The following is a 144,179-nucleotide window of genomic DNA, read 5'->3' on the forward strand; positions in this document are numbered from 1 at the left end:
AAGGGACTGGTGAAATTTGCCCATATGGTCCTTTAATTTCCAGTAGTATTTATTGGATTTTTTCACTTGCTCCAGTTGCTGACTCTGTCCACTTGGTCTTCTTCTTGCACCTGTAAGTTTTGAGTGTTCTTCACTCAGAGTTGAGGTTCAGATCATGGTGGAATTCGCCAGCTGAAGTCCCGAGTTGTCCACTGAAAAGCTATGCAAGAAAGCTTCCTGTACACTGGACTGTTATGTCTTCATGAGAAGTATTCATGATCTTAATTTGACACTGTTGAATTTGTGGTAACCGGTTTTCCTTCCCAATTGTCTCATTGCCCAGCAAAAGCTATCTTGTAAATACACAATTTTATCTTAGAATTTTTTTAAAAGAATTTAAGATGATTAACTCTGCCACTCCATATTTCAAAGCAACAAACCCACACATTTTGTTTTGAACATTCAGAGACTACTTCATACATAAACTCTCAAAAGCATTTTGATTACACAGCAATCATGCCTTCTGTTTTACTACAAAAACTTGTCAAAATTACAGGCTGGCACAGAAACAAAATGCCTTTGAAGTTAAATAATTACATTTCAATGTCCTTTCACATGATGAAAAATGCATTTATATTAAATGAAGCGGTATCTGAGAAGATAATACTTAGCAAAGTGGCAAACTGGGATTTCTGATCCTCCTAAAAGGGTGGCTGAAATTGAAAAGAAAACAGTGATAAAAACTGCCATTTAGAGTAAAAAAACCCCAATCAGGCTGGTCTCCAACACAAATAGAGTGAAAGGGCCAAGATAAGAAATTCATATAAATTTTTCCTCAATAGCATTATTAGGAAAGCTAACAGTGAGAAAGCTACATGCTTCAACCAAAAGGATGGATCTCCAAAACAAATAACTGGCACGATAATCCACAAAGTTTGAGTCTGAAGTTGGAGATGATTAATGCACCATGATCTCCTTGGAAGGGGTTGAAATATTCACTCAAAACCCCAACTGCAGGTGCATACACATAACCCCACATCCAAAGGCACAACTGTTTATGATCTATGCACATCAGAGGCCAAGAAGAAAAGAGTGTTCCAATGAGATGAAGTTTGAGGCCCACAAATCCAGCTTTTTGGGACGCAGCACTGCAGTCTGATGAATGCTAAGAAAGGAAGCACACCAGAAGCCACTGCTGCTAAAGTGTATTTATTTCTAACATGTTCTCCCATCTCAAGTATTTTTTTAGACGTCTCCATTTCACAGATAAAGTTATGCAGAATTTGTTATATAAAGGCCACAGAAATGTTACAGAAGACATAATTCTCAAAAATAATGATGATCCCACATTGTTTACAGCAATAAAGTTACAGTGAAATGCTCAAAAGATTTCCTTGTCAATGGGAATTTAAAAAGTAAAATTCATATAAGTCTGGCTTTTTGACAAGACCTTTAAACAGCAGGCTGAACTCATTAACAATAATCATCTGGCGTTAGATACAACTTCATATTAAGTACTTCTGCAAAATCTGTGAAAATCAACTGACATAAAAGACTGAAATTTATAATAAGCAATCTGTTGAAACTTCAATAGAGTACACCATTTCCAAAATAAAAAGTGGGACAGCAGTACAAAAAGTCAGGTTTTCCAAAGCATTGCTGTGTCTTGACTAACCAACCAAGGAGACAACTTTTTGACACAAAAAAAAGTCTAAAAATCGTTTTAAGTTACATCTTTAAATTAAAGTGCATTAATTATTTGAACAGTGCACTGATGCCTTTAACAATCTTAAATACAAAAATTCAAAGAACCAGTATAGTTTTCAAAGTTTGGAACAACTGAGACCAAGAATTAAATCACTAATATTTCTTAGATTTATAAAGAGTTTAGGTTTAGCTATGTGTCTTTTGTGTCTGTACACTCTATAACACAACAGAAACCCGGTCCTGGTTGGTCACTGTTTTTGTAACTTACAGATAATTATGTAAAAAATATGGACTATAGGCTTATTTTTTTGCCATCTGAGTTATTGAAAACTCTCTTGGATTTAATTAGTCCTTAGACTTTGAAACACACTGATCCATGAAGAAACTCAAGCAAAATTAACAAAATGCAAATCGTACTTCATTTAGAGTAAGAACATTTGGTGATAGAAGGTGTGCTCAGAACTTCTGTGAGATACACGTATTTTCTGGCACAATATCTCCTACTTTTGCAACTGTAATAGATTTCCAAGTGTACTGGCCATGTACAAGGCTAAAGAAAGATTGTGTTTATCTACCATAAGAAAGGGAGAATGATGCCTACAAAACCAATGACAGGTAAGTAATAAAGCCTTTAAACTGCAGCCAAAACAACATGCAACTAACAAATTTGGAAATGTGTGGACTACCTCTAAAAAAACTGCAACAAGTAAGGAAATGGATACACTGAAGATCAGATAAAGACTGGATAAACAGTAATGCCTTCATCTTTTGGGTTCAAGATCAGATGTGAGGTTGTGGTGTAAGGACAGTGATTTTTTGTTTTGTCACTCACAGAACTAGAGATCTTTATCTATACATCAAAGAGTCTCTTGCTACGTCTTCAGTGTAGTATAAAACTTGAAAATACTAGTTGCATATATTTGCTTTTTTTTCTTGATTTTTATCTAATTGTGATGTTACATAAAATAGTCAACAGTTAAAGCTTACTCAGAATGTTGTTCCAATCTCAAAGCTCTACTTAACAGTCACACCAGTACTGAAAGACTACCATCTATTCAAGGTGTAGAACAAGCACCACGTGGGAATATGAGACAACATTAGGTAATGACATTTCAGGTGTAGCTTTGGTATTCAGTTAGTTGCATCATCTCTTCTCAGAGGAATTACTTGAAGTGCTTTGGCTATTCTCTCTCCTATAGCTCGACTACTTGCTGCAATTATTCTTCGAGACATCAAATCAAATGGTCCACCTAGAAACCAAAGCAAACAAAGAAACCAGCTTATATACAGAGAAAATTAAAAGTTGCTAAGAAAACAAGTATTGAAAAAAAATCAAGTGTAAATTATACATTATTATTTAGGACCAAGTTTTGACTCTGGATAAAAATGCATTCAACACAATAGGTGTCTTGTATGAGCTACATTTAAATTCTCTTCAGCGTATATGTACAACCTTTTTTCACTCTTCCATGTGTGCAGCCAAGGGATTAAAGGCTGTCTTGTAGTTTAAAACATACAATTGTCCCTCTCTTTGTCTGTTAATGGGATGGGAACTCTGTTCAGTAGTGGCAGCTTGAAAAGAGGATTGAAAAGAACTCTTTGCCTTCTCGTTTCAGCTATATTTTGCTCCCAATTAGCCATTTAAAAGGACAAGAGAGTATCGTGCAGGCCCGTGTATCTACCTGTTACATCCAGCAGCACTCCACCAGCTTCAGTAATGATGATTCCAGCTCCTGCCATATCCCAGCAGTGAATCCCCATCTCATAATAGGCATCAGCTCCACCCGTTGCCACAAGGCACATGTTCACAGCTGCTGTACCAACAGCTCTAATCCTAAAGGAGATGTAGTTGTTGTTTTAACTGAGAACAGTTTATAAAAAAGCTACAATGTCTGTGTACACTGCACAGAGAACACAGAAGTGTCATATGCAAAGTGAACAGACGTAGAGAAAGTGTGACAGAATGCTGCAGTGAAACTTGTAAAGAAATGGGAATTTCTTTAAGCAGCTTGAAGAGTTCTCCAAATATAGCAGATTTCCAGAAATTGTATTTACAAATTCTGTTAGTCAATTTTGTTTTAAACATATCTTAAATGATTTCTTAACCTCAAACATATTATGGAAGATAATCTACACATGAAACAGTAACAGATATTCTACTTTGCTCTTTGAATACAAGAATTCAAGTAGAGCATACGCTACTCAGAGCTGAAAAACCAGTTATTTCAGTTCTCTGGTGATGCTCAGTAAACATCCCTGACTTATAAAACCCTATAACAGTTAACACAAAAAATAAATGAAACAGCATAAATTTTGTCTGGATAACTTCATCAAACTCTTGTGTTACATATTTCAGTTTCTTTTGGAAATGTGGATGCACTTACTGAGTGTGGCTTGTACAAATAACTGCAGTTATTTCAATTATCAGTAGAACGTACATTAAATTGTAACTGGTAGTAGCGGAGTTACTGCAAGAACCAACTTTAATCAACTCCAATCTCAAATTACTGTTTACAAATAAAATGCCAAAGCTGAGCTGACGACACACCTAAAATGTGTTCCCTACTTACAACTTCGCATCTATTCTTTAATGACATCGGAAGACTTCTGGAGGTAGAAGAAAATCTGCATGTTAAGTGAATCCCGAGAATCTCAGCATCAAACTACAAACCCTTTTAGTTCAGAAACATGAATACAGTTGAGTAACAAAAAACTATCTGCTGAAACCTCCTTTAACTGTAAAATGGTTTGTGGAAATGCAGGCTTTGGCTTATCTGGAGGAGAGGAAGCAGGGAATGCAGTCAAAATAAGAGCAGTATATAGAAAATTCCAAGTGCTTGGACAAATAAAAAAAAATTTACAGCTTTGAAAGATGAAAGGGAGATGTACTTCTGTCTCCTGATATATATAAAACCCCCCTCCAAATTTTCATTACTATGAGGAAAGGAAACTAAGAAATATAACAATGCTCCATCCAAGTTTTACTCTTTGTGTGTTTCTAGGAAGGAAAAATGGCACAAAATTCTATTTCAATTTTTTAACTTGTAAATACAGTACTTTGTAGTCCTACAAACCCAAACATGCTTCGCTTCTCAATACGGATTGTTAGGTTCTCTTACATATGTCCGAGCTTGAGAAAGTTAAACACAACTAATTTCTCTGCAGAAGCTACTAAACAGAAACATTTAAATTATGTTTCACATTTAAGGTGTCAAATGTAATGCAACTAATCCTTCCTAAAAATGATCATATTTACAACATTAATCACTGCCATTATGTATAAATATATATAAAAATAGGAAGTATCTTACCCATGAATAGGAATACTGAGAAGTCTTTCCATGTTAGAAAGAATTATTTTTATAGTCTCTGGGTCACGATTTGACCCCAATTCTGTTACTAAAAGGGATTTTGTAATGTCTGGAAAAGAAACAAAACCTCAATCTTCCAACAGCACAATTTAAATAATAACAGTAGCTAGCAGAGTTTACTTAACTGCTTTCTTGCAAGACTGAATAAAAGGTATCTTAATAAAATATTACATATATTATACATATAAAAATCTGTTCTTACTTGGAAAATGGCAGGAAAAAATAAAATACAAGGCACAAAGCATGATCTGGTGCATATACATTCAAATGTGCATATACAGTAATCAATGCTGTTAGTAAATAAAATTCTATTGCTATAAAAATTAACACAATCCTGAGATCTTTAAAGCTCTCATTTGAAGTGTGGATTTTACTTTACATGGGTTGTAAGCATAGAAGAGTGCTACTGACTTCAACCACTAGGTAGCACCTGCGAGAAGCTGAATTGTTTGGCAGATTTGTTACAGACTCTCACAGACAGATTACAGACAGGCAGGGAATTAAAAACAAAGAAACAAACTAACAAAGCCTCAACACAGACACCTGGGGAACAAAATCTTCAATTGTTGAGTCCTGATTTTGCACAGATCATGTTATATGTATCAAAGAGAACATAAGAGCTGTTTCTCAAAACTAAACAGCCCATGGGCAAAGAAAGTCTTGCAAAACAAAACTATGACCTAAGAAACAGCAATATATTCAGGTGTAAAACTGTTGCTGTCTTATTTGCCATCTGGCAATTACCAGAAACAAGCTACTCAGTTCAGCTTACCTTCTTGGCCTGATACTTGAAGTTTCTGACCATTGCAAAATGCACCTTTTCCTTTTCTGGCAGTATACATCTTGTCTTCTATACAACTATACACAATTCCAAACTCCATCTGCAAGAAAAAATAAAAATACCTTGAGGTTTTTTTTCCCTTCCTTCCTATTTACTGTGAAATCACAGAATTTAGTTGTAACTAGCAACAAGCAATTAATTTGGGTTTGATTAGATATTAAGTAAAAAAAGTATACCTTTTTGTTTACAACAAAGCCAATTGAAACTGCCACAAATGGAAACCTACAAAACAAAACATTTCACTAATTTATAGTGAGATACTACACTTCTTCAATTACAACGCTTACTCTTAATATGTAAAAGTTAAACGTAATATATACTTCAAAAAGAAACTAGGACTGTAAAGAAAACAGTTTTCTGGAATTTGCACAATTTAGTTGAAAATAAGACCCAACACCACTAATTACCATTTAAAGCACAGACTTTTCCACCCACTGAAACTATCCCTGTCACAGCTGTTACTAGCTCAGGGACTGTTGTTTTACAGCCACAGAATACAAACAAGCCTCTGTGCTACTGACCTTTCTCAGAAGGAACAAGCTGGCCAAAATGGTTCCAAAAGCAAGTTACCTCTCCCCCCACCTCCCCTTTCTCCATCAAAAGTGAGATATCAGAGAATGCAGGAAGAGTACAGACAGTGGGAATATATAGGATATGGTGGGCTGCATCTCAGTCTAAGTTTCAAACATTTGCTTTTATTACTATCTGCAAATAATACAGACTTTTAAGCCTGAAAATCCAGCAAAATGGATTATTTTCTTAGTGCTTTTTGAACAAGCTATTTAGCAGGAGTCAGCAGCTGTTTAAAAGCCATGGGGCACATAACAGCAGTCATTTGAAAACTAGAATCAAGTAAACTCTGAAAAGCTCACTAGGGTCAAAATCCATCTTGTTTCAAAGACTACTCCTATAAGGAACAGGCTGCCAGCATTACACTGAAAGTCCCCTCCCCACCCTAGTATAAAATACCACTGACAGTTACTGGTGGTATTCTGCTTTCTCTTACAGTAGAGGCTCCTAGATCTCAACAGGTTTAAAATTTCTTAGAAATCATCACTTGGAGCTGTTATTGCCTCTCTGAAGATGCTGCAACTCCTAATTCTGAGTCCTGACCTTTACTGTTGAAATCTGCAGACCTCTCTTTGGCATCTGTGGCAAGACTGCTGACCCCACCTATATAGTACAGGCATCTCATGGAACAACTGGTGTTGGTTACAGAGTAAGACTATTAATACACTTACAGAAATACTAAAATGCTTATAAAGACTGCCCAAGAGCTCTCAATAAATGCAAACAGCAATCTGTAACTATTAACAAGTTCATAGTATCTCTTTAAAAGCAATTTAAAAGTTAAAAACAACCTTACTTTCATGGAACTGGAGAAAGAAAGAGAGTAATCAGTTGAGGTTGCTAACAGAAAAAAAAATGAAAGGTGGACCTGTGTACGAAGTTGGTAGTTCCATCAATAGGGTCTATAATCCATGTGGGGTTATCTGTCAGAATGCTGCCCTCTCCAGCTGCAACAGATTCTTCCCCAATAAAGCTGAAGTAGCAAATACATTTAAAAGACAGAAAGAAATTGATTAAAAAGTCTGAATTACAACACTGTCCTTGACACTAAAATTCAGTGATCATATGAAAAAAAGATGAGAAATACACTATTTATCTGAAAAGCACCAACCACATCCAACCAAGCTTGCATTGATATTTGTGATGTCAAAGATAAGCACAATACGTAGGGAAAAGAATTTTATCTTTCAATATACATTACTGGAATTTAGCATTCAAAACAGTGATGTTTAGTTTTACAAGCATTACAAAACAGTAACATGGTGAAGGGAGGAAATCCAAACAAGAGCTGCTGAAGAAGACTGTGGAGTGCATGGTCAAACATAGTACTAAACCCAAGGGACACACAGGCACAATGCCACAGGAAACAAAATTTCACACTTTTGCTGCTCATAAAAGCATTTGTTCTGAATTGCAAAATTATTAGGATGAAGTGGGTGGAATTCTCTTCTACACCTTTTCCACGTTGTTACAATTTATCACACGTTACTCAACCCACGAGAAGCTTGCACCAAACATATGCTTTCCTCCACAAATATGTAAAACGAGAGGAAACAAATAAGGTCTCTTTAATATTGATTGGGAGTTTTATGATTAACTACAGAAGTGAAGATGACTAATCAGAAAGGAACAGCATGTTTCCAAAAAGCAGCAGATCTTCACAAAGAGATGAGAGACTGAGTAATTATTTAGGTGGATGAGTAATTCATTAGAAAGAGAAGTTTAACACCGTTATGACTAATGTGACCCCAATTATCTAAAATAAAAAGCAGCTAAAATATTCTAAAATGCTTATCAAGGTTATTTCAAGGTCATTCCACAGGTCTGTATGCTTACAGTAGTTTGGTTACGTTACTGAACTTCTGCATAACTTCAGCTGTTCCAGTTCTACATATATTTCCAACATTCCACATACATAGCTACAATAACAAAATCTCCAAGAAAATGAAAGAAAAAAATAGCAAACCTACTGTAAGGAAACAGTACTAACTTTGAGCCATTATGTCAAAATAGGAAAGAAAGACCATGTAAGTGTAATTCATCCTTCAAGAATAAATTTTTCGGGGGGGGGAAGGGTGGAAGAGAAGAGCAATGTAGAAAATCAGTATTTTGTATGACAGACTTTCAGTTATGCAGAATCAGAAGATCTTGCCTTCTTTTAGAGATGTTTAATGTTCTCAAACTGTATGAGATTTGCTAAAGGCACACTCAGTTCCATGGGCCCCATCCAACACAGACAGCAAAGGCACACTAGTTTCAGTAGCAGACAAGAAATGTGGGTTCTGGCTATCCTGGGGCCACCTTTGATTCTCCAACACAACTATCCAAGAAGTTACTTACAGCTGCCTCAACTGGAACTGACTTTCAGCATTAAGTCTGGAGCAAGACTGAGCTCATGGCAGTAGACCTGCAGACACCTTGTTTTGTTACTACAGCCCTGGGCAAAACCTCAACCTACTACTACTCTAAACCACTTAATTTTATCGAAGGTATTTACTGAATGGTACAACTTTACAGCATGCCAATTGTAATGAAATTTTACCAGGCAAAATCATAAACTTTCAATTTTCTTCTTCCAGTCACCCCTCCCCTTCTGTCAAAAGCGTACTCATAAGAAGCTGTACCTGTGAGATGGATACTTTTCTTTTACCAAAGAAATAATGAAGTTTTCTACTTTTTGATCAGTTTCTGTCACCAAATCCACCGGTGAACTTTTAGTCATAATAGATATTTCTTCTTTGAGTGCTCCACGGATTATCTGTTAAAAAAAAAAAAACCAAAATAAAAATCTTTCTCCACTAACAGTATGGAAAATATTAGTTTTCCCAAAAAATTTGAGCATAATTTTTACAGTTATTTTCTATACTGCACATACAAAACACAAAAGCAAGCAGTGACAAAATCTGGATTTAACTGCAGGAGCTAGGACTTAGCCTTGCATCTCCAGTCCCTATCAGCACAAAGTTTTACATGACCTTAAATCTAAGATCCAGGAAGATCCACTGGTACATGAAACCAGGGTCCATTTTGTTAGGACAAGTTTTAGATTTATAAATTTAAATACCAGAGTTGAATAAACACCTAATACTGAGCTCAAGTCAGCTATTTTTAGCCACACTCTGCATTTATGATCTTAAAACTATCAGAATCAGCTTAAGCAAGAATCTATGCCTCACAGCCCCCAGATTTTTTTTACTATAACTCAGAAAGATTTTCTGAGGGAAGGTTTTAATGAGGTCATTGCACAGACAATTTTCTGCAGATTCTGCAGCTCCAGGGGACAGAATTAGTACATGTACCATCTTGCCTGGCTGCCACAGCATTCAAATGTACCAAGCAGAATTACTAAGAACTGAACATTTGGTAACCACTCGTGCTGAGGCTCTGCCAAGATGTACAAACTCTTTCTTGTTCCAGGGCATCTTAGATCACAAATGGGCAAAGTACCGTCACTGCAAGGGATGTATACTGCAAGCAGTCTTCATGAAGAGATACACAAAATCATAGAATGGCCTGTGTTGGAAGGGACCTTAAAGACCATCTAGTTCCAACCCCCCTGCCACGGACAGGGGCACCTTCCACTAGACCAGACTGCTCAGAGCTCCATCCAACCTGGCCTTGGACACTTCCAGGGACCAGAGAACACAGTATGGTATTGTCTCCCAACAAGAGGCCACTGTACAAAGCTGATGGAGACATTCACAAGAAAAATTGTCATCAGCTTTCAAGTGGTAAAATAAGGAAGACAGGAGCAGTTTAAGGTGGAAAATTGACAAGATCTTTGTTTACCACGATTCTGAATTTTATTTTACTTTTTAAATCAGATTTAAGGAACAAAAGTTACTCTTAAGTCTTTAATCAGAAAACTGCAAAGCTGTTTTCTTAAATTAAACAAGTTGCAAACATAAAAAACTCTAATTTTGCACTTGTACATCATGAATGATTCTGCTAATTTATGTTTTCGACAAAACACTCTTTAGAAGAAATTTCTACATCAACCTCCTTCAAAAACCTACATACATACTAGACTCAATAAATAATGCTAATATTTATAAAGAGTTAATACATACCTCCCCAGCTTTCCTTGCTAAACCAACTGCATAATCCATACATTCTTGCCAGGGATCTGCCATCTTTTCTGAGGTAAACAGCCTAGCAAAAGGAAAGATTAACGCCAAAATTATTATGGTTATTTTTTTGATTTTTTTTTTTCTTTACAAAATCCAAGTTTCTTGCTGAGATACAGCCTAGCGATCGAGGAAACACCCGGCGAGCACGCCCCGCCACGCTCCGGGGCTGTGCGGTCCTGCGGGCTGCGCCCGTCCCGAGCGATGGCCGGACGGCGCAGCCCCCTCACGGCGCCCCGAAATGGCGGCCGCGGGCGGAGCCGGAGCCGCAGCCGCAGCCGCAGCGGGAGCCGGGACTCACCGCCCCCTCCCGCCGTCTCCGCTCCCGCCGCAGCGCAGGCGCCGGGACGGGCCCGCGGACCCGCCTCCTCCTCCCGCCGCCCGGCGCGGCCGCCGCGCCTGCGTGTGAGGGTCCGGGTGCCGCTGCTTCGGCGGCAACGCTGTCAAAATGCACAGTGAAAGTGTTGAAATTAGCCTGTGATGTCGACTTCTTGTTAATAATTGGACGCGGCGGCGTGGAGATAACCGTAAATGCTCTCCCATGGGGCACGCGATTGGAGTTTATCATGGGATCAGAGTGGTTTGGGTTGGAAGGGGCTCTAAAGATCATAAACAACCCCCCTGCCGCGGGCAGGGACATCTTCCACTAGACCAGGTTGCTCAAAGCCCCATCCAACCTGGCCTTGGACAATTCCAGGGGTGGGACATCCACAACTTCTCTGGACAAACTGTTCCAGTGCCTCAACATCCTCTCGGAGGGTGAGTTCACAGGGTTCAAAGATTTTCGAAAATAATTTACAGTTCAACTGGTGCATTGCTAAGATTAATTAAAATCATATAGAGGAAAAAAGCTTTCCTTTCCAAGCCTGACTGATACCACTTTCTTTTTTTTTTTTTTTTACTTGTGGTGTTTTGACCCTATTGTCGGTAATCAAAGCAAAACACTGAGGAGTTGTCTTCACAAATTGCAAGGGATGTCACTTACTGTCATATGTAAAACAATGGTCTGCTGTAAACAGCAGGGTTGTAGTTTGCTTTATGGTTGTGGACAAGGGTTGTAGTTTGCTTTATGCTTAAAATAATCGTAAAATATCTACATCACCAAAAGACACAGTCTTACCCCATGTCCCTAATGGCAATCCAACCCACAGCTAGGTGCTTTCCACATCGGCGAAGATACAGTATCCACTGCCGGCAATGCTCTTGTGTCAGACAAGTCACTGTGCCATTCCACTTTTCCTCCTTCCCTTCTCATAAACAGGAATAGTGATATAAGCCTGCTTTTTAAAGGGTGTGTAGTCACTGAAGAACTATGGAGATGATAAATTGTGTTTTTACTAATTATTTTGGAAGTCATTCTTTACGAGGTTGTATTAATAGCACGCAGCCAGTTGAAAGAGGCACTTTGTTTCAGAGTTGGGTTTTATTGAGGGAAGCTGCCAAACATGCCTCAGTACGACCTATATAGGACTGCACAAGTATTATGGAAAATGGCTTCTTTGACATTGTTAATAGTATACTTAACATTACAGGAAGGGTTTTACAGGAGATTTCAAATTCTGCATTGATCCTAAAATCAGAAGTAAACAGGAATGCCTGATAAGTGAAAGAATTTCCCTAATCCAAACCACAGTTACCATTCCAGCTGAAAGAAAATTTTGTATTTCATGTAAGAGGCTACTATGAGGAGAACTGAGCTGCAAGGAGATGTATTTTTAATTGACACCTGATAAACAAGATGAACAGAGGTGATCTGTTGATAAAAACTCTTCAGACTGATCACACTCCACAGCACATACTTTTCTAAAGCAGACACAGAAATGGAAAACGCTAACAGTACGAGAGAGATTACTTCCTGCTTTCTTAGTGTGATATATTGTTTCTCGTTTACCACAGCATTGTCCAGCTGATCTAATGGCTCTCCTATCCAAGCAGAATTGAGCTCTTAGTATTAAATACAACCAAACTGTTGTTTCCAAACTATGTTCTGTATATTACAAATTTATGCCAGGCAACTTTGTAGCAGTGTTTGAACTGGAACAAGGCTGGGAGCTGCTACCAGAAGCAAGTTTGCAAAGCCTTGACCTTGTGCATTCTCTAAAATTATTATATAGACAGAACAACCAAAAAGCTTAATATTGACCTATTTTAGTAGTTTGGCTGAAATACTGTTTATTATAAAATCATTAGGTATTTCTTTTGACAAATTCCTCTTCTCGTTTAAGCAACTTTGCATACATTTTCTTTGTAACTACTAGAAGTGAGTTTGACATTTTATTTATTAACTTTGAAGTGAAACAATTCAGCACATTCTAAACACAGGCCTGTAAAATTAACAGCAGTTTCAAATGTCTCCTCCAAAGTGTTTTATAATTTTTTTCAAATACAGTTGTTGAACTTTCCCTATGAAAATGTGCTAAGATAATAAGCTGTAGAAAAAAACCAAAAAATTATATATGCTAAGTAAAGATATGCTAGAGTCTAAACAGGTAAAATGTGAGCAATCCTAGCCTAGGTAAGATACCGAAGCTCTGGGAAAGTTTCTGCTTTTGTTCCTAGTATAATTGTTTAGGGTAGAGTTTTCACCTCTCCTCAATTATTTACCTGTCAGACTAGCTTAATTTGGTTTTGCTTCTCAGTTTCTGAAAACTAAGTGGAATTAGCTTCTATGTACAATCCCAGACACATTCCTGGAATAAGATGAATGTGAAAACTTTTTGGAGTCTTATCAACTGTGACTTGCCATGTTAGTATTGTCATTACAGGCTGCTAGCTCTTAGCAATTACTGGCAATTGATGAAAGCAACCATCCTGGTAAAACCTTTGAGGTCTCCCCAAAGATTTATTTGCTGTATCCCAAGTCTATCTTCCCTTTATCCAAAACAAATGTTATTTCAAGAATTTTGCCTTCAACTGCTAAGGCAGAAAAATCAGGGGCAGGAGAAAGGGTGTAAGCAGAGAATGAAGATTTTCTGCTGAAAAAAAAAATGGCCCTGTTGTGTAGCAGCATTTTCCACTTGCTTGTGTAACAACGGGGGGCGGGGGGGAGCAAGTGCTGTTTAGGGCTCTTCCCCAAATCACTGGTCCCACAATGATGGTTGGCCTCTTATTGTATATTACATACCACAGCAGCCTAAGATGCAAAGAAAGATGAATGGAAAATTGCAGAGGAAAGGGAGGAAAAGAAATAACAAGAGAAAAAGGAACTGTTCCTCTTGTACTGGAAAGGAAGATAACAGCAGGAGAGACAGGCCAGAGAAATGCTCCTATAATTTCTGCTGCCAGGAAACAAACATTTCAAAAATATCCAGCCACTGAAAACCTTTCCTTGAGGGAAACCAAAAACATCTTCCTTTTTGTGACATTCATACCACATCCAGTAAAATAATTTATCAATTCCCAAGTCATGTTAAAACTACAGTAAAGAGTACCATAAAGCAAAATGAGAAACAACTAACAGTGACATGCTTACTGAGATCTTTTTGGGTTTTTATGCAAGTCAAATCAATACATAATAATCCTACAGATATTCCTAAAATGTTACAAAGGAACTATTGCTTGGTAGTAATGAAAACCACAACACTTTACAGCCAGCTGAATGTTCAAAGACCACATTACTGTTCTACCAGTGGGGAGAGTAGCTTTGAAAAAGATGCCAGGGAGACTCCCCTTACATTGTGATTTTTTTTTATTGCAGCTGTGCCTAGAATGGGTATGTCATACATGTCTGTTTGTCTTCAAACTGGTATAAATGAACGACAATCCAACGTGGACATTGTTTCTCTTTAGGCACGCACACACTGGAAGAAAACCTGGACACTTTTTCTCAGTTAGTGAATGTGGTAACTGAATGAGCCCAACAACCAAATACAAATTTGGTGAGTGCCCAAGTGACTGTGGTGAATTGTCCATCTCCACTTGCATGTCTGAGTCGTACATCTCTCCGCCTCATGTGAGCTCTCCGAACTGAAACTCCATTTCTCACAGGACTACCAATATTCCTTAACCTTATGTCCCCTGCCCTCTTCATAGAATTTTTCCCCACTTCTGTGTATGTCCTGCAGTGGCAGGACAATGTCCTTGGGATGCATCATATTGACATTTTTGAACAATGTAGACATTCATCTCCCTGTGGCCCAGCTACACCTCCAGGTGTCACTGAGTACATTCAGTCATGGTGCACGTAGAAGCTGGAACATCCTTACAAACATGAGAATAGCACACGAAGATAGTCACCTGAAAGAAAGTTCCCCATTGTCTGAAAAAGAAAGGTAGCTCTTCCCTTTTCAAACCTATTTAAAGGTGAGTCACGCTGATCTAGCAGTGAGTCAGGCTGCAGAAGACAGAGATTTCTCCCCCTTGGTCTGAATACTGTGCTCTAATCACAAGCCACTAGGTCATTTCAGTAGCAATGGATCACACCTTCCATGCTGCAGCTGAAAATCTTGCTAAGCCTCTTTAGTATCCGATGAATAGGTTTGCTTCAGTAGTTCTCCCACTCTGCACAGCCCCACAGAGCAGCAGAAATACACTACAGCTTTGCAAATAAAGCTTAAGCTTGTGTTTTCCACTGCTCTGTTCGCATCTGTTCATCCACTGTCATTTTCTTGGAGAATTTTGACAGAATAGTTGTAAACAGGTGAAAGCAAATTGGAAGGATTAGTCTTGAAAGGGTTCTAGTCCTCTACTTTAAACAGAGATAGGCTCAAGGCCACGGGAGGACAAGTTTATGTTGTAACAGGTCTGTTCAGAAAGATAAAGCAAGGCTCCTTGGTTATACATCAGGACTTACAGTTAGAAGAGTGCTGGCCCTACTATTTGTGTGCCACATTATGTGGTTTTGTGTTTCAGCAATTCAAAACAGCTGTGACTGTGATAAAAATGATCTCATGGTTCTTACTTCCTATGTTCACTTTGAATTTTCAATCCAGCTTTGAAAGAGATCCAAAATCTGGAGTACATCAACTACTGATATTATGAACTACCTTCTTAATGACCAACAAACAGGATACCAACAACTGAGGAAGTCATTAATTGTACAAGTCATTCTTATTCACCCGGAGGTGTAACTTCTTTATGTACAATCACTGTAAATAACCACTTTAAAACTTAGTAAATCACCTTGCTGACTGCTGAAAAGGATTTACCTACGGTTGGAAGTGCCCAGATGATATTCCAAGCTGTTAAATGCTACACTTCTAGTTATATTATATTTCTTTCTCTCTGACCATGTTTATTCCTCTTTTACACAGGAATTAGAAAAGAATAATTTCAAGTTCTCTTTTTATCCCCCACCTAATCACACAATGAGATTTGCAAACACAAGGAAGACATCTGTGTGGATTTACTCTTGCTTCAGAAAGCTTTCCTTCTAAACGTCTTTAACCTACTATGAGAAGAAAGTGTGGACCTGGCATATGGACAGTGCTGGTTTCCAAACTCAATGAAATCTGTTCTCATAGACATAAAAAAGATGCTGCAATAGTGTAATGTGTTTCTTTCCTTCAAAGAACTGGTACACTGCAAGTTTACATTTCCATTATTTATTAATACATACTGTCCCCACCATTTATAAAAAATAAATATAAAAATGAAGAACACATTCTTGATATTTTACAGCTCAATAGAGGAAGAAGTTATTCTAGAATGTAAATATCTGTAATATTAATTATTATAATAACTAATTTTCCTTTCAGGACTTTGATCTTCTGTCAGTCAAGCAACTTGGAAATTGATGGGAACTGTGTCTTTAAAACTGAGGAGAGATTTTGGCATACCAGTGATTTTAAAAGAAAACTGGACTTGCTCAAATACAATGCTTCTGAAAAATCTTATTTTTTTTGGTGATAATTTACTAACTAAAGTATGACTCTGTATCTTCTATAAATAGAACATCATTATCAAGATACTCCAGAATTATATTTCCTCCATTGTACAGTGGACAGTCTTTATCAGACAGCCACGTTTCCAGTGTATGTTCAAATGGCAAGGCTTCTCCAGAGACGGTATGGCATAATCTCAATTTCTGTAAGACAAATAGCACAGAAATTAACATCAAGATTTGCCTATCCGAGATGAAAGACATGGGGTGGAGGAGAGAAAAAAGGCTAAAGAAAACTAAAATCAAAATGCAATAACCTGGAAAATGTTAGTTACTACCGATTTACCTGGGATGTTGATTTGTTGTTGTCATTTTTAAGGCTTGCTAAGGAAGCTGCAAAATCTACTACTTTGCCAACACTCCACTTACTGCAAAAGAACATAGGTTTGCTTTTCTCTTTGTTCCCCTTTGGTAAAAATACTTGAAAGTAAATTCTTTCTGCCTAGAAAAACATGAAAAATAAAACAAAATTATTCACAGAAGAAACACGTAATTCCAGTCATACACATCTAATAGTTTTTCAGTAAAAAGCTTAAACTTCAGCCCCAAAATTACCAACTGAAACTTGTTCTATTCCATCAGGACCATTTTACTGCAGAATATAAATGACTGAGAGACTGAGATCATCAAATCCAACCCTCTCCCGCTGCAGGCACATATACGATGGACTGCAAGTCTAAACGGTGAAGAGAACATCTTTTGCCATGAGTCCCACAGCTACACTGTTATATACAGACAGACAGGAGAAGGTGTCTGCCCTGGGGAGAAAAAGGTGAGTTTAAATCAGCAGTACTGGCTTTTGGCAGCAGTACAGTGTCTCAAATTGGAATGCAAATTCCCTGAACAAGAATCCGGTCATAGCTAATCCTTTACCTGGTTTTCCTCCTTTTACGTACTAAACACTCTTCCTCCTAGACTGAAATATTTGTTTAAGAAATTTCAAGAGTAACCTATGAGAGAGAGATTTTGAACAGGACTGGGACAATCTCTTCTTCAGGTTTATTTCAAGAGAAGACATAGAGCAAGCACGACTGCTACATTCATCAGGTAGGACTGCCCTTGCTGAAGACAAATCAGACACTATCAAACAAGACAGAAGTCTCTTTTTAAAGTTTTTATTTATGCCTTCCCTAGAAACATATGGAACTACCTTAGCTATGTTCATAAAGCTGAGTCTGAATTTCAACCTGTGTATTTTCCTCAAAATTTGAGTGTGCTTGAGAAAATCTTCAACATCCATTAATATTACAAAGGGGCAAAGGAAGCAGGACCTGAATCTTGCTCAAATGTAAATGACGAGAACTTGTAGAACAGCCAACACAACAGCCCTCCTATTATGGACACATGCTAACATAATCAACTGCTACCTGTGCCTCAGCACATTCCTAGTTCGTCCTCCAGTTCTAAGGATGATAAAATAGTTTCCCACAGTTCACAGGAACTTAATTCCCAAAGCAGTTCATTCTACTGTTGCATCCCTGTAACTACAGGATATGCTTCCCGGAATTTCTCTGTCATATTCAAGAAAATACTGATTAATCAGGGACACAATGACTAACAGTTTTGCAGCATGGCCCTCCTGTTTTGAGCTGGTCAGTCTCCAGAAGGATAACGCTCATCAGGTCCGACATCAAAAGAAGCAATCATTGGCAAAAAGCTAATCTAAACAAAGAGACCAAGGAAATGATATTTCTAAGATAGGAGGATTTTCCTGAACATAGAATAAGAAAGGTCAAGAAGGATGCTCTGGTGTCACATGGTCCAAAATCATGCTCAGATCAGGGGGAAATTTAAAGCTGGACTTGACTAAAAAGGTTGGTAAGAGGTTGCTCCAAGTCAGATTCAATCAAGTTGTGAACATCCCAAAGATGTAGATTCCACAAATTTTCAGAACAGCTTGTTCCAAAGTCTGACCATCCTCACCGTGTGGTTTTTCTTCCTAATACCTTAATTGGAATTTCACACACATTGCAGCCTGTGCCCATTGCTCCTGTCCTTTTGCTGTGCACCTCTAAGAAAAATGTGTCAGTCCTCTCTACATAGTGATGAGAGAACTAATATGCCTAACAGGCATTCCAGAAACCTCATATTTAAAAAATCTGTCATCAAAATAGAAAAATCTGGGCAGAAAAAGGCTAAAAGGAGTCTAGGAAGCAATGTAAATAGAGAGGTGCTAAAGGTTAACATGCTTAATTTATCAGTGTTAGAATTATTGCTATTCTAGATGATTAAACAATTAATATCCAAATGAAAAAATTGCTGGTAAGAGAAATTATCATACAGTAATTTGTGGTACACTATTTAGTTTACTGACTTTAGAATTAGGAAGGAACTTTAAATTTTTCTTATATAAATTGAGAGTGGTTTTTAAAATTATGTTCCACAATATTTGAAATTACTCACTTTCCTGCTAGCCCACATTTATTACAGTGGTACTACTAGTGAAGAATGCTACCAGCAGGTCTTTGTATTATGACATCTTCCTAAACAGTTATGTGGTTTCTAAACAAGTATAAAGAAAGAAATTCATAAGAAGACTCAGCAATCAAATAGCTGTTGTTGCTTTTTTTTTTTTGATAATTAAATTCCAGTGTATCTGGAATTCCAGGGTATCTGGAAGTGTTTAAGGCTGCATTGGATGGGGCCCTGGATGGTGACACAGTGGAAGGTGTCCCTGCCCATGGCAGTGGATTGGAGCTAGATGATCTTTAAAGTCCCTTCCAACCCAAAGCATTCTATGATTCTCTGATGTTATGACACATACTCTACTAGGATAAACTCTAATAATAATACCATCATATAGAATGTTTTCAGTATTCTAAAAACCAGTATAAGAGGCTTAAACTTGGTGTGCTCCAACATAGCAATGTGGCGAAAAAGCAATTTAAGTACAGTTGTTTTAAGAGGATGCATAAGTACAGATCTAAAGTGAAACCCCTGATGAAAGAACCAAGGTGTTTCTAAACCCAGCATAATCTTGGCAAGTGAAAATACTTGAACACCAGGTGTGACTGACCTTGATAGTGAAAAGCAATAAGGAATCTGTGGAAAACTGCAAGAATCAAAGAAAGTAAAGGCTTCATGGTTTATCTACCGAAAAATTACAGTTGCTAGTGAAAGAAGGAGAAAAGGAGGAAAAACTACCCACATCTCTACCTAGTACCCCTTCCATAAATGGAAAGCCCTTTAAATCACAAAGATATCCTGACTTATCTCTCCTATTAGAGAGCAATATCAGGAAAACTAGGCAAAGGGATCAGACTGGTGGAGGTACAAGTGGCCCTACTCTCTGCCACTTGAGGACTGAGTCCCATCCTTTAGGCCATAGTAAACAATAAAGACTGATTTCTTCATGGATAGTGGAGCACAACTATTCATTATTAAAGCAGAATCCTGTCCTGGAGCTATCCCACTGAAACATCAGAAAATATTAGTAACTTGAATAAATGGAGCTTTTTATTCAATTGTTAAGGTAAAATTAGAACTTACTTTTGTCTCCCTCTGTCCCCCAAAAATAGCAAATGCAACCAGGAAACCTAAATAAGTTTGGTATGGATATTCTGTGGGCTGGATTCAGAGCAACACCAACTGGGCTACTGAAACAACTGATGAAGAAACAATGCTAGGGCCCCAGATGGGAGGTCACCTTTTTGGGGGACGAAATGGATTGTGGGCAGTAAATAAGTCCTCTGGTCCACTTGGCAAATTGATTATGTTGGACTTCCCCCCTGAACACCCAAAGGTGGTGTTATATCCTTAGTGGCGTTAAAATAATGAAGTTTTTCTTGCTGGAAAGCTGATGGTTTTACCACTCTGGAAGGATTTGATCTATGGTTTGCTGACACTCCCACACTCTCTGCTGTGCAGTTTAATAATGGCATTCATGAAAAAAAATTTAAAAATCCAGGAATGGTGTGAATACGATGGAGTTGTCTGGGTCCAGTTCCACCTGTCCTACAGACCTCAAAATAACGGTGCAGTTGAGAAGTGGAAAGGTCTACTAAAATGAGCTCTAGGGTAAAGTTTACATAGAGGAAAATGCAGTAAAGTCCTACTTAAATCTCTTTGATGCTTAAATAAACAGATACCCACCAGATGCCTGGTAGAACAAGCTCATTTTCTTGCTCTTTAACCAATAAAATGCCTAAACTTCCCCCTGTCACCCCATTTTTCTCAGGGTAACAATGTTCTTATTAACTACCCTATGATGGTTAAAATATCTGTCACTTTACTAACTCCTTGAGTAAACAGCACATGGAAAACTTCCTAAATGCAGACTCCCTTTAACTTTCACTGAGGTTTGGATAGTTCCCAAGAATGAGAAATTTCTTAATGTTTTAGGTAATGAATGATACTTGGTCAGATTCTTTAGCCTGAACAAACCTGGAGTGTGCCCAAGGAATCATGACTTCACCTTCATAGAACCCTCAGCTGTAAAAAGATAACACAATACCCACTGTACTTTACTGACCTTATTTGTTCCTCCTTCCTCTCCGTTTCAAGAACAAGATGATAATCGTGTCATTCAGTTTATGAAGTTCATTTCTCAAATGGGTTTTTTACACATACAAATTGTGTAACACCCTGAATCTTCACGTGCTAATTCTGGATGGGTAGCTGAACCTGCTCCTGAAACACCTTGGTACCAACCTAAGTTGGAGTACTCACTCCCCAACCCTCCAAATTATCAAACTCAAACTTCTAAGAACGCATGGTGCACTGCAAATGCCCCAACATATAAATTCAGTCTGGGTGGGAAAACCAAGCAATTACATGTTTCCAGTCTAGACGATCACTCAAATATTAAAATAGCAAGCCAAGTATTAAGATTTGACCCAATGACCCAATCTGCAGAGGGTCCAGGTGATTAGGAACCACAAGCAGCTAAGATGTGCTATACAATTCTGTGCTATGCTACCTACAAAACTGTGTTACAGTGATCCTAAAAATCATGTTCTACTCTAATAAAAAAATTCTGATGATCATCAAATTCTGCTAAAATGATAAAGTTTCAATGCAACTTAGTGCTGTCATCATTCTGCCAAGGAAAAGAACCTGTCTGTCCCCACAGTGTTGGGTGACAGCCATGTAGCAGGACAATACATTTCTACTATAAAATAAAAAAATTTGACCCAAACTCCACACAGACATCTTATAACACACATAAGACTAGTCAGATTGCTTTTGGGGACCAGGCTGAAACATATATAAGTGATTGTAGGATTTAAAAATTAAATCTAAAACCAAAATGAGGGAATTAGATGAAGATCAATAAATTTAGAAAATTTTCCATTTCCTTTGAGAATTCAATTATTGAAAACAAACATCACTGACCTGAGGCAAGGACTTGTCCCCACATGCATGCATTTTCAGTTTCATTAATGCCACTTTTGCTGCAGTCTCACTGTTTTTTGCTCCTTTGCGTTTTTTGCTTTTTGCTTCCTCACTTTTTTTAGAATCTGAGAACAATATTATTCCTGTTAGTGTGATGATTCAGACTCTTTCCTGAACATATCTTAGAATTAGCCTCTTGGGCCTCATTGTATCTCCAAGGTTCCCATCCCTTTCATGTCCCTTCATGTCCTCCCAAGGTCATCTACCAGATGCTTCTATTCAAGAATATTTGGAATTGTTACAGTTCTAGCAGAACTCCTTTACACTGAAAAGTAGATGAACATTATCATGATGTACAGACAGGCTCCAAAAGCCAAATAGATATAAATTCAAAAATTTCAACAGCTGTGGCCAGCACAGCATTCATATGGCAACAGCTTCAGGTCCTCCTTTCTACAAAATCTCACTGTCCAGTTGGGCAGTTTTGTTTATTCTCTTTCCCATCCTAGAACTTGTTTAAAATCTGCAAAATATAACATTATAGAGTCAATTTTTTTTTTTTGCCATTTTGGTTGTGTAGGTATAATCCTAACAGATTGGCATGCACACCCAATGCAATTGCATTATTTGCACATGAATCAATATGTAAATAATAATGACTAGGTACAGTTCATTACATTATAGTATTTGTAGAATAAGAACAAGATAATACTTCTGAAAGAAACTTGAGCCCTATTTAATCTTTAAAAATTCTCTTCATACAGTTGCCTCGTCTCAGCATAGATGAACAGTATTACATGTGACATGAGTTTAGGGCTATTTAACCAAGGAACCCCTATCTTTTTTTATTTGGTTGAACCTGACCCCTTCAAAGGAGGTCAGAAGTTCAAATACTCTTCTGAAGAAAACTGCAGAATACATATCCTGCTGTACTTGCCTATAATATGTTTAACTAGCTGCTGGGTAGCAGCCATTCGAGGTTTTGGCATGTCCAGCTTTTCACATTCATGGTCTGATTGATGGCGATGTCTGTAAACAACAGCATAAAACTTTTAATACCTTTTCCATACACTAATGAATGTGTATTGATGTTTAAACACCTTGTTCCACACACCTTAGACAAAAATGTTTTCCACAGTAGGGACATAAAACTGGCAAAAGCTCCTTTCCATTGCAGTCCTTGTAGGAGCACGGATAAGACCTGTGCTGATCAGGTTTCACAGAATTGTTTCTTATATTCACCTAGGCATTAGTACAAAATATTTTGTGTAAAGAAACAGATACTACAGATACAAGTCCCCACACACCCTTCCCAAAGAACTGCCCTAGCTCTCAAGTCTATTCTCCTACTTTTGTCCTGGTTATGTTTAGCTCTGAGTTAGAAATAGAACCATCATTCTACTCACACTCAATTTACTTCTGAGAGGCAGAAAAAGAGTAGATTAATTTTTTTTAAGCTTTTCACATTCACAGTTAAATAATGCATACTTATATATGTATTCATCTAGTCTGAAAACACACAGCTAATTTTAAGGCAGGTCATATATTATTAGATTACCTCAGAACATCCATGAGCATCTCGGCTCCTGTGCTGAAGGCTTTATGGAAAAAGAAGAGACATTTCAGGAAAAGAAAACCATATGTGAAAACATTCAACTATTTAAAGAGTGATCTGACTACTTTTATCATGGCAACACTTTAATTAGATAATGAATCTTCTACAAAGTTTGTTCTAACCTCTGCATTTCACGTCTTGCATGACTGACTGATCATACTCTTCCTCAGTTTGTAAAACGTTTAGCTCTTGGAACTTATGCCTCAAGAAAGCAAGCCACTTCAAGAGAATAAAGACATTAGTATGCTTAAGAATTCAGCTCAAAGGAACTCGAGTTTGTCCATTTTAATGGATTTTCAATCACCATCCACAGCAGCAGAAATCCCTTGAGGGCTTATGACGTTTTAGAAGTGAAATCTGCCCTCAGTCTACCTGAGTTTAACTCAGTTGCCCTCTGCCTATCTGAAGTGTAAATCAAAGTGCAGGCCCCAATTTCAACCTTGGAAGAAACTCCAAATCTTTTTCTGGAACTAAAAATACCCAGCCACCTCCTTTTATGACAAGGCTACTCATCGAGTTGACCTTGGGAAGCCCATAGATGTGGTGTTTTGCATTTCAGCAAAGCTTTTGACACTGTCTCTCACAGTGTCTTTCTGGACAAAACATCCCACACACAGTTAGGCAAGTCCATAATACAATGGGTGGCTGATGGTTTGGGTTCAAAGAGTTATAATAAATGCAATTGCATCAGGCTGGCAGCCAGTCACCAGCACAGTTCCCCAGAGCTCAATTTTAGGGCCAGTGCTCTTTAATTTTTTATAAATGATCTGGACACATGTTAAGTTTGCCAACAACACTAAACTAGGAGTAGCTGTGGAGCCCTGGAGGGTGAAGTCTTATAGACAGATTCTGGATAAACCAGAGACCTGGGCAGTCACCAACTGTATGAAATTTAACAAGAGCAAGGTGAGGATTCTTCACCTGGGATGAGGTAATCCTGGTTATACATACAAACTGGGGGACGAGAGGCTGGAAAGCAGTCCTGCAGAAAGAGATCTCTGGGTTTGGGTCGATGGCAAGTTGAATATGAGCCAACAATGTGCCCTGGCAGCCAAAAGGGCCAACCATGTTCTGAGGAACACCAAGCACAGCATTGCTAGATGGCTGAGGGAGGCGACTATCCCAACTGTACAGTGCACTGGTGTGGCCTCACACAAGTACCGTGGGCAGTTCTGGGTGCCACAATATGGGAAGGATGTCAGACTATTAGAGTGTGTTTAGAGAGTGACCAAGATGGTGAAAGGCCTCAAGGGCCAGACTTAGGAGGAAAACTGAGGTCACTTGGTTTGTTCACCTTGGAAAAGACCAGACTGAGGGTGACCTCATCGCAGCCTACAGATTCCTCAAGAAGGGCAGCAGAGCAGAAGGTGCTGAGCTCCTCTGGTGACCAGTACCAACATGGAAAGAAGCTGCATCATGGGAAGTTCAGGCTGAACATGAGGAAAAGGTTTTTCACCGAGAGGGTGGTTGGGCACTGGAACAGGCACCCCAGGGAAGTGGTGACAGCACCAAACCTGTCGGAGTTCAAGGAGTGTATGAATGACACTGGTTTAGTTTTAGTCCTGTGTGGAGCAGGGAGTTGGACTTGTTGATTCTTATAGGTTCCTTACAATTTGAGGTACTCGAACTTACCAAAAGACACCTGAACAGCCATCACATATAAAGGGGAGAAAATCTGAAACAAAGAGATTTGTTTTCAGTTAGACAACACGATTTTTGTTTTGCTAGTAGTTTCTAGGTTAATTTCCCCATGATTAACTTTTGCTTATCTATATCATAGGGTAGGTATCTTTACAAGGATATTTAGCAATTGCATATGCTTTACCTGAAAGTGTCTTTTGTGACAGTTATACTGTTAACTCCCCTAATCAGTAGAACAGAAAAACAGATGAGTAGGTAAATTATACTTACATACATTCCAGAAGTTGGAATTAGGCTTTAAATTAAATTTTTTTAAAATATCAAACTATGACACTGGAACATTTGGCTAGCCATCAAACTTACCAGTTATTTTAAAAATGTAATTTATTGTGAGACCACTTAGAATACTATTTTCTGACATAGGACAATTTACATTTTTATTTTACAGGTTGCCAACTGGTGGAGATGGCTCTTTGAAAGGGATAGCATCTTCTTCATTTGACAAGGCATGATGATCCTGCCCCTTCTTCTCTAGCCTTCATATCATAGCATACATACCATCCTTGTAATTTAAATTGCACATATGTACACCCCCCCTGCCTACCGCATTAGTTCTTAGAGATAAAATCACTTTGTTGTTTGCTGAATTCAACCACATCACCAATGGCAGCAAATGCCCTCAACTCTAGCCCATTACTCTGCGTCTCCATCCTTCAGATTTGATGTTAAGGGACCACCATGCAACTGGATTACAGAGCTCACGACGATCTCAGTCACTTCATCCCTAAGACCGAGTGGTCCCATCAGAAAGCTTTCGGTACAGGGGGTTTTGCTGCCTCCTTCTGAAAGATTACATTTTCAGCGACACTTTCTGAGATCACCGAAGACAAGCACGGAGGAGGACCGGGAAAGCAGGGGATTAACCACCCAGGGATATAGCCGAGACGGCAGACCCTGGCACTGGGCCGCGCAGGGCTGCAGCAGCACGGAGGACTCCCCGAGCGGGGAGAAACCACCACACAACCCCCGCACCGCCCCAGCTCACCGCCCCCGCCTCCGCCGTGTTCTCCCTCACCGAGCTGGCGGCAGTCGGGCACCCCGCAGTGCTGCCCCAGCTCCAGCTCCGCCATGGCCGCGGGACGCAGGAGGCGGGCGGGGAGCTGGAGAAGCGGCGGCGACGGGCGGGGCCGCGCTGGGGAGGGGCTGGCGAGACCCGCCCCGGGGCGGGGGATGCTGAAAGTCTGCCCGCCCGCTCGGAGGTGTAGCTTCTGCCGCGCCGGGCTGAGCTGGTGTCGCGGGCTCGGGACGTGCTGGAGCGCCGGCAGGAGCTGCTGGAGCGCCGGGCTCCGCGGAATCTGCGCTGACCAGGCCGTGTTGGCGCTTCAGACTTCAGTGAGCCCAGAGCCGCGGCTGGTACTCCTCGGGCTGTTACAGGGGAAAACATGTCTTGTGTCTTTCTTCTGTCGCTGTTTGCGTTGTCGCTCGGAGCAGGGCCTCTTCCCGAGGCGGGTGGGAGGCAGCCCGGCATTCCGAGGCGCTTCTTGCATCCTGGGACCTGCGGTGTCCTTTAGCGGCGCACCCGCCACTTTTGTAAAAAGCCACATTCCTTCAAAATTCAGTGTTATTTTCCCAGCCTTGACCGGCGTGCACGCCTGTGCCTTAGTGCGCTGCTCTCCCAAAACACACCTTCCTGCGGCATGTGTTCAGTTCTGGGCCCCTCAGAAGAAGAGAGACATGGAGCTCCTGGAGCCGATCCAGTGGACAGCTACAAAGGTGATCAAGGGACTTGAGCATTTCTCTTACGAGTAAAGGCTGAGAGAGTTAGGCTGAGGAAGAACTCTACTGTGCAGGTGACCGAGCACTGGAACAAGTTGCCCAGAGAGAATGTCTCGCTGGAGACATTCAAGAACCGTCTGGACACAATCCTGTGCTCTAAGATGACTCTGCTTGAGCAGGGAGGTTGGACCAGATGACCCACTGTGGTTCTAACCTTACCATTCCGTGATTCTGTGACACAGGGAAAAAATGGGGGGGAAACACAAACTCGGCAGCCGCCTCCGCAGCGGGGGCACAGCCCGCCCGGCCCGGGTCCCTACGGCTGCCCCGCGGAGCTCCCCGGCTCCTCCTGCCCTGCCCGAAGGCGGCGGAGGGCAGCGGCAGCTCGGCCTCCCCGGGGCCGCCCCCGGGACCGCCCCGCCGCCAGGTGCGGTGCCGCCAGCCCTGGGCTCGGGAAGTGCCGTCACGGCTTGAGCAGGCCAGGGAGGTTTCTGCGGGCCGGGCCGGGCCGGCTAGACCTTTCCGTCGGCCGTCGCCGAACCGGGATCGCCGCCATGAGCAAGATCTCCAGGTTTTTCAAGGGGGGCGGCTCGGCCGCCTCCAAGGGCCGCGGAGGGCCTTCGCCGCAGGAGGCTCTTGCCCGGCTGCGGGAGACAGAGGAGATGCTCAGCAAGAAGCAGGAGTACCTGGAGACGCGGATCGAGCGGGAGCTGGCGGTAGCCCGGCAGCACGGCACCAAGAACAGGCGAGGTGAGTGCGGGCCGGACCCCTCCGCCCCCTCCGGGCTTGCGAGGCTTTAAATCCCAGGGCTGGAGCGCCTCTGGGTCCTGCGGTCTGTTCCGAACGAGGGACTCGGGTCTCGCCGAGGCTGTGGCAGGGCCGGGTCGGCTGACTCCGCAGGTGTGCACTGTGAGTCGGTGTGGGCTCCCAGCAAGTATCAACACACGCGAGGCGGGATGGTCTTTGGCATCTGTTAGTGTTTAGTGTACTGTGGATTCATTATGGTGGGATGGTAATAGGATGCTTTATTCCTCACTGATTTACTGTCTGCGGCTCCCTGTGCGATACACGTGCTTTGCACCACAGTGGATGCATGTGTCGGCTGGATACCTGGAACGCAAAATACTGCTGCTCAGTGTGGGGAGGGGATCACAGCTTGGAGATTGAGTATTGGTTGGGCAGATGGAAAAGGAGCTGAAGGATGTGAGGATCTCCTGTATTCATTAATAAATGCATATTATCCCCACTGGTGGCAACTGAGGAACAAAGTGATTCAATGATTTGCCTCAAATCATGTAGGATGTACATGATACAACCAAAAAATGAATGATAGTTTAGAGCATTAGTGACTACTGGTCTGGGCTGCTGTTAGCTGCAAAAGAGAGATAGTAAGGGGTAATAAGGTCTGGCTCCTGCATGTACAGATGTTCTCATCTCTGGGAAGCAAATCATGGTAGTCAGTGTCTTGGGGATATAAAGGGCTTTGAGAAACAGATTAATTACTTCCTGAAGTCAACTAGAGGCCTGTTTGTCTCCTCTGAGATGTATTTTTCTTTAAATGCTTTGAAACAGAAGAAAAATTAGAATTAAAGATTTCTGATGTAATGACAAGGTAGCTTTTTGTCTGCTCTTTCTGTTATTTAATAATTTAAAAAATAATGCCATGTAACTTAGAACTTGTGAGGAGCTGCATGTTAGAAGTGTTTCGGTTAGCCCTATAATGTATTTGTAATACTTTAGCATTTAACAAGTATTAGCAAAAAGCCATTTAACTTAACTAACTTTTAGTTACAAAGGATTTAAAATCATGGGCCAAGATGGGACAGATTTGAAGGTACAGTCAGAGGGAGTAAAGCCAGTTGAGCAGCACATCTAAGCCAGGTACTCTGCAGCATGGGAGCTGTTGGCGTTGTCACAGTCCCACGCTTTTCTACTCCCCTGGCTTCAACTGGAGTATCTCTGTGCTGTTGCAGTGAGCTAGTTCAGGAAGGTGATCCAACTGGAAACTAATTTGCTATGGGACAAAGTGATTGGGTTGCTCCTGAGGCTGAGTTCATTGTGCAAAAACCCAAGCTGGAGATCTGATGCAAGAAAACAGGCTGGTCTTTTGACTGTAGAAATTCCTGGTTAAATCCAGGTGTTTGTTGGCCTTGTGCTTCAGGCATGCAGTGTTTGATATCTGAAACTTTTCTTCCAAATCATTTTTTGCACTTCTGTACTCAATATGCAGTTCCCCTGGTTTTTAATCTATGAAATTGTTCATGGAGTGATGCTGCAAAGTGGATTGTTGAGCTGATCATAGTTAAAAATAACTCCCTTTTATCTTGTCAATTGCTCAGGCACCAACAGTTGAGGACAGTAAAGAGGCAGGAGTAGGGCACGACGTGCAGTTTGGCACTGCAAAAAGTGGTTCTAAAGCCAAAATGAGATAGTGTAAGTACAGTCAGAGGAGAAATGAGATAAACTAACCTTGCTGTGCCAAAGTGCTTGAATTTAGCGGGATAATGAGTGAACTGAAATCTCCAATAATATGTCTTCATTTGATATGTCAATTGCTTTACAGTTTAATTGCTGTTGATTTACATATAACAGCATAATACATACGGTGTATTGTACTGTATAGTTCAGAGAAAATCTGTTCTAACCAGCGTCTGTGTGTATGTAACATTATGTAAACATACACACAAATGAGAGAATGAAGGTTTTAATCTACATTGCCTTGTTAATGTTTCAAAGGGACTTCACAGGTAATTTTTAATGTGGGTGTGGTTTTTTTTCTTAATTTTTAATTTTAATTTTCGTTTTAATTTTTCTTAATTGCATCTGTGGAGAAGCTTGTGGAAACTAAAATGGGACTGTTCGAGACTGGAGTAAGATTTCTATCTAGAGATAGAAAATGTATCAAATTAGCATGATCTCATTTGATTTTTAGGTGAGTCTGAGTCAGTAATACTGACACAAGAGAGAGCAGATTCAAGCACAGCAATTTCTCATATGAGTTCATATGACTCTTGAGTGGGTTCATGTGACATCAGTAGGCTTTACTTGATGTAAAAGCTGTAACGCGTTAGCTATGCAAATAGATGTGAAACATCACTTAAATACTTCTGGCTTTTCCTTTATGAAGTGAGTATCTCCACAGTTCCTGTACCTAGTCTGAAATTGGCTATTAAATACATTTCCAGCATTCCCCATTAGTATCTTATTGTGGCTAGACAGCTTCAGGGTTTTTGAAACAACAGTGTTTGTTGGAATTTGTCCTGCAGAGGTTACGTGATGATAAGGAGTATTTTTTTTCACAGTTAACACTGCCTTTTAATCTCTTCCCATTTCACTCACACTTTTTGTGAGTGTTTTGTTTTGTTTTGTTTTTTATCTCTTGCTGTACTTTTTGGGGTATCTCAGTTTCAGCCAGTACACAGCTGCCAACTCCATTGATGAACTGGCCTTTCTTCTCCATTATTTTGAAGGTCATACAGGAAAAATTAAAGGACAGAAAGTTATAATGGATATTTGAAAACTCTATTTAAAAGGAAACGTATTTTCTGAAGTGCACTAGTAACTGTGAAAATAATGTACATATGAATGTGTGTTGTTTCAGCCTAGAGTCTTTCACAGATACTAAAAAGAAAAAAAAAATCTAAATGAAAGGAATAAAGTTAAGAGAAGCCATCCAGAATAGAATTAAATTTCAACTGTAAAGAACCACATAGTACTACTGAGGACAAAACCTTTGAAGAAAACTGAAGTAGCAAGGAGGGGTTTACAGGTAGATGCTGTGTGTTATGTTCGTGTGTTATGTTCGTGCAGTGCTTATGTAGCCCTGTAGCATTCCTTTTCAATGACGTGGTTGTAACCAGGAGGCCACTGAAACCAAACAAGTTGTGTGTTATGGACAGGACAGTCATGCCTGTGGAAGGGTGAGGGACAGACTGGGAATGAGGGATTCTGGCGGGGAGGTAAGAGGAAGCCCTTAAGTTGTGTCTTTGTTCTGCAAGTTGCAGCAACTGTTCTCTGATCTTCATGATCATGTTTCAAGTGTCTTGCCATGAACTGGAATACTTATAACTAGTTCAGTACATTATTGCTCTTGAATTCAGTTGTAACTGTGTGTGGCTTCCTCCACAAGGCTTTAAGGATTATGCATACTGGCACTGAACTTAATTAGGGTCTTATGATTTTTATGGTCTCAGCAGCATTGCCTTTGGTTGTCCGTGGTGTAAGGGAGATCAGAAGTTGCAATCCATTGATCCCTTGCAGGACTGAAGTGGAGGTTTGTGAGCTATATCCAAGAATGAGATCCAGCACTTTCACAATGATGTTACGTCTTCTGAAGAAACACTCGTTTCCTTCTTCCTGGGAATTTTAAGGATTACTAGACAATCCATTTATTTCTACTTCAGAAGATGAGATTATTGGTGCTTCCTGTACTCATGAGTGTTGGTGATGGGCTTGACAGGTGAAGGCGTTGTTACCATTGTGCTCTCTTTTCGTTGTGATCTGTCATGAAACCATGAGAAGGGTACCACAACTCTTCCTATTTCACTACTTTCCTTTTGAAACCTGGATACTCAGTGTGGCCAGGATTACTATTGCCCAGCTGGTTATTTTTTCTTCTTTAATAAAGTATCAGCATACTAGTGATATTGGAAAAGTGCTCTTCTGTATGTTAATAATAGTAGTTCATTCAGATGCATACTTAAACTGACATAATAGTCTTCTGTTGTTCCAGGCACTTATCTTGACTATAAAATAGAAGCTCACATTAAAAGCAGTTTTTCCTAATCTATGAGCTGTATCCTGCTTGCTAGACTCAGAAGTACAGGAAATGTGCTAAAGCCCAGCCAACGGTTAACCATTATGAAATGCAGGAGTTGAATCAGCTTCTTTGGACCACAACTGAAAAAGTATATGATACTGCTTTTTTTTTTTTTCTTTTTTTCCTGGAGAAGACCTCCACCTCTTCCTGCTTCAATTGCTATTAATTACACTTGCTTCCTCAGACTCTGCTCCTGCTAGACCTATCCTCCCTGGGCTGTCTTCCGTTTTGAGATCTTTGGAATGGCCAGCACCATTTTTCAGTGCCATTCTTAGATCTTCATCGAAGTAAGTTTGCGTTCTGTGCTCATTTCATTCTTTTTTGAGACATATGTTCTTCTGCAGTTTGGTAATTATAATGCAGTAGCATTATAATGCAGAAGCATTTTAATCCTGTAAGAGTTGCACAGAAAGTTTAAAATGCTTGTAATGTGCAGTAGAAAAGCACTAAAAGTTCACGATACTCTGTAAAACACAGAAAAATAGATTTCAAATAACAAGGAAATACTCATAAGTGGTCTAGGAACTATTATAACAAACCACTGTGCAATAAAGGGCATTCATTTAATACAAATCAGGAAAATCATATAGTGTGATGTGGGGAATTATTATGCCTTGGTTGATAATGAAGAAGGACGAATTAATTTCCTCTGAAGTGATTTATTCTGTAAGTTACTGGTAAAACTAAAGAGAAAGAAGATAATATGTTGCACTACAATAATGAGGAAAAGATGTTTATGAATAGGTGAAGTCAAGGACTTTAGCTTCTCCTGTGGTTTCTTAATTCGGGTGTGGTTTAATTAAATGATCTTCAGGATTTTAAAAACAACTGCTTTGTGTGTCACTGCGGAAATCCATTTTCTCTCTGAGTGGCCAATAAAAACAGCACCATTGCAGAGTCCCGTTTCTGAATAATGCTGGCTGGAAATACTGCCCTGTGGTAGATGCTTATTCCAATTGAAGCCTTTCTGCATCAGCTGGTTAGTGCTCTTCTGTCCACAGGGCTTTAGGGTCCTCTCTGGCACAGCTCGTGTTAGGTACAGTTTCAGACTTTTATATTTGTCTGTAATCTCTAACTTCCTAGGAAGAATCCAGGATCAAATTTGATTCGAGGAAAGCTAAGGAAGGAAATGGCTAGTGTGCTAACACTACCAATAATAAGCATGAATAAATAGGAAAGTAATAAGTAGGTAAAGATTGTTTGGGATTAAGTAAAAATTATTTATTTTGGAATTGCCAGTGAGAATTTTACAATTCTCACATTTGCCATTTGCAAGACATCATCTGGTGTTCAGGCATCTTCTGTGGAATATGCATGATCTTTGGACCATCCCCCAAAACCTGGGAAAACCTTGAACTTGAATACTGTGATTAATGTGTTATGATTGCGGTTTGCTGTCCTGAAACATCTTATTGCATGTTCTAGAATCTTAGCCTGTGTGAATGCCTGTCCTTGCACAGCTCCTAGTGTGCAGTTCTGACCATGTCGATTCAAGCATTTGTCAACTAAGCACTAATTTTTCTAGTGTGGTGTTACACATAAAAAATCTGTGCCCCCTCTTTGGAGAGATCCTAACTTCATTTGAAAAGTTGTGTACCCCAGTGTCAAGGTTCAGTATTATTGTACATGAGCAATTATTTGAAAGGATGGCAACAATAGTTGCTGCTGTTGATTGAGTCTGAGGGGCTGCATGGCTGTTGCTTGCAGGCTCTGAACCTGATTAAAAAATTAAATGTAGAAGACAAGGGGAGGAATATGGGTGTAAATAGCATTGAAAAAAACAATGGATTAACTCAGTCTCCTGGTTTTGTTTGGTGGTTTTTTTGCCTGGCACATCTGTAGTTTGCAAGGGACAGTGGTCAGGAAATGCTTGTGGCGAGATTGTGTGTGTTCCACACCCTGAGGCCAAGAGAAAGTCCCAAGTTCTGGTAATGATTTACTCTGAGCAAAGTATGCTGCTCATAACTTAGCAAATATAAAAGACCAATCTCGATAATTTACAAAGATACTGGGGTGTAGCTGAGTTTGACTGTGCCTTTGTCTACAAAGTTCTATATGTTTTTAAATTCTAAGGTTTAAAGATCATCTTCCTAAGTGATTGTAAGAAATAGATGCAGCTGAAAGCCAGAGAAATGTGTCCTCCTTTGATCCAACCCACCTGCTTTGTCGGGCCATTTGGGCTTTCCATTGCACTTCACAGTTACTGCTGTTGAGACAAAGTTTAGAAAGCAGCATTGCTGGAGGTGTGGTTATCATGATAGATCTTCTTATGCTGTCTTCTTTAGTTTTTGCTTATGTTTTGCAGCTTCTTCTTTTCTCCTTTCCTGTGTTTTCTCCTTTCTCACTCTTCTCTCATGTTTTTCTCTTTCTTCCCCATTTTTTCTACTCTGCCTGTGTGCACAGGATGGAGTTCAAGATCTCCCGCAGTGGAGGAAGAAGCTGCTCTTCCCTGTGGTTCTAAAAGGAGTTAATCTAAAAGAGGCTTCCCAGCATGTTCATGCAACAGCATGTTGGTGATAAACAGGCTGCTGATGTGGTGTGGTCAAAGTTTGTCTCCCTGCTAGTAAGGTAGGAGGGTGAGAATTATAAATTCTGGAGGTCAGCTTGGTGCTGAACTACTTGGCCTTGCATTTGCTATGAAAACACACAGTGCACTTTGCCTCTTCCTATTCCAGCTGCCTTGCAAGCACTGAAGAGGAAAAAGAGATATGAGAAACAGTTGAGCCAAATTGATGGGACGCTTTCGACCATTGAGTTCCAGAGAGAGGCATTGGAAAATTCCCACACGAACACAGAAGTACTCAAGAATATGGGTTATGCTGCACAAGCTATGAAAAAAGTACATGAAAATATGTAAGTGCTTTCTAATAGCTTTCAAGTTGAGCTTATTGACCACTTTCAAACTATTCCATCACTGCAGACTGTTGTATCAAGTTAGACAGTTTTTACTTCATTTTTGGTTCAGGCATCTAATGTAAGGAATGCTATTGGTGCTGCAGTGTTATATTTGGCAAAAAAATATCTTTTCTTAACATCGAGTCTAAAAGGAAGTTCACTTAACTAGTGAGATCTGTGTGTTACCTGGGTATTTTTGTCTATCTTGGCAGTGGAGATTGGCCTCTGCCCTTGGTTTGTCCAGAAGAAAATTTAGTTATAGAAACTAAGTGAACTCTTTTCCTCAGAATCCATAAGCTAGACTGTGGGATTCGAAGTACTAGTTAGACCCGAATAAAAATATGACATGGACAAAAAAAATTACTCTTTTTTCTTTTATTATGTCCTATGTTGTTTCAAGGGGTGTTTTCCTGCCTGAATAAACAGAGTTAAAGTAAACAGGAACTGAAACAATAATGAAGTTAACAATAAGGGGAAATCTTTAAATGGGGTACAGTTCTCTTAAGTTGCCCTCGGTTCTGGTGAAAACTTAACATCAAGAAAGATCCGTGTAATCATAGAATAGATTGGGTTAGAAGTGACCTTTAAAGGTCATCTTGTCCAAACACCCTGCAGTGGACAGGGACATCCTCCACTAGATCATGTTGCTCAGTCTGTCCAGCCTGACTTAGAATGTTTCCAGGGATGGAGCATCCACCACCTCTCTGGGCAACCTGTGCCAGTGTTTCACCACCCTCATTGTAAAACACTTCTTCCTTGTGTCAAGTCTAAATTGACCCTCTTTTAGTTTAAAGCCATTACCCTCTGGCCTATTGCAACAGGCCCTGCAAAAATGTTTATCGCTATCTTTCTTACAAGCTCCCTTTTAAGTACTGAATGGCCCATAAAGATACTGACTTTGGGGGATCTGCCCGGAGGTGTGACTGTTGCCTGGCAGAGGTCTGAGAAGCCCCGAGGGGGAGAGAGACACACTATGCTGCAGCTTAACTTTTGTTATAATCCAAAAGTGGAAGAAGTTGGATTGGCCAAAGCACACAGAAGCTTTTAGTGTAGGTGTTAAGGTCTGGGTGAGGAAATTATTCCCTGTGAGTTCTGCTATTTATACAGCCATGGGCATAAAAAGAAAATAGAGTCTGTTCCAGTGAGTCTCTTCTGTAGGATTTGGATGATATATCTCTAAAAATATGTTTCCATGTTATCTTTCCAGGGACTTGAACAAAATTGATGATTTGATGCAAGATATCACTGAACAGCAAGATGTTGCCCAGGAAATTTCAGATGCTATCTCAAACCGAGCCGCCTTTGGTGATGAGTTTGATGAGGTTAGTACTTCAGGCCTGTGAGTTTTAGTTGTTAGATGACTTCACAGTTATTTGGTTATTGGTTGTGACTCCACAGTTATTGGTTGTGCAGTGGTTTGTTTCTTAAAAGGTGTGGATGTGAAATTCCTTGGTTCTATCTAGGACAAGTGTATAATTTTTATATAAATATTAAATATGTTAATATATAAAATATTTACTAAAATATATATGTAAAATATTAAAACTACTTTTATTTATATATAAATTTTTAAGAAAAGCATTTTTAACTACACTCCTGTACTTGTTTTTCTCATTTGAACCATGGAAGGAGGAGATCACTAAAACATGTAATTTGTACTACTCTAAGTGGACACTGAAACATATAATTTTTTTGTGGTCCAAATAGACATCCGTTTGACTAAGTGCAGTTCCTGCGCCGTGAACAGGCTGCTGTTCACAATTCTGAATATTTGGACCATTTTTTAAAGGTCATTTTTGGTGCTGGGACATGCAGGTCCTTTCCTTTTTTTTCCAGATTTTCTACAGAAGTAGATGCATTACATAGACGTAATACCCGTTGGAGGCAATAAGGTTTCTTCCTTGAGCTCTTTCTTCTGAAATGCCCACAAGGCATTTAGGACCTTCTGAAAATTTGTTGCAGTAACTTTCATCCAGTGCTCCTGGACTTGGTTTTGTGTATCTAAGCATGTTATTACTTATTTCTGATCCAGCCATGGCTGAGGACTCAAGGGTCAAGGGTACTCAAAATTCTTGTGATCTGTGAAATGCAGAGCTGGGAATCGGGTTCAGTATCACAACAGTTTGGTTTTGGTTTTCAATTTTGTTGATTTGGGATCATCAGGGATCATTTGAAGAATGTCCTGAATAATCAGACAACTCACTCTATCCTGAACTAATTTGTTCCTGTATACCCAAATGGACAACAAAGAAAAATATGTGTGATATCATACATATTCGCTTGACTAGGAGGAAGGGGAGGTTTCATTCAATTGGTATAATTTGTTGAAAATAGGAATAATTCTTTGTATTTTGTTCCCATTATCTGCTTTCCTGTTTTTCCACTTCAAATGTAAATAGACTTTCCAAGAAACACGTGCATTACTGGCACAAGGAATGGGATTTGGCCTGTATAAACTGGGCTTCAAACAATTGAAAAACATAGTGCCATCCCAAGCAGCTGTACAGTGTCTTACTTTTCATCAGTGCTTAACTTTTGGGGGCCTAGCCTTAGTAAGCATGTTTTAGATTGATCTGAAAGTTCCAAAGAGGTACTAGTCTAAGTTGATGTGCATGGTTCCTGTTCTGGGACATAAGCCACTGGCACATGGGACATCTTTGTACCAGCACCCGCTTTTGCATAGGAGCCTATACTTATAGCACTTGGGCAGTAAGTGGAAAATCTGGTTTGCAAGCCACTGCAGCTTGAGAGTGCTAGAATCAATGACTTAGTTGCTCAGTTATGAGGTGATTTGTGTTGGAGGATGATATTTAATTTTATTTTTTTCAAGGACGTTTTGACCACACACTTGGATGCATTTTCTCTTCACTCATGTGTCTTGGGTGTAAGGAGATCATGGAAGCATGTGATTTCTCCTGCTCCAGACAGGCACAGAAACATAAGGGTTCTTTCTCCCTGGGTTGACACAGTGTTTGTCATGAAGAATGCAAAAAAGCTCTGTCCTGCCTGAGTAGAATGCTCTCTGGGAGGGGTGATCCTTGCTTGGAGTCCTGTTTCTGATAATCAAATGTGAAATACACACCATCCAGGCACAAAGCCTGGAAACTGCAAGTTCACGTAGTATCTTCCCGCTGCTCTTGCAGAGGCCTAGGTTCAAGAGGAGAAAGGGGATTTGTTGTAGCTCCACAGCCTACTTGTAGAACAGTTTTTGAGTTGTGGGAAATTAGTAGCTAAGTCTGTTCCCAAGAGTGAATAGAACTTAAAATTAGAGTCTCCACTTTGAGAGCAAATGTTCTAGCCTTTACATTATTATGTTAAAGGTGTAGGCTCATGATCATAGTTTCGTTCACATCTTTTTTAAAGAATGCTTGTCATGACTGACACTTCCTCTTAATTGTTTTCTTGTTCAGTGGAGGTTGGAAAGGACTGATTTGGCATGGAAGGGGGTTAGATGACCATCTAGAATTTTTCAGAAATACCTGTTACTATTGACTTCACAACAGCTTGGACACTAACTTTTTAAGACGCTTGTATGCACAGCACTGACTGGGGCATTTAAAGTACAAGCAGATTTGCACTTCAGCTAAATGCTTAAGTAAAACAGGGGGCTCCAACTTGCACATTTCCTTGAGAGATCAGCTGGGAATTGAACATCATCAGGTGTAGACCTGATGCTGAAATTTTTAGGTCATATCCAAGGATTTGCACTGTAAACTAGGGCAGGTAGGCAAACTGCAGCCGTTTTTTGGCCGTAAATTATAAAACCATGAGAAAGTAAATCTAGGTAGGAAGGCCAGTGATGGCTATGTAACTATCATTTAACTTCTGCATTGGTGATAAACAAAGTATAAATGTGTAGGCAAAGCCTATTTCACTACCTTGTAGCTCTTTGCTACACAGACACATTTTCCTCAGCCACTTTTGCCCATTGTTTCTTTTTAAACCATTTTATCAATGTGGCAAAGGTCCATTTCTCTACAAATAATGTTAACATTTAGCTTCCTTTCTTTAGGAACCTCCAGCCAAGGAGTAGGTTCTTTGCTTTTTTAAGTGTACAGCTTTTTTATTTTTAGCATTATCCAAGTGGATTAGATCATCTGTCCAAATCAGCTTCTGCAGCTGAAACCCCAAGAGTGTTGTGTGCTTCAAGAGTGAATAGCAGGACCCAGAGGACAGTTCTGATTCCAATGCTGTTTTGAAATTATATATAATCCTGGACTTGTGTTATAAGGCTGAAGCATAATGTTTAATGACAGTCTACCTTATAACCAAAGCTGTTTGCTTTTTAAAATGGGAGAAATAGCATCTTAAAATTAGAATCCATTGAAGAGTACAGTGTCTAGATTTGGAACAAACCTAAGGAGAGCAGAGAAGCTTTTTCCCCACTGTGTTTGCCTTTTTTACAAGTACTGTACTGCTGTCAGTTTTGTTTCTAATTTTGTTCTTTGTCCTGTTTCTAACTTCCATGATCCTTCTTTCAGTGTTCAATTGAGGTTTATCGTTATTGCCCATATTTAGTAAAAATTATACTTTTAATATGCTGAGTTTTGATATGTGTTTTCAGGTGTAAATTGTTTCTTCAGTAGTGCTTTGCTTCATGTTATTTAAATGTGCCCTTGCCTCCAATCCCTGTCAGTACAATGAATTTGTAAGTAATGTTTTCCTTGAATTTAGGATGAGTTGATGGCAGAGTTAGAAGAACTGGAGCAAGAAGAACTGAACAAGGGAATGAGAGATGTCAGGTTACCAAGTGTTCCGTCCACATCGCTGCCTTCTCGCCCTGGTAAACTGCCTGCTTGCCATTTTACATTTCTCATTATTAAATCATGCTGTGAGAAAGAGGAGAGGAAAAGAGAGTTTCAGATATGTATTTAACTCTGTTTTAACTTTTTAAGTGTTATAAATTCCTTTTCTTACCTTTGTATCTGTTTAACAGAAAAAGCAGAGTGTAAATCTGTTTTTCTCTATGAAAGCATTTAGGGTTAAATTCTCTGTAGATTTGGGGAGACAAACTCAAGGAACTTGACCTTGCAGATATACTGATGAATCTCCAACTTAAATGTAGTGAGATTATTGAGGAATGGGAAGACTTTTTTTTTTTTTGCAATTAAATCCTTAGTCTCTTTTAATTAGTCTGACCTAGATTCAAAATGTTAGCGTCACAAGGATCCAGCTTTGTGGGGTAGTGGTTTGATATTTGCCACTGGTGTTTTAATTAGAAATGAAGGAGGCAGCAGGAAGCACACATTTAAAGAAATATTTTCATTCCTTTGCTTGCTTTCTACTGAACAGGCTTATTTCTGTAGTCTTAAGCTGTAGTCTTATTTTTCTGTAGTTCTACCTTGTTCATTTTGAATTAAGCCAGAGTCAGACAACCTTTACTCCACCTTTCACCATATCCCTGTTGTCCTCTATCAGCTGAAAGATTTGCTGTGTACTGAGGCTAGTAAAAGAATATAAATATTTCATGGTAAGGGCAGCACACACGTGACACAGGTTGTTTATGGTGTGTTCTGCTGCAGAACAGGTTACCTAGACCAGGCTGACTCATAGACTATTACATGTATTTTGGCAGATGGCATTTAAATCCTGAGATGTAGTTTCAAACATTCAGACTGAGATTGTGGCCTCATCTACAGAAGTCAACTGCAGAACAGCTAGTTAAAAAAAAAATTAAAAAATTTAGAAAAGCAGTGCAAATTGCACTCTGGTCAATTATAGCTTGTTCATGCATTGTCTTCCAGCTATGGCAGTTGACATTTTTATTAAATCCAGGCTATCTCCATGTACTTCTCACTATTTTAATTTTCTACTTCATCTGTCTGTATGGTTACTTCAGGCAAAATTAGCTGGTTACAGTTATATAGTTTAAGGCCTTGCAAAACTGGCTTATGTTTTCTGAAACTCAGTGCTTACAAAAGCACAAGCAAAATCAGTACAGGTAATCGATCTATAATGCTTCTAATTAGAGATGCATGTTACCCTCCTGATCTTGAAGACGGGGAAACTGAATGGAGCAAGGCACAGTGACCTTCCCCAGTCACACAGTGAGCCAGTGGCATTTGCAGAATAGGGACAGGACCTGTGGTCTCCTGCATCCTTTTCCTGAAGGTGGTAGCTGCAGTCCCACCCCCCCATCCCCCAGCACGGTTGCTCCTGGCCCTGTGGCTGCTGCAGGCAGGAGCCAGCTGGCTGCTGTAAGCTTGCACAGGTGGGTGATGCACCCAGCAACAGTGTTCCACTGGCATGGGGAGAGGTGCCAGTCCTGACACACACAACCCACACACAGATGGAGACAGCCTGAGATTGAACCTGGGCTGTAGGGCATCTAGTTTGTAGGTCAGCAAATGAAGACTACTTGGGCAAGGTTTTAGTTTGGTGAATGCAGATGTGTGATAGGACATTTGGGCGCAAAGGGAGAAAGTCTGTGTGGGAGCTGATACAGAGCTGGGGATTGCTGATGCTGTGAACACAGTAGTTAACTGATGTCACCTGAGCATAGCAAGTTCAGGAATTTCTTTGTCCCTTTTAATAAATGACACTTCCCTTTAAAATGGGATGAGTTCATCTGGAGACTGGACTTGCATAAGCAGAACCTTTCAGTTTATGTCACTTGTGCCTGTTTACATGGTGGTGAGAGAACTGGCAGCATTCTTTGTGGGCATTTTCTGTCTGTGACAGCTTTTAGAGATTAAATGTATTTTCTGCAGGAGTCTTTCAGTAGGAATTACATCAGACCTGTATTTTTAACCTCAGGGTTATGTGTGAGATAATGGTAAGGCAAAATAGTCACATCTCTCATGAGCTTCATTCCTGTATTAGCCATGTTCAACTTGCTACTCAGTAAATTGATCTGAGATCTTCAAACTGAAAAGCACTATGCAAGTCCTCATGCTAACAGATAAAATGGTTCTGACTGTTACATCAGTTGATGATTATTGTCTCTTTCTTTGCAGCATCAACCAGAAGGAGAGCAGAGGATGAAGATGAAATGAAGAAGTTAGCTGCCTGGGCTTCATAAGAGCATGGTCTTTTTATAACACTGTGCATTATAGTGCACGTGTAAAGAGCTGCAATGCTGTTTTATGACCTTACTGATTTAGTGTGGTTGCACTTCATACAGGCTGTTACTGCCATATTACAAAACTAGTTCAAAAAGCAGCAAACAAAAATTGCAATAGTTTCTAAAACCTCCAAGTGTCAATTTTTTTTCAGCATCCGTCAGAGATTTGTTTTGTTATTAGTAAGAGGTTTTATTATATTTTTTTTATATTTTACCATATCTTCTGGTTTGTAAAACCTATGTGCCTCACTTACGCACAGATCTGGATTCGTTGTTGAAATGAGAAAGTTAAGTAAGTCATCAGTGTCCTATACCAAAGGGTTATTTGGTTCAGACTATTTGAATGTTAGCTGTTTTCAGCTTTATACATGCCCTGACTTGCAAGTTCCTTTGAGCCCAAGAGCTAACAGCTATTCCTTTGGGCATGAAGATTTAAACATCTGCCTGGAGCAACTTCTGGTGTCCTAGATATTAAGAGGAGACTCTTCTGTAGGTTTTCTGAAGTGGGATATGTTGTTTTGTTTTAACTTTGGCAAAAATATCCCATGTACTTCTATAGGTCAGCTTGAATTGCATTTTGAACTATTTCCAACTTGGTTGTAGAATTACAGTGATTGAAGAAAATGAAATGTCCAAGTTCATATAGATCCCTGCCAAACAAAACTGATTTTCACTAACCCTGTCAAAAATCCAGAAGAAATTTCTGTCTATTTTTCCTCTACCTTGTCTTTCTAGGGTGAGTCTTTACTTTGTATGATAATACTCATCCTCAACGAAATTAGTAACACATTTTTAATGATATAATTTCAAAATAGTTCTAATTTCTGAGCATTCGGGTCTTTTCTCTTACTCAGTTTATGAATGGAAGTAATACTGGTGCATTGCACTTGAAATGCCTTTTTAGCCCTGGTTAAAAGTTCTAGATTACTTGTAAAGTTGATGAGTTATTGCCCAAGTGACAGTTTTTTGCCTAAGGAACAAATGCCACTCTTGAGTGCTAAACTACCGCATATGTGGGAAATCACTGTTCAAATGCCAGCCAAAAATTAAATAGGCTGCTTTGTACTTAGAAAGTTTATTAAATAAGACTGAAGCTCTATGCTATAGTAGCCTGCTGTCAGTCACAATGAAATACTAAAACACTGGAGTTCCTATAGGAAGCAGTCCTTGATCTAGGTTTCTTATTTTCAAATGAATTTAAATTTTACTGATGATTGAACCACTTGGGGAATAGTGGGACACTTGGTTTCTGTAGATCTGTAGCAAAAGAAGGCTGACTCCTTCTCCTGTGGACTTTAGCCTGTGATTTGTTGGGTGTTTAGCTTTGACAGGCTACAATAATCTTCAATGCAATGGATTTTGGGTTAAGCATAAGGAAATGTGTGTTTCTGGACATGGCATACTCAGAACCTTTCAAGATGAGTTCCATGGATGAAACCCAAAATGTATAAACCCTGTGGAGAGATTCAGTTTGTCAGGACTTTCATTATCTGTGGTGGAATTGCTTTTGGTTTGTATCCATATGAAAGGTGAATCGAGCCTTGCCACTTTACTTTGGATAAATTTCCTACTGGAAAATATTAAGTGTGTGAATTCTGTCCTAAATTTTGGAGGTACCAGGAAAATTGTCTGGTTTTTTTGTGAGTAAAGAAGATCTGGAACTATTAAATTTTTGTTTTAAAAACAAAACTGAAAAAGAAGGAAAGAAGGAAAGAAAGAAAGAACTGCCATAAATTTAAAAACACATTTTCAACTTTCAGCAGGAAACCAAACACTAATAAAATGCTACTGGTTTTAATGCTTGATGAAATTCAGGATGAGATGATTCTGAAAGCAGGATTATTTTATAAAATAACAAATATTCTGAGTTATTTCAAATCCGTTTGCTAATTTTTCTGGCTTGAATCCTGTTTTCAAGGTGTGCAGTCTATGCAAGTCTCTGAATTGGGTACAGAATGTATTAGCATGCACTGGTTGCGTCACTGTGCAAGGCTGGCTGTGTGCTTGTGGACACTTGTGGTTTTGCTAAATACGAGGCTGTGCCAACATAGTCCCATGGTTACTTGGAAAACCTGACATTTAGCATCTGTTCTTGATCAAATTAATAGCTTACCAATACTTGGCACTTATGTAGGTAGCACTTGGCATACTTGAAGCGCTCTGCAACCTAACCAAAACAGGTCTGTTAAGCCTCCAGTTTGAAACTAAAGTGACTTTCAGTCTGCTTTGGAAAATGTGGACCTGCTGTTTTTGTGTTAACATTTTCCATGTGAACACCCTTCACGGCGGAGAAAAAGTCCTAGGGAAGGTCTTCTCCTTTACAAGCCAGTGTCTGACTGCTGATCTCCAACAATGTTTTGGCCAAGTGTTGATCCTGGGAAGCTTCAGATGTCTTCAGCTTATTGATCTCAGACCAGACACTCGAGGAGCAACATTTATGAAAGGTGAAGAAATGAAATCGGTCATTTGCGTGAGCTGCTCTGCAAGTCTGTGGGTAGGGGCTGGTGATTCTGGAGGACAGACTCATACCATACAGGCCAGGACATGTGTGGTTGGTAAAGCTATACTCAGAAACGCTGTAGTGATGTACACAAACCAATATTCAGCAGGGACTGCCAGAACCGAAGTGCTTGTTGCTATATTTCTTTGGGAGGCTGGTTTTCTTCAAGGGCAAAGGGGTTCTAGGGATTTAATTCAGCTGAGGGAGTGGCTCTTTCCTGTGTAAATTGAGGTAACACTGGGACAAATGGCCCTTTATTTTTTCAAACATATGTCTCACTTCATGTCAAGATGGTATTTGTTCAGTATGTAAGCAGTCGAGAGTGAATAGTGTCAACATGTTACTGTAAATTTATTCTCTATTAACTGGAACATATTTTACAAGAGGACTGTGGCAGCAGATGGTGTACTATAGCTGACTTCCTTTCTTGTTCCTTATTTATTTTGAAAATGTTTACTTCTCTTAACAGGCTTGGACATTTTTAACCTGGATAGCTTTAAAAAGGTGAAAATATATTAATAAAAAATGAAAATAATTAATATATTCATGTAGCAAATAAATATTTTAGTGTCATGTTTGTGTTACATGGTTGCATTAAATTTCTTTTCCTATCAGGCAAAAGTGTAAGTACCCTCCTTACACTATCATTAGGATACAGTGCTCTTTAGAAGATATGAGAATATTCAGAAACATTTTTTTTATGTATTGATCTTTCATTAGAATTCAAGAATTTTTCCAAGGTGATTTGGTTGATAAAAACAACCAACCAATAAAAAAACCCCACCCCAGTGTATGCTGTGGTGTTTGGGCTGCATTCCTTCACACTTAACAGTTGCATTGTGAGAGATCCTTCAATTTTAATGTGCCCAAAATACCTCCCTCTCCCCACCTCTGACCCAAACATCTCATCATTTTTCAGAAATATGTGTTTTTCATTTTCCAGAGCTTAGTTGAAAAGAAGAATTATCAAGTCTTTTAAACATGGAAAAAAGAAAAAAATACTACAGGCAAATGTGAAGTGACACAAAAAATACATTTTTTCACGCATCTCGTTAGAATCTCCTTAGAGTGTGTGTGCACAGTGTCTCCCATTTTATATACACACATTTATATTTATACATATGTATAAAAGTGCTGGAGCAGTGATTTGAGACCACTGTTCGTTGTCTGGTGTTGAAAGATTTCAATTGCTTGGGCAGCTTGTGTTTGACTCTAAATCCCTAAGGTGTCACAAAATGTCCAGTGACTGTTGCAGCATATACACATGCTGGCTGTGTATATGGCTGTAGGGGGTGGAAGAATGGGTTGGGCGTGCATAGAGAATATTTGCAATGAGAAAATATCACAGTTTTTCGTGATGTAGAGCTTATATTATTTTAATGATGTCATTTTTTTTTAGAAACATAAGGAGGAAGCTTTAGTCTCAGAAATGATTTAACAGCAGGGATTAGCTTGAACATCTTAAGCAATTACAAATACTATAATTTCATGTAGCTGCCCTATTTTCTCACATCTGTCCCCATTGCAGAGGCTGGCAAGACCCACTTTCATAGCACTGTTCAGTCAGGTGTATATTGTAGGAAAAATGTACCTGGTTGATGTGACTTTGATCGCAGTTCAAGTGGTTTATTGTTTTGTTATCAACATGTAATTACCTGGCCATTGCTGAACTATACACTTGGGATCAATATCTGCAATATCTGCAGATAAAGCTAGAAGGTATAGTTATGAATGTTAATGTGTGACTAGAAATTCCTGAACAACCTTGTATAGTTAGGATGGCTGTGTCTGGCAGGGTCACACTGGCCCCTCTGCTGCCTTGCTCTCCTCCTCTCCTGCACACTACACATTCTTGCATTGTTATGTTTTGTTTGTGTGTCTGCTTAGATGACTTTCCCTCCCTGCAACTACAGTCTTCTGGTAATTCCCCAGTTGCTTTGTGATACAGTTAATTGTTGTCTTCCTCTTTGCCAAGATCAGCTTCAGGCAAAAGCGGGTTTGGAGAGGCTGGGTGAGGGACAGGCCCAAACCCTTTACACCCGTGTGCTGCCTCACCAGCCGGTGCTACCCAGGCTGTTTTTAAGGCCAGCAGGGCAGTGTAGGTACCCCCTCAGCTAGCTTTCTCAAACAGCAGGCAGCTGGTTCTCCTAGGATTGAATAGAAAGGTGTATTAAGTTGAGGATCTGTGGTTTGTGAGCTAAATTTAATAAAATAGGTGGAAGGCCAATTGGTCTGAGCTGGTGGTCTGTTTCCATGGAGGTAATGAGTGTTGATACCTCCCACTGCTCTGACATGAGCATTCACAGATTTACTGTTTTAAGGGGCAAGGAGTGTTTTGTGGGTTCAAACAGGATTTACATGGACAACCCCCCCATCCCCATCCTGAGTTTAGCACTCTTTCATCAAAAAATAAAACATGCACTTTAGGAGGAATGTGAGTCTTCAGATATATTTCATATGTAAATATATCCAGATGTCTTAGCTTTACTTTTGTGATTGGACTCAGCTTACCCAAGGGGCTGAACTAACCAGAGGCAGCTAGGACTGCCAACATATAGGCATATGTATGGTTGTTGTATTACCTACCTACTGTACATACCCTATATATATATATATATGGGGTGTTGGAGTGCCTGGTGCGCTGCTGTCGCTGCCCAGCAGCAGTGAGCTCCGTCAGCTGCGGGGCTGGGACTCTGTGGACCTCCAGGAGGAGCTCTGGATTCAGTGTACAGCATGAAACTCCATCAGGCTGGAGCCTGCAGCTCAAAAAGCAGGGGTAAAACCCTCCCACCCTTCCTGCTCCCTCCACAAATCCCCACTTTTTCAAAGCTAAAATGCTCTTTTAAATACTAACCCACCTTCTTGGCTGCTTTTCTGGCCTCCTTCTCTTCCCTTCCCCTGTCTGTGGCTACCTTGGTACCCAGCTTTGTTCCCTGCTCTGGACTGATGCAGGAGCTCAGAAGGAGACCTTCATGCAGAAGTTCACCAGCCCCCTCTTTATGCACTCATGCCATGACAAACTGGAGCTAAGATAAAGCTCAAAGCTTTAAATCAGTCAAAAGTACCCATTTTCAAGGAACAGTTGAATACTGGTTCAGCAAATTGTGCCTTGCAGTGACTGGCTGCAGCTGAATGTCATTGCAGCAGGCTGACACTGAACTGTGAACTTTCTCAGTCAAGTCTCAGCCCTTGTGAGGGTTCAGAGCATGTCTGTCCTGTGGTAACGCTTCCTATGGCTGGGTTCACAGCTTCAGAAGTTCATAGCGGAACGTGGCTAGCAGACACCACCTCACACTTTTCAGGTTAAAACCTTCAGCTCCCAATGCTTTGCAAGCTTGTCAGCAAAATGTGCCACTTCAGTTTACTGAGCTAGGGGAAAAAAAATCCTGCGTGAACCAAGAAGTTCTGGAAAAGGTCTGTAACAGCACTAATCTGAGAACGGATCTTATCTGTGTTGTATCAGGCACTTGTGGGTGAACACAAAGGGGTTTATTTTATAAAGAATTTTATTTTATAAAGAAGACAATAGGAGAAAATAATGATGAGGGAAAGTGATAACTAGTTGAGACATTAATTTATGTAGCCTGAGAATCTGTCTAGAGCACATATTGTGTCTGAATAAACTGAAATCTGAGCCAACAGCTGCTTCACCAGAGCAGAACAGAGAAGCCTCTTTGTTGAGAGATCTTGTGCTCTGACCTTTGGACGATCATGAGTCTTGTGCAACTCACGTCATTTGAAAAGTGAAAGATGCTGGTCTTTCCATGGTTTTCTAGATTCAGAACTGCAACATGTCTCAGAGGATGCCAGTAGTGAACTGCAGCATGCTGACAGCAGAAATAGATAAAAGTTATTATTTGCACATGTTCTGTTTCTCAGGTTAACTCACAGCAAGGTTGAGTTTAATTTTTAATTGTTTAATGCTCTTTCATAACACATTACTTTGCACAATTATTTTGCAACATTCTCAACTTATTTTTTAATTGCCCATTTAGGTAGGGACAACAAAGTCAGATCTGACTGGTGTTCTCTGCAGTTATCTCCACAAGAAACTCACTTTTTTGGTCTGCTTTTCTACACCTAAGCAGGAGCAATGCCTCTACAGGCACATCAGCATCTTACTGAATGGCTGATTTTTTTCAAAAGATTACACAGAATGAGACAGTTTTCTCATCTGCTTCTTCCAATGCAAGTTATTATCCCCTTGGCCATATATTGCACATACACACAAAAAATAAACTTCTCAGAGCAAGACTTTCTCTAAATGTACAAAGCAGCTGCCATAATAGGGTAGAGCTCTTTCCCCTTGCCTCTGGCTCATCCGTGTAACAGGCATATTTATACTGCAAAATGAGAAAAGGGAGACCCCCATCACATCACAAAAAATCCACCTCATAACCTGGTTATCAGAAATGCTAAGAATGTCTAGGAAAGGGCCACAGGAAATTTGGGAGGAGAGATGCTGTAGGTTTGCCACATGTTACAACTGCTTCGTAAGCTACCTTCTATCTATCTATCTATCTATTGAACATGCAAAGCAATAATGAGATCTTGAAAGGTCAGTGTGCAACCTTCTCCCAGTAGGCGCTTGTCAGATGAGCAATGCTTGACAAACCCACATTAACTGCCAAACAGCAAGCAGCATTTCATAGTCATTCTCAACATTTCCATAAAACAGCTGTGGTTTTGTCTAGATGAAAAGCATTAATCCACAGGGCGTTCAGAGAGCAGAGGCTTGTTTCTCCACTATATTAATGCAAACCTCCTAGTGTTTTCAGTTTGAACTCATAGAGGAAAGAACATTATAAAATCTAGCAGCAGGTAGTAATGTATCAGCAAGGACATTTAGATCTACTTGAAACCCAGCTGAGATATCTCAAGACAAAGTTACTGTATTATACAGGCAACAGTCTCACCAGATCATCCAATCATCCAATTTAAACCTGCTGACAAGCTTATGGGATCAGCAGCAACACTAGGACTGTACCAACTGACTATGCTATTAGAGTGAATCATGTAATTGCTTTCTTCCTCAGTTTCCTTATTTGCAGAGCAGAAGGAAATACAATACCTACCTCTCAGATACAAAATGGGGACAAATTCTGTATTTGGAGAGCACCTTCGTGATCCTCAAGTCAAAGAAGTACTGAGTATGAATCAGCAAACCCTTAAGGTCTCCATGAAGAGCTTAAAAGGCGTAAAAAGGGGAAGGTCTCAATGAAGATTTTGTTGAAAACCAGAAAAACATAGGTTGGAGTACTGCTTCTGAAGGTTTAGCAAAGTGTTAAGGTGCAGAACCTGCCAACTTCCCTTAAAACAGATGAGACTCAGCCAGAGCTGGGAGTTGACCCCAGAATCCCATTTATTACACCAGTGCTTTAGTCACATGAGCCCCAGCACCCACTGGCAAAAAGACCCAGATTGAAACCCAGGGTTTCTGCACTGTGGGGGTGGATCTCTTCTCTGATGTCCCTGTCTCCTCCCAAAGCTGAAGGGTTCAGCTCTGACTAGCAGGGACAGCACTTCTGAGGACTGAAATGATTATTCAAGTTCAGCAGTCCCACTTCCTCCTCCTCCAGAGCCATGCTGCCCTGTTTGCAGTCTGTGATCTTTACAAGCAATACCAGAATTCCAGCCTGGGCTGGATGCTCTGATATCTGTTATAAGACAGAAAAGGCACAAGTCACACAAGCAGTGAGGGACAGGAAGACTGTAAGGATATGAGTTATACACAAGATAAATGCATCACAGGCTACTTTTCTCCCTTTTGGTTGGAGGTTAAAGGTATAGAAAGAGAAGCTTTGTTAGTTGAGTTAGAACATGACTAGATTTCCTGAATTGCAATTTCAGTGTCAGGCACTGTTCTGTTGCAGAAAGAATTCATGTTAAAAATTTTAATTCTCTGTCACATCAGGCTTTCTGATTTATCCAGCTGAAGAGAATGACATTTGAGGACTCAGTCATTTACAAAGCTCATTCAGCTGTCCTGTTACTTCTACATGATAGTGAAAAATGCTTGTCTTGGAAACATCCCGCCCGTGCACATCCTGCACTCTGGGCAGCCCGAGTGTAACTCTGTCCAACCCTTGTTAAACAGGATCCTTCAACACCAGTATCACTTTATTTTCATGATGCTGGTTAAAACTGCAGTTCAGGGCTTTAAAATGTGCCCACCAGAAGAAAAAGGATGCTTTGTATGTGACATGAGGTCATGCTTAGACATGTCTCATGACAGCCTTTTCCTGACTCTGGAACTACCACCAGAGTGGTTCAGAATTCATCAACTCAAGGAGAAATTTCAAGAGCAACATTTTGTACTCCAGCTTAAAGCTCAAGCTATCCAACTGGAGAATGATATGTAACAGCAGGATATATGTGGCCAACAGTCACTAGTACTCTGAGATGACAAAAATTTGTATCTATTACAAGATAAGAATACATTATTCTTTTAGAGTTTAGTGTAAAGGAATGCATTTTTCCTACCTCTCCACTTCTCCAGATCTGTGCAGTTGCATCAGAAACAAAAGGTAAGCCAAACTTTGGAAGGAGATCAAAAACACTGAACAAAAGCCCTCAGCTCAGTGTTTTTCTTGCAGTGCAAAACCTGAGAAGGACCAAATACAAAAGGTTGCCCTTTGAAACAAGACTGGGATAAAGGTTAGTGCAGCAAGGGGTGGCAAAGAAACACCAGTGCTATGGGAGAACAAACCTTATAAAGAGGTTCCTGAATGGGTTATGATAACATAGAACCTACACCACTCACAACACAGAAACCAACATGTAGTGGAAATGTGATTCTGGTCAGCAAATGAGTGAATGAATTTTCACTTTCAAAGGGGAAAAATGCTCAAGTGTAAACTATGGACAAAAAAATCCCCTTTCTCCTCTGCCTTTTCCGTTCTCTCTCATCTTTCCTCTAGGAGGTTAAGATCCTATGCATTAAAAATCTGTTGAAGATAATAAAAATACAGAACAACAACCGCATTGGTCAGTACACTGACTGCTCAGCCAAACTGTTTAAAAGACATCTTTTAGAGATGGCTGCATTATCAGTTTTCCAGATTCAAATAAACATGGATATGAGCATACAGTTCAGTTACCCTAAAGTACATCCTGTATTTTATAGGAAAATACCTACTTTTGAATGTTGGACCTGTATACTAAACTGAATGTTCTGATCTCTGGCACAAAGACTTAACTGAATTATAGAAAGGAATGATAGGAAGAAAGACTCCTAAGACCTGGTGTTCCATAAATGGAGTGTTTCCTACAAGATTCTTCCCTTCTTTGGTTATCTGTGACCTTGGAGTATTTATTTATCTGACATTTCTTGAAAAAACTGATTGCAGCAGCAACTTCAGAGCATAACTCCTCTGAATTCCTCCCCCAGTGTGTAATAGAACCTGCTGTAATAGGAAAAAACCCTCTACAAACAAAATCACAGATTTCCTATAGAAAGTTCTACTAGAAATGAGGGTTTTTTTCTGGCAGGACAATTGCTGCTGCTCCATAGCTACATTTTGACAAAGGAATAGGAACCACAGACAGAGAAAAAAATCAAATTATGTAGTGCTCCAATGATATGCAGAGAGTAAAACCAGTTTGGGACAGACATATCTAGAACAGGAGTTTTCCTTGTCCTTTTTCTCTGCAACTCTAACACCCCAACCCCCTCCCCCAACACAGATAGTTAACACACAGAGGTGAGCAAACAGCCCTCTGGGGAGTGCACAACGTAGGCTGCCCTCTCCTACCACTGGCTGGTGCAGTTTCATTCCCTTCCTCAACCTGGTTCAATGGCACTGTTGTACTCACAGTATCTAATGGTCCTCACGGTGGGAAAAGTATGGAGTGGGAGTTTTATAAGGACTCATTCTTGCTTCAGAACTAGTCAGCATCTTAACTGATTTAGGAGTATACAAATCAAAAGCAGGGAAGGGGTGTGGGCAGATTGCAAGGGTTTTGGAGGATAAAAAAAATCCTTCAGGATTATTAAAAGAGGTATTATTCAAGAAAATCAACCCCCCTAGAATATTAACTTGGGTACAATATATTAAAATCTAAAACTAAGAGGAAAAAAACCCCATTGTAAATCTGTGGCTGAACTATTAAGGCAATCACCTAAAACAGAAAAGAACAAGGTTACTAGTTGCAAATCTTTTATTAGTTCACTCTGCTACAATTCCAGTTGGAATGTTCTTCTGCACAACTTACAGAACACAGAATTCTACTGTCAAACTCTTATAAATGAAATAGTTGAAACTTGGCTTCTTCCGTGCTAAAATTGCAGCAGTGAGTAAAAAGAGAAGGAAATAGTGCCAGAATAGAAGCAAGTGCACCAGAAAAAAAATTCCGTATGGGACAGACTTGGAATCCACCTTGATCAAGATGTTCAAGGCCACCCTGAACAGGCACCTCAAATTCTCCATGTCCCTTAGGGAGGTAACCATTCATTAAACAGTAACACAGGTGAAGTGATACCACATGGCTACTGAACAAGTTCACATTTTCCAACTCCGTAACTAAAAATCAAGGTCCCCTGAACAAAAATGTCTGTTCATGTGATACTGAATATTTTGGGTTAGCAAAATATCTTACAAACCTCGAAGTTTCCATTCCTTTGCTCTCTCATGACTAAACTGTAAATTATATTAATACTTTCTTTAGCATCTAGATTTGCAGATGTACCTGTTGTACTTCAGAAATCCTTAGCATGTATGACCCAAGTAGCTTTTCAAGATTTTAAAAACACTTATGGTTGTAAACCTAACACTATTTTAATAGGTAAGGTTCACTCTTTTCAAATATGTGATATCTGACACAAGATTTCACGTATTTTCAATAATGTTTCAAAACTTTATTGAGTTCACTCAACCTCTATGAAGATTCATGTAGAATGTAAAAAAAAAGGATTAGTTCCTTTTTTATTTTAACCTCCAACAGAAGTATAGTAAGTTTCCTGGTGTTTGTTACAGCATTCTCATTCGTTTTCATGCAGACAATTTTTGGTACAAAAAGGACTCAGACCAAAAGCCGAGTAACTTTATGAAATCACTGAGGTAAGAAACATCTCTTTCTAACAGTGTTTTATCCTTCTGCTAGACAAGGCATTAAATGTTTTGGTCTTTTCTACAATGGAAAAAAGAAGACAGGTGTTTTGTCCATAGTTTTATTTCACCAGGAAGGTTGATACAGTTCTGCATAAAGGTCATTGTACACACAGTCTGAAGTACAAAGCTCCCTTTGAAAACTCCAGCACAAAGACACTGCATATTGACAACATTAAACAACGATGTGGGTGGTATAGGGAAAAAAAATTAAAACAAACCAGCATTCTTCCTATTGGAAAAGTAGAATAAAACAAGGCACTTTCAGTAAATAAGTGAACAGAAACAAGCTGTATCAAAGACTCCACAGAACTGACCAAGAGCACTGTAACAAAATTCTGCAGTAATGAACAAGTAAAATACAAAAAGGCACTACATAATCCTCTCCCTGCAACTCCCCTTTCTCAACCAATTAGCCAACTGAACTTGGCACAATGGAGTCTTAATTATAAAGTGCATCTCCTGTCCTAATACATTTTGAAAAATAGGCTATACAACATAGGTACCAACATCCCCATGTGTAAAATATGTTGAAACAAAAATACGCTGCAACTAGATTCAATCTAGTTATGAACTGTGCAGGAAAAAAATATGGCTTCTTTACAAGTCTTTCAATAACCTCCATATAATCTTGAATATTTTTAAACAAACATAAATGCATAAGCAATGTGGTAAGAGGTAGTGTTCTGAGTAAAAGGCAAACTTACCGATTTTATTGTTACATGGGTATATAGCAAAGGTATCCCAGGTTTTCAAAGCAGCATTACTGAACAAAAAGTATTACAGCATGCTATTTTGGGATGAAAATACACAGTGTTTTGGGGGTCTCATATTAGTTCCTTCAGCAAAAATGACCAGTTTTAAAATGTCCAACTATAATCCCATTTCGGAAGTACTCCTCTCTTGGTACTGGAAGTTTTCCTATTGCATTGCATTAAAATTTCCAGGGAAACATTCTTCAACTTCAGAATTTAAAACCAACACATTCTCCATTCTTACACAGAGATGAGTCCGTTTTTACTTCAACAAGCATTAATTTATGGCTATAAGAATATGAAAACACAAATACCAAACACATGAACACATCAAACGTGTCACAACAGTGGCAACATATGACATGGGAGTTAGATGTGTTCAGTGATTTAGATGTGTTCAGTGATTTAGTGTGGAACTTGTCATTCCGCTAGGAAAGTGAGCCAAATTGTGTATGTACACTACCTAAACTTCACCTGATTTTAGCCCTTATTAGACTTCGATTTATTAAATATATAAAGGCTAGATAAAAACTGAAATCAAAGCAGCACTGGGTATATTTCTTACATTAATAATTTGTAAGGATTTATGTAAACATTCAATTGTGCATTCTTGCTCTTTGCTGTAAATTCTTCACAGCTACTCTAAGCTGCTACCCACAGATACATCCCAAACATGAACCTGTAACAGCAGCTGCTGCTCATCTATTCTTCATCTGGAGTATATGCTACTTCAGCAACCTCAATTTCTGGGACAGGATTTCCAGCCAAAGAGCCACTCCAGCATGGCTCATGGTTCTCTTTGTCTGAGCTGAAATGACAGATCAATAGGCTTTGTCAAATGGGAACTAGTATGATTCTCCATAGTCATTTTATGCAGACAATCCACAAAACATTTACAACGCTTTTTTAATTTATCATATTCCAGATCTAAAATTATCTATCCTAAGGGCCTTTATGCAGCAGAGGTGTGCAATAAAATGCTGAATTCCTCAGCTGTGCAGAATTTATGCAAGACCAAACATTTTAAAAAATGTACTTTAAGAATAACTAAAATATAAGTAAAATAATAGTATTTACCAGCTGTCCTCACCCAGGGTACCCTGGTCTGCTTCTACTGCAGAAGACTCCACCTCACCACTGCACTCACTTTCTTCTCCTGACATTTGACGAGTCATTTTTCCTAAAGATAAATCCCTACAACAGATAAGAACAGAGTACCACCAATCCATAGAGCAAACATTCATCACTGAAGAACTGTTTGTTTCATTTTAACCTTTGCAGTTTCTGGGAACCTCTCGATCTCACTCCTACATGCTCCATTTCTTTTATTAGTTCAAATAGGTAGGGTCTGTGCTGGGTAGCTATTTAAACAGTTTATTTGCTCCAGCTGCTTATTCCTGAACTAAACTCAGTCCTCTGAATCTCTGGGCTACCAAGACAATTAGAGGGATGGAGCACCTCTCCTACGAGAAAAGGCTGAGAGAACTGGAATTGTTCAACCTAGAAAAGGCTTCATGGTGACCTAATTGTAGCCTTTGAGTATCTGAAGGGAGCCTACAAGATGAAGAGAGACTATTTACAAAAGCATGTAGTGACAGTACAAGGGGGAATGGTTTAAACTGAAGGAGAGTAGGTTTAGATTAGATATTAGGAAGAAATTCTTTACTGTGAGGGTGGTGAGGCACTGGAACAGGTTGCCCACAGAAGTGGTGGATGCCCATTCCTGGAAATGTTCAAGGCCAGGTTGGATGGGGCTCTAGGCAACCTGGTCTAGTGAAAGGTGTCCCTGCCAATGGCTAGGGGGTTGGAACAAGATGATCTTTAAGGTCCTTTCCAACCCAGGCCATTCTGTGGTTCTCTGGTTGCATCACAGTTTCATAGCTTTACAAAATTCAAGTTGTAGAGGAGTGTGCATGACTTTAGGTAAAAAATCACAAGCAGAAGATCTAAGCCACACACATCTTGCCTAAATGTCAGAAGGGGATTATAACCAAAATGTAGTCAGAAGGAAGACAGGCAGGATGATAAAAAGATTTCTTCAATAGTTTTCCAAGTTTCTCACTGTAACTTTACAAAGTCAGATATTACGTTTCAGAACAATACGTTTTCCCATTAATGATAAAAAGACAGGTAATAATTTTTTCTTAACAGCAACACAAGATAACAGTCCAACTAGCCTGTATATAAATGGGAATAAAGTCATGTAAATTGACCAAGGAAATCCTTTCTTCCAAAGCACTGCTGTGTGTGGAAAACATATACCAATTTAGAACTGAAAGCTGTGACTTGAATTGGAAATAAAAGCTTGTGACCCATTTTGTGTTGAAAGCGATACTACTATATGTCATCCCCTTTTTAAATTACTCTACCTACTGCTTCTATTGTTTTATTTTAATGCATGCATTTTAAGTAATACCTCAGCAGTATTCTTTAACATTACTATTGGCCAAAGCCAGCAATATATAAAGGCCTACAAGTCTCATGTCTTGTCAGCTGTCTTCTCCTTCTACCTCATGCGCATTTTAGGTACTTGGCCTTTAGAGTGTGTAGGCATAAGATGCTTTATTCTTGCTGGGCCATCAGATAGAAATTCCACTTCAACAAGGCCAAAGACAGACACATTTCACAGAATCACAGAATATTCTGAGTTGGAAGGGACCTACAAGGATCACTGAGTCTAAGTCTTAAATTAATGGCCCATATAGGGATCGAGACCACAACCTTGGCATTATTAGCACCATGGTCTGACCAACTGAGCTGATCTCAGAGTCTTATTTCTTTTGGGTTCATTTCTCCATCAGACAGACAAGCTGAAGTTCTTTAACAAGATCGTGAGTCTTCTTGGTAATTTTTACAACTATAGATCACAGAAGTTATTTTCCATCAAGACTTCAGACACTACTTGGCTGATTTTCAGTAATTTTATACATCTGGGAAACTGGCAGGGTGTTTGTGTATTTAAAAAACATAATCTATCTATCTATCTTCAGGGAAAGCACTAAAAAATAAAATCCCTTTTTGCTATCCATGCCTTCTTATCTTTAGCCATACAGAATTTCTTATCATTACATTTTAGCAAAATGCAAGTTATTTAATTTTTATTGACTATTTCTCTATTTAAGCCAGCAGCACACCATATCTCTCTCATCAAACAGGAAAAGCATCTTTCAAATGTAATTACTTGCCTTCAGGAATAAGTGACAAACTAAATATGGTATTCTGATCAGAATTTTCAGTAAGCCACAACAATTCCACTTAAATCTTTTCCCATTATAGTTCACTTGAAACGTACAAGGTGTGGTTTGTCAGTCAATCTGGATATGCCAGACTCAACAACTCAGGCAGTAAGTAAAATAAAATTTATTTTGAAAATAATTTTTTTTTTAGTTCTGTCAGTGTCTCTGGTCATACACACACACCCAGGGGATGTTTTTTCACCCAATCTCATTATCAGGAAGAAATTCTCTACTATTAGGAAGAAATTATTTCCTGTGAGGGTAGTAAGGCACTAACTGGAAAAGGCTGCCCAGACCAGCTGTGGATGCTCCATCCCTGAAAGTGTTCAAGGCCAGGTTGGATGGGGCTCTCAGCAACTTGGTCTAGTGGGTGGCATCTGTGCCCACGGCAGAGGGGTTGGAAGTAGATGGTCTTTAGGGTACCTTCCAACCCAAATCATTCTGTGATTCTACAAACTGCTAGTGGGACCATGGGAATTTACTCTTTTGCTAAGAAAATGCTGCAATGACTGACTCAGCAGCTCTAATGGGACACTGAATAGCATATCAATTCCCCTGCCACTGCTACAAAATTTAGCAGACGGGCACCATAAGACTCCACTATTTTTTCCTTGGGTTTAAATAGACAATCTCCAGTGTTATTTAAGTATCTTCAGCATCATTTCTGGCAATTCAGAACAAAGTTAAAGACATTATTAGACATATAATTGCCTGATCACTATGTTCTGTCAAAGCTTTGAGTACAGGTAGATTTTTATAACTCAAAGCAATTTTCCCCCTCCTCTCATCTCTAGCAGGGCATTTCATGTTTCCAACATTTCAAAAGCAAACTTAAAGGATTAGGAAACAATCAAAGTTACTTTAGAGGGAAAAGATGGGACAAGTTTCTCAGTCATTTGTACTAAATAACTTTTAGCCAGCATATGAGAAAGAGCTTACTGAAAATATTGCTTTGTGTGGTTATGTGTGGAAAATGTTTTCCAAGACTGTATCTAAAGCTGGTACTTGTGACTAGATAAGGTACTTTTATGGAGATAAACTCCTAAACCCCATAAAATTTCTACATACCTAATTCTTCTTTCAACAGCATCTATATGAAGTTGCTTTTCACTCAGCAATTTCTTCAGCGATTCAACTTCCCTTTGTTTTTCAAGCAGTTCTTTTTGTAGGCGGTAATTTGTTTCCTCTAGAGTTTCACAGAAAGCCTAAAAGACAAATTTAAGAGCATCTTCAATTTTACTTCAGTGTACTGCCTTTATTGATTTTTCTTTTAGAAATATCAATCTGCAATAGAATTATAGCTGCTTTTCTTCAGGCTGATTACATAAAAAGTCATGTAAATTTTAAAAAAAGTTCTGTCCTTAATAAAATAATGCTGCTTTGTTTTGAATTGTGAATTTAGTATACTAAGCTGCAATGCAATTAGTTTATCACATCATTTGTTTGTCTCACAAAACTCTAAAGAGAAACTTTAGAAAAGTAGTGCCTGATTTTGAACCTTCTTTCCTATACAGAACATAAGCTGAACTCCCTGCTCCCTTTTCTCCTCACAAAGCTTTGCTTCCACATGACTTGGAAATCGATTTAAAAGTATCTAATTATTCCCACAATGCAAAGAATATTCGGATTGAGATAAAGACAAAGCCGTACAGTTCTGTACCAAACACCTGTTACAACTATGGAACTATGACAGAAGACCAATACAAAAACATTTTGAAGAAGTTTAATGGAATGCTGTGAACACCAGCTACTCAGCCATGACAAATATGCCATGCTCCTCTGCTGAGCATGACATGTATTTATAGTACACTCTGATGGATTTGACAATGAGCAATCTCAAAACTTAATGTGATGAGCCAGTGTCTCATGCACCATCCAATGAATGCAGGAAGTGACAGAAGCCTTGGCACAGAGCCTGCTCATCTATTACTGGAAAGCACAAGTCCTGCAGCAGTACCATGCAATTCTGATTTAATAATTTACATGTTCTCAATAAGTAAGAATCCCATGTGGGCTTTCTTGGGTTAACATTACCAGCAATTAACCACTAATTCAGAGTCGGACGACTGTAAACGTTTTATACGAGCTCAGTTAAGAACAATGCTGTTAAGACACTGTTTTTCTTAAGTTTTAAAACAGGCTACAAACATCAAGAAGATACTGTCCTTGGCTTTAACTGAAGCAGATTCATCATCCCTAAAACGTTAAGTTTTTCAATCCAATAACCATATTTTTTTCATTGAATTTTAATTTATTTTATTGACTCAGATAGGAAATTTATCTTTTTTGACAGACACTGAAGACCAGTCATCAGTTAAATCATAGTTTTATTCATGTCTACTAGAGCCAAGAACATGTGGCATGCAATTCACTCTTCACACAGCATTTGTAGTGATTGCTTTAGCTATCACTCCAGTTAAGCAGTCATCCTGTTTCATCCAAGTCAATCAAGTAAATTTGACTGTATTTTATTAAAATATTTGGTGTTGCTGGCCCCTAGCTCAAAACTGGCCATTATTTAAGAATATAATGAAGTTATATTATTTCTACCTTTATATTTATGTGCATGGAAATTTCCCTATTCCCAAAATAGCTAAAAATATTGCATAAGTGTTGTAGACTGTTTCACTGCTCTGCATGAGAACTGACAAAGCCTTTTGGAAAAACTCATCTCTACTGCAGTCTGGATATCAGCTGCCCGAGGAAAGGAAGTCACTGTTCTCAATGAGTAAGAAAACATCAACATATTCTGAAGGAGGCTGTAATAGCAGAAAGGTGAACCAAAACTGAGAAAGAGAATGGTGTGTAATGAGATATCTTGCTCTTTTAGTAGCTGGAAACCTGGAGTCTGGGACAGTTCTAACACCCAGGTTGGACCAATTTTCCCTATAGCTCTGAAAGGGCAACAGAACTAAGCCAGCTGGAAGACAGCTTTGCTTCCTTCTTCAGTGGATCATGAAATACAGATGGCTGGGAAAGGATCTGTGCAAACAGCTACCAAGGACATGACAAAAAAGATTGGTTTAGTGAATATTTTGTCTACTTTTCTCTGATTAAAGTCCTGTAAGGTCTAGTTAGCTTGTAATGGAAGATGTACCTGTATCCTTCCCCCTAAAAATATAAATATGTTTTGGCAAGTCCTTATGGAACTGGAATAGTAGAACAGACGTAAACCAAATAGAAGACATCCATATTTCCATTATCAGGAAAACAGTAATAGAAGATTTTTTTCCTGGCAATGCTTTGTATGAAAATAGTAAGGCAAAACAGACATAATTTTTGAGCTACCTTTAAAAATGAACTCCAGGAATACATATGTGAACCTTAGTGCTTTTCCTGTAGTTAGGCAGTTTAGGAAAAGCAAAGCAACAACCTGCAAGGGATGGATATAAGATACTTTTGGTATTTGGTAGGAGTTCAGGCTCCTAGCAGCCACAAGCCAAAAAGCATGACCATGACTATGGATTTTAGGCTGAACAGACTTCAATCTCTTCAGAAACCTGCTTGGAAGAAAGCATCCATGGGAAACTACCTTGGAGAGAAGAACAGTCCAGGAGAGCTGGTTGATATTTAAGGATCACCACCTTCTGGGTCAGCAGGTAGAGCTCAACAAGTATGAAATCAAGCAAAGATTGCAGGAGGCCTGTATGGATGAGCAAGTAACTCCTAACTGAACTGACAGATAACAACCAAGTGTACTAGGGGTGGAAGCATGGAGAGGTGACCCAGGAAGAATATAAGGCTGCTCTCTGATCTTACAGGAACAGGGTTAAGAAAGTGAAGGACAACCTGGAGTTGAATCTAGCAAAGAAAAGAAAGGACTCAACAAGTACATAATCAACAAAAGGAAGACTAGGGAAACCATGGACCTGTTGTCTTGACTGGCAAAGATCAGCCTTCAGTAATTCCAGACCTCTGCAGCCAGAGGAAAAGACAAGGAAGGGCATGACAAATTTACCCTCAGTGGAGAAGGGACCAGGTCAGGGAGCACTCAAACAGCTTGTACATGCATGTAAGTCCATGGGGCCTGATAGATGCACCTGTGGGTGCTAAGGGAGCTGGCCTGTTGTCCACCAGAACCCCAGGTCCCATGATTCAAATGTCATAATAAAAGATAATGGACTTGAGCATCTTTCATGTGATAAAAGGAAGAAAAAGCTGAGAGACTTTAGTCTGGAGAAGAGAAAGCTTGGAGTGATCTTATCGATGGGTATAAATACCTGATGAGAGGGACTGAAGAAGAGGGAGAGAGGTACTTTTCAGTGGTGCCCACTGACAGGACAAGAGAATGAGCACAAATTAAACCCCAGGAAATTCAATCTGAACACCTGAAAACACTTCTTTACTGTGATGGTGATCCAAAACTGGAAGAGGTTACACAGAGAGCTTGTGAAGTCTCCTCTGTAGAATACTGAAAACCTGACTGGACATGGTCCTGGGCAACCTGCAGTAGCTGACCTTACTTGAGCAGGAGGGTTGGACTAGACAATCTCAAGAGGTCTCTTTCAACCTCAATCACTCTGTAATAAGGTGGAGTGTCCCTTGGAGAGCAGAATTTTAAGAATTGTCTCTAACAACTTAACAGAATACAGCTATTTTAATGGTTTGATTAAATTTCTGTGGTGGGGGAGTAACACTGAGACTTCACCACAGCAGGCATTATCGAAATTTCAATGAAGGCGGCACTTAGATTTTTTAATTATGTGAACAAATAATTACGGTAATTTTAAAAAATTTTCATCAGCTTAAATAGCAACAATGAAAAGTGATTGTATGGAAATCAAATATGAGCTTGTAAAAAAACCCATGCACACAGTAATCTAGCAAGAGCCAAGGCACTCCTACTTTCAGGCAAAACAAACTGGTAAATATAAATTTAGTTGAAGGAGCATCAATTAACATTCACAATTTCTACAAGACTAACAATGTATGTACAGTTCTAAAACACAGTTATTCTATAAAGCAAGAAAACTAACATCATCTGTTCTAGGCAGACTCGATACAGCTCTGCATCCCAATGAAATTTACTTCTAATAAAATAGGCTGCAGCACACAGTATTATTTGTTCAGCATGTTCATATATGCATGTTGCAAGGCTGCTGTTTTACTACACTACTTGTAGTGTAGTAATATGTCACTAATTAATTTTCTGCAAGAACACTGTTTTTAGTGGTCAGAATTAATCTTTTCATTACATTCATTACATGGGAAGGTGTCCCTTCCCACGACAGGTGTGTTGGAACTAGATGATCTTTAATTCCTTCCAACCCAAACTATTCTTTGATTTTATAGCAAGAAACATTTCACTGCAAGACCTGAAGTCCAAGGCATAAGCATTATAATAATGTGCTGAATGTAAACTTATAAAATCTCTCCTTATATTCAGTAGTTCCCTTACATAAGCAGTTGCAGTCGCCGTAAAAAACAAACGCCATCCACGGCTCATAAAAGACAAAAAGGAAGATGATATATTTTGGGACAGGGATGAAGTACAGCAAAGATGATCAGCGTGCACCAATAATCAGACTGGACCCGTTTTATAAAGACAACCTTTTGTGATTTTTGTGAAAGAACAGAAACAGAAGTGTTTCACTCCATACCATGCAACAGATCTTACAATATTCTAACAACAACTGCCTTTTGCGTTCTGATTTTATCCTATTAATTAGCACTTACCCTGCTCTCTTCTAGACTGTCAAAAGGACCCGGAGGATCATCCAGACAAAGAAATTCTCTCACTGCAAGGCTTTACCAAATAAAAGAGAGTGAATTACTGAAGTACAAAACCAGCAACAACAAATATGATCATACAACGGAAGTATTTCTTTAAGGGACACAAACACCTAGCCTCAAATTTTACCCCCAAGTACGCAAAATAATGTTAACAAAGTATTAAGCCTCAGTTGTATGTGTTCACCAGGAAGAGTATTTAAAATGTAACTTATGAAGATGAGTAAGCAACTTTAGAACATGATTTTTCATGGTTTTTTTTTTAAATTTTAATACAATTTGTCACTACATGACAACTGACAAGTTTATCACTTTCGTATTGAAGATATATGAAATTTTGCCCCTGGTGAAAAATAAATATTATAAGATGGATGAAAAAGTTTGCTGTTAATATCCATATGCAGATCCCTTCAGGTAGTACCAGGGGAACTAAACATCAGTACTGAATCATGTCCACCTGTATCCATTTTGCTAAGATCATAATCCATTGACATATACATAGTATATAACTTTTATATATACAGTACATATTTTTATACATACAGTAAATAATTTTTATATAAAGAATAAGTTATAAAATAATAAGAGACAAAGTTAACGTGCCATGGATATGCTACACAGCCATCTCTAAACATACATTTTAAACTAATGCATTCCACTTAGAGTTGTGTAACAGCTGTCATCCCCCTCTGTGAATCGCTTTGCAAAAGTCAGAAGAAGGAAGTATGTGTAATCCTGTGGTTTACTACAGAGTATTTCAAGCATCTTACTCATTCTACCTTCCAAGTTCAGATTACTTCTCAGAGAACTCAAACATCTCCAAACACGTCCCTTCAGTTACCTTTTTTAAGATTTTCCTGCTTGATTATATTCATTCTTCTACAAATAACCTCCAATCAGAACACTGTATTCACAATTAATTAGCAAGCAGTAACATGAGCAATGCTGTGCTTGCACTCACTACTTTAAATCATCTCCTACTGCAACAAATACACAAAAATGGAAGATGTGAATCTAAATTTAATTTCCTGTCTCCTCCTCCCACCTCCTGAGTGGAAGGCAGAAAAGGCAGTAATTTTCTGCCTTCCACTCATTCTCTGCATTTGAGGTAGACATGAAGTACAAACACAAGAAAGGAAACTTTCACCCAGATACCAACCTAATCAAACAGATTCAGGTGTGGCAAGCAAAATGAGGAGAAATTTCTTCAAACACTGATCATTGATTATAGCATCACTTTTAGTTCTAAAAAGGCTCTTAAAAATATTTATCTAAACTACACTTAATGCTTATTTTGTTGTTCGATTTTTCTAAGTCTGCTTTCACACGCTTATTGCATATGTGTAGATACAGGTGGCCAAAGGTTGGTGAGAAATCTTGTCTTTGTATCTACTTTTACCTCATCAGCCTTTACACCAAACTGAAATTTTTTTTTCTATAATCATTCCTCTCCCTACTTAATTTATGTGACAAATGTTTTACAACTATCCGTCCATGATCTGTGCAAGCCATAAGCCTAAATCTGTACTATTAAAAGAGCTTCTCTCATGTACTCAAATAAATAATGAAAAATTCTGCCACCTAAACCAAGATTATCACTCCAATTAGCACAAAAATAGATAGCTGGCAACAATTCCTCAGGGAAATGATCAGAAAACATAACTTGAAATGAAATGAAAGTTATTCAGGCATATAAAATACATTTCAAGGTGAAGAGCAGGGTTGTTTTTTTTTCCCTCCTCTCCAAATAGTTTAATATGTTTGAGATGACCCTTTTCTGACATGATGTTCAAGTCCATTTTTTTTAATGAAAAGAACAATTCAACCATTAAGATGCCGATGTAACTCATATTTGCCCAATACAGAACTCATTATGTGGAAAAACTTCTGCTAACCATTTTTCTTCAGCATCTTAATCCTTATTCACATATGCAGCTCAAACATATTTTAAATGTATTCAGTTATTTTCTTGTGTTATTAAAGGGTAACATTAACATGGCATAACACACAGTAATGCTTGTGAGTGAAAATCAAAATATCCAGAAAAATAAATGTAAAAAATATCTAATCCACGTATATCATCTACTTACATCATGTCAAACTTTTTTGCTTTCCCTGGGGCTGCTGGCAGAAAACCGTGTCTTCTACGGTTTTCAAAACTACTTGAAATTGAAAGCTGTACATTCATTATTTTACATAAGGAGGTCAAGAAACCTAAAGCCACAGGTCAACAAAAACATTGTTTCTTTACCTAAAATATGCACCTGATGGCATAAACATTTAACTGCAGCCTAGCATTACTCAGTCTGCCCTGACCCTGCTTCCCCCTCCATGTGTTACACCTTTTGCTTTCATTTAACAAACAGAAGATCCTGCCTTAAAAGTATCACAGAAATCTTTTGTATCACATGTGGCAGAGTTTCCTGTACATGGCTTCTTTCTTCACTTGTGTGCTGGCTGACATCCCTCTCCAGGGAGGCAGCAATGCCAGCATTAGGGGCAGTGTGGCACATTGGATCCCTGACTCAAAGCTGACCAAGCCTCTTACACAGGGTGGAGGCAGGAGAGCTGTACCATCTCTATAAAGCCAGATGACATTTCAGTTTAGCAGAAAGGTCTTCTTTCTCCCACTTCATGAGTTATATGAAACTTTCCTGAACACATTAAACTCTAGGAGAATTTCAGTTTGATCTTTCACTGAAACTTCAATACAATGCAAAATACGAGAAGAAATCCATGAAATACGTGCTAAATTTAGTTCCCTTCACACCATCCTACATCTTATCTTTAAATTACTTTGTGAATCTAGTTTTATTAAAAAATAGGTATAACCAAACGAGGTCTCCTATCCCTGAAGGGTAAAATTCCCACTGTCAATGTCTCGATAATAAAGCACATAAAGCACAAAGAGACTTCTCTACAAAGAGAAAAGGCTCATTTGGTTTTGGTGTGACCCAAGCACTTTGACTTATTTGCAAAACTGTAGAAGTAAATGGTGAACTTGTAATGGGAAAGCATGGTCAGATGCTCATCATTGCTCATGTGACGTGCAAATATTAATTTCCATTAATAGTAACTTTTATTCTGTGATAAGTGGATAAAAATATTAAGGTGGATCGAACCTCACTAGTTATAATCAGTTCTCGAGGAATTCAGACCTTCCTCTGGTTATATTAGAATATAACCTGTATCAATAGGTTATAAAGTTTCTTAAAAAACTTCATCTTTATGCAGAGTGTTACACAGCCAAGATCAGAATTCCGAAAATCACATTTCAGGTAACGATCTGTTCATTAGCCAAAATACAAAGTGATTCCAGAAACATTTTATTTCCCTTTTGTATCAGAGGAGCAATGCAGTCTAAAAGTTATGGTTTCAGTTTTTGCCTTAAATCATGACAGAGTATTTTGTCCAAAATGTTCCATTATTAAGATATATGCAAGCTAGTTGAAATACCAAACTAGCTGCAACAACATGAAGCACAAAGCCTTCAGATTATTTTAAGTAGACTAAAAGTCCATTCCACCCACTAGTCTGTCTCCAGTAGCATAACAGAAGTGACATTTAGGGAATATTAGAGAATCATTCCTTTTTTTTTTGGCATACCTATCATTGTGTAATTTAACAATAAGGAAGTTCTTAAACTTCTTGGCTGCATACCTCACCCACATAATTACATTTAATAGCCACTGACACAGAAACTCACAGGTTGATCTCAATTTCTTTTTGAAACCATTTAAGCTTTGTCTTTGACATCTCATAACAAAGCTTCACCACTCGGTGTGACATAGTGCAAGATGACTATGAATCATCCAAATATTAACATTCTTTACTTACCTTCCCTATCCCCTTTGATGATTTCATATGCCTTGTTTAGCCAGCTCTTACCCAAGACAACAGATTAAAGAGAAAAGAACTCTTCTTGCAGGGAATTTTTCTGTAGCTTCATCTGTTGTTGCTTGCTTTCTCTGTACCTCTAGCAGACACTTCTTTTGAAACTGAATGCTGTGTTTTACCATTGGACTACGTGGAAGTACAATTCAGATTCCCATAGCAATAACTTTTTTCCCCTTTTAAGTTCCTCTAACAATTTTAATGAAACTTTTTGACTATTGCTGAATACTGAACTGATTCAGAAAACCAGTGATATCAGTACCAATAGTTATTTTCCAGGTTGTAAAAAACAGAGTTTACAAATCTGCATGGATGTACTTGCTGTCATTTTGTCCTTCAAGACAAGAAGACTAGTATTAGTCACTCAGTGCCTCATGATCCTTCTACAATAGTTCATGATCTCAGATAATTTCAAGACGTTCCTGAACATCGGTGTCCATAACTGATCTAGCTTTCCACATGTAATACTCCTAAATTTCCATCAATCCTTTTCCCCTTGTCTTTTAACCATTCTATACGAGCCTTGTCATAAGTACTTGCTTGTTAGATGTCCCTCTACAAAAGACATTATTGCTTTTTCAAGTATTATTTTTATTCACCTCCTAACCACTTTGGGGTTTTTTTTATTAAAAGCAGTACCAAAAGTCAGACTTATATATGAATCTCTAGTTTCCAGACACAGCAGTCAAACACCTTACAAAAATGTGCCAAAAGCAGTAACAGCCCTTCTACTAAAAAGTAAAGTAGATATAAGCATTATATGGTCTCACACCCCAACTTGGCAATTTTACATTTTAGTTCCTTTAAAATTCTTGAGCTAATGCTGTTTGCTTTAGCAAATTCCTTATTCTTTGTTTTGAATGAAGTTTCAGATGATGATACATCCTCAGACTAATTCCTCAAAGAACCTCTGGTATGGTAACCTCAACTTTTTTATTTCTGCTGCTGGAAAAAGTTTTTAGAACTAACTGCTCTGCCTCTAGCAATCTGCTTACTCAAATTTCATTCTGTTCTGTATTAAAATAATTTTACACTTCATTTGCCAGAATTATGCTCTATTCATCTTCCAGCTCTGGAAGAATTTCCCACTTTGTATGAAAGAAGATACTGTTCAAAGAGACTCCTGCACTTTGTTGATTAAACGCATTATGTTTTTTAAACTGTTAGGAAATTTTTTATTTGTCTTTTCAATTTACTTCCGTATAGCAATCTACAGATGTACTCCTATTACCATCGCGTATCACGTAAGTTAAAAACCTGCAGTTTAATACACCTTTTAAAAACTGATTCCAAACAGTGTACGTACTTTCCACTATGAAAGCATAACTTTTAATCCCAGTATAAATTAACAATATATCAATTCTGCATTAAGCACAGAGAAGTAATGTTTTAGGAGTAATATGGGATTAGTCTAACTTTTTAAATATTACAACTTTTATTAGTTATCCGTGTACAATTCAAAATACTGCAATTCTTCTCTTTTGTTTATGTTAAGATAGGATTAATTTGAAAGGACGCTAAATAATTCACATAATGACGAAATGCACAAAATGAATGCTAATAAATCCCTTACCACATTGCTCAAAGACACACTGCTAGAGTCTAGGAGTTGATAAGAGCAGTTTGGAAAAAAAAAAAAACCAAAAAACCAAACAGAAATGCAAAAGCAAAGTTTAATCACATACCAGTTAGCAATATCTTTATGAGCTACTAGGTTCTGGAGAAATGCTTGCAGTCCCAACTGTCGATCTTCCAAGAAGTCAGGATTATAATTATCCTTGAACCAGCGCTTTGGTGGAAGGGCCAACCGAAAGCCTGGAAACATATCTTTTAGCTGAAATTGAAATGAAACCCAATTAAAAAAAAAAAAATCAAGAAAAAAGTCTCATCAAAATACTCATTTTGACACAGGCACTGACTTCACTCAGAATTACGAGATCTTTCTGACTTCTGCTAAGTTCAAGCAGAAGGTAAGTCTCAACCGTAAGTACAATTCAAATTACAGCATAAATTGCAGACATAGTTCTGTCACTTGCTGTGTTGCCTTATGCAATCCAATGACCTCTCAAATTTACCAGATAAAAATGGGAATGAAAACCTTTGCTTTGTTATTTAATGTCCAGTATCAGATGAGTAAGCATTTCAGTGGTGTTTCTTCTAAAGTACTCAGGGACAATAAGTACTATCTATCTATCTATCTATCTATCTATCTATAAAAATCCATTACAGATCTACAACTCTGCAACTTGTCTTTTTTGGGGGGCTAGCAGACTAAATTACAACACATGCCTGACGACACTTCTAGTGAAGAGTAGCTCTTTGTACAACCAGAATATTAAAATTTCAATATGCATGTATAGCTCAAACTCTAGTAGTAACATGTAAAATTGTACTGAGTTACTTAAGTAGCAATGGGGTATAACTGACATTAGAAATATCTAGATTTTTTTTTAATTCAGAAATGAAATATGCAAGTGAATGGAAGCATAAAACTATATAACAATGAACCTATCAAAAAAAGCCAATTATTTTTCTAATATGCTTAACTATCAACACTTGCATAAAAAACAGTTTTTCGAAGCCTTTTCTTAGCAGGGATGCTTGACACAGAAAAATCTTGGAAGAAGATTTACAACCAGCAGGAAAAAGCAAACTAGTTTTACAAAATCTGATATCCCAACTGCCACAAGAATTGTTTAATCTTTTTTTCTGAATACAGGATCAAGCCAACTTTTGTCAGAGATGTACTGCATACACCTAATATATTCACATGAACATTGCAGTGCCAGGGATTTTAGAATCTGCCTTGAAAACAGTTTAGCACTCAGTGTTTACAAAGCTGCAGTGTAATTCTTCAGTGAGTGTCCTGATCCTTGCTCAGCAAAATTTAACCCTTGACAACAAGTGTTATCTATTTAACCACTCTTTATGGACTCACAGAAAATGCTAACGGGTAGCTCTTTCAGCAGATTAAGTTTTTACAGATACTGCATTTCAGATAGAATCTCTCTACACAGTTTCAAGGAAGAACCGCGTTAATGGATCACCTTTACTCATATAAGTACCATTTCACAGCATGAGAAGGGTGCCATTTAAACATCACAAGTATCGTATATTGAAATATCCCACCATAAATACCAGTTTCTTATTTACAGAATAGTTTATCCTCAAAGCCTTGCTCCTTTTTTCTGCATTTAATTATTTAAGTGTATGTTTTCCTCTTTCTGAATTTCATCTTGATATTAGACTCCTCTTGATATTTTTATCTTTGGTCATCCACTGTTCCTTCATCTATTACCAAGTAATCATAAAACCCACATATATAAGTATCCTCTATGCTCCATAACAGCTCTTAAGTTGATAAAATACTGAATAGGACTGAACCCAGAGATTATAACAAAATGAGTTCCTGTGTTAGTTGTACAGAAGACCGCAGATAACCATTGCTGGGAAAGCTTTTCAACCACACAGATTTCTGCATAATGGTTAATTTCACTTGTCTGGTCACACAGATCATGTAATTTATTTCTAAGGAAAGAGTATGCCTACCCACAGACTACTACTTTTGTGGATGAAGAGTATGAGAAAGCCAGCTGCTGTCAGCAGACTAATTTTCAACAGCACACTCCTGGGGCATTCTTTCTTGAACACTCCTCAGACCCAGCAGGAGGGTCAGACAAGTTATTCTGGTCATGATTGCTTCCTTTTCTACATGTCTCACTCCTACATCATCATCATGTGATACATTATGCACCTCACATGAGGCAATCTTGGGGAAAAATGTTTAACTTTTTGGTTCTTAAGACTGGTCATTTCATTATCTCTTCAACATCTCTACCAGCATAGTAACAAACTTTAGAAAGTTCTTTTCCCACAGTTCTTTGGGGTCAAAGTACTTCTCATACTTCTCCAGCCCAGTAGGTGGTATAAACAAAACCTAAGCATCTAGCCAAATGTCTGCAGTCTAGTCTTTGCTCCTAACCTCTCCTTCCAGCATGTTCCAACACCCACTAAGATTAAATTTTTGTTAATATTATAGCAAAAGACACTATTTCAGTCTTTGCTGTAACATTCACAATTTGCTTTCCATAGTTTGCTCTCAAGTAATGGATCTCTTATTTTACTGCCTCTTTCCCTTACTTCTGTCTCTGATGATTTATAATACTTTTCCCATAATAAAAACTTGTGTTTTTCAGACAAGAATTTTTTGCTTTCAAGTGTTCTAAAATCATTGAGTTGCAGACCGAGAATTCCCATTTATCTCCATCTTTAAAGTTCTGATATAGTATTTTGCAATTAGCTTTGACGACACTGAAAGCAACTGAAGACTGACCAACATACAAAGAACTTCATGAAACTTCAGGTTTATCATGAAAAAAAGCAGAGTTTGTTACACAGAAATGGACTGAATAATTACTGGATCGTTCCTGCAAGAGAATACAAGTCCCTAGTTCTATTTCCATGAGGGGGGATAAATATTGAAGAGTTAATTTCCTTTACCACATAGACTAGGAATAAATACAAAGTCTGAAGCACACTAAGCTTCAGATGAAGCTGTTACACCTTCTTTATATCAGCTGTAGTGATTTCAAGTATCTTTGAAAAAATAAGGAATCATGATTTTCTAGGCATTAGTATGTGTTTTATATGCAGTAAAACAATCAAGAACAGAAAAGAAGTGACAAAAATGTGAGAGACAAAGAAATGAGACATAAAAGAACAGTGAGGCAAGACAGCTGAGAATTTATTGATGTATAATTCCCACCTTGTCATTAAGCCTGGAGAAGTCAGTGTACCGTCTGAAAACTACCCAATTTTCCTCTGGACTTCTTTTTACCAGTATTTTGTATACCTGTGTGGAAAGACAGGAATATCACACTGCATTGTCTGGAAGGCTGAAATTACCCTTTATCTCTTAAGGAAACAAACTGATGGATAAAAAAAAATCCTAATTAGATTAAAAGAAACCCAAATAACTTAGTTATCAGTACAAACAGTATAAATTAATTTCAGAATTTAAGGAAGGAGCTACTATAATTCCTAAATACATTTAACTATTTCTGTCTATAAGAAAGGGTCTGTGAAACTGTACCCATATTTATTCTCGAGCAAAACACAAGTCTCAGCTATCAAAGAGGTAGAGGAAGTATGTTTTACTGATCTACTTTAACCTTTGCTAACTTATAGTTTTATTCATTGATCCTTGAGGTCAATCTGTTTTTAAGATGACTGTTAATAATAAGGTACTGTGATATTGTTTTCAAAGGTCTCATCTGACTCGCTTCACAAGGAAAAGTGAAGCAGAACAAAATTACATCCTCCTTTGGTTGCATTTGTCTTGAAAATTAGCTTTTGTCTTTCCAAGCAAAATATGACTTCATTCTGATAACTGCATCAGAATGATTATACTAGCACCACGTAACTGAAGTCATGGATCCTTTGAATCAGATTTAGCAAGACAACAGCACAGCACTACCATACTCCTATTTAAAAGAAAATGGATAAATAAACAAAACAATAATAAAAAAATCAAACAATTACTTTTTAGGAGGACTAATGCTCAAATGCCTGAACACAATGAATCTAACAACATAACCTCAACTAGAAAACATTAAACAGTTGTCTAATGTCAAAACCTTACTTTCTCCAATGTAAGGAAAGAAAGGTTCTGCAATTGTACTGGGTTAATATTCCCAGTCTACGTGTCTCTAGTTAAAAAAAAATAAAATACAACACAGAAAAAGATATTAGAATGGTAAGGATAAGAAATCCCTTACAGGTACTTAACCAAGTTCTATTTAAAACATTTTCTAATCTGTTACATAGTAAAATATTTTCCAGTATGTCACACTTTCACAGTCAGTTTTCTTAGCTGATAAATGTATTTTTCTTGTTGCAGTCCCAACATACAATAACTCTTCTGCTTGCCAACCTCTGTACATGTGTGAGATTGGTTTTAGCAATTTTGTATTCTATAATATATTAAGTAGCAGACAGTTACAGAAATTACAGATAACTACGGTGCAAACTAAAAGCAATTTTTCAGCAAGTACTTATCTATGTTTTAAACACAGAACTTCACTTCTAAGTAACATCATCTCTGTAAGTCATGGATTGTGACTGAGGAAAAGCTATTAGCTTTTAAAACTCAAGCTGTATGATGTGCCTACAAAGACAGCATTAAAATGTAATTCTTCTGTCTTGCATTTTATGTATAAAAGCTTGTTCAAGTATTTTAGCTTTCCGATCATACTAAAACTATAAACAATTTTCATAAATAAAACAAATAAAAAAATGTAAAATTGTGAAGACTCTTCGCTAGTACACAGTAAAACACAGAACAAGAAATTTTGGAATATTCTTGTGGAAGTACTTGCTAATCAGTATTCTATTACATTCTTTTATTCTACTAAAGGTTCTGCAAAGGTATTGCTTAAAAATGCACACATGAAAAAAAATTCATTTAGTCTCAGCTTCACTTTAAATGGTTTCCAAGTAAACATTAGACAAGTTGTTTTTTTTTTTTTAAAGTCTTCACAAATTATGGTCAACTGAAGTGTGATAAGGAGTGCAATCAGCTTGTAATTAATGGTCTCCAAAAATATGTTTGACTTTCCCCTACAAGCTGAAAATGAGATGGTTGGCTTTTTTTTAAAATTTATTTTAAAAATTACTAATTAATAAACAAGAACTGGAGTATCTAAAAACCCAACTCTCAATTCCTTCACATGAGATCCTGGAAGAAATTACAAATGAATTCAACAAATTCAATTAATTCCAGTCAATCATGAATTGCCTTATTCCACAAATACAAAATATTCAATGAAAATATGCCAATATTTAGTATTAATCTCTGGCCAATTCAGCATCTCATTATCATTTCTACTTGGCTCAAAAGAAAGAAAAAAAAGTGCTAATTGAACATTCCAGGACTGGTAATTCACTTGAGACCAACTGCTTATAAGGAGATGTTTTTCAGCCTAGGTTTTCTCTCACATAACCTTTAGCAGCCATGTACTCCAACATGCACTAACATCTAACTTTTGAAGTTAGGACATCATCCAGCTTAAGTAGTTCAGATTCATATTTTTGGAAACTATGAGATGCTACCAACAGTAAAAGAAACAAATTCAGCAATTAAGTCCCCTCTCTTTTACAGGTGATCTCAATTTAACTTCCACTGTCTTCCATCTTACTGATTTAGCACTGCAAAACCAATCCAAATTTCTAGGACAAAATACTTGCTGGCCTTAATGCAAAATAACAAGCTTATTTTCAACATCCAACTGAAAACACAGTTAATTATGTGCTTTCAGAAACAAACACAGTAGAAGTGAATTCATGCATCCAAGCATTTTAACAATAGAAGAGTGTTTCACTTGTACCATTAACTGGCCTTCTACATAAAATAAGGAGTCAAAGTTGTCATTGTAACTACAGTTGAAGGACACCTTACATGCACACTGGAATATGCCTTGGCATATTTTTGACTTATTCCTTCTTCAAGGAAGAGACGGAGGTGCTGGAGTGCATCCAGAGAAGGACAATGGAGCTGGTGAAGGGACTGGAGCACAAGTCCTGTAGGGAGAGGCTGAGGGAGCTGGGGGTGTTTAACCTGGAGAAAAGGAGGCTCAGGGGAGACCTTATTGCTCCCTACAACTACCTGAAAGGAGGTTGTAGCCAGGTGGGATTTGGCCTCTTCTCCCAGGCAACGAGTGACAGGATGAGAGAACACAGCCTCAAGCTGCACCAGGGGAGGTTCCAGTTGGACATCAGGTTAGGAATTCCTTCGTGGAAAAGGTTGTTAAACATTGGAATGGACTGCCCAGATAGTGGGAGTCACCATCCCTGGAGGTGTTCAAGAAACTACTGGACATGGCACTTAGGGCCATGGTCTAGTTGTCAAGGCAGTGATCAAAGGCTGGACTTGATCTTGGAGGTCTTTTCCAACCTAAATGATTCTGTGATATTTTCAGTCTAATCTTTGTCAATATAGCAATATTAATCATTGTTTTAGTTTTGAAGGTTATCTTTTAAAAGGAATTTTTTAATCTACATGTGAAAAAAAATTCTGCTCTTCTGTTATCCTACCATGCATAAACATATTAGAAACCAAAAATCTTAGGAAAAGACAGGCTATCATTCTCAAATACTTAAAAAGCAGCATTATTTAATATTTTGCAAGGAGAACTTGACTTCATTAGTATTTTAACTGTTACAAAGGCACCAGATTCCACACTAATATAAAAGAAAACAGGAAGGAAAAGAAGTTTGTCTGCTATTTCCTTCTCCTTACCTATTTCTGATTAATGTTGGTCATCTGAAGTAATTAATAATCAGTAACAAACAGCTTCCATCAGTCCCACAAGCATGTTTCAACCACATCCACAAAAACAAATGTAGAAATGCATTGATATATTTATGGTATGTAAAAAAATGAATTGCCAGCTACAGTACACTTTGAGAAAAATCAATACAAACTAGATAGGCTGGTGTTCTGGCATGAGATATGGCATAAGTGACTTCTCACTCTCCTGTCTGCAGAACAGACTTCCCCTTACTAGAACTCCGCAGGGCAAGAAGTTGAAACCTACATGTTTGCACTTCAATGCAAATATTTTAAGCTACTAATAACTGTAAAAGGGAAATATCAGGGTTTCTTATCATTAATTTCAAACAAAAAACTACATTTTATTTAAGATGTTTAGCTACCTAGAACTCCTACAAGTTCAATTTCACAAGGAATTGTAACTGCAAGGAATTCCTGACTTTTCCAGCTGAAATTTACCTGAAGTAGAATGAGTTTCTGCTATTCCACATACACAATTACAGGAAAGACTGCTTCCGAGTTCCAGTTTTCCACCTGTGTAATGGGATTGATATTTTCCTGTCAGGCAGTACTTTGAAGCTAAGCTGTTAAACTAGTAAAGCACTCCAATATCCCTGAATTGCAGGATTAATTACTAAAGGAAAATGCAAAGTACATTTAATTGTTATCTTGGAGTTACAGGATGAACTATGCTATACCCAAAAACTTACAGTGAATTTTGCCCTTTCCTCCATCACCTCATAGCCCAGTATAGTAGGCGTAGACGGTCGATCTTCCCAGCTCCTGGAATCTGTATTCTGCTCTATTTCTTCTACAGGCTGAGTACAATATTCTATGGATGGATCCAGACCTGTAAATTTAGTCCTAACAAGTGGACTGCTACACGCAGATGACGTAGAACCAATCTGGTCAGGCACGCTCATCTTTTTAAAACTACCAATTGTACAGTCCTCCAGCTGCCCTTTTGAGGAGCTCGAACTTGTCGAGATGCTCCCAAAAGAAGAACTTCTTTGGTTTCTGTTTGTAAAGCTGGATGATGAACTTCCAATGGGAATAGGAACAGGAACATATGGTGTTGCCATCCTTCATGAAGAAACCTCTCGGTTTTTGGTCCAGGAATTTAAGCTTCATTCAGTGTGTAAGCCATGTTTCCTCTTCTTTTCAGGAACAGTACCTGCAGCGAAGGACAGAAAAATACTGCTCTCATTTCTAAGTCAAAGCAACAGTAAGATACCGATCTGGAAAAAATCTGTATGAGCTTTGAGATGGTACATAGCAGTATTGATGGCTAAACATTTTCACAACGAATTAGGCTTCATATAAAATGCTGCTTTTAGATCATATTCTACCATTTTACAGGGAACTTTACAGCTCTTTCACAACTATTAAAATTAAAATGACAAAAAGTTAAAGCAAGATTACAAAGAGAAAAATATTTTTGTCCCTTATGGTTTAAGTACTATTTTGTTTTACCCAAAGTGTCAGCAATTTTTGGGCATATAAGAAGCTGATGTAGCTTTAGAGACTTTAATTTTAAGAACACGAGAGGTTTTCTCAGAATTGCTTCTTTAAGACATTCCGAGCAGACTACGTGAGCCAAACACACATGCAACAATATACATGACATGAATCAAAAGACATGACAGTAAACAAATTAGGTGAAAAACATATTTGCATATTACACATTCACTGAAGTATAATGGATCTGTTTTCAATGTTTTTCAAAACAACTCTATTGCATATAATGCTGCAGGTATTTGTCACAATGTTAAATGGGCATACTTTCTGGAGTTTGAATTGGAGCAATTAAGTTTTACAAGCATGCACATCAGAAGCAGGGTTTTAACAACAGCCAGTTTTCCATTCCAGCAGATTAAAATGGAAAAGCAAGTGTAGGCAAAAAAGATAAACACATTATTTAATATTTTTTTCTTCAACAAAACCATTTCAAACCAATCTTTTATGTGCATGTGTGTATATGCATAAAAAAAGGCAAAATAAAATTAAGACAGCGGTATCAAACTGCCAAAAAACTTCTCATTTTAGCAAAGTACCCAAATAAGAACTCTAACAAGATGCAAATTAAATGCCACCTTTTTGGACTAACAAGATTTGAGCCACCAACCATTTCACCCAGGAATATACCAATCAACCATGATGCTGCAGGAGGCTGTGGAACGGGAAATGGTCAATCTGATTCACATCATATTATCAATCATCTACTGCAGTAAAAAACAAATGAGTTTGCTAACTGTGAGGGTAAAGTGATGCTTTCGTTCTCTTGCTCTAAATAAATCTTAGAGAACATGAATAAGGAAATAAATTTTAAATGAACCAGCATCAGCAAGACTGAAAAATGCTCTTGAACAAATTCCTTGAGTGAAGGAAAAAATAATCTCAGTCATCTTTTTAGCTGTATAAGGAAGTCCTCACACACTCTGCTAGAAAGCTCAAGGAACTTCACCAGCAAGAACAATGTCAAACTGGCAGTTATTCCTCGAGAACACCTCTACTTCACTGTGGATGAGGCTGGATGCTCAGCAGCATCTCAGGGAGCTGAAACGTCACTGTCATAAACCCCTGCTGATTGACTTTGCTGGTCAGGTACAGGCTTTGGACTATCCAGCAGCTTCTGTTGCAGCACGGTCCTGTGCTCGGCTGTGTGACTGAAGCCACGTGTCAGGCAGCTGACCTGCTTCGGCCTCCCTCAGTATGAGAGAAAACAAGTCACACCTGCTCCTGAGACAAGATGTTCTCCTGGAGCTACACCAAGATCTAAATTCCTTTTTCCACCTGCATCTCAGTAAGCAAATCTATTTTCTGCCCTGAACAGTAAACTTTGCAATAATTTTTCTTTAATACAAATAGACACATCAAGGTATGAAGTATCGTCTGGTAAATTTTCCCTAGCAATATTCTCTAAATAAATAAATAAATAAATATCTAAATGAAACACCGAAAAAGGTGTTTTCACTTGCCACTTCAGTGACTCTTCCATGCTACCTGCGTAAGGAATTGAGAACATGCCTTAAAGAATGTCTGATACAGGTACGTTACTAGGATGTGTGATATTAAATCCCTACAAACAGAAGAACCCAGCTGAAACCAGATTGCAACAAATCGAAGAATCTGTAAGTAAAAAGTGATTATCTTGTGCTGCATGACTACAAACCAGGAGAGGAAAGTAAGCCCCCATCTCAGAGAATCTGCTGAAGTTCACTTAGTAGTCTGCAGAATTTTGAGAAGAAAAAAACACTTATGCTTTTCAGCACTTTATGATAAGAAAAACAAACAAACAAAAAACCTTCAAAACCCTACACAGACATTTTCACCAGTTACAATACTTGTGAAAAGTGTGTTTCCTAAAACAACTTCTTTCTTTAAAGTGAAATGCCAGTCAAAAACTCACTATCTTGAACTGATTTACTTACTACTCTTCAGTGCACATGCATTTCTGAACAGCTGCACATAATAGTGGCATGCAACATAACAAAGACTAACCTGAGAATAAAATACTTGGTGTTAAGAAGAACACCTACACTGAATGTGCTTCAGCAGCTTTCATGTCAGACCAGCTGTAATTTGGTACCACTGCCTGAATGCTTATTAGCAGCTGGACTGCACTAAGCCTGCTCCCAGGGTATGTTTTCTAATTTAGTTTCTTTTGTACTCGGCAAGGCCACTCCAAATCACGGGCACATTACATGGTGATGATGACCCTATTTTCTTCTAAAGGAGGTTCTCTACTCAATCTGACACACTAAACACACCCATAAATAAATAAAAGGGGCTGATACTACAGTGTCACAGAAAAGTATTCTCTGAGCAACAGAAATGGCAGGTCTAATGAGCAAAGGGCACACCCTGTCACTTAATTTGATTTTTTTTGTCAAAAACAAACAAAAACCCAAACCAAACAAACAAAAAACCCCACCAGCAGAAAGAGAAACATACAAAAACATTACATTAGATCTTAAAAGACTCAAAAATACATATATATGCATAAATATGTATGTAAATCCATCTTGAACTGCAGAAGTATCCTAATTTCCAAATATGTAAAATATTTACATGCTATGAATTACAACAGGGTTTAAAATCACATTAATTTGCACTTTATGAAAGCTGAACATTAGAAAAAAATACAATGGTCAAACGAGGGTCATGATCTTAGGAATCAAGCCTTTTCTACGAATATAGTTTACTGACAATTCATGCAATAAAAGAAACAGTAAATAATTTCATTTAAAAAAACCCTTTTACACAAACCACATCACTCCTTGCTTATGTTGGTGCAGCAAGAAGGGAAGATTTAGCTGTACACTGCTACTCCCCAAGCTTCACCGTGGACTGGTCTCACATGTCACTGCACAGAACTGGTAGAATCATTGCACCACACCAACTTTCAGAGCAAACAGATCGCTCACGACACCTATGAGACAACCCAGAGACTGCACTTTCTTGTCTGGATATTCACTCTACTTTTTGCAGGAAATTTGCTTCTTGTTCAGAAGCTGTATTCGGTTTAGCTTGATTCCCAACTCTAAGTTAAGAACGGAACAGAAGGAATAGAACATTTGCTGGAAGCACTGGACTGCGAGATCTGAAACAGGATAGGACAGTCCCGGCAACCAAGCCGTCACATGCTACAGAGCAGCATGACACCAGCTTATCCCGGTGTTTACAGCAGCCACCTCCCTTTCTGCGGGTGAAGCAAAGAGGTTGTAATAAAACCACTTAAAAAGGGTTCGCCTCCAGCTTGCAGCTATCGCAATTCCAAACCCTCTTAAGCTAATGGTTTGTATGTTCAGAGAGAAACATGTAAGCCACACGATTCAAGGATAATAGACTGGAAACAAAGCAATCCTTACTTAACAGCTGTAATTGGATTTAAAAGACTTTTAGCTATGCAATACTATTCGTGATCTGGTTACAGATATTACGCCTCTGTTTGGACAACGCAGACGAGCTGACCTCTGATGTTTAGGGTTTAAGTGCTACTGTGGAATGTCCACTGAAGAACAAGTGGAATATTCAGAGAAACAACTTGCTCAGTTAGGTTTAATGATTTTTTTTAATAATAATAATAATTTTGTGCCGCCTTCAGCCAAGTTACCTGACAACATTTTTCACCTGGTTATGAACTCGAAACTGGGGGGCTTATTTATCACACCTCGCGCATACGCACACACGGAGGTGGGGAACTCCTGCTCCAAAGAGTCTGTGGCAGAACTAGAAACCACTGAGTGTACCCTGCCTCCAAAACCTGCACATCAGGATGCGCCGCCTCCTCCGTGACGGGACGGTTCCGAAACGGGAGAACCGCCCCAGCCCCGCCGGTGCAGCCCAGGATAGTCCAGTCCGGCCCCGCCGCGCTCGGGCAGCGCCGCCACCGCTTTACGTAACTCCCGGGCGGCCGCCGAGCGCGCGGCACCGGCGGGGCCCCGCGAACCCCTCCGTCCCTTCGCACGGGGGCTGCGGGGATCGGCGGGTCCCAGCGCGGCGCCGGAGGAACCACCCCGAGGTGCAGTTGGTGAGGCGCCGCTCCTCACCCCCGCCCCGCCCCGGGCAGCGGGGGAGGCTGTCCTCGCCGTCCCGCCCAAGCGCATTCGGACCCGGCGGTGCCACCGCCCGCGGCCGCCTCCGCACAGGTGCGCGAGAGCTGCGGGAGCTGCGCCACCGGCGCGGCGCGGAGACGGCGAGAGCCGTCCTTGCCTGGCGTGGGACGGGCGGCGGTGAGGTTCATCTCCGCTCCCGCAGCCGCCCCCGCTCCCCTCATTCCCGGTGCCGGCGCCTCCCACCCCGCCGCTCCTGGCACGCGCCCGCGCTCACCTGCTCCCGCCGCCGCGCGCGCGCCCCGCTCCGCCGCGCCGCCGTCAGCCCTGCCCCGCCCACCCCGCGGGGGCGGAGCTCCGGGGCGGGTGGGGCGGGGCCGCGCGAGGACTGCAGGAACTAGCGTGTCCGGGCGCGCGGTGCATTGTGGGTGTTGTAGTGTCCCGGCTCGCGGTGTGGCTCCCCCGGGGCGGGGCCGCCCCCTGTGCGCGGCTGCGCCTCCGCGCGGGACAGCGAGGAACGGGAGGGAAGGGAGGTTTTCGCTTTCCCGGATCCCGGGTGCGGGAAGGCCCTTGACCGTGTCCAGCTGCGGGTTGTTAGCGTGGTTTTGCGTAGGACCGCTGTAAAGCCCCGCTGTAAAGCCCCCCTGTACCGCGGGGTGTGCGCGGGGCAGCGGAACGGGAGTAACAGTGGAGCGCCGTGAAATTACACGGGTAAAAGTGATCAGGGAATTTCCCGAGGGAATAGGGGGCGTTGTGTGTGGGTGTGGAGGGGGGGAGGAAATCACTGTTCTGAAATAGTGGTGGGAATAAAGCAGCATCTCGGTAGCGACCTAGGGTATGTAAACAGGAGTGTGGAACTCTGGAGAAAATAAACATAGCACAGTTTGTATTAGAAGTACATTGTGTGTATTTTTTTAATACATCATGTAAAAACACAGTACCTAGAATTTCTGAGAAAGTCTGTCGAGTTTTCATCCGGAGGTTACCACGTACCTGAGTTTTTCTGGGGTTGCCCTTTCCCCCTCTTTGGATCTATTTTCTGGCAGGTACATGGGCATTTTAGGATTTCACGGTGCTTGTTTATCATAAACTCAATACCTTTTGCAGGGCACGGGCACACAAATAGTGTAGCGAAACAGTGTTGTAAGGTGATCTAGTCTGTGACTGCAAACAGGTGTATAGGCCTGTGGCATTGCCGTGTCACTATACTGCCCTGGGGGCTGCTGTTACCATCAGAGTGAAATTCTTCTACAGGAATTATATTCTTAGAGTACTAGGGAGCTGCTGTGGTGGGGGTTTCTGTTTGTTTGGGTTTTTTTGTTTGTTTGTTTGTTTTCTTTTCCCCCATGCCACATTTTTTCAGCGTATGCTGGGTTGTCTGGAATTAATTTTGAACTTACTGTTTTTTATGGATGCTGGTCTTTTAAGCAATTTCCTCAGAGTTGGCAGGGTAGCTGCTATTTGTCATGAGTAGAATTAATAGTTTTGAAAAGCATTTATTTGTGAATGACTAGTTCAGAAGCCATGCCACAGGGATCTTTTTTGGATCTAATTCCCTTGGATCTAATTCCCTCTTTAACTTCTCAATTCTGTTTTAAATATGTAGTACTCAGAAGAGAAAATGCACTGGATTTTAGAAATGCATTTTAGTAATAAATATATTAAATCTGAGGAAATTTAATCAATTGCATTTTAAAAATTGCAGTGCCGAACCAGATATGCTGAGCATGTAACTATTATGAATTTAAACTTTATATCACTCAAGATGAAAATTTTGTTTAAGATATAGCATCAGAAAAGAAAAAAGAATGTTAGAAACAAGAGAATACTAATTTCCACTTGTTCAGAACACTTCTATAGTAGTTGATCATGTCTGACCATTACAATGATTTTGTTGTATATTCTGTGTTTGAATTTTTTTTAACTGTAAATAGTTATTTATAAAGTTCCCTACCTACACCAATCTAGTTTTTGAAAACAAATGAGAATTTTTTTTTCCACATCTAGAAGCATTTGATAGTTATGAATGCATGTTTTTCAGTTTGCTAGTCTGCTATCCTAAGAGATGAGACATGGTTTTATTGTACAGGTTAACATAAAATTTTTAACAGCCTGCCCAATGATAGTGAAGTCAGTTTTCATTGTGCCGCTGTTGATCTAACAAGAGTCCTATCACAAATGCTTTGAAGCAAACAAGATATATTTTGTCACAGTGAACAGCTATAGGAACAAGGTGTGAGGTTGCATTTTTTTGGTCATTTGGAAATTCCAAAGAAGTTCGTAGGATTTTTGCCTGCTGAGGAATGTGGGCTCAGTGCCCTCACAAGGCCCTATCCACCCACAAAATCATCAGGAAAGACTGTTGTTTTCACTGGCAGGAGAGAAACTAATGCAGGGTTAAGATGAATTAAAATTGGGTCTGTGCCCTTCCTGGTTTTCTCTTTGTAGTCGTTCTTCCCTGTGTACTCCGGCTGTAGCAATCCGTAAGGCTTTGGGAAAGAACAGCCTCACTTTGGCTACTTGTGTAAGCAGATAAGTCTGTTACTCCCATCGCAGGCGAGTTGAGCCACCCTGTGGCAATACCCTGCAATTCACCTTCATGGAGGCGAAAGTTCAACAAAACTGGTTGCTAAATGTGTAAAACAGCGGAAAATATTTGCTCGTTTTTTTCTGCACATATTGGTACCAGATGTCATCCGTGTTCTGCCTTCATGTGCTAGTTATTTGATTTTCCAGAGGATTAGTGTATATTTATTATAGGTCTGATCAAAATCTGTCTGGCCATTGTAATCCTTTGTGCCAAAGACATGATTTTTGCTAATGCTAGCTGGTTTGCTAGCTTAATTTAACCTTGTTTGGGGGCAAGGGCTTGCAGAATCAGAAAAGCCTGTTAATGTAAAAGAACTTTATGCAACCTCTGTGAACTTCCCAACGCTTTCTCTGCTAGGAAGAAGAATGCAGAAACTGTTAATTGTGTAACACTAGTGGTTCAGCAATGCCTCCTTCTGTTTTAAAAAAATAACCCCCAAAAAATAATCCTATAGGAGAGAACTCTGGCATAATGTTATTGAATTAAATGCAGCTTCTTTTGTGCTAGTCGAGGCATAATGTGATACTTTTTCAAAGTCCCACATACCCCCATGATCATGTGAAAAACTGAAGGTAGACTTTCAATCAGGTTACGGGACTTAGGTACTCAAATCTCATTGCATTTCAATTGGATGCAGGCACTCAAATTCCATTGTATTTTAGTATCCATGCATTCAATTCCATTATTTTCCAATGGGATTTGGGTCTTTCAGGATACTGTGAAATCTGTGACTTGGAGGATATTTGTTTTATGACAAAACGGCCAATTTTCTTTCTCAGCTGTATGGTCTTCAGCGTTAGAAGAGATGGAGTTTCTCCTAAGGGCAATTCTTTGTTTAATTCCTTCCAGGTGTAAAAACTACACAACTTTAAAGTACAGCTGGGTACTTTGGAAGTAGACATAAGCATTGGAACTGGGAATTTCATAAAATGGGGGCATCCAGATCCCGAGTTTTGATCATGTAATACTTTTACCAGTTGCTATGCGTCTCCTAGAACGCTTCCATCAACGCTGCCTCCATACAATCCTGAACATCCACTGGTCAGATTTTGTGACCAATACATCTGTTCTAGAACAAGCAGCAGTCACAAGTATTGAGGCCATGTAGCTGAGAACACAGCTGCGATGGGCAGGGCATGTCTCCAGGATGAAGGACCACCGCCTCCCTAAGATCTTGCTTTATGGTGAACTTGCCACTGGCTACCGCAAGAGAGGAACCCCGAAGAGAAGATACAAGGACTCCCTGAAACAACATCTCAGCCTTGGCCATATTGATCAACATAACTGGTCTACTCTGGCCTCCAATCAGGAGGCCTGGAGACACACCATCTATAACGCAGCTGTCTCCTTTGAGAACACACGCAGGATCACTCTCGAGGAGAAAAGGCAACGCAGAAAGAACCGTGTCTTGCAGAATATACCATCTAAGGAGTCCTTCTGCTGTGCCTTTTGCAATCAAATATGTCTGTCTTGTATTGGCTTCATAAGCCACCAATGTGCCTGTAACAAATGTGGATAGAGCCTTCCCAAATCTTCGTTCGCGAAGCCTAGCCATGAGACGTCATTCTAAAGTGTCCCCACTTCCTAGGTATTGTATCAGCATGTGTCTATGTTGTGTCTTAATACTTCCTATGTCTGTATGATAATATTTCTGCACATATTCAGGGGGACCTTGGCTTTTGAAAGGCTGAAAAACCATGACCTTTTAACATATACCGTTTGAGAGCTCCTGTCCTTGGAAGGTTGTACTACTCCAGATATCCAGTGGTCAAAAAGGACTGAGAGAGAGGTAAGAGATGGGATTTAAATTCCATTGTGGGCTGGCTCATTGCAGGTTTGGCCTGACTTTGTGATTCACTGCTCTGTGGCTGACTGCATTCAAGTTTCCTTAGAACACATCACGGGGCACCTCGCTTGTGCAGTACAGGCTCCTGGGAGCCTGCACTCCTTGTTCTGAGTTTGAAGTACCACACTGAGGACTAGGCTCTCCCAAACTCTATTTCTTTCTTAGCTCTGAGTCTTCATGTTTTCTAGCTCAGGTTTTGAGTTTCAGACTTGACCCTTGACCAAGACTCTGAGGTGTGGGATACTGGTTGCCCCTTTGGCACCCAACTGATTACTCTCAGCCTGGTGACATCTGTATCTTCTGATGCCCTAACCTTACTCATAATATCATGTTACACCTAAGTTGGTTTCAAGGTGGTATCCTGATAATAGTCTTTTTATGGAATAAAAGTAGACAAGATAGGCTTTTTGTGGAGTACCAGGTTCACATATGTAGTTCAGCTGTTGCATATTATTCTGACGATTCACTGAGCTATGAATGGGACTTAACAATTTTCTATTCAGTTATGCCTGTTGTGATTCTTTCTCAGATGAGAGTCCTCAAGTAGGAAAGCAGAAGCAGCAGCCTTTATCTAAGGAGTTAAGAAATTTCTGCCTTCCAGAGGCTAGGTCTACTTTGAGTTATAAAGAATACTTCTCTCAAGGATTGCTTCTGGATAGAGAACCTTATGGGTGTTATGGCCAGAATTTTCAGGTGAATAAACTGTAAGTGTGGGTTTTAAAATACTATGAGTTGCAACATTTACTTTTGTCCTGTAGCAGGATCCCTGGGAAATTGTGTCCTTCCTTCTTTCTTCCTTTTTATCCTCACCATCAGCATTTTCAACCCGTGTCCGAGCTGGATATATTTTGCTTGAGCTTGGTCATAACAATCAGTTATGATCACCATCTGCTAACAGTGATGTATCATTAATAAATAAGAATTTTGGGAAGTATTCTGATAATTGATTGTATTGATGCTTGAGCAAAATTGACAACTGAAGACTCGTTGACAGCTGACTACCCTTCTGGAATAAGAACAAAACACTCAATTTTGACAATGGATAGATTTTGTGATATTCCACTGGGGTCCTTCTTTCCTTGCCTTCTTTGCCTTGGTCTTTACTGGTAAAATAAACTTTCTGGGACTCTTGGTCCCCTGTGATCAGTGGGAACGTTTGGGGCAAGGCAGATTTACTTTGGTGGAAGAGGATTATGTTGGGGAACATTTAAACAAACTGGACGTATGGAAGTCTGGTGACCTGGTGGGATGTGTCCACGACTGTTGAGGGAGCAGGCTGATGTCACTGCAAGGCCACTCTCAATCACCTTTGAAAGGTCATTGGGCTGTGGACCAGCAGGAAGAAAATGTCACATCCTATTTCAAGAGGATGATGAGAAGGTGGATCTGGGGAGCTACAGGTCAGCATTTAATCCCTGAGAAGAGAATAGAGCAAATAATTTGGGAAACCATTTTTGAAAACAAAGAACAATACAGTGATTAAACATAGTCAGCATGGTTTTAGGAAGGAGGAAACATGTCTGACCAACCTGATAGTTCTTGTCATGAGATGACTGCCTTCGTGGGTGAAGGAAGAGGAGTGGAAATTGTTTATCTTGACTTGATGAAGGCTTTTGAAGTGGTCTCACGTAATATCCTCTTAGACAAACTGAGGAAGTATTGTGGGGAAAAATTCCTCCAATTTTAGAAAGACGGCAAAAAACCTGTGAGACGAAGTGTAATGGAAGGTTTTATTTCAGTGCACCAGGTGTCCAAAGCTGCTAGGGTCTGGAGGCACACCACCCGTTTGAAATCCACACCTTTTGTAGTTCTTTCAGTTGTGTAAGTTGTTGCATATTCACTGAATGCCGTTTTTTACCTTAAAAGGTAATTTCTCCGACCAGGGAAGGAGTGTTACCCTTCTTTTTGATTGATTGTGACCTACCCCCCTGGATGCAATAGGCTGCTGTGAGGCAGAGAAGATACATCTTTATTTTTTGTATTTTTCCCTGTTCCCGGCCACAAAAAGTTCCCTGGTGTCAGGTTCAGACAGAACCATTCAACTTACAACTCCGCGTCACACCTATTTTAATTAAAAAACAAAAAACCCCACCCTCTTTGGTTAATAAAAGCTCCTCTCTTCTGCTTTTCTACTCAGTTCATTTGCTTGCAATAAAACGAGGTTATTTATTTCTCATAGTATGGTCTAGGTAAGTGGGCAATAAGGTGGACTGAAAACTGGCTGAACACGTGGGTCCAGAGTGTTATGATCAGTGGTGCAAAGTCAAGTTGGAGTCCAGTTACTAATGGTATATTTGAGTCCGATCTTGTTTAACATCTTTATTAATAATTTGATTCTGTTGTAGAATACACACTCATCTGGTTGGTAGACAATAAAAAACTGTGAGGAATGGTTGATATGCCAGGTAATTTTGATGCCATTTAGAGGGACCTCAGCAGGCTGAAAATATGGGCTGCTAAATCTCGTGAAATTCAACAATGGGAGATGCAAAGTCCTGCCCGTGGGAAGGCATAACTCCATGGAATAACAATTACGGTCTGGGAACTACCCAGCTGGAAAGCAACTTTGCAGAAGTCCTGGGGGACCAAAGCTGAAGAGGAACCAGCAATGAGCCCTTGCAGCAAAGGCAGCTCATGGTATCCTGAGCTGCACTAGGAGGAGTGTTGCCAGCAGGTTGAGAGAGGTGATCCATCCCTGCAGCTTAACACTGGTGAATAACATCTGAGAACTGTGTCTGGTTCTGACCTTCCCAGTACAGGAGAGATGGAGACGCACTGAAGTAAGTACAGGAGAGGACCATGATGATGATTATGAGCTAGGAGCATCTGACAGTGAGAAGCTAAGAGAGCTGGGATTATTTATCCTGGAGAACAGAAGCTTCAGTGGTGTTTTACCCATGTGCAGAAATACCTGATGGGAGTGTGCAAAGAAATTGGAAGCAGGCTTTTCTCAGTGGTGCCCAGTAACAGGACAAGAGTCAGAGGGCACAAATGGAAATACAGAAGATTCCATCTAAACATAAGAAAGCACGTTTTACTGTGAGGGTGATCAAACAATGGAATAGATTGCCCAGAGGGGTAGTTGCTTGATCATATTTAAAATCCGACTGGACACAACCATGAGCAACTTGCTCTAGCTGACCCTGCTTTTAAGCAGAGGCTGAGCTAGATGTTTTTGAGTGGTCCCTTGCAACCACAATCCTTCTGTGATTTTATGAGCTTAGAGCCTGCTATCCTGCTGTTGCTGGAGAACAAAAAGATACCAGGCACTGTTTCTACTTCTGTTTTCTTAAAAGTACCTAAAAGCATCTACTCTTCAAAGAGTATGGGAGCAAAAATTGTTCTCCTCATTTGCTGTTTTGTGATGAAATAAAATTCAACTTGTGGCAAGTTGACACATAATCTTTGAATGTACTTTCTGATACTTTTTTTCCAAATAAGGGATTTTTTTATTGCCTTCTTTTTTCTTCCCTGTAATCACTGTGAAAAGAACATTGTAAGGAAAACCCAGGGAGCAGAGAATAAGGAATTATTGTTAACTGAGTAGTAGACTACATGGTTTCTTTAAATAAAGTTATTATGGCAGGGATTTCAGGCATTTTGATTGAGGAGTCATATTCATGTACAGTAATGAGTTCTTTACATGCCTGTGAAGTTTCAAGTTTAAAAATGGTTAGTTGGCTCTTAACTAAAAGTAGTGATTTTAAATGGTCTTTGTTTTACATCACTGAAACATTCACTTGCTTTCCTTGCGGGGAAGAGGTGGTTCTTTCCCAGTAATACTCTTTTGGACACAATGGTGCCCTGGGTTGTAATGTGATGTGACAGGGCTTCTGGTTCTTTGATATAGCCTTTGTTGAAGGTTTGGTTTTTCCCTCTTAATGCTCTACATCTTACCATTTTGTATGGCACAATATATTTTATTCTTGGTTTGTGAGAGATCTCAAAAGTATTTCTTTCTCTGTGGGGTAAAGAAGAAACTTGGTCTTATTAAAACATGAGCAGACACACAAATGGGATAGACTGTTTATTGTTTCACAGGTTTCTGTGTGACCTTGGTAAAATGACTTAAATTTCACTTTATTGCCGATTCCCAGGTTTTGCTATAGGCTCATTAAGCAAGCTAACAAAGTTGCAGTGAATATAATCTTCTAATCTGAAAGGCATCACTATTACTAGTCAGCCCTGTGTTCTGAATTTAAAGTGATGCTTGTCTTTGCTGCACAACACAGCTCTGTTACAATGCATTCCTTCTGCCCACAATCACTAATACAGTCCTATAAAGGGCAGTGTTCATTAACTGTATCCTGTGCACAAAGGATATGAAATTCATTGTTTTTTAAACATAACACAGAAACCTTTCCATTTATTTCCAAAGTTCAAATAGCTGCAGTGGTGTGAAACAGCTTTGTCTTGGAGAAACATGTGTCGCATTGATATGGAAATGAACACAGTAAGTGCCAGGGTGGCAATGTTCAGCACTGCCACACTTCAGTGAGCGTTTCCATTGTGCTCAGTTGTGTTGAGCTAGCCAAAATTCAAGTGGCTTTTCCTTCTCTGTTAGAAGTAGACTTTGAAGTACTGCTGTACCTGACATCCATGCATGTAAAGTTGGATAGAATCATGCCTTGCGAAGTAGCAAAATGGAGTTTGTTTTAAATTAATATTATACAATAGTATACTTCATTTATGGTAGAAAATGCTGCAGATAATACGGACTTTTGGCTTTGAAGAATAAAATCTCTGTCCTTCAGAAGGACTCTATCCATTGCTTTCTGTTTATTTAGCCTTTTAGTGTCTTTCTGTTTCAACTTTACCTTGTGAATTCCAATTCAAGGGTATGTTGCACACTGACATGTTAATTAGGCATTAACATTTGCAGGCTATTCTAAGGCTGGAGGCTACTGTTTAGTGATTATTATTATTGCTATCTTGCAGAGCCCAGAAGTGTGCTAAACATTTGCAGACACACAGAAAAGCATAATTATTTTTTGGCTGGATTTGTAACTTTATATTGAACAGGATGAAACAAGTGATAAGTAACATTTCGGACTGAAGTTGGTAAGAAAGAACAAGTGTTATCACAGGAAGATCAATCACTCATCTGAGGCCTTGACATAGAATTTATTATTAGGCAGTGTTTATCATGATGGATGATTACATGGAACAGCAGATCTGAGCTCCATCAGGTTTCACTGAGAAAGTGTGGTAGGGAACCCCTAAATCACAGAAACTGAGAGGCAAGTCCACTCCACAGTGTGTTCTGCACTACTTGTCTTGCTGTCATCTGGACGTTGTTCCCGTGTTTGGAATGCTGATCCTTTTCTTCTGAACTGCCCACATGTCTTATTTCCCAGTGAATGTAAGACTATGGGAGGGAAGCAGAAGGTAGGGTGATGCCAGCATGCTGGTAGGATACAGCCACATCTCACACCAGGTTTGGGAAAGAACCACAGGTACCACAGCTTAGAATTTTAAATGAATGGGAAAATTAGACAGTTGTATGAGTGAATAATATCCTTCTATGTGCTCACAAGGAAGGCAATCTTTAGGATGTCTTTTGAATGAAAAGATTGCTGTGGCTGGATGTAATGGAAGGAGAAGGTGTTGCAAGTGTAGGGTGAGATGGCAAAAAAACCAAGGATAGTTGTAAGAAAGGTGAGTGATGCTAGATGGAGATTTGCTGTCAAAACCATCATGCATATTTCAAAGGAGATAGCATATGTGATGGAACAAAGTCAATATTAAAATGGTCAGGTTTCAATCAGAAATCAGTATTGCCTTTTACCACTACAGACATTAATACCCACATCCCCACAAATCCATACTACCTGCATAACTTGAAAAAAAACCCCAAACCTTATTTTTAATGGTGTTACTTTCATAAGTGTTCCTAAATGGTCTCATCTGTTAGTCTGACTCACTGTATGATAGTAGGGACATGAAGTTTCAGCATGAAGACCTTGGTTTATTAAGTCTGCAATTGACACTGGCAATTGTTTTAATCTTTTAATAAAGATACAGAAAAAAAGAAGAAAAATAGTTATAGAATTTGAAGTGTAATTTATTAAGTGGGGTTTTTAAATATACATTTTAAAATAAAATTGGTAAAAATACATAATAAAAAGTAAGTTTTCAGCATCCTCTAATTGCTTTCCTTTGTGTATGAAAATGTTTTAGATGGGAGTTCTTGTTAAACTGTATTATAGGTAGTATTAAAGACTTTATCAAATGTTTTTTTTGGAAAAACATATTTGGAGTGGATTCAAGCTATTGTTTTTCTTAAGTTTATGCTCCTATATCATTTGTTGGGAAACAAACAACTCAAGTAGACATAAAAATGGAGAGAACAACAAAAACTAACATTGCATTTTTTATTTTTGATGTGGATTTTTAGCTTCCAGTTTCACGAGTTAGAAGGACAGGCACAATATGCTATCTTAGCATCCAGCCCAAGACTCGGGCAAACGTGCATCATCCACCTTTCAGGGCATGGGTTGAAAATGAAATGAGGTTCTGTCTTGGTTGGCTAAATCAGATTTCCACCAAAGAGGAAATGTGAAATAGGAAAGAACAAAAATAAACCAGAGCAAGAAAAAGAGAAATAGAAGAAATGTTACATGTAGGATCCAAATCCTATGTTCTGGATGATGTTACAGATTAGTCTAATGAGCAGTAAACAATGATGGGACAAAGGGAGCTGGACTTCTTTTACTCTATACAATGTAAAATATGGGATTTTACACCTCAAGGCTCAGTGCATGAATTCTCCTTGCCTGGTATTAAATGAAGCTTCTTTGATGTGGTGTGCTGTAATTTGAATGTAGCAATCTGACTATTGTGCAAGAGAGGTGGTTAAAAGGAAGCATAAATAATAACCTTCCTATTTCTTTTTGACATGTAGATTGTGCTGCACATTAGATGATGAAGATATTTTGTCCTTTGATATCCTGTGCTCCCACAACAAATTATGGTACATTGAAGAAATGAGCTCTGAGTCTAAATGATAGTAAAAGTGATGAGCTAGAAAATAATGTAAAGAGCTGGTACATATGAAATTACTGCAAATGTCTGAAGAAATAGGGTAAAGGAAATTGCTCACAAAGTTATTCAAATGACTTAAGCTTCTGTCTGAAAAATAAGTAATCTGGGAGATGACTATTAAAAATGAAATGTGATTAAAAGCTGAAGTTTTTGAAGCACTGTATCTGATACTGCATTACAAACCATCTTTCCTTAACGTTCTTCCCTGATGAAAGTCTTAGAAAATTGAAGTGTGGGCAAGTAGAGGGCAAAAGACTTGCCAATGTCACAAAGCATCTAAGTTATAAGTCCTTTTCCAGCCATGTAAATAGTGGTTTGAAGTTGTCATTGCCAGAAGATTATTCAGTGGTCTATGTGATATGAATTGATTGTTTTGTTCTTATTCTTCCTAGATATTTACATGACAAAAAAAGATTACCAGGATTGATACCACCCAACTGATGCCAAACAATAAACAGTGGCTGAGAATTCATCGCAGAGAGAAAATTGTAGTTAACGTGACAGACAACCCTTTTAGGAAAGGGTCAAATGAGTGATGTAGAGTGGTTGGGAAACTTGTCTTCTTTGCTGACTAGGCTCTTGTGCCATCTGGTCTAGTCTCACATCAGTGGAGCGTCTTTCCCACCCACTTGAGGACAAGGCTTTTTCTTGCCTGTGTTTAACTGTCTGAATTTATGTTTGAGGTGGTTGTCTAGAAACCTTATAGCCTATACTAAAAAAAAAAAGACATTTTTAGAGGCATTGGTTTCTCTGAGATAACCTTTCTTGAGATTTTTTTGGATCACTTGGCACAGGTCGTCTCTGTACAGAAATGTTGAACTCCAGGTCATCCCTTCCTGGAGACACGGCTGAGTCTTATTCATATGGCCAAGAGATTCAGAGAGGAAATTCATGCACGAAGTCTTAAGTAAAATGATACGTGGGTTAAACTTTTCCATGAGAGCTACAAGATTAAGAGCAGAGATGAACAGAAGATATAATATGTATTCTGGGATACTCTTACTATAAAACAAGAAAAAAAAAGAGGAGAATGTGACATTTTTGTGCGTGTTAAATATTCATGTGGAAAATGTTGATGATGAAACTTACTCTGAAGGCAGAAAGCAGTGTTTCCTGTTACTTAAGAGCATGAACTTTTCATGACTTCCTACAGTGTAAGTTTGTCTTTGATAACTTTTCTTTCTGGGGCCTCAAATTAGTTACTGAGCTGTCTATTTCAGGTTTGGAGTCAATAAAATGGGGATAACAGTACTTTCTACCTCCCTCGAAAGAATTACGCAAGAATTCTGTGTTGAATTACAGGTGAACAGTGGTAGGTAGGTATGTGCTGTATGTACTCAAAGGCCCACACTAGCCTCAAGGTCTCTTGAAGTGGATGTTACGAGCTTAACTTACATATCTAACTATTATATTTCTCTCAGCAAACAGATGTCAGTTAGAAATTTTCGAGCCTTCCCTGGTGCTTCCTTTTTGGCCTTTTTTTTTTTTTTTTTTTTCTTTGTCAGAGGGAAAATACAGAGCAGAAGGATTATTCTAAGCTGTGCTCCTGGTTATATATTTGGATGTTACAGAAAATTGAAAAACAAATTATTACCATGTTTTATTAAAGATCCATGTGTCTGGACCAGATGTTTGCTCTACAGCCAGTGCTGCTAATGAGGAAAGAGGTAACTAACCATAACATGATTGATTTCTGGGTGAAGGTCCATTTTTGCCTCTATTCCTAGCAGGTAGTGCTTTACTGCAGAGAATTCACATTTTCTGTATTGCAAAGACTATTATATAGCCTGTCTATTATCAGAACTTATGGAAGAAAATGTGTCAACAGACCAACAGATCAGCACTCTTTCTTTAGGATGACATCCTTCCTTATTTATTAAAAGTATCTAGACAAGTGACAAGTGAATTTCTTTCATTATACTTATTTTATTGCTTTTGTTGCCTTGAAGTGTGAACTGTGATTGCTTAGATAAATGCACTGAAAGACTTCTCTCTTTGGCTTCCTGAAATACCTCATTATGTTTTTCAGTGAGATACTGTTTTGTAATTTGCAACATCAGTCTCATTGTGTGAATCTCCACATATATCTCAGCAACCTTTTCAGGAGTAATACAGTGTGGGTACTGTTTCCATCAGCGTTCCCACAGTGAAAGAATAATGTTTGCATAAAGCTGTGTGAAATTAGAAGACTAGCTTTTCTCTCTGCTAACTCAAGCCAGCACAGCTTCATGAGAGGAAAGTCCTGCTCATCAAACCTGATTTCCCTTTATGACAAGGTAACCCACCTGGCTGATCAAGGGAAGCCAGTTGATGCAGTCTTTTGGGATTTCAGTAAAGCTTTCGATACTGTCTCTCACAGGATCCTTCTGGACAAACTGTCCAGCACAGAGCTGGATAAACACATCATGTGTGGGGTGAGCACAGAGGGTGACTTGGGTGACATGAGACTGGTGACCTGTCACTAGTGGGGTTCCATAGGGCTTCATCTTGGACCCTGTGCTCTTCAACATCTACATGAATGACTTGGGTGCAGGACTGGAAGGGATACTTTGCAGATGACACAAAACTGGGGGGAGCCGTTGACTCCCTCAAAGGCAAGGAGGCCCCACAGAGAGACCAGAACAAATTAGAGGACTGGGCAGTCACCAACCACATGACGTTCAACAAGGGGAAGTGCTGGATTCTGCACCTGGGACAGGGCAACCCCAGAGGTACATACAGCTTGGGCAATGAGATGATGGAAAGCAGTGCCATGGAAAGGGTCTTGGAGGTCCTGGTCGATGGCAAGTTGAATATGACTCAGCAGTGCCCTGGCAGCCAGGAGGGCCAACCATGTCCTGAGGGGCATCAGGCACAGCATCGCCAGCTGGTCGAGGGAGGGGATTGTCCCGCTCTGCTCTGCGCTGGTGCAGCCTCACCTGGAATATTGTGGCAATTTTGGGCACCACAATCTAAGAAAAATATTAAGCTATTAGGGAGTATCCAGAGCAGGGCAATGAGAATGCTGAAGAGGCTTGAGAGAAAGCTGTATGAAGGGGAGTGGCTGCGGTCACTTGGTGTGTTCAGCCTGGAGAAGTCTGAGGGGAGACCTCATTGCAGTTACAACTTCCTTGTGAGGGGAAAATGAGGGGCAGGCATTGATCTCTTCTGTGTGGTAACCAGTGACAGGACCCAAGGGAATGGCCTGAAGTTGTGTCAGGAGAGGTTTAGGTTGGATATTGGAAAGAGGTTCTTCACCCAGAGGGTGGTTCGGCACTGGAACAGGCTCCCCAGGGAAGTAGTCACAGCACTAAGCCTGACAGAGTTCAAGAACCATTTGGACAATACTCTCAGGCACATGATGTGACTCTTGGAGATGGTCCTGTGCAGGGCTAAGAGTTGGACTCAATGATCCTTTTGGGTCCCTTAGCATATTCTGTGACTCTGTGATTCTGTTGTTATGTACAGTCTTGGTCAGTATGGTTAAAGAAAAGGATTGAAGCATCCCATCTTTCTGGATGGTCTAAAACTTCTGTCTTCTCCCGTCAGGTTTTCCACAAATGTACTTGAGCTTTTCTTTACGTCTTATGTCTGAATTTGAGAATCCCCATAAAGGAATGGAAGATTCAAGCCATCTCTGAATGCAAATTCTTTAAGTTGGAAATAGGACTAATAGAATCTCAGTGCATGTCCCTAAAAGATAATGCAGTGGCAGGTACTGAATAGAGCATACTTTATGATTTGCTGATGAATCTGGGGAGATTTACTTAGACACAGGATCAACCACTTTGAGAGCAGGGCAATAATTCAAGCACTTCTCCTGGGTGACAAGATTTCTGTCTTTCTATAGTTGAGTTAGTGTGTAAAGGTGCAACAAGCTAACTCATATATTTTCAATTTTAATTTTTTAACAAAAGGCAATAAATATAAAGCACCCAACTGTTCTATAAAATCATCATAAAAAAGGGACATTGTGTAATAAATTACCCATTATTTATTTGAGAAAGGGATTTCTAATGAAAGATTAGCACTAACTGGATTTAATCACACTGGGAAAATAATGGCAACTTTCCAAGACATTTAAATCTTGTTCATAGGTATTCTACTTTAAGACTTTCTAGATTTCTATCTCATCTGTGGAATTTCCACTTTTTTGGAAAATTACTTTTTCCCTAAAGACCTGAAACAAGTACTTTCAGTATGAATTATAAGTGTATATAGGCAAGATTTTGAATCTTGACTAACCAGTCCGATTTACAGAGCAAACTCTTCCTTTTTATGATAAAACCTATGTCATATTAGCAGTTAGCAATGTATATTGCTCTCCTTAATCTCTTTCTCCATATTCTCATAGCTTAGCATTACTTTCTTGTTCAACAGAAAAAGTTTTGAGGTTTTGAAGGGGTTTTTTTTTGCTGCTAGTCTCATTCTAAATTTATCTCCATTTAACTGCATATGCTGCCATGTTGCTTGGGCATTTAGCTTAAAACTGTTCTGTTCTTGACTGAGTTTGCTACCATCATTGGCTGTGCTTTCAATTAAGTGTCACCTGAAAAATCGTTCATTTCTGTTTTTCTTTACTTTCTTTTCTGTTTCTTCTTTAACCCTTAAAACTAAAGCAAATCAAAATTTACCTGATCTTTAGTTAGATTAACATCCCAGAAAGGAAAGAGACATTGATAAGTACGTGGGTCCATGTTAGTTCTGACAAAACTGTCTTCTGTTTCTACTTAACTTCAATGTATTTGAGTCCATTAAACTATCCTGTTGGAGACCATAAAAAAATACGTATTTTAATGCAGATTAAGTACATCGATACATGTAAATTTGCATTTCATGCAATTAAATACCCTCTACTTTTTTTCCTGAGGATGTTTTCAAGGACAGTGACAGTAAAAACTTGGCTCCAGTCAAATACATGAAAATCAACTGGTTTACTTTTCAAAAGTCTTTAAAAGATTTCTTTAGACACTTCTGTTGATGTTGTCTGCAGGCTGAAAAGATTTCTTCCCTCAGAAACTTTCTGTAATGAGCTTAGACATCAGTGCTTTTTAGCACTGATAAAATAACACCCTGTCAAATACTTGATGGTGGAGGGATGGTTAATTGATCACTCATCTGACTGACCAAGTCACAGTGTTAAGATTTCAAGACAGAGGGAAAAATACTACTTTTGTTAATGCTTTCTCTCATCTGCAGGTGCCAAGAAGTCAAGTGAAGTCGATGTTTTTAGGAGAGGATTTTACCCAAAGTCATGTTTAATTCTTCTAACTTGATCTAAATAAAGTGCATATCGTGTAGAAAATGAGTTAATTTTCTTCAGAGCTAGTCTTCTTAAGTGATGCTTCTTTTTTTAATGACACCTTTCTCTTACTAAGTTTTGAACCATGGTTCTTTGGGCCCCAGTCACATGTCAACATTTGTGATAGACCAATATGACTTTTTAGAAAGTTTGTAATAGAAAGCATTAGGAAAGCTCATATGGTCTCAGTGACTTCCACTGGTGGTCTAAGGGCTGAAGTTGCTGCTTTTGTAGGGCATTTTACTGCCCCCCTTTCTATGCAAGGATCTAGTCTAGCCATTTGAACATCTGATAAAGGAGTGGAGTGCTGACTATTGTGATACTTTTATTCTTGACATTTGGCCATGCACACCCATGAGTCATTCCTTGTCTGTCTGCTGTGCACAGGAACACCACCTGTGTGTCCATCGTTCACACTCTGTACGTTGCTAATGACTTCGCAGTATGCATGCACAGCAGTGATTTTGATTTAACATTCATATTTGCACTCATTTCAAGGTCCTTTTGCAGTGCCAAAGCAGTGCAAAGTGCTAGTAGTGGCCTAGTTGTACCTAAGGAATAAAGTACTATTTAAACAGGAAGGGTTCAGTTCCGTCACCCTGACTCTATTTTGTGTATAAGTACTTGCAGTTTTAGTGCATCTGTTTATGTGATAAAGTGCTGTTTCTGTGAGAAAGGGCAGCAAAATCAGGCCCTTGAGCCCAATGGGAAATAGGATACTAAATGACTCTGTTACAGAAGAAAAGCTCTCATAAAAGAAATGTTTGATACTGGGGAGGAAAGAACAGGTCAGCAGGATAACGCACCTTGAAGAACACAAGTGGTAATTATGTGTCATTATTTGTCCGTTTTCCTTTTCTGTAATCTAGAGCTGCCTTGGCAAAGTTAGCTGCAGAGCTCAGGATTAACTCTAGTGGGTTGTGGGCATACCTGAATGGCTTCAGTGCTGCAAACTGAGTGTGATCTGTCTTTATTGGTAGCAGGCAATTTGGTCAGAATTCCTTCTATTATATTTTCAAGGATATTCCCTGTAGAATAAAACATTACTTTGAAATGTATTTGTTTTGAAGCATTTGCATCCATAAGGTTCATATTACCTCTGAGAACTCAGAAATAAGAGTTTGAGAAGAATGTCTGTGCATAACAGACTCTATACTTATAAGCTACATTTTCCCAGCATGCATAATTCTAAATATTGAATGATGGCAATTACTAAGGACATTTGAAGAGTGAGACATTGAGGAGTGTTGTCATATTATGTTAGTTATGGGTAATAGCTGCTGACTTTGGAACAGTGATGTGAAAATCAGACCACTTCAGAAGCTCAATTTGGAAACTGGGGGAGTCATACAAGGTGACAGATCTGCACCAATCTAGGAAGTGTCTTGGAGGCAGATAACTGCTGTTTCATACATAAGTATTCAGAGTCCCAATATTTTTTCTATGCAAATCAGTGTCAAAATTCAGGTTAATCTGATTAGGATCGTCTCCTTGCAGGAAAGGATTTTCTGTTGCTACATCGCAGATATGAGTTATAATTACATTTTAGATGGAGAAAAGTTGTGAATTACATCATTTACATAATATGTTCAATCTAGCAGCCCTAGAAAAGTTCTTAATATAAGTTATTGTCTGTATAGAGTAATTCTTGTTCAGAGAAACAAATGAGGAAGGTGCTTTTCTGTGAATTTAGGAAGGCAATTTGCATTGGTATGCATTATATGCATTTGTGCTGATCCTGCAATATGCATTTCTCATAGATGTATCCCTAACTCACATTTGCTGAGAATACATCCCAGCAGACTGCTTGCTCATCTTTGGTACTTTGCCTAAAAGTGATCTCCATAGCTAATGATGCTTAAGGCTTTTTGTTGCATCTCATCCCTCATCTACATGGGGTCACCTTTGCCATTTTTGGAGAAAGACTCCCACAAAAGAAGGGTGTTCAGGAGACATTGACAGAGATCTGCAATACGTCTCAGGGAGGAAGAAAGATTCTCTCTAATCTGTGCTATAAGTAATAAAATGTGGCCAGGCAAATCATTTTTCTTCTCTGGAAAAGTTCAAATAAACCATAAGGGAGATATTATGAACTCATCCAGCGTATAAAAAACCTCATGTTCTCATTCATTTATAAGGCGACAATAAAGAATTTATTTTGTGTCTTGCATATTTATCATTTTTAGATGTCAGAAGCATTGCATTCTGTCATCACTTTAAAAGATTTTCTGATAAACCCTTCACATCTTCTAAAGAAGATGTGTCATACCAGGAAAAGAGTTCTTTTGCTATCATACTATGATCTCTATTTTAGAATGGAATTAAATGTATTCAAAAAGAACTGTTTTTAATATCTGAGTGTATTCATTAGGAGTGTTGCCTTTGTAAACAAAACTTCCATACAGAAAAATTTTATAGATATGGAATTATCTTGGAGTATGCAGGCTTCCTGAATGTAATAAAGTATGTCCCTGTTAAGATTTTTGCAAGCTATGCCGAGTTAGGAAGAAGTATATGTTGCAGTGAAATTGGTTTAGTAGGTTGTTTTGCTCAAATACAGAACACTCAATGCTCTTGGCAAATATGTAATTTCAAAGTTGTTCCCCTGACTTGTCTCAGTTTGTTACCTCAGTCCCCCTCTCCAAACAGTGAGACTCCTATTTCTAGAATGTGCCCAGTTCATCGCCAACATCAGTCCTTAGCTGAAAAATCCAAACATTGATGCAATTTTTTTGACCATTGAAAATGATAAAAGTGCTTTTCTGTTCTCTTTCTTTGCTTCCTTGTTCCAGTGCTACTTTTTGCTTGTGTACAATCTAATTTTCTTTAAATTGTCTGGCAGAAAAATACATGTGCTGCTGTTTATATTATTGCTCACATTATTTTAGAATTAAAAATCAGTGTTGTGCTGTGGTGTGTTATTAAGTATTTACAGTGATATACATCCTTGATTATTAGGGTAAGAAGCATTTTTTTAAAGACTGTAAAAGGAAGGAGAAGCAGAAAAATGCACAAACTTCGAATATGTGAATTCCCATTGTTATATCTTGGATATAGTTCCATTCTCTAAGTAGCAATGTTCACACTAAGTACATAAGAACTGTCTAATTTTTAGTGCTTAAAGTAAGGTTTGGCTTTATGTCTTTTGACAGCTCTGACCCCTGTTTCTTTACATTTCAAGCAAAGAATAATATAAGTATACCTAAAACTCAGAAATAAAAACGGAGCATAACATGCACTGAGGCTGAATCCATTATCTGATGGTAGGTATTGCTTAGGATAGGACTGACTGTATTATGACCTGACGTATATGTTGTATAATTTCTGTATTTTCATAATCTTTCCCTTTCTAAATATTCTTCTAAAACTAGAAGGGGTTTTAGAGATGAAATAGTGGGGGGAATCGTTTCTTTTCAAAGCAGACACTTGGCTTTGCTCCTAGGAAGTGCTACTGGTATATTTATCTTTCTTTTTTTGATAACTCTGGGGAAGAGAGGTTGAACTGCAGTAAATCTTAGTGTATACTGTGAATTGTATATTTAATTATATCTGTTCCCTGATAGACATGTAAGAACCTTAATGTTCCAGTTCTGTAGTCTAAAGTTATTTATTGCATATTTTTTTTCATAAGCGAATGCAATGATAGTACAATGAAGCTTCTTTTCTGGGAGCAGGATGTTGATATTTGCTACCATTCAGCAAACTTCCAAACAATAGGAAACTCCTGAATTTGGTGCATTTGCATATACTTGGAAAAAGTCTACTTTTAAATAGGACAGTGCTGTGTCGTTTTAAAGCACTGAAGAGTAAGTAATACAAAACCAACCAAGAGGATAATCTCTGACATTTGCAAACATTTTATAATGGCATTAGTTCCAAGTAAGTTAGCTGAGGCAATTTGAACCTGTAGACCCAAACAAATAAATAAGCATGGCTTGCCATCAGCTATTTCAGAAGTGTACCAGTATTGTTGTGGAGTTTTGTGCATCTGAATAAGCAGGGAGATTTCTCTGTGTCTTCCTTCAGTGAAGGCACTGTCTGCTTTACTACAAAGCATTTCACAAACAGGTAAAAATGTTGTCACAGAAATTGCGGAGCTCTCTGGAATTTCTGCTGCAGTATTTTAGAGCAGGTCTAAAAATAATCGGTTTACTCAGTTACAGGGCTTAAAGGTGAAATTAGTTTTGATGAAACGTCCCTGATTAGCAAGTTTGAGAAGAGTTTCCCTTGCTTACCTGTGAGACGACTTCATTGTTTATGCATCTGGTTAGAATATATTGTCACTGTGGGCCAGAGCTTGCACTTGTTCCCAAACTGACTTATGCCACGTTCTCTGAACCCAAGCCAGTGCCAAAGCAACTTTCTGCAAGCTCTGAAAAGTGCAGGGGAATAATAACTATGCCTGTGCAAAGTTTTAGCATGAGCAAAGTGTGTGCTCAGCATCAGGAAGGAGAGCTAAGCATGGGTGTGCTGCTTTTACTTGCTGTCTGCCTCTTGCCATAAAGGTCACAGTGACTTTCAGTCTTGAACTATGGCCATATGTAGATCAGAAAGACCGATACTGTGGTCAGCATGTCCTTATGGGAAATATGTCACTGTGGCACAAGTGACCGGGGCAGTATGAGTGTGCAGAGCGTGGCGCAGGGAATGTGCTGTGCTTTAGTCTGCCCTTTAGTTCTGCAGGAACCTAGCAGGGCAGGCATGGCTGCAGGGCTTTGCTACACTGCCTCACAGCCAGTATGTTTTGCTGTATGAGGGCAGAAGCACTGGTATTTATCTCTGGACTAAAAAGATGTTCAGTTCCCCACTTATTCAATTGCAACCTGTCTTCAGGGAAAATCTTACTTACTGAGGATATCAGCCACATTATTCCTCAGGGAAAAAAAGGTGAAGAAGAGTTGTTCGAGTCAGCAGTCTGAGGGCCAAAGGAATTCAAAGACTAATAAGCAGACATGGCAACCACTTGTGTTCAGAGACTCAAGCAAGTGTGCAGAGTGGGGCTGACCAGTAGCAGAGACCCTTGTTAGGACAATACCAAGAGTCACAGAATATGCTGAGTTGGAAGGGACCCAAAAGGATCATTGAGTCCAACTCTTAGCCCTGCACAGGACCATCTCCAAGAGTCACATCATGTGCCTAAGAGTATTGTCCAAATGCTTCTTCAAATCTGGCAGGCTTGGTGCTGTGACCACTTCCCTGAGGAACCTGTTCCAGTGCCGAACCACCCTCTGGGTGAAGAACCTCTTTCCAGTATCCAACCTAAACCTCCCCTGACACAACTGCAGGCCATTCCCTTGGGTCCTGTCACTGGTTACCACACAGAAGAGATCAATGCCTGCCCCTCATTTTCCCCTCACGAGACAGTTGTAGACTGCAATGAGGTCTCCCCTCAGACTCCTCCAGGCTGAACACACCAAGTGACCTCAGCCACTCCCCCTCATATGGCTCTCCTCTAGACCCTTCAGCATTCTCATTGCCCTGCTTTGGACACTCCCTAATAGCTTAATATTTTTCTTAGATTGTGGTGCCCAAAACTGCCACAATATTCCAGGTGAGGCCACCCCAGTGCAAAGCAGAGTGGGACAATCCCCTCCCTCGACCGGCTGGCGATGCTGTGCCTGATGCCCCTCAGGACACGGTTGGCCCTCCTGGCTGCCAGGGCACTGCTGAGTCATATTCAACTTGCCATTGACCAGGACCCCCAAGACCCTTTCCATGGCACTGCTTTCCAGCATCTCATTGCCCAGGCTGTATGTACCTCTGGGGTTGCCCTGTCCCAGGTGCAGAATCCAGCACTTCCCCTTGTTGAACTTCATGTGGTTGGTGACTGCCCAGTCCTCTAATTTGTTCTGGTCTCTCTGTGGGGCCTCCCTGCCTTTGAGGGAGTCAACAGCTCCTCCCAGTTTTGTGTCATCTGCAAACTTGCTTAGTATCCCTTCCAGTCTTGCACCCAAGTCATTCATTTGAAGAGCACAGGGCCTAAGATGGGACCTGCAGAGCCCCACTAGTGACAAGTTGCCAGTCTGATGTTGCCCCATTCACTATTACCCTCTGTGCTTGACCCATGAACCAATTGCTCACCCCCCACATGATGTGTTTATCCAACTGTGTGCTGGACATTTTGTCCAGAAGGATCCTGTGAGAGACAGTATCGAAAGCTTTACTGAAATCCCAAAAGATCGCATCAACTGGCTTCCCTTGATCAGCCAGGTGGGTTACCTTGTCATAAAGGGAAATCAGGTTTGCTGAGCAGGACTTTCCTCTCATGAAGCCGTGCTGGCTGTGACCAATGACTGCACTGTCCTTCAGGTGTTTTTCAATATCTCCCCGAATAATCTTCTCCGTAACTTTACCAGGCAATGAAGTGAGACTGACAGGCCTGTCATTTCTGGGGCCCTCCTTTTTTACCTTCTTGAAACTTGGGACAATGTTCGTCAGCTTCCAGCCAGCCGGGACTTCTCTGAATTCCCAAGACTGCCCAGAAATCATTGAGAGGGGTTGTGCAATGACATCAGCTAGCTATTTGAGGATTCTGGGATGAATCCCATCAGGCCCCATAGATTTTTGAGGTCCAGCTGGAGCAACAGATCCCACACAATTTCAGGGTCTACTGGGAGTTGATCTTTCTCACAGTCATGGTCATCAAGCTCAGGGCACTGAGACCCCCTCAGTCCATCATCCGCGTTGAAGGTAGAGGCAAAGAAAGCGTTAAACACCTCTGCCTTGTCTCTGTCCCTGTTTGTGAGGTGACCATCCTCATCCTGGAATGGGACGAAGATATTTCTGCTCTGCCTATTGCCATTAATGTATTTGAAAAAATGTTTTTATTGTCCCACACATTTCTGGCAGCTTAAACTCCAGTTGAGCTTTGTCTGCACAAATTTTCTCCCTACAGTGGCAAGCAGCATCTCTGAATACTTCCCATGTCACTTGACCTTGCTTCCACTGGGCATACACCTTCCTTTTTTACCTTATTTCCAAGAGAAGATCCTTGCTCAGCCAAATTGGCCTTCTGCCTTCCCTGCTTGACATCCAGCATTTGGGAATTGCCTGCTCCTGTGACCTTAGGAGGTGATACTTGAAATGTGACCAGGGTCCCAAGTCTCCGCATCAGCAGTGCTCTGATAAACCTCTATCCCTCCAAACTCAACTCCAAAAACTTTAAATATTTGCCCTGTAAACCATTTAAGACAATTAACCTGATGTGGTGTTCAAAAGTAAAAGCTTGATTTAAAAGTAGGGAATTTACAGAAGCACAACTGAGAGTTAAATTTGGCTTGTGAAGCCTTTATTTCTGGTACTAATGTTTAAAATGGAAACAGCCCAGCTTGACTTCCTGTTCCCCAGAGTGAATTTGTAGGCCTGAGATTTAGAAGAAAAAGCCCTTTTGCTGGTATATTGAGATATTTAACCTGCAAAGCCATAAAAGAAGGCAAAAATGTAATTCTCACAACTCTTTGATGGCTTTTTTCTTTTTCTTTTAGAGGGAAACCGCATTTAAAAACTAGAAACAATGCTAAATGCCAGTTGTAAGATGCATGCTTTGATGCTGATTTCCTGCTACCATCTGTTCTGTAACAAAAATGCAGTCGGTTTCTGGGTCAGAAGCAAGGCTCTGGTAGTAACTTTGTACTTGGAGGATGTCACGTGCTTTAAACCAATTCACTCTTGTGGTGCTGTGCAGTGGGAGGTCATCTGAAAAGATAACCCAGGACAATTTAAATCACATAGTTTTAGCAAGGGTCTGTTAGTTTTAAGCACTAGCACAATTTGACCAAGGACTATGGGTAGATTGATTCTTCAAAGGTTAGTGCACATCTAAGTAAGACCTGGAGGCTTGCTGCAAATAGTTTTATGTTTATTCTTTTTCAAGACTTCCTTTATAGAAGTTTCTAACTAGGTGACACTTTCTAGTTTATATCCAACTTTTGTAATGGTGAACTTTAAAGTACAGGATGATTGTCCTGTCTGTAACTGCAGTACATCCTCATGGAATATGAATGTGTTATCCCTTCTCTATATTTTGTTCTAATAAATGACTGCTTTTCGTAAAAGATGTCACACAAGTCACGTTCTAGTTAACAATATAATATATTTTCAAAATTGTTACAGTCGAGTTTTTAGAAATGCCTGAAATAAGTTATTGACCACTAATAAAAACTGAGAGGGAAAATTATTCTATTGCCATGGTGTGTGATTTGGTGCTTTTATTATGTATGGAGGTTTGTGGGAGCTGAGAGACTTGCTTTTTGTTACAAGCTTCCTGAAATTACTCTTCTGCCCTATTTTTTGCTTTGTTTTCATTCCTTTTCCAAATGAAGTTCATATATTATTCAAGAAAGAAAAGAGTTGTTAAACACTTTTAGTTGCTAGAACACTGTTTTAGCAGGTTTAGTTTGGGTTGTTTAGAAGAAACCCAGGAGACCAATATTTACAAGTATCACCACTTTGGAAATGGTCGTTGAGTATTTTGAAGAAGTCTGGAAATGTCTTGAAACTGGCAAAAGCAAAACCACCAGCATTGAAAGAGGATCTAATCTTCCTATCTCCTCTCTCCACTGACAGCATAGGGAGTCTAGCATTTCCAGGGGTTGCTGGAGTTCAGTTACACTGGGACCCTTCATCTGGGAAGTTAGGAAACCCATAGGACACACAGGGTTGTCCTAATTGCCAGTCTACTGCTGGCATTGCCACTCATCTTCCACAGAGGAGTCAAGGAGCACCCCGGGGGAAAACTGATATTACAGGCCTTGCTCCTGGGGAGGGGCATGTGCTTTGCATGGCTGGATTGCCAGATAAGCACAGACATGATTCCCAGTGAATGGACTTCACTGACCTCTCTTCCCTTCTTCTGTGGGATAAGTGGGCATCTTGAAAGCCCCACTGCCTGTCTGTCACCACCCTTCCTGGGTGCCCTGTCTGCTGGCCCGCCGCCTGTCTTCCTCCCGTGCCAACAGCAGTAAATCACTTGTAACTTTTTTAGGGACTGAAGCGGAGTCCTTGTGCTTGTCTGCCTTGTTTTGTCTTGCCCTGGATCTTCACTTTCAGGTTCAGTGGTGGGTTCTCAGTACATTTAGCAGCCTACAATGTTGATAGGTGGACTTAATCACATAATCATAGGTTATGCTAGAAAGTAACTACTTGGATTGCTGTCTTGGACATTCAGTGGGTTTTCTGGAACTTTACAAATAATTTTTCTGTCCTCTTTTTTCTCCTATTAACCTAGGAGTTGAATGCTAGTAATTGAATCCCCTCTTTATTCAGAGAAACATGGGCAGTGGCCCAGCGAGGTTGCACATATCACAAGCACTTGTGAGTTTACCTTGCTGTAATGGAAGCTGAGGACAGAATCCAAATGGAGAGATTAGAATTAATCCTTGGAAGTAAAATGAAGTTCAAAAATTGTTTATTTGACAATTTATTTTATTTCTCTAGCTGCTGCTATCCTATATAGTCCACCTATCCCTTCTTGATAAAGTGATCATTTATCATTCAGAAATATGCCTCAGTTTTTTTCTGTGCTGGTGCACACAACTAATGCATATCAATAATGCGATCCAGAGGGAGCAGTTTGGAAGATGAGAGGATAATTTACTCACCATGTGCATTCAGTCCTCAGCCTTCTTACTGAGATTCCCCTGCTGATTTAGATTCTGTTTTCTGACATAAACTTGCCCTACTTGTGATAACCAGTAATGTAGTGAGCCTACTAGTTTAATTCAAGGGTAGGATGGTACAAATTCTGGTTTTAGTCTTTGGAAATCAGAAAACTCAGTTCTGTTTTAATCTGCAGATATATGCCTAGTTCTGGCATTGCTAACTCTGTACAAGTTGAGAGCTACACTAGGAAAGACTGTGAAATAATTGCAATTACTAAATTATGAACAGATTTTAATTTATATTAGAGAAATCAAACACTTCATACAGCAAGTAGATGATAGTCATCTAAATGCTTAATAAATGTCCAATAATACATGTGGAAAAAAGCTTACCAATCAGTGTGGGTACTCTGGTTGGTGCTAACACCATCATAAGCAGGAACAATCCATAGGGAGTTTGAGTGGGTTTCAGTGAAACATTTAGGATGAGGGGAAAAGTTCTCTGCCTTCATCATCATCACTGGAGATACTGTCAGGAGGATGAGGCTCACCTGGGACCCCATGGCTGTCCTTACTGACTAGCCTCCAGGGAGTTTTTCCTCCTCCTCTCTGCATTTTTCCCTCTCCTATTCTCTTTTCTCTGCCCTTCTCTGCTTTTGTTTTTGTTTTTCCCCTCAGATTACTTTGTCTATTAGAGTCAATGCAAGTCATCGGCAGTGGGTCCTGCTGATAAATCTTTGTGCACATTACTCTGCCTCAGCATCCTTTGTGCCGCAGGGAAATTGATGATCAAAGTTGAAGGAAAAAGCTGTAAGAGAAAGTAAAAGGTTGTAATCCAGACAGGTAAAAGCTGGAGAGGAAAGAGGGGTCAAGCTGCAGGACCTCAGGCCAGACATAGCGCTGGTATGGATTTGCTGCGGTGGTTGTGCTGATCTCTGCCATCAAAGTGCTCTTGCTGTGGGTACAGTTTGTAACAGAAAAATTATGGGCTGCTTTCATTGTTCTCTGCAAAATTGCAGTTTTTCTGGAATAAATGCATCTGTTCAAGGATGTCAATGGCACTGATATGTCAGACACAAGGACTCTTAGTGCCAGCAAATGTTTGTAGGACACCAGAGTGTGTCTCTGTGTTGAAGAAAGTGCACAGAGGCACAGGCTTGCATCCCTAGCTGGATGCAGAATGTATCAAAGTTCTTCTGCTTATTAGGTATCTATTAAATTGCTTCTCCTGCTTCCTGCTACAGAGGGTGCTGGATACTGTGTAATCACAGACTCATAAAGTCCTTTAAGTTGGAAAAGTTCTGTAAGATCATGGAGTCCACAAATGGAGAGAGACAAGCATCCCAACCAGCGAGCACTCATGAGTGAGCATATATGAGCCCAAAGGCCGGCTCATCTGCAGGAGCTGCAGGGCTGAGGTCCCCACCACAAGGGGGGTTGGGTACTACATCCCACCAGCAGTCCCTGCTTCTGCCTGTCAACCCCAGCAGAGCTCCCAGTAACTATCAGAAGCTTGTCTGCAGATCTATAGAACCAGGAGACCCTGTAAAGTGACCCATTTTTACATTCACTACTCCTTTTGCTTATAAAACCAGATTTAGCTTGATCCTTTTGTTTTATTTTTCTTGTGTGTATGCTAATTGTATATTCCATGGAAAAATATAACCGTCTGACTTATTCACAAAGAGATACAATATCAAATACAGTGTTATTTTTTTCTATTCATAAGTATGTGATAGAAAACAGCAGGTGTTATATTTTGTCTTGGGGCAGATAACATTCAAGGAAGAAGAAAAGGAAACTTCTCGTTTTCCCATGGTTAAGGGAGTGATAAATTATTCCAATGATAGATAAGGATAGAACTCACCCAGGTAACAAAGCTTTGGGAAAGAAAGCACATAATAGTAATAGTGGTAGTAATAAAAGGAGTAATAAAAGATGAATATATGCTTACACTGCTAAAAGCTCATTTGGATGCAGAGCTCCAAAGCTTTGCATATTATTGTATCTAGAAGAAAAGCTTTTTATTGCCCTTAAATTAAAAGAAAGAACAAAACCAAGCCACTGTACAAATACAGTTGATTTGAGGCTTTGACTGACAATGGATGATCCAAAGTCTTTCATTTTCACTTGCATTTGTGTGTGTCACAAAATTGAATCCCATTCTATAAAGAAGAATTCATAGCTCCAGCTGTCTTTGCATCTATCAAATAAGGAGCATAAATATGCAAACACTTCTAAAACCCAAGAACTCCTCATGGGAGGACGTTGAAATGAGAGGAAAGGAGTCCTATTCACCTTCCTTTTGTTTCCATTGGCTTGCTCTTTGTCAAGAGGGATATTCCTTCAGCACATTTCTCCCATTGCTCTTGGTATCTAATAAGTATATCATATACCTAATGAGTTCTCAAGACTCATTCAAGATTCCTGATCTATTGCACAACAACTCTAAGGTGTCACAGTGCCTGGCGGGGAACAAAATCACAGTTTCCACCCTCTTTTTCGGTCGCACTGAACTGTCCTTATTCTGGTGCTCCTCAGTCCATCCTTGGTGACTTGCTGTGTGGTTTTGCCAAGGTCTGCTCTGCAGAAAACTGTATGCCAAGTTTGGGTCTGCCATGCTGCCATGCAATCTGCTGTCCTGTGCTCAGAACCTGCTGTGTTGCCAGGGCTGCTCCGGTGGGCCAGAGGGAGGGTAAGAAAAATCCATGTGGAGAAGTTCACAGTGAAATGTCTTTTTGGCCAAGACAAAATTTACCAGGTAGTCTAGGTGTTGGCTAGAGTCTGTCATTGGAATAAGTCTGTCAAGAACAAGACAAAAACATTCACTGATTTTTATGGACTAGATCATGCACAGACTTAAACTATTTAAAAAGTCTTGTCTTGTTCACCCAATTCATCAATATGAAAAAATAAATGATTAAAGGTTGGTTTTAATGGAATACAAGAGAACTAACTCACAAAATGTGTCCACATTCTTGTATTCTGTGCAGTACCTTGCTGATCACATCTTTTATTGGTATTCATCTGAGTTGGTGATGAATCTCTTCTGTATATTCTTCACTCCTCCAGTGTAATTGAGCCTTGCCTATCTGACATATGTTTAGATAACTGACTGACTGTGGTGCTGTGCAACTGATTTTAAATTGATGCTGAATAGTGGAATAGTTGCTTGTGGTACAAAATAATAAATGGAAGCAGCTCTGAGGTCTGCTCAAGAGCATTTTAGAGATCAGTGTTAAATTAGACCTTGAGAAATTAGGCACAAATCTGTGCAAGTCAATAGAATTGCTTATGCCAGAGCTGAGTGTGGCATAGTAAGCTATGAGGTGGGTTTGCAAAGCTTCTGGGTGCACAGAACAGTATCTGAAATGAGCTTTTCTTGTTGGTCTTGAATTAACATAAAGAAAACTTTAGATACTTTGAAATTTGCTAGAAAATAATGAACACAAAGATGGAAACCTGCTATATTGGAACAGAAACAGGTATTTAGGGCACTAAATAAGTACATCATGGTAAATAAAAGTCTGATTCTCTGCTTTCCTTAGCTTAGAACAAGGACTTAAACATAGTTGTCCCTCTTTTCAGAGGTCAACAACACATTTGCCATTTGGCTCTTCTATTAGGTCATTCTTCACCTGCCATCTTAAGAGGCAAACAATTCTAAGACATGTTTTCAGCACAAAAGTACAAATGGCTCATTCTGGAAGTCTCTGTCTGAAAAGAGCTTTTGTCAGAAATTAGATTAAGCTTAACATTTTTTTCACCTACCTTCTTAGTACATCCTTTTACCTGAGAAGATGGCCTCTGACCTGTGTCTTTAAATCAACTGAATTTTTTTTTAGGCATCTGCTGACTCTTTGGAGGTGAAAATGTGTTATAACTTGTGATTTTAAAAGTTGGAAATTTTAAGATGGGTGTTTAGGCTTGCTGATATGGTATGTAGGAGTCATTGCAGCTTCACCAGTTATGTAAAAAAATGTTTCATTGTATTTACCCTTGGAAAATGATGCCTCTGCTAATGTCTGTATGTCAAAGACAAGGATGGGTTTACTTTGAACTTAGCTTATTAGCAAAAATCTCAGGATCTACTCTCTTTCTTGGACTGATGGATTGTAAATAGGCTCAGAGCTGAATCAGAGATTTTGTGTTGTGTTGCCGTTCATTAAGTAGACAAGTAAAAAGAAAGGGCTGAAGGCCTGACTTGCTTGGCAGGCAACAAGGAAGAAATCCTTAGTTTGCATCTCTGCCATTCAGTTTAAAAATGTGGAATGCATCTGACGAAATGGAACATTATTCCTACCGGTTTAAATTCTCTCTAAAACTTTTGCAGTCTGACTTTCCCCAACAAAATGTGAAGGTTTCTTTCCTTTTCTGGGCATGTTGTGGAAGATGCCTATTGCAACCAGCTGCCTTTGAATGAACGAAGCTGCAGCTCAGTTAATAAGACTCTCAGTTTTGCCAGTTGTATAATTTGAACTGGTCAAGTAGGTGAGAAGAGAAATTAAAATAATTGAGCTAGAATTGTTTTTCTGTGGCAAAATTTGACATAAAGAAAATGCCCTCTTATGGATTCTAGCTGAAGGAGAAGGTATACTTTGCAAGTGCAAAGGAATTTTTGTTGAACTGTTCTTGTCCATTTTTCTTGAAGTGAAAGGATGGAGTCAAGTTCAAAGGCAATTTATTTTAAAATCAAAAACTTACTAACAGGTTGCAAGAAATAAAAAAATAATAAAAGCATATCTCTGGACTAAATTTTATACTTGGAAGGTTTTGTCAGTTTCCTTTCATGTTATTCTCTGTTTACTTGAGATACTACACAGATAAGAATGTTTCACTTTCTTGACACAACAATAGTATGTATGTTTAATATCATACTTTGGAAATTTTTTAATAGTGATATTCTTAGTCATATTTTGCAGATCCTAATTATGATTTTGAATTCTTACAGTCTTGGTCTGTTGAATGATTTCACAGTAGTTTTTTTCTATGTTATGAGTGGGCTGAACATTATAAAACGGGGATGCTATAGTAAAACATTTACATTGGCTTTCACATTTTTCAGTGATGGAGGCATGCTTTCTTGTTTTTAGATTATTGCATAGCTTTCACCTTACTGTCCATTCTTCTATCCAGTTACATGCTAAATAATCTATTCAGATTGTTCCCTTGCACTGTGGACCTACATCAGTTCTGCTACCATGGCATGTCTGGAGGATAGGCTGAGGTTGCTATTTCTCACGCTAAAGGATTCATTTATGGTCTGTTTCCTTGATTTCATCATAATTGTGCCAGGATTGCATGTGAAACTGCTATGCAATCCTATTAAATTGGGAATGACTTTGTCCTACTGTCCTGCAAAGGAGAAGTCAGCAGGTACTGTCAGACTGTCTGAGAAATTGAGACAGTGATTTCTTGGCTAAACTAATGGTAAGCCCAACAGCCCAGTTAGGAGTCAGATCTGGTCTGGTCTCTTTGCCAGTCAGTGCTGACTGTGAATGCTCTGAGGATTGCCATCGTTTAACTAAAATTTTCGCTGTGGTAGAAAGAGCTCTGCTGAAAAGAGATTTTTTTACCATGTTTAGCCCTGATATGCAAAAAAAAAGTATATTTTGAGTCTGTATTTGGCTATGAGTATGAATGCTTCCTTATTACAAAAGGTGGTATGAATAACAACACTAGATGCAGTCCTGGAATCCATTGTGGGCTTTATTTTTCATCAGTGTGAAAGGAGGATAACCTGTTTCTTTGCAGAATTGGACTGTTTATGAGTGTAGTTCATGGAACAGAGGGTAGACTGTAATTTTACTGACTTAATCCCATGCTTGAAGATTAATTTAAAACTTTTTTGCCCCTAGGGAGAAGATTATCTGTTTGGCTTAACATTCAGTGGCATTTACACTATGTTTGGATGGCTCCCATAATTTCATTTTTAACTCTGAAACTAATTTTGCATTTTGAATCCCCTTTCTCCCCCCAGTACTCAGAAGGGTTTTAGATTGTTTTAGCTGTCTCATCACCTATGAGCAGTTGCATTATGTTTAGTTTTGTGGTGGTTTGGGCTAGGCCTTCCTTGGTGACCAGTTTGTAACCAAGGAAGGGTCCAGATTTACCCAGTATTCCCTACGATTTTTACGTAAGCTGGGATATAAGAAGAAAGGAGGAGAGGCTTTCGTTCTCTTTCCTTCCGGCGGCTTGGAGGTGCAGGTTCCCTGCTGTTGAGTCTGCCGTGTTGGGGAGCGAGGCCTGGTTGGGCCTTGTCGACCTTGGGAGACGGAGGTTGCCGGCGATCGTTCCGGAGTGACCCTCGGTTGTCCCAGGAGAGTAGTGAGCTATTTCTTTGTTAACTCTTTTAGTGGATAGATATTGGGCTGCTAATTGGGATATTTATATATATAATATTTTGGTTTTGTTCCTTTTCCCTTCCCCCTTCCCTTTTCCTTATTTTTAATTATATATAAGTGTAAATATATTTATATATATCACTTTGGTTGTCTCTCTCTCGTTTCGGGTTTTCTTTCGTTTTTTCTCCCTCTTCTCCCTGAGGTTTGAGGGGGGGGGGGGGGAACTCTGGTGGTAAGGTTTGGAGACTTGGCAGGGAGCCAGCTTCAAACCATATCAAGTTTTAATCAAATTGTGTACAAACAAAATGCTTGCTCTTAGGCATTTCTCCCAAATGTTGGGGAGCTAGGATTCATATTATGCTGTAAGAAATATGAATTGATAAACACACATTTTTCCTTAACGCATGATTAGAAGGAGCCATGTCATTATTGTGAGGATTAGAATGATCCAAATTGCAAAAGAATTAAAAAAAACCCTGCTAATATTTTAGTTATACATGGAAGAGACTATAACAAACTCTCTATCTCTTCTGAAAAAAATCTTATTAGTATTCATATTTTAAAAAATCTGAGTTATAGTCGGCACAGCCAAGTGTTTTCTTCAGGGACTGTGTGCATTGACTCTAATTTGGATCAATTCTGTGTGTGCAGCTAGGAATCCTGGAAGACAATAAACACACCTACTTTTTACCTTTCTTATGGAGAATCACACCCCCCCCTCCCAAACTGGTTGGAAAGGTACTGAAGCTTCTCTTTATTTTTTTTTAGTTGCATCATTTTTTACCTGTGTTTCTTGGTGTTTCTTTTCCAGTATAAACTGTGTGTGATTGATCCTGCTGGGTGACTAAAAATTAAAGCATGATGTAACTAACTTTAATTGCACTTTAATTTGTAGCTCAAACTGTTCTCTCCTTATGTCCCATGAGATCAAGATGTGGCATCAACTGTGAAGCCAGTTTCCATCAGACATTTTAAACAAGGCAGAGAGATTAATGTGTGCAAATGCATAAATTAAAAACAGAAAAGAATTTCTCTCAGAGCATGAATTAATTTCTTCTTGGTTTCTTTTCCCAGTCTCATGTACGATGTAGAAAGTATTTCCATCTAGATGAGCGGGTATGTGAAAGGGTATGTTGTCCCTTTAGACAACTTGATTCAGATTTGAGTACAGATGAAAGTATGCCTGACATTTATTTCCAAGACTGTACTGGGAGACAGAGCTACTCTGTTCAGTGACTGAGATTTTGTTTGTGCTGAGAGTCAGCAGCATGCTAATATACCTCAGAATCCTTTCTTACAGGTCCTAGATAAACTGCACTGGGATTTCATTGACATAGCATATCAGACTTCAGCAAGGTAAATTTTGTTAAGAACTTATGCATATTCAGTAATGGATGTCAGTGAATGGACTAGTATATTTTTTTGTGACGGTGAAAAGGGAAGCTCACAGCATGTGTTTACTCTGCTCAGAAGCCCATAGAAAGTGCTTGTTCTTTTTCATATCATACCAAATCATGTTTAGAATACAGAATTCAAAGGTAGTTAGTTTTATTGCACAGATATAACTTCAGTGAACCATGAAAAGCCCTCATCTACTTCTAGCAAATTTTGGTTTTGTTCCTGATGGACAAAGGATCAAATCTTTCTGGTCTGGATTCTCTTCTGCTATGTGGAAAGGGAAAAAAAAGGAGGATTTCTCAGTTACCATTATTGGCGGTAGTGCAATGTGAAGGTTAAAACTGAGTGTTTTATATTTGCAATAGCTTCCATGCCAGCTGGAGACTGCCAGAAAGCATGCTCCTGTCAGTCCCAGTCACTGTTTCTAGAGCTTTTTGTAAAGGTGATGCCAAGAGTCTGTTTCTTCCTGTACTTAGGGGATTATGAGAAGGAGGAATGTAGATCTCATTTCTGCATAACCATGAACAGGACTATGGAAGTATGGCTTTTGACCTTACGTAATGTAGACATAGTAGGCTGCTCCTTACCCTCAGAAACTGACAAAATATATGCATATCAAAGTTAAGTTCCATGTCATTCTGATGTCTGCCCATGAATACCCTAAAAAAGGTATCGTGGTCTAGTCCCAGCTGGCAGCTGGCAGCCTCTTGCTCACTCACCCCAGTGGGATGGGGCAGAGAATCAAAAGGATGAAATTGAGAAAACTTGTGGGTTGAGATAAAGACAGTCTAATAGTTAAAGCAAAAGTTGTGCACAAAAGTAAAGCAAACCAAGGAATTCATTTACCACTTCCCATGGGTAGGCAGGTGTTCAGCCATCTCCAGGAAAGCAGGACTCCATCACATGTAATGGCGACTGAGGAAGACAAACACCATCACTCCAAATGTTCTCCCCCTTCCTCCTTCTTCCCCCAACTTTGTATGTGAGCATGATGTTGTATGGTATGGGATATCCCTTTGGTCAGTTGGGTTCAGCTGTCCTGGTTGTTTCCCCTCCCAGCTCCTCACGCACCCTCAGTGGTGTGAGAGGCAGAAAAGGCCTTGACACTGTGTAAGCACTGATCAGTAATAACAAAACTAGCCCCGAATTATCAATGCTGTTTAAACACAAATGCTAAACATAGCCCCAGCCAAACTCTACCCCAGCCAAAATGAGCACAAAAACTCATTGCGTTGTTGACTTTCAGTGTAAAGTGTGAGTCAGAAGTTTCCATTCCCAGAAAATATTCAGGCTAAATCCAATAAAGAAAGAGATGAAGATGTGTGGGAAAGGCATACAGTGTGTATACCAGACAGGTTGATGGTAGGTGTGCTGATGTTAGTTCTCACTCTTCTTAGGTATTGCTTGAATAAATATGAGTCACTTCAAACTTCCCTGTCTTCAGAGCTCCAGAAACCAAATGGCAGCTGATTTCCATAATTTCTTCCAGCAAGCACGTGTGGTGTGGAAACACATTGCTCAGTTCCTGCTTTGTGGTTGGAAATCCTTCTTTGCCCGATGTCCCGCTGAGGCTTTTGGCTACTTGTGGCTTGTGCTGCATGCAGCTGCTGTTGCTCCAAAGTGTTCCTGCAGCACAGGTGTGACCTTGGTGTTTGTGTTTTGTGTCAAGATCAAAGGCTGTGGTGCAGGGATGTGGCTGGAAGGAAAGGGCTTTGCCATAGCAGCTCCTCACTTTGACCTTAATTCTGTGGGGAAGTCAATACCATTGCTCTCCAGTGCATGTATGAGCAGACTGTGGACCCAAGAAAAGTAGGTAAAATGCAGAAAAAAAGAGAAAAAACCCCCCCAGCTCCTTGCTTACCTGCTGCTTTAATCTCAGGGGCCCAGGATAAACAAAGGTTCTGAGGTAGTTGCAGACAAGTGGTATTTTTACAAAGTTTACGTGTAATCCTCCAGGTAGGGTCAGACAGGCTCTCACTGATGCAGGATCAGGCTTTGGTGAAGGCTTCAGTCTGTTCACCACTGAGCACTGTATTCACTGACTGTCAGATGAGCCCCTAGTTAATTTTACTATTTTTACCAGTTTTTAGAAAAAATCAAGCAGTGGAAAATGGGATAGTCACGTTCTGGTGACTCTCAGCCCATGCCTTGGCTACCCCAGACCTAAGTGTGGAGCTGTTTCCCGGGGCAACTCTGTCACTGCCGGGACAAAGAGACTGCCCGGTCAAACCCCCTTAATTGAAACATAGATAAAAAATGTTTGCATAATACTTGGTTATAACATGTGGTTGAAAATTTTCCCATTCAAAATTTTTGAAGGGATAGAAAAGGACACTTGTTTTCCACCTCTACTCTATAAGCTTATCTGAGTACATAAGCACTGGGAACAGTTTGTCCTTGGAGTCATGTAGGTTCCTGAATATGGAAATATTTTTTGTTTGTTGTGGTTTGGTAGACTGTCTCTAGCCCTGTAGTTCAGGGTTTGCCCTTGTACTAGTCTCCTCCTTTATCTTCCCTGAGCCTGAACTATGCTCCAGAAAATAAGTTTTCCTGTGGGGAAAATGTGTTTCCAATCCTTTAGTTGCAGAGACAACTTTTAAAGTGCAAACAAGTAAAGTCTGTTTGAGTTCCCAGGCGTCCTGGCTGTATCTATAATGCAGATATAACCAAGCTGGCTTTGAACCAGGTACTGTGCCAGAAACAAGGACAGTGTGCTGAATTAAGGTAGCAAATTAGCTGTGATGAAAAGCTGATACACGTGGCTGGGTCAAGGCAGCTTCCTTGCTTCTGAACTGGCTTGTTCCAAGGAGCCTTGGGGTTCTCTCTGCAGCACTGCTGAGTAGGCACCTCTCCAGCAGTGAAAGGTTGTACAGCTATAAACTGCCATTACTAATCTTATTGAGGTGCTCTCGGAGGTGCTGGCTCCTATTCAGGCTGTGACCCTGAAGTGGATGAGGCTGCTTTCTCCTTGCATCCCATTGCTCTGATTTCTGCAGAAAGGAAAACAGAGCAAAGTCCAGGAGGATCCCAGCTTAGCAGTCAAAATCCTGGAGCATTCTCTGTTTTTTTTTTTTGTTTTTTTTTTTTTTTTTTTTTTTGGTAACTACATACAGCCTTAGGCTGTAAGGGTGGGATTCATCTCATTTAACTGAAAGTGTTAGAAGGTTAGCTATCAGCTCTGGACTGGTTTTGTGGGTTGCCCCAAAAGGAGAGAGGCAGGTTACTTCCAGTGAATATTTTATCTCTTCTGGAATAGATGAGATAAATCACGCTCTGGAAGTAGCTCTCTTTCTCCGTTGACTGCAATGAAGAAACCTCAATGATTACATTGAACTTGATGTTGGTCTTTTAGACAGCTGGAGTTTGGTGAAGTACATCTTTTGGTATTTGAAGTAGCACCTCAGCGATGTGCTGAAATATTTGATATTCAGGGTTTTATAAAAGAAGAGGCATGTTCCAAGTCTGAGGATCTGAACTACTTAGTATAAATAACAGCTTGTTTATTAAAGTGATGAGAAGGTGACATGGGGGAATAAACCATCTGAGATCATTTAAGAAAAAGAAAAACTCAAAAATCCCACAAAGCTAAGAGTTGAGGGAAATCAATATATGAATCTAGCTGAAACAATTGCATAAGTAACTACAACTAGATCTTTATTAGATCAAGTTAGCAGGGCGCATTTTATGGGTAGTATTGTAGGGAGTATGCTGCTTTATTTTCCTGGGTTTGACTATTAATCTAGCCATATATATAACAAATGCCTTTCTATTAAATTTCCAGTAGATAGCAGCAGTTCACAGAAAGTATTTTTATCTTTTTTCCTTTTTTTTCAGTGAATGTACCTGTGAATCAATGAAATCTTAAAGTTTTTCCTTTCCATTTAGGAAGTTCAGTGGTGTTTTAATACATGCAGTGCATGCTGATTTTGTCACTGTAGTTAATTTCTGAGGAGTATTGTTGAAGTATTGAATTTACCTTGAGACTGAACCAGTTAAAAACACTTTTATTTGTAACATCAAGGAATAAAAAAAAAAGAAGATCAAAACAGGGCTTTTCTTGGTCAATTTTTGTAGGTTAAAGTTACATTAAATTCGTTAGTTTAAAGAGAGCATTATAAAGTGTATTTTCCTCAGAAACTTAATTAAACTCAAAAGTTGTTTTAGGAGCTAGAAGCATCGATGACTTGAAATGTCCCCACAGACCATGTCTGACTTGAACAAAATTCTTCAGAGTTCCTGAGTTTGGTGCACACCCTGGCAGTGACAGAGGAATAGTTTCAGGCTACTGAATGGGAGTGGCTACATCATCATGCACCTGCCAGGTATCTCTTGAAGTGATTGTACAGACAAGGTGGGAGCACACAGAACTGTGCTCTCCCAGGAAGTGATTCTTTTTGGCTTCAGCCACCAAACAGACCATTTTTGAACATTTTTTGAGTAGATTGAGAGCTGGTTTTTGGGAAATGCTGAGGAAAATGACATTGTTTCCAGATCATATCTGTAATCAGATCCCTAGAGGGCAGGAAAAATAGATTATGAAACAGGAAAGGGCATATTATCATTCTTGTGTCACACTGTACATTTATTCCACCTAAACTTCTAATTATACTTAATATATTCTGATACGAATAATTTCTTTAGTCTTTCCATTTGTATAGATAATTTTATCTGCTGTAAGTGTTACAATTTGTTCAGAATTAAAATCACTACTCACTTGTAATTGTCTGACATTCCTGCACAGCATTTTTCCTCTGTAAAATCTACTGCAGCTTGGTTTGTCAGAGGAAGTATCCTGTCTACAAGCACCTCACTTCCAATAACCAAAGTCAGTTGCATAGAAGTCAGTTTTCTTTTGTATCTGTAGAACAATTTGGGGAATCTTATTCTGAGTTTGTGTTCTGAAATTATGCAAGATATTCAGTAGAATAGTGCCAAATGGAGAGGTTTAAAATAAAGGTCGATTTCTTAGCTTTTTTTTAAAATATATATAATACATTTAGCTATTGTTGCAGTCCTTGTTATGTATTTATTGCATCAGTGAGTTGAAAGCTGAGATGTTTTATTCATGGCTTAGCTGCTAATGATTTTTTTGTCTTCAGACTGTACACGAGTTGTGAGGAGAAAGATACCATGTATGATGCAGTCCTTTACTTGGCAAGCAGCTCCACCAACATAAAGGATGACAAAATCTGACTGAGCGGAAATGATTGAGTTATTTTTGAATTCTTCTGAATTCACAATTGATGAAGTTCAATACAAGAGACTGAAAAATGACTGAAATCTGCATTTCTGGCCTTAAACTGTCTGAAGGCCAAAGGAAAACAGCAGCTTAATTTGCAGCATACTCAGGACTGAGCCAAGACTGAATCTTGCTTTGTGAAGATCTGACCTGCCTCTATGGCCTGTCCTCGTTCCAGTTACCAAGCAAATGGATTAATTATTTGGGCTTACTTTTTTTGATGTCTTTGAAAACACTAAATACATGACTTTGTAGCTTATTGGCATTAATCAGCTGTATTAAAATTTTAGGAAAATGTGAACTACTTATTTCTTCTACAACAATCAAATACTGATTTCATCAGTGCTTAAAACTACTGTGGAGTAAATTGATTAAAAGGAAAAAGTTAAGAATAAAGGGAAGCTAGAGAAAAAGTGAAACTAAATTTTATATATAAATAGTAAATTTGATGTTTAGAACAGCATATGACTATCAACTCAAAATCCAATCTATATGGAATATGGGACCCTGAGACTTTAGAAGATTTTAAGTCCTCATCTAGCGATTTCTTTTCACATTTTCATCGACCCTGCCCCTGAAGATTGCTAAATGCTTCTTTCTTATGAAAGAGTCTTAAAGCACAAGCATTCACTGAGCATGTCTATTTGCATGTAGTATCAACTAGTGATTTTTAGAATTTGTGTACACTCCTCTCAGAATGCAATATAAATCTCTGTTATTAGCAGAAGCAAATTCCATGTATTTAAATGTCTGGAGTTCCTCACAGACAAACTTTTTATGATTTTTTTGGCAAGCAGCAGCCACTGCATTTACTTAGCTGGCTCAGTGATACAGGTAATTCAGCACTTATTCACCAAAAGGGGAAAAATAAAAGTCCTCAGCATAATGGGTAATGAAAGCGTCTGACTTCAGTGACTACAAAGGGTGGATGGCGAATCATCTTCCTACAAGACTGAATATAGCTTTTTTCCCCAATACTATTTGACATTTTTCATACTATAGAATACATAAATCTATTTTTTTTTATGCAGCTTGGCTTTAACAACATCAAGTAAGTTATGCTGAACATATCAGTTTTACTTCGTGTCTGTTATTAATGAGTTTATTATTCTTTCATATTATTATGAAAGCTATTAATTGTTATGATTCCAAGTGCATAGTTTTGCCTATATTCACTTAGGCGGTTATTTTCCATTGTTTTAAGGAAGTGATTGATTACCAAAGACATGCAAAATATTAGGCCTTCAATATCACCTTGGAAACTACAAAGTTTTGTTTTCTTATTTCAGTGCTAGGAAGGAGGGCATGTTACTTCTCTCCTGACAGCTTCAGAATTCTTTCAATGTAAACTGTACCAGTTTCTTCTGTTGCTGGCTGCTGGTTTTGCTTTCCATGTCCAGAAGAGAGCATTATGATGAGATGATCTATCCCTCAGCAAAATACAAACTGTTCACTTAGACCAGACAATTTTGTATCAAAAACATAGCTTTGAACTACGATAATTTTTTTAGGATATGTCATACACTAAACACTATCTTGGTCTGTGTTCTTGCTATCTCCCAATGTTATCCTCTCACTATCTTGAACAGATCCCTTTTTCAGTCTCCTTCTCTGTACTTCCAGCATGCTGCAACGTAGTTCTTAGTCATATGTGGATGTTATTGACTCTGCTGCTGGGCAACGCGACTGCCAGATTGAACACTGTGCTGCTGCTTGGCTCTAGACAGGACTGCAATGTGGACTGTGTCACACATCCAGTGACTGCATATATAAGGTGTTTTCTTGTATAATAATGGAAAACTTAGTGTAATGGTTTCAGTCTCATTAGATGTGTAATTGGCATTATTACTTGTTAGTCTTATTTATCTGGGATAATATTTTTAGTGTAATGAATCGTAACACCCGATGACATCATAGAGACCTGAAGACATCATAGGAGAACAAGTCTTATTTTTCCCTCCCACAACACTTCTGTTTTTCAGTGCCAAACACTGTCAACCTGCCAAAAATAAGAATATATATCATATGTTTATTCATCTACTTCTCTTGATTATCTGCAAAGACATGTCAGTCTTGAGCTCCTGAGCTGGAGTCTGACCTGCTGATAAGCTGATGTGGAAGTTTTCTGAGTTAAGAAGAGAACAAATACTGTCTTGATGCACTGTCTCAGTAAAGGACTGGGGCAGGAGCTCATGGGAGCCATTGAAGCTGCAGGACCTAACTGGAAATGCAAGCCTTTATTACCAGCTTAAATCCCTTTGATGTCAGTCCTAGGTGCAACTTATAGGTGAGGGATAACTTGACTTTGAAAGTGTTCCTGAAGGACTCAGCTCTCACTACAATGCAGCCTAATAGTTCTGATTTGGGACTCTAAAAAAACCCCAAACTGTCAACTTGGTGAGAAATTGCTTATAGACAGAGAATTTTTCTAAAGAAATGATATTTATTGATCATTCCTTTTCCAGGAAGAAAAAGACTCTGTCTAGAGACTTCGTAAAAGGTCCTTCAGCGTGGGACCAGGTAAAGTGGCTTTGTTCCTCTCTGGAATGTAAGCTGACTTTATCTTTTTTCTTCTTTATCTAAAACCAGTTTTTCTCCATGTGGTTTCATTTTCAGAGTTAGGACTTACTAGGAATTTGTGGTTGAGATTTACTCTGCTTCTAGTTTCCACTTTAGAAATGAATTATGTTATTGTCATTATGTAATGAATTGATCAGTTAATGAGCTCTTTAGCAGTAACTAAAAATATAAATTAAAACCTTAAAGAACTTACTAAGGGACATTTAAGAGGCTTGATTTAAATGAAAGATTATTTTCTTTATTATCAAAATTTCAAAACACAGTCTGATACTTGATGGCAGATCTGAGTGTCTAGAGAATGACAAAAATTCTTTTTCCCAGTGTTTGTTGTTTTGTTTTGTTTTTAGCTAAGGAAAAACTAAATATAGTGAAGAGTAATATAAATTAGCATTAACCTAGAAATGACATCAGGATTTTGTGAATTTGGGATTGAATATGAGACAAATAGGAAGAGAGTATGTAGCCTTTGTTCTCTGACCTCCTTCATTTGGAGAAGTCTGCATTCAGAGTCACACATGAGCAAAAGCTTCTCAAAGCTTATTACAACCAAGTATATATACTAACACCTTTGAACAAATAGAATTTTACATCCAGAAGGCTGGAGGTATATAGAGACTCGATCTAACATTAGGAAGATCTTGGCTGATAACCTTCTAGCTGTTTCAAAGTCCTAGCTGTGATTGTATAAGGCAACAATGTGTTTTAGTAATTTTGAGTCGGCTGCACTCTGTGGAGATTACAGACCTTTTATCACCTTCAAAAAGTTAATCTAGCAGTGCTCAAGGCCATAGGAATCTGGCTTTTGTCGTGTCGCCCTAAAATACTGATCTGGAAAAGAATCATTTGGTACTTAGTTCCTGGCAATGCAGCTATCCATTTTAACTACCATTTGAAAATGTAGTCCAAAGTGTTCCATAGGCAAACATTAGCTGTGATGAGGTCATTGGACATATTACTGGTGTTTTCATAATTTTTGCATAATCTGTTCTGCTGATTTATATTATTAGAAGTGATTGGTTGGAGTGTTGGAATTTAGAGAGTGAAGCTTTTCTTTTTTCTGTCCTCCTGCTACTCAGGACATGATTGGTTTCTCTCTGATTCCTTCTTGACACTCACACTCTAGATTATTCCTCTTCCCTTAATGTTGATATATGCTTTTTTTCCTTCTTAACCTTCAGAAAAACTCTTTTAATATGATTGAACTTAAGGGAAATGGAGCTTGAGGATGTGTCCGGAACAAGCAGGAGTTGCTATCCAAGGGAGTGGAGAGGGCAGAAATGCAAGACAACCTAGAAAAACATTCAGTGTATTTCTTAAATATCCTTTCACAAATTGTTTTAAAAAATGTCCAAAAGAAGACCAAATGCTTTGGGAAGGGAACATATTAATTTTCCATACTCTGTTAATTTTCCACACTGTTAATTTTCCACATTTTTTTTTTAAATTTCTCTTGAGTGACCTCCATAGACTATTTTCTTCAGTTGTGTTTTTGCAATCTTTTCTCTTTGAAGTCTTAAAGATAATTCCTTTACATAAAGAACATAATGAATTCACAGTGTATGATTATTTTTAACCACAAGTGATCATATAGCCAGACATGCCTGCAGCAAAATAACATTGCTGCTGGCAAAAATCCAAGTAGTTAAACAGGTAGGTGGTAAATATCTACAGTCATTGCTTGAAAGCTATCAATTATTTGTGTTCTGAAGTTTAACTGTTACACTGACTATTTACCCTGCAAACTGAGGAATAGCAGGCAATCTAAGGAAATCATTTGCTTTTCAGTATTAATTTTGCTTCTTGTGCCAGGTTCTGTAAATGTTTCCTCATGTATCATTGTGACGGTGCCATACATTTGAAATGTCAAATTATGCAGTGTCTGGTGTCAGAAGAATAATATTTGCAGCAGTGAGAGACAAAAAATACCACGCAGAGAATAAATACTTGTTTTCAGTATCTACTTTACCTCGTATTGCATTTCTATGGCCAGAGTAATCTAAGGGTTGTTTGAATTTATAGAATGTACATCCTTTGAGTACTTTAGCTGCCCCTTGAGGAGCCTTTTTCTTGTACTGAAAACAAATGATTAGTGCATTTTGGCTGCAGTATTTCTATCTTTCCCTAGGCTCTTGAATCCAAAGTGAGCATGCCAGAAAGGGCAGATAAATACTATTCTTTTTAGTACTTATTTTCCAATTATTGTCAGTTCACTGGCCTTTTATGAAACATTATAGTGCTAAAGCAAACTTTCAAATGACTACATTTTGTATGCAGGACTTTATTCTGCTATCCTGTCCCTCGCCTTTACCATCAGATTTATGACACACTAGCACAGAAACTGAAGATTAAACGGGATTAACCTCTTTGGTTATCCACAATTTTTCACTATTTATAGAATTAATATAATTTCCCACCGGGTTATTATTGTCCTAGTGGAGTAATACTGCTATAGAGGTTAGGGAAGTCAAGGCTGTGTAATAATCTATTTAAAATAATAAGAAAAAGGAGATCACGTTATTATTCTCAAGAGGCTTCACAGAAGGAGGTCCATGTTATGTTGTGTTTTGTCATTCAGAGTGTATTTTTACCCAAAGTAAGAGACTCTGCTGCCTGTCCCTGGAACTGAGCAATGCTGACTTGCTTCCACCATCCCTGCCTCCTTTTTGTGCCTCTTTCCACTCCGCTGGAGGATTTAAGGAGGAGGTACAGAGCTATTTCTGTCAGCATCTCCTCTTATGGTTGGAATATTTCAGACTGGTGGATGCGTTGAGAGGGCTGAAATCCAAATTAAGTGTCCTTGGGCTTGATTCATTTGCTCATGATTGAACATCTAGAGCTATCTGAGTTACGGAGGGCATCTCTCCATCAGTCTCCAGAAGTGAATCAGTCTCACAGAGGTCGTGTGAAATATATACCAGCTCTGCAGGGATTTGTCAGACACTCTACTGTGCCTCAAGTGACACTAAGGCATTCAAATATGCATCACCACACCAGGTCCTAAATAATCAGTTTGCAAATTGGAAATGCATCTTCCATTTTCTGAACATCCAGTTCTGTAGGAAAGCAATGAAGAGGCTGTGTGTTCCTGAAGGAAAAGAAAGTGCCTGTCAGGATGTCCAAATACCCCACACTATTGCTCGGGTCCAGGAAACACACAGAAAATTTTAGGCATTTTAACCAACTACATGTGTAGGAGCAGGGATGAACTGGAACTGAAACCCTTCTTGTGATGCTTCTAAAACCTTATACATCTAATACACCCTTGTAGATAAGCTCAGGAAGTGTGGGCTGGATGAGTGGAGGTCATATGGATTGAGAACTGGCTAAATGACAGAGCTCAGAGGGTGGTGATCAGTGATGCAGAGCCTAGTTGGAGACCTGTAGTTAGGGATGTTCCCCAGGAGTCACGACTGGATCCAGTCTTGTTCAGCCTGGATGAAGGGACAGAGAGTACCCTCAACAGGTTGGCTGATGTTACAAAACTGGGAGAGTGGCCAACACCCCAGAGTGCTGTGCTGTCATTCAGTGAGACCTGGGCAGGCTGGAGAGTTGGGTGGAGAGGAACATAAGGAAATTCAACAAAGGCAAACGGAGGGTCCTGCACCTGGGGAGGAATAACTCCAGGCACCAGTACAAGCTGGGGCTAACCTGGTGGAAAGCAGCTCTGCAGAGCTTATAAAGCACCTGGGGGTCCTGGAGGACAACAAACTGTACCTGAGCCAGCAATGTGCCCTTGTAGCCAAGAAGACCAATGATATCCTGGGGTGCATTAGGAAGACCATTGGCAATAAGTGGAGGGAGGTGTTCCTGCCCCACTATTCAGCACTGAGGAGGCCTCACCTGGAATGCTGTGTCCAGTTCTGGGCACCCTAGTTCAAGAAGAACAAGGAACTACTGAAGAAGGTCTGGCAGATGGCTACGAAAATGATGAGGGAACTGGAGCATCTATCTTATGAGGAAAGGCTGAGGGAGCTGGGCCTGTTCAGTTTCGAGAAGAGATGACTGAGAGGTGATCTTATTGATGGGTACAAATATCTTAAGGGCAGGTGTCAAGAGGATGGGACCAGACCCGTTTCAGTGGTGCTCACTGACAGAACAAGGGGCAACAGGCACAAACTGAAACTTAGGAAGTTTCATCTGAATATGAGGAATAACTTTGAGGATGGCAGAGCACTGAAACAAGCTGCCCAGAGAGGCTATGGAATCTCCTTCACTGGAGATTTTCTCAATCCACCTGTATGTATGATCTTGTGCTACCTGCCCCAGGTGAACCTGCTTTATAGCAGGGGGGGTGGACTAGAAGATCTCCAGAAATCCCTTCCAACACCAACACTTCTGTGATTCTGTTCATATCCACATAATTCCTAGTGCCTTTTTAATACCTCAAAACCTGCAGTCTGAGATTTCCAAATAGCGCAAAACACTGGATTTCATTGTTTAAACAAGTGGCACATCTGTTTTCTGTAGTCCTATGAAATTTAAGGCCTCCAATCTGAATGACATCTGTGAGCTACTGTACACAATTCAGAATGAATACTGTTGTGTTGTGGTTCCTATTTTTGGTACTTTCACTGACTCCTAGTGTTTCATCTTGTGATAAATCATTTGTTTTCTATAAAGTTGTCCATTTCAAGCTGTATGATTGTATTACATTGTACGCATCTAGTTCTCTGGATGTTTTTGAGAATTTATAAAAGGACATTAATAAGTTAGTTGGATTTGAAATATATTGATGTAAAATACTACACATACTTAACACTACTCATGCCTTTGTTCCATGTATGTTTACCTATTAAAAACAAGATGGTTGATTATTTTTTGCTGTTGATCTTTATTACTTGTCTTGATTCCAGTGTGATTATTCTCTCAGTGTTAAAAGTTATGAATCAAACTAGAAGCTGTAGAAATAGCTTTGGCTTCATGGAATGTGAAAAAGAAATAATGCATGTGTGTTCTCATTTTGTATTCACACTCATACATTCATATATATCATATTATAGCTGCAATATGGTCATGGCTTTTTTTGTGCCCATGACTAAAGATATACTGATAAGAAAGAATCAAGAGAAATCTGCAACATCATTGAATCTCTTGAACTGACACTATAAGAACAAGTTCAAATGGCAAGAGTCCAAATAGTGCTGCATATGTTCTTAAAAAACTCTGAATGCAAGGATTTCTTAACTTCCCCAGCTGCTTCAGCACTTAACTCTCCTTACAAAGAGATAGATTTTTCCTATACATTACAGAAATCTTCTTTTTTACCAGTGTTGCAAATTTCTCATATACAGAGGGTACACAGAAAACAATTAATCACTGACATGTTTGTGACAGTATTTCACATAATCTCATTATGCCTCTTCTCTGAAATTAAACCAGTCCTATTGCTCTATATTTTCCCCTCCTATACTTTGTTTATCAATCTTGTTGATTTCTGCTGAACTTAATTTCCTAAATTGCCACTTCTGTGTCTGATGAACTGGACCCATGTCCCAGATTTGCGTTTGCCTTTTTGCATCAGCATTGCAGAAGTTGCTCCAGTGCAGTTTATAGCATCTCAGTCCTCTTTGGCTAAAGGCCCCATCATCTTCTTACACTCCCTGTAGTTGTGTTCTTCTTAGGGAAATGGGGTGTTTCTTTGCCATGCACTGCTCATGGCTTATTCAGCTCAGCTGAGATTCTGTCTCATACCTACTCCTTGAAGCTTAACTTCCTGATTGTTTGTATGGATTGTATTAAGCCTTCTTCTGTTTCTAGTAGTTAGCAATATTTAGTTGAAAGGAGCAGTTCTCTGGAAACTGCTGCTGTTTTTATCCAGCACATCCTCAGAAAGTAGTGCTTTCTACCTGTGTGCAGCATCAAACTGTTGGAGTTGCTTTCTAAAACATTCATTTTTGCTCTTGACCTTGACTCAATTAGGAAAAGCTCACATAATCATCATATCCAGACTGTGGATATAGCAGGACAGTCATATGGATCACTGAAAGCTATTAGAGAGCATCCAAGGGAGGGCCATGAGTGTCGTGAAGGGTCTGGAGAGGAAACCTTATGAGGAGCAGCTGAGGTCACTTGGTCTGTTCAGCCTGGAGAAGAGGAGACTGAGGGAAGACCTCATTGCAGTCTACAATTTCCTCATGAGGGCAAGCAGAGAGGCAGGTACAGATCTCTTCACTCTCGTGACAAGAGGAAATGACATGAAACTGAGTCCGGGAGGTTTGGGTTGGATATAAGGAAAAAGCTTTTCTCCCAGAGAGTGGTTGAGCACTGCAACAGGTTCCCCAGCGAAGCAATCACAACACCAAGTCTGTCTGAGTTCAAGAAGACTTTGGACAACACTCTCAGGTGCATGGTGTGATTCTTGGGGTGTCCTGGGCAGGGCCAAGGAGTTGGACTCGATGATCCTGATGTATTCCTTCTAACTCAGCATATTCTGTGATTCTATGAAGATTCCATATCGTGTATCATGAAGTACATTTTATGTGTTCCCTGATTCTCCTTCCCCCTGTCTTAAGCAAGCACTGAAAAAGTATTTGGTGTCTCTAGGTGACATGAACCTGATTAGTTAAGTCATCTTGGGAAACTAGACTCTTTGAAAGCCAATTAATACAGTGTTTCCTTTAAGTCCTGTATTTCCTGTATCCATCTTTAAATACAAATATCTCATCTTCTTCTCTTCCTTGTCACAGTCATTAAACAAAAGGGAGAATTTTAATTTCTAAAGTGGTTTATGTGCTTGGCATTGCCTGGGACCTGACGACGTGACAGGCAGGTTTATTGACGGTGAGCATTTGCCCTCTGTGTCTCGTTAGGCTGGGAGGTAACAGTGTTGCCTCTTCTCAGCAGTACAGGTACATGTTTATCATAGAATTATAGAATGTTAAGGGTTGAAAGGGACCTTAAAGATCATCTAGTCCCAACAACCCCTGCCATGGGCAGAGACACCTCCCACTTGACCAGGTTGCTCAAGGCTTTATCCAACTTGGCCTTGAATACTACCAGGGTTGGAGCTTTCATGACTTCCCTGGGCAACATGTTCCAGTATCTCACCACCCTCACCATAAAGAATTTCTTCCTAATATCTAGCCTAAATTTCCCTTCTTTCAGTTTGTACCCCTTACTACTTGTCCTGTCACTGCAGTTCCTAACAAAAAGTCCCTCTCCAGATTCCTGATAGGTTCCCTTCAGATACTGGAATGTTGCTATGAGGTCTTCTCTTCTCCAGGCTGAACAACCCCAACTTTCTCAGCCTGTCTTAATAGAGGAGATGCTCCAGTCCGCTTATCAACTTTGTGGCGCTCTTCTGGACTTGCTCCAACAGTTCCACATCCTTCTTATGTTGGGGGACCAGAACTGTATGCAGTACTCCATATGGAGTCTCACAAGAGCAGTGGAAGAGAATCACCTCCCTTGATGTGCTGGCCATGTTCCTTTTGAGGCAGCCCAGGATTCCTTTGGCTCCCAGGGCTGCAAACTGCTGGCTCATGTTGAATTTTTCATCAACCATCACCCCCAATTCCTCCTCCGCAGGATTTGTGGCCACAGAAGTTACGTGCTCTTGGCTTCTTGGTTTGAGCTGCCCCAAGAGAATCAGCGATGGCTCAGTGCTGGGAGGAGAGCAGCCCTCGAGGCTGCTCCTGGCACGGCGGCGGTGGCAGCAGTGGCCATGGGTGGTCCCGCAGGGGTAGGTGTGTGACCCAGGGGTGCGGAGGCAGCGACATGGTCCATACGCATCACTGGCTGCACAGCTGTGTGTCAGAATGCCAGCCTGTGCTGTGGTTGCTTGGCTTGATCAGAAACAGGCATTTATGATCCTTTTTCCTCCCTTGTTCCATTTGTCACATTTCCATTTCTCATATTTTGTACATAGAGAACCATTGATATAAGGGCAAGGCTGTAAAATACCTGCAAGCCAGACTACAGTTTCTGTTTCTGCAGATGCACCAGAGGCTTCTTTCCTCATGGTAACCTTCTGGCTGGTTCTGGTGGGCTCTTTGCTGCCAAATCAGTCTAGCTGTTTCACTACAAACTCAAACACTAACCATGTTTTCCAGCCTTGTTACCACAGTATTTAGTATTAAGATGTCTCCTTCACCATTAACATGGGGCTTCTACTTACATCTTCAGTACATTAAGAACATTCTGCAACACACTTTCTTTGTAAAATATGAGTGTCTTCAGCTTTAAACACTGTCATTTTTTTTCTCACAGAATTTTTTCCCCCTAATTAAGCTGCTTTTGCAGCTAATAATGATACTTACAAAAAAAAAAAAAAAAACAAACCTAAAGAAGCTGAAGCAGACCACTCACTGAAATCTAAATATCTTTATCATAAACTCCCTTACTCTTAATTTAATTTTATTCAGTTCATGTTTAATTTGATTAAAAATGTTTCCAGTGGAGCAGGCTGCAGTATTTGAAGTGCTTGATCTTCTTTAAGCCTTCTTCAGTGCTTAAGGACATAGAGAAAAACCTTGGATTCTTTTTTAGCCTGTATTGTTTTCTGCTGGTTTTGTCTTGTAGATCTCCAAAACCTTTCTAAGGCAAACAGTGGCTGTGAGTGTACACTGTGGCAATGGATACACAATGGCTCTTGTGGTGCGAAGTCTCTAACATGATGCCTTGTGCAAACATTTGTGTACACAAATGCAAAGGCCATAAAGTTATTATTTCCAAAGAGAAACAAATGGCAATAAAGTAGATTTGCTACTATCAATGCTGTAATTTGCATGTCTGAGTGAAAAGCTTGGAGTATGACTTAAATTTTGCAGATATAAGTAGAAGATTCAAATGTTTTCTCATGTAGTTGCCAACATTTATGATTTATTGATTTTTATTTTCCACCAAATGTATGTACACCCATTATTCCCATTATTGACTTTAAAGTATCTAACACAGGCTGCAATGTAAACTGTAGTGAGTTATTTTAAACAGTTTTACATTATATTATGAAAAGACAACACAGAAAGAATTGTACCTTGCAGAATATACCATCTAAGGACTCTTTCTGCTGTGCCTTTTGCAACCGGACATGTCTATCTCGTATTGGCCTTTTTAGCCACCAACGTGCTTGTAACAAACATGGGTAGAGCCCTTCCCAAATCTTCGTTCGCAAAGCCCAGCCATGAATGACATTATATTATACTTAGGATGGTGAACCTCAGAATTTGAAGCAAAACACATGGGGTTTGTATAATTTTATGTCTTTCCCTTTATTTCAAGGTACAAGCCTTGTTTGTTGACTTTTACTTTTGCAAAAAGTCAAATATTTTAGCCACCGTCAACTTTCTTTGCCACATTTAGATTGGATTTGTGCTTTTTTTCAGGATCATATGAGGTGATTAATGAATTGACTAAACTATGTATCTTTTTCATGTTTACTTTTAGAGTATTAGAAAGAAATTTGAATTAATCATCAGTAGTCTATAAAGAATTTAACCAAATTGCTCTTCATCCTGCAGTGTGTTTTTATGACCTGTATCAAAACATATTTATGGTGTCCTTCTCAGACGTGTTCTTCTGTTCTGTCACTACAATTTATTAATCTGACAAATATGATGAATGTTCACGGCAGTGCTGAGGAAGGGCATTCAGCAAGGTTCACTCAATTTCAGGTCCCTGACTTTACAACAGCAAAGTTCCACTGGAGAACTACATCTTTGGTGATTTATTATTATATAGCACTGATTCTGTGACCCGTTTCTGCTCTTGTGATCTGGCTAGGGTTCCCAGGCATTGCAGAGCACACCTTTTCACAGTTTTGCCATTGGAAATAGAGGAGTGTAAAGATGAGAAACTCAGTTCAACCCTGAGTTTCATGGGGCTGTGCCCTGGGGCGAGGCACTGGACTAGCAGGTTACTGCCTTGCAAGGAGCTGAGCATTTCTCATCCTTGAGAGGCACCTGAGCATCTGATAGTGATGTGCAAAGGCAGAAAAGAACTGGGAAACTCAGGAGATCCATTTGACTCAGTTCTCTGGCCAAAGCCAGAAATAGTATAATATAGTGGGACCAGACTGATGGTATCTAGCTGTATTGGCACTCTTAGAGATGGTGGTGATGCAAACTGGATTGCTTTAATCTGGTGGCGTCCAATAGAGTGCAATAACCCAAATAGCAATTTTTACATAATTTTTTCCCCATTCATTTACATTTTATCTTATTATGATTATTATTAATTTAATTTTATGCCAGATTTTATTTGAACTTTTTCTCTACTTTTCTCACTCCTCTTGCTGAATTAAGCTATATTCAAAACTCTTCTAGTGGAGTATTTCTACCATCTGCTCTCTACAGCAATTATTCAAATTATTTGCAGCCCTCTGTGCCAGCAGGGGTGAATCTAGTACAGATTATCTGACTGACATATTTTTACCCTGCAATATGCTACAACTGGTAAGGACCTGTAACTCCACGGAGTTGGGTGGGGGTGGAGTGTTACATCTCCAATTATTCAGTGTCTGACTTATAGGAAATCATAATCTCTTGGTTTTTACAGGACAAATAAAGAATGGTTTTGAAGGTTCTCCTTCCTTTACAATCTTAACCTGTTCTAGAATCCTCCAAATCCTGAACACTTTAATTTGTTCACAGCACTGAACACAGCTCATTGGCTATTCTGTCTGTAATTGAGAATACAAGTCCCTTTTTGTTTTGCTATGATTAAGATGCTGCAGTAGTCTCTCCTATGTTTGTCCTGCCTCTGGTGATATTCACCTGAAGAATGATTTTCACAAGAAGATATTCATAAGAAGAATGATTTTCCTACTTGATGTCCTGTGTCACTTTTTCCTAATAAACCAGGGTTTTTGAAATGCAGACCCAGACTCAAGGTCCTGCCTGAACTCTTCATAGCCTTAATTTTTGGGAAGAATTAAAAGGAAGGCAGGAAAAGTAATGTGCATCTTACTGTGAAGAGAGGAATCTTAAACTGCATTAGAAAGTGTCATAATGCTATAAAGAGATAACACCCTCTATGATGATGGACATACATGTCAGCTGAGAGCTATAGGCAGTTCTGGTCCATTTGTGGCCTCCTCAATTAAGGATATTTTCAGAATGGTGTCAAAGTAACTCCACAGCCAGCAGAAATCTTTTTAGCTTTCAGAAAGTATTTATTCATTTTATAGACACACATACTTTCACTACAACATGAGAAAACCGTGCAGCCTCCACCCTGCCCCAAGTTTCCAAAGCTGTGTGGGAACCACTGACCATGCTTGTGTTATGGGCAGCAATTTCTCCCAGCATTTAAGACTGATAATCCCTTGGCTTGAACACTAAAATAATACTATCTAACACAATTTCCAGGCCATACATATCGAGAAAATGAATATAGATTTTAAATACAGAAATATAGAGCATAGTCAACCAAGAATAAGTCTTCAACATGGTGCTTTCCCGAGTACCACAGGTGATTTCTAGGACATTTCCTGTTTGTTAATATTTATTCTTAGTTATTAATATGTTCTGCCCATACTGAGAATGTCCTTCATTCTCATCTGACTGTTTTTTCTCCAAAGGTTGTTGCCAGAGTTTTTATGAAGCTACCAGCATCCTTTTTGTGTCACTCTACACCATGAACTATGAGAGGGGCTGTCAGTCACCACTGTTGTTCTTCCTTTTCTTATGGCTATTATTTGTTATAACTTTAAAGCAATATTTTTTGTTTTTTATTACTAGGAGCCTGGCTTAGTCTATGTTAAAGAATTTTGACCTCTTTGCATGTTATGCAATGCTACACATGTATGCATAAAACATCTCTCATAATTGCCACAAGTGATACCACTGCTGCTTTGACAGACATTCCAACTGCAGGAAAGTTTTATGTTACTCACTGGGCTGATAACCTCCAATCCTGCATGTTGCCTCACTTCTGCGGAGCTTTTTGGACATTTGGACATTTGGACTTCTGTAGAGTTAAAATCTGTTTAGGCAACCTCATCAGAGTTACAAGACCAAGAGAGGTGGAGATTGGAATCATATGAAGGTCTTAATCTCCAGAAAAGAAAACCAGGATAAAGATATGTGGAAGTAGCAATAGCTTTTGCTTTTTAGTACAAGGTTAGCTTTAGCTAAAGCTTAGATGGATAAGACCAAAAAGCTAGTAATTCACATTTGTGTAGTTGTAGCTTCTGAGACACTCATTGCAAATCTTCTTCTGGGAAGACCATGTGCTGGCTACTGAAGGAGTGTGAGCTCTGGCTCCATCTTCAACCAGGCTGAGGCTGTGCTTCAGGCTTCCAGTTACTGCACATTGTGAGAACACTAACAAATTTAGGAGCTTGGAATGTAGTTTTGAAAGTAATAAAAAGTGATTCAACCAAAGGAAAAGTGCAGGAGAGAGATGAAGCTAAAGCTCATCATAAATGGAACAGCTTCTCTAATGGTAAATTTTATGAATCTTTGCGTAAAATGTCTCCCTAAAGAAGTTCGTCGCTGTATGAAGTTGTGTATAGTAATATAATAAAGTGGAAAAGTTTCCACCTGAGAATATTGGTAAAAATCATTGTCCTTACAGTTCTTTACCAAGACATTTAAAACAAAGTCACTGCCCACTAGAGTTTTCCTGAGTGGGGCACTAAATCAGTATGTGTAAGCGCAGTGTGTCTCAAGGCTCAGCTTCAACTAGAACTGAGTAGCAAAAAATTTTCTTATTACACAAAATTTTCTGAGTTTATGTTAGAATATTTTCCACCTCACATCAGGGTGAGTTAGAGACTTTTCAAAGCGGTTGAGGGAAAAAAAAAAAGAAATTCTGCAGTTTATGAAATGGCTTGTTGATCAGGAGAACTATGTGAGAGATCAAAGATTAAGTTTCCATCACAATTTGAAGTAGCAGCTAACTCTGGGTTTCAGATAGCCCAAATGAGTATTTGTTTATTTGTAGTTGAAATGTTAATTGTCTTCTTATTTCTTATTTTTAACAGAAATTTAGTGCTGAAGCCTTCTTAATTATTTTTTTTCCTTCAGCTTCTCTATTCTCACATAACTCTGTGCTTTGGTCTAAAAACATATATACATTTCTACCTTTTTTTCTTATGGTGTACATTTACAGTATATTTTTTCCCTTTTAATTCATCCTGGTTTTTGCACCTCCTCCCTTGTACTTTCCAGGTTTCTCCTTTCATGATCTGAAAGTGCTGATGAATAAAGATGAGCCAACAGTTGGTCCAATCCCAGATGGTCTTTTGTTCAGGTAATTACTCGGAACCAAACCAGCTCTTAAGTGCCCTGACTTCTCTGACTGAGATTGACTGATGGAAAGATTAGGCAAGGCAGAGATTTATAGCCAACCTAGTAAGAAGAAAGGAAAAATGTAGACTCATTTAAATAAGGTGGTGTTTTTTTGTTTGGTTTGGTTTGGGTTTTTGGTGGTTTTTGTTTGTTCGTTTGTTTTGTTTTGTTTTTTTAAATTTCTTTCTCACTCCACTGTATTGAGGATGCGTCCTGAATGTTATCCAAAGTCATGTATTTAGGTCAGAGCCAAGCTTGTTTGGTTGGAGCAGAAATGAGCATCCCTCCAGCCACTCCTGAATGGTGCTGGAGCCCTGCTGGTAGCGTTCCCATAGCTGGTATCACACCCCACAGGAGGGCTAACTTCTTAAAGAAGAAATTCTATCTGGTTTCTCAGAGAACATAATGTAATTCTTCTTACAATAAAGCCAGTTGTGTAGATTTATACATGGTTTATTTGCCTTGGTGTCTCATTTGCTAAAGACATTTTCCAGTGTATATCAGATGGCGCAATCCATTTAAAACAAACGAAATTGTCTTTGAAACATAACCTCTTCCCTGGATGAAAACAAACTCATTGTAATCCGTGCTAAAAATTATTTAATAATTAATATTTAAATGTTAACAGTCTATATCTAGGAGACATGTTAATGAGAAAATAGATGAAATCATATTCATAAACATGAAAAAATGTCCCAGGGCTCAACAATGAATCAGAGCAAATGTTTTCACAATATTGCCAGCAGTGTATTTTAAAAGGAAATTTTTTTAAAGAAGCACAGAACGATGGAGAACTGTTGCTATGTGTTGGCCTCTTTTTTAAAAGATTAGGATCTATAAAATGCCTGGCATCTTTAGGGAGTCTGGAGTAGCTACTATTAGGGGATTTAATGTAAATTGCAATATCACAGTGTCTCCTCAGTTATACTCAGTATTACAGCTGTACAGCTCCTGGATCAAACACAGTTTATTGAGATGACTATCCCTGGTGCAAACCAGTAGCGAAGCTCTTTTTCTCTATGGGGCTCATCCTATGTGTCAGCTATATTAATCTATGCTTGGGAGGTGAAGCCAAAGCTCCCCTCTTTTCTTGCCTTTGGACCTCTCGTGTGTGAGCAAGAGAGTAGAGGAGAGCCATGCTTAGAGGTGGTTGCTTTCTCTCATGGTTTCCATGGGGACCTTGGGGCAAGCAGCCTGCAAAATTCGCTACCATTCATAATTCACAGGATGGGAGGTACTAGTTGTGCCCTTTCTAACGTGTCTGTTCACTAGATAGAAGAAACCTTTTGTGTTGTCAGTCCAGAGACATTTTGGCTTAAGAAGTCACAGAGAAAAAAAAAAAGCTGTATATTTTCATGACAAAGCTTTTGATATTTAACTGTTTTGTATGGGGTTAATTATTGTGTTTTAATCTAAATAAGATTGGCCCTCATATTTTTATAACTATGCATTTTAATTTACTCTCTGGTCCTTGGACTACTAATATCTCTGCAAGATATTCCATTAATAAGCTGTTTGGTAATGATCTTGATGTACAAACAGACAAATATTCAGAATTAAATATTGAAGGGATGGAAAGATAAAGAACACAGAAAACACAGATCTTAGATTGTTGTACTTAGATGATTCTATTATCTGCTTCAAGAGTTATAAAACATGATTTATAATTTCTATTAAAAATATCAAAACTGTCTGAACTGTATCTAAGCAAGTGTACATCCTTCAATCTTTGTTTTTTATTGTTCTAAGGAAAACAGTACATGTTTACCTACGCACTTCACCCTCTAGTCTTCACTCAAAGCACAGCTTTAGCTACAATAACAAGGAGGAAATCAATCTTTCTTGAATCCCTAATTTCCCATGGAATTAAATGCCTCTTTCTCTTGAGAAAAATGTTTCAGCTTGTAGGTTGGGTAATCCCTTGACTTTTCACTCTTTAACTATGTTAAAAAAAAAAAGCATACAGTGCTAATCTTCATTCTCCTCTACTACTTTATCCTCTAAGGTCTATTGTAAAACTCTATTCTCTAGGAGTAATTCATGGTAAGATTTTTACTTAAGGTGAGTGTGGGATAAAAAGCAGTTCTGTTGAGATTTATACCTGGGAAACAACATACCTAAACTTAAACTTTAAAAATCAGTTCACTAACAACCTATTGTCAAACTGTTGCACTTTAATAATATATATAATATATATATTAAAATAAAAATACATTCTTTGTCACTGGGTATATTTTGAATATATTTTCACCAGATACTCTCTGGGAACAGTAGAGTAAGTTCCAAGGACTAATCCAACAAGATAGAATACTATTTTACTGTCTGAACAAACCTCAAGTAGAATTAAATATGAAGTATCTTTCCTTCCAAAAAGTGGAGAATTTAATGTGCAGGAATGAATGATATTAATTTTTTTAAATTTTTGCTCCAAGATATTAATTATCTAAAAGAGTTTCATTTGTTGGGATTTGAGAATGTTTCCCAGTCTTTGCTTTGGCACTGAATGTTGCAGATCTCTCCATATTAATTTTCATACCTTCTTTAAACCATGTAAAATGTTAAAGGCTATATGGAAAAACTGAGTTTGAAGGAAAAGTTGAAATATATTTTTGGTCATAAATAGTGATTGAGTTCTATAAGGACGGGTCAGAAGGGTCCTTGTTCTGTGAACATGTTGTCAGTTCTGTCTATACATTTAGAGGTCTGGAGAAAAATGTGAGTGTAGTCCCATGTCTGCTGGAATGTCATTCAATTCATTTTGTGGTGAATCTACCCTGGTCTTGGAAAAGGCAAATATGTACCAGACTCAAATTTCTAATGGAATTAAAAAATGGAGATGGGGCAGTAAGTAGTATTTTTTATTCACATGCTGTGTCCTTTGCAGGAGTGAAGCAGGATTCATGTTCTTATAGTGCTATTTAAAGCTGAAAGCCTGTTTTTCCAATTAGATGTGTGTATCTGCATTTGCAGCATGCCACTGGCAAGGTAAATGGGATCAGCAGTAAGCTGAAAGTGAAAGCTGCAGCTGGCTGACAGTTGCAATTTTACAAAACTCCTGTTTTTCCCCTTCAGAGTCTATGCAGATATAAGTTTCAGCAATACTTGCCTCCAGTCTCTTTCAACTTTCTTTTTAATTAAAAAACTTAATTGGGAGTAATAAAAATTCCAATTAAAATTTTTAAATAAAACCCAAAAGCTCAAAGTGGCTGCAGTTGCAGATAACTGTTACTGCAACCTGTGACTAGCAATGCTACTTGAACAAGGCATTCGTTTTGCTATACTTAATATTGTGGTTTATGATAGTACCTCCACATCTTTCAAAAGTACTGTACCTTTAAGTCTCACAAAGTTATCATTTGCATGTGCAATATGGGCATCCTTGTGAGTTTTGCTAAGCACAGCACAGGGACTCAAGTCTCTGTAGGTTGCTGTGCATATATTCCCCTCAGCATCATGCTACATGTTCTATCTGTAAGCAGAAATAGCAGCAGTAACAAGTCCTGATCAGCCAATTTCCCTGTGAATTCATGATGTTTTATAGGTAGCCTGAAATTCCCTGGACTGCTTCTCCTACAGCTTCATAGGGAGTTTTTTTCCCCCCTCTCCCCCCCCTCCCGTTTATTGATGACTGATTCCTAGCTCTTGTTTTGAAAGCCTACTTGAGTTGGCTGCAGGTATCACTGGCATTAGCTTCACAGGCTTTTCATGTCAGCTTGATGGACCCAGGTGGCCTTGTCTTTCACTGCTGTTATTGCTTTCATTTTCTCAGCCATCTGTTTCTGACAAGAATGAATTACAGTCCTGATTTCCAAGATGTACATTGATAGTTGTAGCTCAAATGATTACAGCAAAAAAAACCAAAACAGCAGGATGGCTTGAAAAGCAAAATATTCATATAGAAGACATAAGTGCATGTAAACGCTCCTAGAACTTTCAAGAAAATAAAAATGTTAGTATTATGCTCAGCTAGTATTTAATTCATGAACAATGTTGAACATATTGAGTGAAATGATGAATAGAGTTGGTTAAAGAATGGCTACATTACGGCATAAAATGTACCCTTTTTTCCTCAAATGAAAAGCTCAGTCTAAAGATTTAAACCAAGTTTTTATTACTTACTTCTTACCCTAAAATTTTGAAAAACAGAAGTATTTCCTCTAAGAACTCAAACCGCCTTGGCTATCATTAGAAGGGATCACTCTTCTACACCAGCCTGTTGCACTGGAAAATATTCCTCTACAAGAGGAAGCACATCATTCAGTTTACATATCTGAATGATGTGCTTCTGACAGAGATAATGCCCTGTAGCACCAAGTTGCATTTCTGTTTCGGAAACATATATTTGCCATCGGTCAGGGGAACTGAGTGAGACTAACTTAGATTGGGCTTACTTGGCTCACCCTCCGTTCCTCTGAGTTGTGTTTTTATTGGCTAGATCTGGGCTCTGACTAACAGCTGTATTCAAGAAGAATTGGCAACTTGAATAACAAGAAGGTAGAAAAGATTATGTTTAAAATACAGAGCTTTCTTGTTGTTTGTTTGTTTCTGTTTTCAGTGTGTTGTCCCCCTCCCCCCCCAGCCTTCTTTAGGAGCATTTCCTGGAATAAATCACAATGTCTAATAAACCAATGAGACTTTTTAAGTGGAGTTTTAAGCATGTACCAAGGTCCTACTGAATCCTGTTATCTGCTGTTTCAAATTCTCTTGAAGTTAGTTACAAAGAAGAATAGCTGTATGTTCAGCCTGAAGAGTTCTAAGATTTTGGTGACTTTGGATTAACAGGAAGATTTCAAACTATCACTGTTTAAGCTTCACCTCTCTGTCAGTCATTCCTGACAAGGCCAGACAAGGTACTAATGGCAATGACTTTAGAGAGGGTGGTTTTTCATTAGTTTAAGCAGGATGTCAATTAAAAAAGAATTGAGATAAAGAACCAGCAACTAGATTAAGTTTACACTTCTTCACGGATGATAAGAAAAATCCATTTACAGGTTCTATTTCAGACTGAATATACTTTCTAAGGTAAAGACCCCTTATATCATAGCTTTAAAAGTCTACTGGCAATTTCTGAAAAGGTGTAATAACTATTGTGTCTGAAATGTTGAAGAATTCTTTAACCACTGGAAATAATTATTTCTTACCTGAAATGAATATACTAAAATTAATTTAAATTTAATTTCACACATTTTATGACAGAATGTTATCATCTGCCATCATTTCTTCTCCTCCTGTCTGACTATTATTTGCATTCTTTCAGAACTGAGAAAGCCTGTTTACAATGGGAAGAGAAATCTATCTGTGATCTCTGAATGGGGGAGGACAGCCTGGAGTATGTACTGGAGTACATACATACTGGAGTATGTCAGCTAAGGAGTATGGGACACTTTGGAAGCCTATGTGCACTATATTTTTTATGATTTCTGTGATCCATTAGCAAGATTTTGAGCAACTTAGTGGGAGTTACCAACTCAGAATTTAGTAGGCTGCACAGGAGTGGGTCAACACTGGTCTTTGGTCAGGCTTAAGGCAAAAGAGGCTCCTGGATGGATTCCCCCTTCTTTATATCCTTGTAACTTCTTTCAACAACACTGAACTTTAGGATTCAGAGGACAATTATTGTTTCAGGCAGGCTTACATATGTACTTATTACCCTGGACTCACATATTCAATATTTTTTTGCCTTCTTGAACGCTAGAAATGTTTTCTCTAATGGAAACTGAAACTGTGATTTAATGTTACTGAGTTCAGATCTAGGCTAGTCATGGGTTTCTGCTATACCCAGAAATACAGACTAATCTAGAAAAGAAAAGTATTTTGAGGAATGCTTCCCAGTGAGAAGTACAGTATGAGCCACAGTGTATGACAAAGGATAGGAAGGGAAGTTCAAACAGTTTGGGACTGTTGAGCATGATTGGCAGATCTTGTAAGCACCACCAGCAGACCTATAGTGCCTTTGCCTTAATCCACTTCTGAATGCTTTAAAAAGGCAGCTTTTCTACCTTTTAATTGTAATCTGAATAGAGTGCTTTTTTCAGAGCAAATGGCACATAAAAACTTGCATGGACTCCTGAAGTTGGGTAAATCATTCATTCTGAGTATTAACTGAAGGATTTAGTCCTCTTTCTGTTCCTGTGACTAAATCCTTAGCAGAAGAGTCAGGTATGGGGGTTTTTAGTAGCAAAACAGCTTTCAGTTTTGGTCTCTGCCATAAAATGGTAAAATACTAATTGAAGGAACCAAACCTTTCTATCACTAACAAAATAATGGGTAGTTTGTCTCATAGGTAATTAAGTTTTCTCTTATAGCTAACTAAGGAACAGGCAGCAAGACACTCACCCAACTAGAGGGGAAGAGAACTACCCTTCAGAGATATCCACAACTAGGAGAGATGCTGACAAACGCCGATTCTCCTAAGCTATTAATACTGCTTGACAGAATGAGTCATTTTATGCTACTTTTTAATAGCTTTCTCACCTTCCTGAAATGAATTACATGCTTGCAGAGCAGTGATGGTAAACTAGGATTCATAGCTATCATTATTAGCTTTGCAGCATCCTTAACATTCAGTACCCATGAATCAGCTATAATATATTGTGATAAATAATCTGTCCAGAGGGACATCAGCATTGCATCTGAAGTACAGCCCAGGCTAATCCTGTGAAATCTGCTTTGATACAGTCTGTAAAGTTAGGTCTTGTTATATCTCTCTGAGTCAGGGAGAGATTTGGGTTATTCCTCCCGATCAAGAAATTATTGAGCAGCTTTTTCAGAAGTACTTCAATGCTTCGGTATTAGTGATTTAAAGCTGATGTTTGTCCCACTCTCTCTATTAACTACATACACATTATTACATCAAAACTGACCTAAAGCATGACCATGATGGAGGGTATTCTTTTGAACGCTGTATTCCTATATTTCTTTGTGGTTTTGAAGGTGTCAGCTGAATCAATTTTATGTCACCAAGTTATGCAGTACATTTTGTTTTCATTACAAAAGATGTGACATTAAAAGACTGTAGGATGATTGTAGGAGCTTATGGCAGCACTAAGCTGAATCTGTAAGGCAACAGCCTGAAACAATTGCAGGTTACTGAAAATAGCCCCAGAAGGGGCTCAAAGAAGTCACCTATATAGTGTACCTGCTGAGGCTCGGTTAGCGCTCTCTGAATTATTTTGAAAAATGCTTATTTAATCTTCTCTTACGAACTTCCCACAGCAGCAGGGAAAACTGTAGATTTTCAGCTTTTACCTACCAGTGAAAACCAGAAGTGGTAAAGGCCAGAAATCCTGGTGCTGGCCAGACAACACGTACTTCTGGTTTCTCTCTGCTGTTGGATGAACCTTCAAATTTGTATAGAAGGGAGCCACATTTAATGTGCCTAAAAGTCCTTACCTTTCATTTGCCAATGGCAGAACCTTTGTGTTTCAATAGCATGAAGATCTAAGAGTGCTCTAAAAATCTCATGTGGAAACCTAAAGTAAATGAGATTAACATCCCAGTAGGGAACAGTAAATGTTCTAATGGTAACTAGTTTAGTAGTCGGGTTAGTGCATACTGGTGAGGAACTCTCCTGACTCTCTTCATGACTTAGGGGTTTGTCACTGACTTTGCTAGTGATTTGCAGCCCCTTTCTCCCTAAGTACCTCTTCCTCTACTGGCTTTCCATTTTCTGTGTGGATAGTGAGAGTTTATTCCCTGTAGGACATTTAGACATCAGAAGAAAGTGATGTAGAGGGTCCTGAATGACCCAGGTGACCCACCTGACTTAAAGGCTGGAAACTGCACAGTCCTAGAGCTCAACTATGTGAGCACACAGCCTGCCACCGAACCAGAGACAATAGGGGTCTCCTTTTAGTAGGACTAATTTAACTTGAGCCATGTCCTTGTATTCCTGCAATATTGCCATGAAGATGTTCTGGCTTAGGATGGGACCAGCTCAGGAGTCTGAAAGACCCTTTGTCTCAGCACATGCTGGGCTCTGAGCATTGAAGCTGCTCCAACTGGTAAATTGCCTGGTGCCACACCACACCATTGCTCCCTGAGTAAGAGTAAGAGCATTCTTACTCTTTCATGTTAAGACCTTGTACCTTGTCTGGATAAATATGTGCTGCCAGTTTATTAAGAAATAGGATCACATTGTTAATACAACTTATTTTTCAACCAAACCTCTATAGTTCACCTACCAGTGAAGAAAGAGCTACAAAAATGAAGGCTTATAGCCTGTCAAACACAATTTTTACAAAGAAGCTTTTATATTTAAGGTACATTTATGTTTGCTGCAGTAGTACAAATGATGATTAT

General features: G+C 39.2%; 4 protein-coding genes across 6 annotated transcripts; 1 reads left to right on the plus strand and 3 right to left on the minus strand.

The window, feature by feature from the left end:
- Window positions 1–1,172: 1,172 nt before the first annotated feature.
- On the minus strand, window positions 1,173–10,867 carry IMPA1 (inositol monophosphatase 1). Its single transcript, XM_051770557.1, has 8 exons — window positions 10,539–10,867; window positions 9,093–9,226; window positions 7,337–7,441; window positions 6,075–6,120; window positions 5,830–5,938; window positions 4,998–5,106; window positions 3,369–3,520; window positions 1,173–2,936 (listed from the first exon to the last, which is right to left on the minus strand). The coding sequence occupies exons 1-8, from the start codon at window positions 10,599–10,601 to the stop codon at window positions 2,818–2,820; spliced, it is 837 nt and encodes a 278-aa protein (XP_051626517.1). The 5' UTR covers window positions 10,602–10,867; the 3' UTR covers window positions 1,173–2,817.
- Window positions 10,868–11,361: 494 nt separating this feature from the next.
- Window positions 11,362–27,115, minus strand: ZFAND1 (zinc finger AN1-type containing 1). Of its 2 annotated transcripts, XM_051770460.1 has the most exons (8): window positions 26,142–26,252; window positions 25,058–25,100; window positions 23,369–23,408; window positions 22,925–23,052; window positions 22,748–22,839; window positions 21,811–21,935; window positions 16,763–16,918; window positions 11,873–16,620 (listed from the first exon to the last, which is right to left on the minus strand). In XM_051770460.1, the coding sequence occupies exons 1-8, from the start codon at window positions 26,194–26,196 to the stop codon at window positions 16,450–16,452; spliced, it is 810 nt and encodes a 269-aa protein (XP_051626420.1). In that variant the 5' UTR covers window positions 26,197–26,252; the 3' UTR covers window positions 11,873–16,449. The 2 variants fall into 2 exon arrangements, with proteins under 2 accessions (XP_051626411.1, XP_051626420.1); XM_051770451.1 differs by lacking the exon at window positions 22,925–23,052 and having other exon boundaries at window positions 11,362–16,620; window positions 26,142–27,115.
- A 179-nt stretch (window positions 27,116–27,294) lies between these two features.
- On the plus strand, window positions 27,295–46,150 carry CHMP4C (charged multivesicular body protein 4C). Its single transcript, XM_051770601.1, has 5 exons — window positions 27,295–27,592; window positions 34,337–34,514; window positions 35,764–35,878; window positions 39,231–39,339; window positions 41,513–46,150. Exons 1-5 carry the CDS (start codon window positions 27,397–27,399, stop codon window positions 41,575–41,577), a joined length of 663 nt encoding a protein of 220 aa, XP_051626561.1. The 5' UTR covers window positions 27,295–27,396; the 3' UTR covers window positions 41,578–46,150.
- Window positions 46,151–53,274: 7,124 nt separating this feature from the next.
- Window positions 53,275–81,087, minus strand: SNX16 (sorting nexin 16). Of its 2 annotated transcripts, XM_051770540.1 has the most exons (8): window positions 81,003–81,087; window positions 75,881–76,344; window positions 71,607–71,693; window positions 68,527–68,675; window positions 62,894–62,963; window positions 58,286–58,422; window positions 55,059–55,175; window positions 53,275–54,789 (listed from the first exon to the last, which is right to left on the minus strand). In XM_051770540.1, the coding sequence occupies exons 2-8, from the start codon at window positions 76,250–76,252 to the stop codon at window positions 54,684–54,686; spliced, it is 1,038 nt and encodes a 345-aa protein (XP_051626500.1). In that variant the 5' UTR covers window positions 76,253–76,344; window positions 81,003–81,087; the 3' UTR covers window positions 53,275–54,683. The 2 variants fall into 2 exon arrangements, with proteins under 2 accessions (XP_051626500.1, XP_051626508.1); XM_051770548.1 differs by lacking the exons at window positions 55,059–55,175; window positions 81,003–81,087.
- Window positions 81,088–144,179: the final 63,092 nt, after the last annotated feature.

This window comes from Manacus candei, unplaced genomic scaffold, assembly GCF_025592945.1.
Source record: "Manacus candei isolate 608988 ecotype Guabito, Panama unplaced genomic scaffold, ASM2559294v1 h1tg000008l, whole genome shotgun sequence".
In the NCBI taxonomy this organism is placed as follows: Eukaryota; Metazoa; Chordata; class Aves; order Passeriformes; family Pipridae; genus Manacus; species Manacus candei.

Coding starts and splice junctions, on each gene's coding strand:
- SNX16 (XM_051770540.1), bottom strand. CDS start 76,252: ATGGCAACACCATATGTTCCTGTTCCTATTCCCATTGGAAGTTCATCA. Junction 71,694..75,880: donor AGGAAAGGGCAAAATTCACT/GTAAGTTTTTGG, acceptor CTTTCCACACAG/GTATACAAAATACTGGTAAA. Junction 68,676..71,606: donor TCTCCAGGCTTAATGACAAG/GTGGGAATTATA, acceptor TTTCAATTTCAG/CTAAAAGATATGTTTCCAGG.
- ZFAND1 (XM_051770451.1), bottom strand. CDS start 26,594: ATGCCGGGCTGCCTCCCACCCGCCTCGGGAAGAGGCCCTGCTCCGAGC. Junction 23,409..25,057: donor GGCTGTTCAGGTGTCTTTTG/GTAAGTTCGAGT, acceptor TTTTCCATAAAG/CCTTCAGCACAGGAGCCGAG. Junction 16,919..21,810: donor GGGACAAGTCCTTGCCTCAG/GTCAGTGATGTT, acceptor ATGTTTTTCTAG/GCAGAAAGAATTTACTTTCA.
- IMPA1 (XM_051770557.1), bottom strand. CDS start 10,601: ATGGCAGATCCCTGGCAAGAATGTATGGATTATGCAGTTGGTTTAGCA. Junction 6,121..7,336: donor ACTACCAACTTCGTACACAG/GTCCACCTTTCA, acceptor TTTGTTTTGTAG/GTTTCCATTTGTGGCAGTTT. Junction 5,107..5,829: donor TCAAGTATCAGGCCAAGAAG/GTAAGCTGAACT, acceptor TTTCTTTTCCAG/ACATTACAAAATCCCTTTTA.
- CHMP4C (XM_051770601.1), top strand. CDS start 27,397: ATGAGCAAGATCTCCAGGTTTTTCAAGGGGGGCGGCTCGGCCGCCTCC. Junction 34,515..35,763: donor AAAAAAGTACATGAAAATAT/GTAAGTGCTTTC, acceptor TTATCTTTCCAG/GGACTTGAACAAAATTGATG. Junction 35,879..39,230: donor TTGGTGATGAGTTTGATGAG/GTTAGTACTTCA, acceptor CCTTGAATTTAG/GATGAGTTGATGGCAGAGTT.